This window comes from Hermetia illucens, chromosome 3, assembly GCF_905115235.1.
Source record: "Hermetia illucens chromosome 3, iHerIll2.2.curated.20191125, whole genome shotgun sequence".
NCBI lineage: Eukaryota > Metazoa > Arthropoda > Insecta > Diptera > Stratiomyidae > Hermetia > Hermetia illucens.
This window is the reverse complement of record NC_051851.1, coordinates 10,626,845-10,742,021: the sequence shown is the minus strand read 5'-3', so window position 1 is coordinate 10,742,021 and position 115,177 is coordinate 10,626,845. Positions and strand designations below refer to the sequence as shown.

Sequence of the window (115,177 nt, the reverse complement as noted above, 5' to 3'; positions counted from 1 at the left end):
TACTATTCAACGCCCTCATTGCAGTCTGGCTATCACTGCAGATTGCGATTGACCTGTCCTTCAATCGCCTATACTTCAGCTTGAAAAACCGTTGCATATTATCCCAAAGGAAAACGCCATTTCTCGTTGTTATTCGAGAGGTAGACTCCAGCTAACCCTGCTCTGTTTTTGAGCCATCGGTGTAGAAAACTTCTGTATATCCCGCCACGTATCCCTCTGGGATTTCCCACTTGTCTCTACACTTCAGAATCAGAAGGCATTGTAAGGACTGGATTCAGCTCCGCCAGTAAATCTTCCACTGCTTTGTGCCCACCACGTCCGTTGTTTTCCTATAGTTCTAATCGAATTAGTATATGATCTGTTCCCATTGCAGTGCTTTGAATGAATATATCCAGGGACTGCAAATTGAGTAACGCATTTTGAGCTGCGCCGGATGTCGTTCTCATGGTATCGGTAATACGCAGACACAGAGTTGTTTGCAGTGCCGCGAACAACGGCCTAATGGTAGCAACGTATATCCACATTACCACATGAAGCCTAATTCCCCATGTCTAGGAAAAGGTCCATCTGCGCAGCCCAAGTTTGTTCCAAAGTAGCTTTTTATACAGATTGACTCCCAGATATTTCACTTCTTCGGAAAGTGAAGAATTGTACCCCGTATCTCTGCCAGGCAAAGTGCATCCATATTTCTCCTTTCATAGCGGCCCTCTACTGGACGATATTCTTTCCACTTCGGACGATATTCTTCCCAACATCAAAATCAGAACTAACTCAACTCTGTCACTTCTTTCGTGTGTGAAGCCAATGAAGAATGGCTCTCCCGACAGAGTAATACCTTATTTCAACGTTGTATATCCCTACAATTTCGCCGCTATCGCGTCTTCCTTTTAGCCGCCAAGGGTCTTCATCAAGCCTTACCAGAGAGCCAGACTTCGAGAAAATTTCTACCCGCCTGACGCCCATCATCCTGCTCTCGAGTTTGATGCTCTGATCTGTCATGCGCAAGTTTGCCAACTTTAACTTTCATAAGGCGAATTTCGAAGAAATAAGCATAATTACACTCATAACTCAGCACCTTGTACACCATTCTATCAGATCTTCTTCCTTGTTATGCCCCCTCCTATTTTAAGTCCACAAAAATCTTCATCAAAACTTGCTGCTAGGTCTTCTGGAACCTATGCTGACTTCAAGATAGCATCGTCTAAAGAATCAAGCCCCGGTCGAAAGTCCAACATCGTCTCATTCGGTGTTTGATATACACTGAAAAACGTTACCTTCAAACACCGAATCGAGACAAAACCGTCCCCTCGGCTCTGGGCAACAACCCTAAAGTGGGTGCCATTCCGAACCCAGATGGCAGCGGTACTGGATATGTCGGAGTGCTATGAAGCACAGCTTTGGTCTCCACAACGAAGTGTGCCAACCACTCGTGAGCTTTTGAACATCGGTGCATATTTATCTGTTAGATGCGGATCATATTGATCGTGTCCTAGCTCTTGCCAGTTCGACTCTGAAAACTGGACACCGCCCCGAGCTCGCAGTGCTCGCGCTCACCAAATGCTTCCATCAGATCTCTGCATATAACGCAATTCTCTTTTTCATTACAGGTTGTCGCCGTATGGCCTGCCTGATCGCATTTGCAGCATGTTTCCCTTCTGTCAGTTTTCCGGCAGGTTACAGACATGTGATCATTATCCAAACATCTGTAACATTCGGTTAGGGTGATTCGGATTCGTATCCTACATCCCCCATCTCCAACTATTACTGATTTTCCAGCTGTTAAGAAGCTTCCTCGCGCATTGCTCCGTAACTTTCATCACAGCGAGTTCTTGACGCCGGGAGTTTGAAGAGGTGATACCAATTCAGACATTCTACCTTTTTCATCTGTGTCAGGCAGTCAAGGTCTCTAATTTCCAGAGAGCAGGTGGGTTCTAGGCTAGAATCCGAAGCTTCCTTTTCTTTCGGTCCTAATTGGACGAGAATTCCACCACCCTTCATTTTCCGAATGGAAGACTCTTCCGCTTCGCTATCTTCGGCTTGATTCTATAGTGGATTTCGCTGAGGACTTCCGCAAAGCTCTTGCCTTCCGTCGGATTAATAAACAGAGCTGGCGGTTTAATCTTCCTTCGTCTCCCCACCTTTTTCTTTTTGATGCTCTATCATTCGTGTCCGGCTTAATTTTAGGCAGAGGTTTTTCTAATGATGTGGCCTTTTGTTGGCTCTTCGCCTTCTTTTGAGTACCTGAGTGTAGTCTCCTCCAGATGCCCCTCTTCCTCATTTCTTTGTTTCCTCAATTCGCTCTGCAATGGGCTGTAATCCGTTTGCGGAGGACGCGGCTGTTTCTGCTTTTCGCGCATCTTCTGTTACACTTCATGTCCACCTGTAATACCAAATTCTGTTCCAAAAGCTCCTCCAGCTTCATCAGCCCGTTTTCCACTCCTTTGCTGACGTTTTTCTGGAGAAATATCGCCGACCGCATGCACTTCACAACTGTAGCGCATTTCTTGATAAGCCTTTTCCCTTCGGCTTCTGCAAGAATAGTCAACAGTGCTCCCACTCGGCTTATATTCGGTCAGTTTCAGTAGTTTCCACTGCGCCTCTCTTCAAAACAGCAGCACTGCATGCTACTGTCTGGGTTGCCGTCTCCGTCGCAGGTGGCGCATCACTCTGTGAGCCTTCTTCTCTGCTTGCGCTTCCCGATGTCTCGTCGGGTATTTCAGCCCTTGCTGCGTCAACCCATTTTTCATTCCCATTATCATCTCATTTATATTTTCTTCTTCTTTATTGGTCATTTAAATTTTTGCCAGAACATCGAGTGCAAGGGAGGGGGCTGCAATAGTCAGGAACGGCTATACCCTCGGAGACAAAGCAACTACCCCAGTTTCTGGAAGTCCAACCTATACTTAACTGATCCCGGAACTCACCAACGGATCAGCGCTCGTTCGAGGCAACGCGGTCTACTAATACCGGTTCAATGCACACTAGCGAACAGGGTCCCGAAGGGACTGATACACGCCACAACTACCACCTTGGCAGAGCTAGGCTCACGTCACCCTATCGACGTGGACAAGGAGTTGTCGATGGCTCCGGGGACTCCCAGTGTCTCAGTTTGCTCTTCACCGAGAAGCTTTTTCGAGGCTGCTACCTAGGACGCAGGCATTATGCCAGCTAGGGGGGCAGTACTACTTGCTCGGGCACTTCGGGGATGAAAGTCCTGGGGGTTTAACGTGAGTACCTGCCGTGTAGGCATAATCCCACGGTCCTCTTCGGACACGGATTGATTTTGGGACCACAATCAGAGCCCCACCATGCAAGCACAGCGATCCTAGTTTATGCTGAGTGCAGGCTCAGCATTCATACCAGTGGATGCGAGGCCTATCTAACACCTCTGCCGCAACTAAGGGGTACGGCACCCGAGTTGTACAGCGCAACTCCACGCTTGAGCTCCGAGGAGCTCTGCCCGCGATTTAGGCATAACCGCAACCACCATGAAACTCCCACTAGGGGGCCAACCGCAAATAACCGGGCCGAATTCTCCTGGAGCATATGCTCTCAGAGGGCCGTCCCGGTTCGCGTGGTACCAGATAATCTCCGATGGGGCTTCGTGGCCGAAGCCACTTCAGATGAGTCCCTTGCAGGCTCGGGTCTGATCGCCCTCCTCAAGTACGTGGGGATGGAACTCCCCAACGGGTTAACTGGAAGGCACTTCGGGGATGCTACCCCCCATATCGTAAGCGGAGGGTCTACAGGAGCCATATTTATGGTATCAAAAGAAGACATGAGATGGGGTGATGAAGCAGGCCAGGACGACTGATAGCTTTTAGGGATGTCGAACTGGTGGACCTCAGCAGAAAAGCGGAATGTCTACTAAGTCAAGCCTATACCAGACAACAGATGTTGCTCCGCTAATAATGATGGGAGCCAAAGTATCGCTTGAATTAGGGCTTTTGAAGTCGCTAAGTATGATTTCCGTATCATACCTGGAGCAGGGTTGGACGGTTCTTTCCACTGCCTCGGTTTTCTTTCCGGGTTCTGCATGTTTCCTTTATAGGGGCAGCACCATTAATGAGGCTGCTATTTGGAAATCCACCCCGCAAGTCAAGGTTTTCCACGTAGGGTTGCCAGCCCTATACATAACTCGAGCCGTATTGATCAGCTTTAAATAAAAGATTGCTGTGGGGTCCTACGAAAAATATAGGCATACGTTAATTAGTATCACCATTTATGCTTCCAAATCAACTTCAAAACAAGGTTAACTTCTTCATAGCCTATATTTAGGCAAGGAAAAAAACCCATTGATGCTAATTAAGTAGTTGTCTATATACTTTTATTTCATCTTTTTATTGAGACTATCACAATAAACTATTATTGATTTTTTACATTGAATTTATTGTTTTTGTTCTATAATTAAATATGTTGTTATAAGTTCTGTTGTATCAAGACGTTTTATCAATAATGTGAAAACTATGGTTTTACAAAATTTCTAAACATTGTTTTGATATTGTTTCTTTTCACCCAAATGATGTAACATTTTTCTAGAACGAAATAACAATTTAATTTATTGAACAAACTTAATTCACAATTGGAATGGAACAAAATATTTTCTGTTATGATATTTTCAATTAATTTTGCTTCCTTTCTTGAATTTAAATATTTCTTTAAATTTATATTATTGTTTTTTGTTTTCTTGAATGGTTTACAATTAGAGCTAAACCTTGGTAAAAGTCATTCTTATTCTCTATATAAAAGCAATGGATTTCAAGTAAGATAGTTTCAGTATTATCCATTATTATGACGGTTCATTGTTTTAATTGTGATTAACATTGCTTTTTTTTTGGTTTTATCAAAACAAATGACTCTAATTTATCCAACTTAAGAATTTTATTGTTTTTAATAAATTGATTGTTTCATTTTTGAATCTTGTGTTTGTTTGTCTATTGTGTTTTAGTTGTAATTGTCGAGAATTTAGACTAAGACGCGTTGAAGATTTAGGCTGAGTTTCAGAGTTTCAGTTCCTTGTTTGAATGAAAATTTTATTAAAAACGATGATTAGAAGTAAATTTGGCATCTGATTCTTGAGAAACTTTTAAAAGTATTTAGTTATAATATATTGTTCTTTTTTTCGATGCAAGAACCATTTTGATGATATGAATATTTATATATTGAAGTTATGGAGCTGCTGGTGTTCGTTTCTGTGACTTCAATCGTTAACATTTAGATGTGAGGAATTCTACCAACTAGGCCGCCTTTAATCATTGTCTTGCGAAAAAGGCATTGCGGACGAGAAATTCTTTATTACTGAACTGATATTATTTTAAAAAATTGTCACTCCATAGAGAAGAGTGTTTTCAATTGTCTTTCTTTCAACTAAAACATTTTTGGGGATTTAAAAAGAGAAGTTTTGTATTCTGAGGAGGTTGAGTGGAGCATCCATTTTTATATTATGGACAACTATTACCTTTTTCAGCATTTTGTTAATTGTTTTAAATTCTGAAACATAGCAAGAGTGCCCTTTTATGTCCCACATAATTAATAGAATAAAATGTTCTTGTTTACCCTTGATATTCTAAAATTTATTCTTCAATTTTATATCGGAAAAAATTATATTATTATATAAAAATTTGATACCATAAAACTCAATATAAAATGAACACCCATCACAAACGGATAGCAACCATTCGTTCTAAATTGTTTTAACTTTGCTATCAAATGTAAAAAGGTAACAACTATTCAACACAATTCAATGAATTGGTAGCTTAAAACGAATGAGACACAATAGTTATGTTATTTCTCTAATTTTGTTATTCTTAGAGCCGAATTTCATCTTTCTACGTATAATTTAGATTCGTTTAGTTTTGATGGTTTATATAATACTCATTTCATAAAAGTTGAAGAAAACAATTTCCTTCAACTGTTTTAAGTCCTTGCTTAGCTTAGCTGTATGAATATATGTATATAATTTTAATGACTGTATTACAACATTAAGTATAATGAGAACTATTGATTATTATCCTTTGCACATAACTGTAGCAATATTTTCTGAAACATATCTGATTTGTGAGTTTATTTTGAAAATAATTAAAATTTTATTGCAATTCCACTATAAATATTTTTGATATGTTCAAATGCTTTTGATAAATATCTGCTTTTTCTTCATTAAAATTTGGTGTGGTTTTGGATGTAAGGAGAGGGTTGCTATTTTAGAAAGAACGTGGAATGAGTGAAACTCAATTGAGCAAAAAAACTGAGATATGGCAAAACGTGGCGTAGTTACAGTGAATTTGATTTTATATTACGAATTTCAATTTTTAGTTCTCCCTATTTTCAAACAAATTGGGCCATCACATTTGTAGTTGTAGCACCCCTGCATCGAGCAGGTCTAATAGTTCACTGCGAGATGGCGTGGCGTTTCCCGGAAAAGAAGAATGACAGCTGTACAAAAAGTGGCATGCTACATTCGAGATATGAATTACTGCACAATTGTTGCTAAAGTTAAGTAACAATCAGTGAATTCTGTCGGGTTTTTGACCATTTCCCGACAACTTATTCTAAAATTAGATTTTTATTTCTTACTGTTTCTCTTCTCTGCCTGTAAATTGTTATTCGAAAACTTTGAGAGCCCACAGTGGCCATTAGATTTAAGTTATTTTTGTTATTTTAAAAGATTGTTTTTTATTGTTCATTTTTCCAATCTATATACTATTGTTACCTATTTCTTAAAAATAAAAATGATTTTAAAAACAAAAAAAAAAAAATAACAATCATTTCCAATAAATATTTTGTTGTCTGGTAATCTGTGGTTCTGCAATTTAGTACTTATGTTTGCTGAGCTCTAAGATGTCTGCAAATTACTACATGTCAAGACAAAGGTGACAGACGAGGGAGAAGATGGCCAAAATAACCGGTCAGGGTGAACGCTGAACCTATCTATAACAGAGACCTCCGTAACACCTGTAAGGGGCAAATGGATGTCACAATACCCGCAATCTCTCTGCGGCAAGCGATGGAAAAACTGTTGGAATATGAACATCAGTTGCACCATCTTTTCATCGACTTCAAGGCCGCGTATGATACATAGCCAGGGTGAAACTGTACACAGCCATGAGAGAAACCGGTATTCCGACGATAAGATAAGACTGACTAGGCTAACCCTGACCAATGTGCGAGCCCAAATAAAAGCAGCAGGATCACTCTCAAAACTATTCGACATTAACAACGGTCTACAAGGGGATGCGCTATCATGCGTCCTCTTTAATCTGGCTCTGGAAAAAGTGATTCGCAATGCAGATGCTAATGCGAGAAACACCATCCTCTTCAACTATTAGCCTACGCTGACGACATTGACGTTATGGCAGAACAATCCAAGATGTACAATCTACCTTCATCCAGAACGAGCAGGCAGGCGGCGCGAGGTAGAAAAAAGAAGACGAGGCAGACCTTGCCTAAGATGGAACGATGGCGTAAGCCAGGACGCCAGACAGCTTTCAGGGATATCGAATTGGTGGACCTCAGCACAAAACCGGGATGTCTGGAGTTGTTTACTAAGGCAGGCCTAAACTGGGTACCGGTTGTTGCGCCATTGACGATGATAATGAATTATCGGAATGGGATGCATTTTGAGGCTTAGATAAGTGCACAATTGCGAATTTCTTCAGATACTTCGGTTAGATAGGTTCTGAGAACAAGACCCGTAACACTTTTCGGGGCATACATTTTATACCTGCTTTTCGCATGTATGGGGAGCCCCCTTAATTACAATAGAGAATGGGGCTATTTACTATATGTAAAGGGATTCACAGACAACATGTTTTCACTAAATTTAGCCGTTTCCGAGCAAATCGAGGTTGACAGACAGAGAAGTGAAGGGTTGCCAGATTTTCCATCAGGTGCGGTCCCAGGTGGCGATCTCGATGAAGTGACATCCAAAGGAGAAATTTGCACTGCCTTGATGGAACAATTCAAGTTGGAGGAACTTGCCGAAGAGTCCATTGTGAGTTTGCGGACGGCCACATTGCGATTGCCAGTGGACGCCGCGCAGAAGTTATTGGCGGCGGGGAAGGTTAGAATCGGATGGGTTGTTTGCCGTCTGAGAGAGCAGATTTCTCTAAAGAGGTGCTTCAAGTGCCTTGCGTTTGGTCATTTTGCGAAGGCATGCACCAGCGGCATTGATCGGTCCGATCGATGCAGAAGGTGTGGGGAGAAAGGCCATATTGCCAAAGCGTGCAATAGGGACCCCAAATGCTTATTATGCGAAGGAAGTGAGGGACGGGATTACCGGCATATTGCCGGAAGTGCTAAATGCCCGGAATTTAGGAAGGCGCTGACTTCAATGAAAAATGAGGTTTATTCAAATAAACCTCAATCATTGTAGGGTCGCTCAAGATTTACTCGAGCAGACCATCTACGAATCCGAGGTGGAAATTGCCATCATTAGCAAACCCTATAAAAACCGTCACGGTGGCGTGTGGGTTATAGATTCGTCTGGTGGAGCGGCAATATGGGCATGCGGTCGACAAGCCATCCAATGTACTGGGAATCAGACATACAGCGGCTTTGTGTGGGCGAAAATAAACGGGGTATATGTGTACAGCTGTTACGCCCCACCAAGCGTTCACACTGCCCGAATTCGAGGAAATGCTTGACAGCCTTGTTCTCGACGCAAGGGGTCGTAGTCCAAGGGTGATAGCTGGTGACTTCAACGCTTGGGCCCGTGAGTGGGGTAGCAGAGAGACAAATGCAAGGGGCCGCAGTCTATTAGACACTTTCGCACAGTTGGATGTCGTTCTGACCAACGAAGGATGTGTAAACACCTTTCAGAAAGGGGGGTCTACCTCAATCATAGACCTAACTTTTGTCAACCCTGCACTGGCACGTGGTATGTCTTGGTGTGTCAGCAACCACTACACCCACAGCGATCACCAGGCAATCTTCTTTGGGCTATGGGTGGAGTCACCGGGCATAAGATCATCATGCCCGAAACCGAGAAAGATGTCAGGCTGGTCCGCTAAATCTCTGGATGAGCAGACCTTCACGGAGGTGTGGTTAGACCAACCTAATAAAGCAGGCGTCTCTACGGAACGAGCTGTCCATGTGGCCGAATGCATCGCCAAAGCGTGTGACGCGTCCATGCCGAGGAGGTGCTCATTCCCCAGTAGAAGACCAAACTACTGGTGGAATGCTGAACTGGCCAGCCTTCGATCAGCCTGTCACCGAGCCAGAAGAGCAGCTCAAAGAGCGGTAGGCAGAATTGACCAAGGGCAAAAAGAGCGCGCCTATAAGGAAGCCCGCAAAACCCTCAAGCTCGCCATCCAACGGAGCAAGAGGGAATGCTTTAAGGAACTCTGTTTGAAAGCAGACGTAAACCCGTGGGGGAGCGCCTATAGAATCGTGATGGGGCGATTCAGAGGCCGATCATCTCCGCAGATCACGTGTCCTACACTCTTGTTAGAAATCATCCAGGGGTTATTCCCCCAGCAAGAGGAGGGCGTAGACAGCTTCCGGCGACCTCTGAACGACACGGCAATACCGCCAGTCACCAGTGACGAGCTGCTGGAGATCTGCACTAGGATAGGAGATAATAAAGCTCCGGGTCTGGATGGCGTGCCGAATAAGGCCCTTAAGCTTGCCGTTAAATCCAGACCGGACATGTTCGCTGAGTTGTTCGAATCGTGCATGTCCAAGGGGATATTTCCTGCATCATGGAAACGACAGAAGTTGGTGCTACTGCCTAAGGCTGGTAAACCACCAGGTGAGCCAACCTCTTACAGACCTATTTGTCTTTTGGACACTGTGGGCAAAATGCTAGAGCGAGTAATCTATAATAGATTACTCCCGGTTGTTGAGAACCAGGGAGGTCTCTCAGATCGGCAGTATAGATTCCGTAAAGCCAGATCAACCATTGATGCCATCAAAATGGTTACTGGCTTGGCCGAAAATGCAATCCACGGAAGGGGCAGTACTAGCAAATACTGCATAGTGGTGACCCTGGATGTGAGAAATGCATTCGATTCGGCCAATTGGAACCTAATACGGGAATCTCTGGCGAAGATTGATGTTCCCGCTTATCTTGCAGCTATTATCAACAGCTATTTACAAGAACGGAGGCTTTGGTATGACACCGATGACGGACCCCAAGAGTACGTTGTCTCCGCAGGTGTTCCACAGAGCTCCGTACTGGATCCACTGCTGTGGAACATCATGTACAACGATGTTCTTAATCTTCCCCTTCCGGAGGAAGCCACGGTGGTGGGCTACGCCGATGATATAGCGCTGGTTGTTGTCGCAAAGCATCTCGAAGATGCTGAGTTATACTCATGCGAAGCGATCAGTGCTGTTAAGGGTTGGCTTGAGAGTTCTGGTCTGATACTTGCGGAGGAAAAAAACGGAAGCGGTCCTTATCACCAAGCGCCGTAAAAGAAATTTTGCCCGTATTCAAATTGGGAATCATATCATCACTTCTAAGCCTGCGATCAAATACTTGGGAGTGATGATAGATGGGAAGCTTAGCTATAAAGCACATGTGCAGTATGTCTATGACAAAGCATCCACTGCGAGTGTGGCCCTGGCAAGAATGATGCCGAACGTGGGAGGGCCACGGCATGCTTCCAGGTTGCTTATAGCCAGGGTAGTGAGTTCGATCCTGCTCTATGCAGCTCCAGTTTGGGGAAAGGCATTGCACGTTACATTTAACGCTAACAAACTGAGTTCAGTCTACAGAAGAACAGCCCTAAGAGTGTGCTCGGCATTCAGGACTGTCTCAGATGATGCAGCATTCGTCATTTTTGGAATGATGCCCATTGACATCTTGGCAGACGAGATGACGAATATATATAATGCGAAGTATACCTCTCCTTTATCGCAGACGAAGAACGCCGAAAGGGAGAGATAGTTAAATAGATGGCAAGAGCGTTGGGAACGCTCGGGAAAGGGTCGGTGGACACACAGGCTCATCCCTGCCATCAAGGAGTGGTTGGAGAGACGGCACGGTGAGATTAATTATAATCTTACTCAGTTTCTCACGGGGCATGGAGGATATCGCCAGTACCTGTTCAGGTTTAAACTGGCTACCTCACCCCATTGTCCAACCTGCGATGGAGTCCCAGAGGACCCAGAGCATGTATTCTTCCACTGTCCAAGGTTTGTGGAGGAAAGGAAGAGCCTAGAGGAGACTCTAGGAGAGGTGCTTGTACCAGAGAATCTGGTGCGAAGAATGCTAACATGTCAGGAAGACTGGGGTGCGATCAACTCCATGGTCGTATCTATCCAGAGCAAACTGCGAAAGACAGAGGAGATCAGAAAAGCGCGGTTACGTACGCCGCGTAGAGACGAAAGGGGACGAAGCTAAAACAAGCTGACTCCGCCCTGTGATGTAATACCGTACGGTGGTTCCACGGGGCTTGGAGGGAGTCGGGGGTGGTTTTAGTGGGTAAGAATCCCACACGCTGGCGTGTCCAGGCCAGTGTCTTTTGAAGATTTCCACCTCCTCAAAAAAAAAAAAAGGTGGCGAATAGGGACACACCTATTGATGTTTAATTGCGTGTTCATGTACTTTTCTTTTCTGACTGTGCATGGGCTATTGTTTGCTCACCTCTGGTGCATGGATCAAAATGACTATGGGAAGGGTACTCAGAACATAAAACCATTATGAAAGACATGAGAAGAAAGAAACTTACGGTACAGATTCCCGGAAACCCCGTACCGGAAGCTTTTGAGAGTGAGCAAGCAGAGGTGTTCAAGGGAAGTACAATTTTACCGAGAACACCAGTAGCAAAATCCCATAAATCCCAAAGTGCAGGACTTAAAAACAATATTCCGGTTGGCAGTCATGGAGAACAGAGCCCTGATTCGGAGGAATCACCATCACCACAGCTTAGTTAAAAATAGTTGAATTGTCCAACTTTATTAAGGACAAATACAACTGCACCAAGCCATAAAAAGATATATCGCAGCAAGAAGAGTGAAATTCTAAGTCAAAACCTGCTGTCTCAACAGTACTACAGGCTACCCAAGTGACATCTAATCAAATTGTCATCAATCTGCCACCAAACAAGAGAGTGCGAAAAAAAGATGTGGATCCTCCGGGAAATTAGCAGATGCCTAAGAGGATAAAAGATATACTAACAGTTCCGGAACTAAAATTACGAAAGGGAGAAAGCAGGTCCTTCAAATACTAGCTTCGACAATCGAATCGGTAAGGGGGGCGAAAATGGTGGATGGACCAAGAGAAAGGCGAAGAAGAAAGTAAAAAATGCGAATTGCGCATGGAGGCAATTGTGATCACCAATAATCGCAATTTGTCCTAGGCTGAGATGTTGAAAAAGCTCAAAACTGATGCTGACCTAAAATATCTAGGCGGAAATTTCAGCAAGATTCAAAGGACCCAGAGAGCTGAAAAAATCTAGCTTGGGAAAAATTGATAGGTTTCGAACGCAAGTTAAGAAGGCACTTGGGAAGAATGTGACAGTACCGGCGCAAAAACATGAGACCTATATACAGTGCAAGGATATCCATGGAGTGACATCCACCGGAGAAACTTGCACTGTCGTGAAGTAACAGTTCAAGTTGGAAGAACTCGCCGAGGAGTCTATTGTAAGTTTGCGAAAATCCTATGGCAACACTCAATCGGCCGCACTGCAACTACCAGTGGAGGTAGCGCAGAAGCTACTGGCGGCTGGAAATGTTCGAATCGGATGGGTTGTCTACCGTCTGAGAGAGCAGATTTCTTTAAAGTGGTGCATCAAGTGCCTCATGTTTAATCATTTTACGAAGGCACGCAGCACTGATCGGACTGATCGATGCAGAAGATGTGGTAAGAAAGCCCATATTTTCAGAGAGTGTAGTGGGAACCCCAAATGCTTATTGTGCGAAAGAAGTGAGGGAGGGGATAGCCGGTATAGTGGCGGAAGTGCTAAATGCTCAGAATTTAAGAAAGCTCTAACTTCAATAAGAAAATGAGGTTTATTCAAATAAATGCGGGGTGTGGTCAACAAACCATACAATTTCAGATAACCAGCGACTTTGTGAGGGCGAAAATAAACGCGGTATATGTGTACAACTGTTACGCCCCACCAAATCTAACACTGTTCGAATTCGGGGAAATGCTTGACAATCTTGTACTCGAAGCAAGGGGATGTAGTAGAAAAATGATTCCCTGTGACTTGAAGTAGAGAAACATATGTAAGCGGGTGCAGTCTATTAGATACTTTTGCGCGGTTGGATGTAGTACGTAAAGTAAACGCTGGTGATATAAACACAATCCGGAAATGGGGTCTGCCTCAATCGTAGAACTAACCTTGGTCAGTCCTGCACTAAGAAGTGGTGGTCAGCGAGAAGTACACCCACACCGATCATCATGAAATCTTCCTTGAGGTATGGGGGGAGGGCAGAGAACCATCGTGGCCGAAACCGAGAAAGATGTCAAGCTGGTCTGCAATAGCTTTAGATGAGCAGACCTTCATAGAAGTGTGGCTAGAACAACCTAATACAGCTTTCGCCTCTACGGAAAGGAATGTCCATGCGCCCAATTCATCGTCGAAGCATGTGACGTGTCCATGGCTAGGATGTGGGTATTCCCCCCGTAGAAGACCGAACTACTGGTGGAATAGTGAGCTGGCCTGCCACCGAGCCAGGTGAGGCTCAGAGGGCGGTAGGTAGAATCGATCAGGAGCAAAAAGAACGCATTTCAAGTTCGCCATCTAACGGAACAAAAATGAATTCTTTAAAGAGCTCTGTTCGGAAGTGAACCTAAACCCGGGAGGGAGCACCTATAGAATCATGATTTAGAGGTCGTTATTAAAAATCACCAAGAGCTATTCGCCCAGGAATAGCTCCTCGTGCTGGACACAGACAACTTCCAGCGAATTTTGAATGTGATGGCAATAGCACCAGCCACCAGAGATGAGCTGATGGAGATCTAGGTTAGAATAGGAGACAACAAAGCGACGGGTTCGAATGACATACTAATAGGGCTCTTAAGCTTGCCGTAAAATCCGAACATATTCATTGAGTTATTCTAAATGTGAATATCCGAGAGGATATTTCCTGCAGCATGGTAGCGGTTGAAGTTAATACTACTGCCTAAGATTGGTAAACCTTCAGGTGAGCTAACCTCCTACAGACCTATATGTCTTCAGGAAACTGTGGGGAAAATACTAGAGCGAGTAATCTACAATGGATTACTCCTGGTTGTTGAGAGCTAAGGCCTCTGAAAGCTAAATTAGTTACTGGCTTTCCGAATATACAATTCATTGAAATGGTAGTGCCAGCAAATATTGCTTGGTGGTGATCTTCGACGTAATGCATTCAATACAACCAACTGGAATCTAACACGGGACTCTTTGGCGAAGAATGGCATTTCCGCTTATCTTGCAGCTGTTGTCAATATTCATTTAAAAAAACGAAAGCCTTGGTATGACACAGGGCTCCCTACTAGGCCCACTGCTGTGGAACGTCATTTAAAACGATATTCTAAATCTTTCGATTCTGGAAGAAGTCATGTCAGTTGGTCACGCCGACGGTATAGCGCTGGTTGTGATCGGAAAGAATCTAGAAGATAGTGAGTTGCACTCATGCGGAGCGATCAATGCTTTTAAGAGTTGACTAGATAGTTCTAGTCTAACACTTGCAGAGGAAAAAACGGAAGCGGTTCCCATCAACAAGCAGCATAAAAGAAATTACGCCCGTATTCAAATTGGGAATCATATAGTATCATCACTTTCAAGCTTGTCATCAACACGTTCAGTATGTTTGCGACGAGGCATCTACTGAAAATATGGCCCTGGTAAGAATGATAACGCACGTGGGATGGACACTGCAGGTTGGTTATAGTTAGGATAGTGAGCTCAATCCTGCTCTATGCCGGTCCAGTTTGGTGAAAGATATTACAAATCACATGTAACACTAACAAACTGAGGGCAGTCTACAGAAAAACAGCTTTACGAGTGTGCTCTGCCTTCAGGACTGTCTCAAATGATGCTGCGTTCTTCGTCTCGGGAATGGTTTTGATTGATGTCCTCAAAAGAATTGGGATGCGATCAACTCCATGGTCGCATTTATCCCGAGCAAACTTCGGAAGATAGAGGAGACGAGAAAAACCCGGGTTTCTACTCCGCGTAGAGACAAAAGGTGACCAAGATGGAGTAAGCTGACCCCGCTCTGTGATGTAATACCTTATGGTGGCTCCACAGAGTATGAGGGGAGTCGGTAGGTGGACAGACAGACAAACGGACAGATAGACATTTTGTCGATTTTGATAAGGTTTTGTTCCCAACAACACCGCAAATAAAGGAAAGTTTGTCGCAAACTGCGATACTACCACCACTTATGTGAAGAATCCTAGCAGATGAACTCTCGGAGACCTAGCATATTGGAATGAATGTCCTAGGTCCTGTCGATCACATAGCATTAATCTGTAGGAGCAAATATTAGAGTATCAGATTTTTCAAATTCATTTCCAAACTGGAATGAAAACTTAATATGCCCGGCTCACACAATACGGTTAAACACTCCGGGTTCGATGTTATTAATAGACGCGTTGGTCATTGCCGCAGGAGCACTGTCTAGCAAACTCAAGATAGCAGTACTGTTTGTAGATTCATTTTGGGTTGGGCTTTACTATATGTAAAGGGATTCACAGAAAACATGTTCTCAGTAAATTTAGCCGTTTCCGAGTAAATCGAGTTTGACAGACAGAGAAGTGAAAAGTCGCCAGATCTCCCATCAGGTGCGGTCCCAGGTGGCAAATAGGGACATACCTATTGATGTTTAATTACGTGTTCATGTACTTTTCTTTCCTGACTGTGCATGGGCTATTGTTTGCTCACCTCTGGTGCGTGGATCAAAATGACTATGGGAAGGATATTCAGACCATAAAATCATTATGGAAGACATGAAAAGAAGGAAACTTACGGTACAGGTGACCGGAACCCCAGTACCGGAAGCTTTTGAGAGTGAGGAAGGGGAGGTGTTCAAGGGAAGTACCATTTTACCGAGAACACCAGTAGCAAAATCTCATAAATCCCAAAGTGAAGGACTTAAAAACAATAATCCGGTTGGGAGTCATGGAGAACAGAGCCCTGATTCGGAGGAATCACTCTCCACACTGCTTAGTGAAACATAGTTGAATTGTCCAAGTTTATTAAGGACAAGTACAAATGCACCAAGCCATAAAAAAAGAGAGCTATTAGAATGTTCTGCAACAAATCGCAGCAGGAAGAGTGAAATTCTAAGGACAAGTCAAAACCTGCTGTCTCAATCTGCCACCAAACAGGAGAGTGCGAGAAAAAGATGTGGATCCTCCGGTAAATTAGCAGATGCCTCAGAGGATTAAAGGCATACTAACAGTTCCGGAACTAAAATTACGAAAGGGAGAAAGCAGGTCCTTCAAATACGAGCTTCCACAATCGAATCGGTAAGGGGGGCGAAAATGGTGGATGGACCAAGAGAAAGGCGAAGAAGAAAGTAAAAAATGCGAATTGCGCATGGAGGCAATTGTGATCACCAATAATCGCAATTTGTCCTAGGCTGAGATGTTCAAAAAGGTCAAAACTGATCCTGGCCTAAAATATCTAGGCGGAAATTTCAGCAAGATTCAAGGGACCCAGAGAGCTGAAAAAATCTAGCTTGGGAAAAATTGTTGTTAAGGACGCACTTGGGAAGAATATCACAATAACGGGGCAAAAACATGAGACCTATATACAGTGCAAGGATATCGATGAAGTGACATCCACCAGTACAGTTCAAGTTGGAGGAACTTGCCGAGGAGCCTATTGTGAGTTTTGAACGGCATTGATTGTTCCGATCGACGCAGAAGGTGTGGGTAAAAAGACCACATTGCCAGAGAATGCAGTGGAAATCCCAAATGTTTATTGCGCGCAGGAAGGACGAATGGGATAGCTGGCATATTACCGGAAGTGCGAAATGCTCAGAATTTAAGAAAGTTCTCACTTCAATAAGAAAATGAGGTTTATTCAAATAAACCTCAATGATTCCAGGATCGCCCAGGATTTGCTCAAACAGACCACTTACGAATCTGAAGTGGAAATTGCTATCATTGGGGAAGCAGAGAAACATATTAACGAAGGCGCAGTCCGTTAGATGTTTTTGTGCTGAAGCGAAGGTGCGAAGGTGATGTAAATACCGTCCGCAAAGAGGGTCTGCCTCAATCGTAGACCTGAACTTTGTCAACCCTGCACAGCGATCACCAGGCAATTTCCTTTGAGGTATACTATATGTAGGTAAAGCCACAGGGCATAGAACGCTCATGGCCGCTTTGGATGAGCAGACCTTCATGTACATGTCGCCGAATGCATCGACAAAGCATTTGACGCGTCCATGGCTAGGAGGTGCTCATCCCCTCCGTAGAAGACCGAACTACTGGTGGAATAGTGAACTGGCCAATCTTCGATAAACCTGTGACCGAGCCAGGAAAGCGGCTCAGAGCGTCGTAGGTACAATCGATCAGTAGCAAAAAGAGCGCGCCTCTATGGAAGCCTGCAAAGCCCTCAAGCTCGCCATTCAATGGAAGAAGAATGAATTCTTTAAAGAGCTCTGTTCGGAAGTGAATGTAAACCCGTGAGGGAATCGTAATGGGACTATTCAGAGGCCGTTATTAAAAATCAACAAGGGTTGTTCGCCCAGCAAGAGGAGAGCACTGACAACTTCCAGCGACCTCTCAATGTGATGGCAATACCATCAGGCACCAGAGGTGAGCTGATGGAGGTCTGGGGTAGAATAGGAGACAACAAAGCGACGAGTTTGAATGGCATACTAATAGGGCTCTTAAGTGAAATCCAGACCGAACATGAGGATATTTCCTGCAGCATGGTAGCGGTAGAAGTTGATACTAGTGCTTAAGATTGGCAAACCTCCAGATGACCTATATGTCTTTTGGACACTGTGGGGAAAATGCTAGAGCGGACAATCTACAATAGAATACTCCCTGTTGTTGAGAGCCAGGGCAAATTGGTTACTGGTTCACCCAAGATAAAATTCATGGAAATGGTAGTGTCAGCAAATATTGCGTGGTGGAGATCGTCTACGTAAAAAATGCAATCAATTCAACCAATTGGAACCTAACACGGGAATCTTTGGCGAAGAATGGTATTCCCACCTATCTCGCAGCTATTGTCAACAGTATTTTTAAAAAACGGAGGTTCTGGTATGACACAGGGCTCCCTACTTTGCCCACTGCTGTGGAACGTCATTGATAACAATATCCTAAATCTTCCGATTGTGGAAGAAGCCACGGTAGTGGGTCACGCCGACGATATAGACGATATAGTATTTATAAGATAGTGAGTTGTACTCATGCGGAGCGATCTATGCTTTTAAGAGTTGGCTAGATAATTCTAGTCTACCACTTGCAGAGGAAAAAACGAAAGCGGCTCTCATCACCAAGCAGTCTAAAAGAAATTATGCCCGTATTCAAATTGGGAATCATATACTATCATCACTTCGAAGCCTGCCATCAGATACTTGGGAGGGATGATAAACGCGAAGCTCAGTTATAGGCTACACGTTCAGTGTGCTTGCGACGAGGCACCTGCTGCAAGTATGGCCCTGGTAAGAATGATGCCGAACGTGAGCTCAATCCTGCTCTATGCCGCTCCAGTTTGGTCGAAGACATTACAAATCACATGTAACACTAACAAACTGAGGACAGCCTAGAGAAAAACAGCTTTACGAATGTGCTCTACCTTCAGGACTGTCTGAGATAATGCTGCGTTCGTTGGGAATGGTTCCGATCAACTCCATGATCGCAGCAAACTTAGAAAGATAGAGAAGACGAGAAAATCCCGGGTTTCTACTCCGCGTAGAGACAAAAGGTGACCAAGATAGAGTAAGCTGACTCCGCTCTATGATGTAATACCTTATGGTGGCTCCACAGAGTATGGGGGAGTCGGTCGGTGGCCAGACAGACAAACGGACAGACTGACATTGTGTCGATTTTTATAAGGTTTTGTTTCCAACAACAGCGTAAATAAAGGAAAGTTTGTCGCAAACTGCGATACTACCACCACTTATGTGAAGAATCCTAGCAGATGAACTTCTCAGAGACCTAATATATTGGAATGAATGTCCTAGGTCCTGTCGATCACATAGCATTAATCTGTAGAAACAAATACTAGAGTATCTGATTTTTTAAATCCATTTCCAAACTGGAATTTAAACTTAATACGCCCGGCTCACACAATAAGGTTAAACACTCTGGGTTCAATGTTATTACTAGACGCGTTGGTCATTGTCGCAAGAACACTGTCTGGCAAACTCAAAATAGCAGTACTGTTTGTAGATTCATTTTGGGTTGGGCTTTGGTTAATTGGTTGCTGAGATATTGACGCCACTGTTTGGACTTTTTGGTCACCTGATCTTTGCGGAGTTTGAGGTTGTCGATGCTGCTGACTTTGCGTTCCTGCCTTGGAACGTCCCTTTTTATATGGTCCTTGGTTTCTGGAGTGCTAGTAGATGCTTATATCGTCTGTACCTATAAGCAATCGTATTTCTGTGGGGATGAAACGGGGCAGTTTGTATTCTTCAAAGTCCAATTACATGATTTTGTGTATTTGACGGCTTCAGAATTTAGGTTCGAGTGGTACCAATTTATACCCTTGGGGCGAAGATTTTTAGATCTGCGCTGTGGATGCGGCCTGGACCGAGGACGTTGAGATTTCCGTCTGGATGAATTTACAGGATAAATTTGCTGTTTAACTATTTCCGCTCGCAATTCTGCGAGTTGGCTTAACAATTGCTGAACTAGCGGCGTTAAGTATATCTCTGCTGCTGAAGGCGGTGATGTTTGTATATCTGACATTACTTCCGCGAGGCATAGTGTCGAAAGAAGGGCGACGTAGACCTTGTCAGCTACATCGGCTGCGGTTTACAATGGTTGGTCATCAACCGTCGCCATAATCGTTTGAAGAATCGACGATAGGCGCCTTACCCATGGACTACGCATTAGCGGTTTAGGAACTTTGATACCGCCGAGACATTGCAGGCAGCGGAGAACTGGGAGGATTTTCCGTCGAACATGGAAGTGCTCTACATGAGCTGGCTTGTTTTGTCGTCCTGGATGGCACTCAACTGCTTTATTAATTGTTCCCGTAAGCGATAATATGAGTTATCTATCACTCACTCTACGTGGCTTGCGGTTTCGTCCAAGGCAGATGAAACTCATCAGACGCTGCCTCACCTCTGTCCTGAGAGCAGCGTGACCAAAGTGGTTACAAGGTCGCATTTGCATTTGCTCCCTTATATTAATTCAAAAACACAACATGTGTATGAGTTATAACAAGGACCCAAAACATCCTTGTAAAATTCAGGCCTAAGCCGTCCGAGGCTAAACTGGACTTTTGTTTGAGAATCGAGGGATTCCTAAGTCCACCAGCAACTGGGGTGCTTGCCCAAGAATGATGGTTCCGTGGGCCATAACCGTGGAAGTATGTTGCTTTCCAACTGGTCCGGCCCGCTATCAGTGACTGCGGAATTAGGAATCCCTCGACTCCCAAACACAACCCTGTGTTTATATATTTAATTTGTTTATTTGGTTGGAACATCGATTCTGCTTCTCATTGAGGTGTTCCCAAGGTGAGTGCTGTTAGTAGACTGTCTCTTCTACCGACTGACGGCTCTACTTAACCCTCTAGCAATTAGCTAACTTTAAGGAAGTAGTTCACTTCGGTAGAAGAGAAAGATAATTAAAAGTTCTAATGCCAGGCAAGCGGAAGTAATTGGCATCGCCATACTACCAAATGTGAAGCATGGTATTTGGATTTGCCGCCCATGTATCGATTGTGGTTGTCGTAGCAGAGCCACTTTTCATCGCCAATAACGATGCGATTCAAAAAGCCCTTTATTTTTAAGGTTTTGTGTAAAACAAAACCGTATTAAAATCGGTTTACTGTCTGTCTGTCTGGAGAAATTCCATGATTATGTGCATTTTAGATTTAAATGCCAACATCACCACCAGCCATCATCAAAAATAGATATTCTCATGCATATATTATGTGCTACGTACTAATGGGACAAATGCACAGTCAAATGACTTTATAAAAGAAATACACAAAACCTTTCCTACCTGAAGCGTTCAGCTTCCGGTTTCCCGACTTGTTTGATATTCAAACAGTTGTCCGCGTGTGAAAAAAAAAGTCTTTCCCAATTCCTCGGCTTCAATTCGTGTGGCACTTAATTTCCTTTCTTTTGGATGATTCCCAATTCTTTCAACTGTGCGGAAATTGCTGGTTATATCACTCCTAGTGATTCAACAAGTTCTCTTGGGTTTGGCATGGATTTTCGTTCAATGGTCTTTCCAATTTTGTGACTTCAACTTTTTTCGGCTACCCAGGACGTTCCTTCAACGTCAAAATCGCCATTTTTGAAGCATCGAAACTAATACTCACACGCTTGTTGCAATGGAGCATTTTCTCCATAAATTTCACAGAATAATCGATAACTTTCAGTTGCTTTTTTCTTCCAACTAAAATAAAAAAGTAAAGCTTCCCGCAAATATGTTTCATAAGCGCAACACTTGACATGTTTGAAGCAGAAAGAAATAAGTTGTTTGGCATATACTGAAATCTGAAGTCTGATGATCGCGGTTCGCCATGAAGTTGGTTGCAGTATAGTTTGAAGCGATTTAATAGCTTAAAAGCCAGCTTTTGTGGAATCTTTAAATTTAGTTTATACACGTAATATATAAAATCTAAAGATAAGTTTGTGTTAACATTACGGATTTACAGGAACCAGAACATTACAATTCTCAACAACAGTCAAGTGGCCATCAAACCACTCAAATGCAATGTGTTTCACCCCAAATTGGTACTGGTACTTTGGGTTTTAGGCCATATTGGTATAGGAAGTAAAAGGGCAGCAGATGAGTTGCCTAGAAAAGGATCAGAATCACGGTGCTGTAGATTAAAATCCTTCTATAGGAGTGATAAAAAAAACTATAACCGTGAGACTTAAGGACGAGGGAGAACAAATCTGTCGCACCCAATTCAGAAGGATGAACATTTTGGGAGCTCCAGCTATAGTACCAAGAACAGGGTGGCAGGAACAACAACTGGAGATACTGGACGTACCACATCATACCTATAATCCTTCCTTCGTTTGTTTCGAAGGACGAGAAAGGTAGTAATACTAACTCACCCCCACGTTTGCCATTTTCTAGCTTCACTAAAAATTATTCTTTCTCTATTAGGGAGCAATTGTACTCAATACTGTGCTATATCTATCATATATCATCGCTTCAAGGCGGCCTCTTAAATAGGAGATATTTCATAGGAAACATATATACATTACTGTAAAAGTTAGGTCATAAATTGGATAGTGAAGATCTACAGGCTATGGTATATGCAATAAGAAAAGGAAGGTTGGAATTTGATTCCTAAGTGATGACTGATTGTCGTTTAGAAAAAACTTGAGTTTTCATTTTGATTTTACTGTACGTAAGATACGAACCTTTATAGTCCTTGAAATGAATATAAGATTCAACATCGTTAATGTTGCATTCCTGGGGAGGAAGGTGCTACAAAAAACAGGCTGTTATGACTGCTGTCCCTGAGAATAGTTTATATGAAAGAAATTGATAAAATCTACATTTTCAGTGAACTCAGGTTTCTAGAAAACTCCAGAGATAGAGATAGAGATAGTGAGAGATCGGGAAAATATTCTAGGAAGTGAGCCTTGAAGAGTCAAATAGCGAGTGAGAGAAACTATTCCTAATTTGAACATATGAAAAATAATTTAATCTGTGGCTGCATAAATGGATGATTTACGTCGGAACCCTAAACTAAAAAAGTGCGTTTCAGAAACTGTTTTCTTGGGCTCTGGATCGGTACCAAAAAAGGCTGACAATCCTGCTCCGACGGATGGAAATCGAGTTGGTCTTGTCTTAGCATGAGATACAGTAAGTCCTGATACTGTTCCGCTTGCATTATCATTGATCGATCCAATGCCCCCTTCTGTGGTCCCTGCACCTCCGCCACTTCCACTCGGTATTCCTCCTGTTCCGGATGGGGTTGCTGCTGGTGTTGTTGTATAGTTGGGGGATAGTGATAATGGTGATAAATCGGTCATCTCACACGACCGGACGGGGATCGAAGATGGGAACGTATATAGCCCGTCCGATAGTCGATGACGGTAGGATGTTGGCCCGTTAGCGAACCGCTGTGGGGACCTCGTCCCCATCTATAAAAATATAAACATAAAACTTTTATTTTTTAGATCGAAATTTTAAGATTCTATTTTGTGGTGTAAACACCATCGCTAATTTCACTAAGACTCTTTTCACATTTCAAAAGATTGATTGCACAGTTGTGAGCAACAGATTGCAGGAATATCCTTGGTGTATTCTTAATAATTTGGCATGTAACGCATCGTTCAATAAGTCTCGGGACTAGCGTAGAGATGGCGCTAATAATGCCATTTATATACCAAGGTTCAGAAGTACCAACCTTCAGATAAGATGTGTCAAAATTTGATGTAATTCGAAACATAACCAAGAAAGCTATAGTGGTTAAAGTGACGCTACCTTTGCAATCGTGAAAAAATTGACTAAAACGAGTTTCGTATGTTGATAAAACATTGTTTTCTAATGGGGAAAAAACACTGTTCAAGCTCAGCAATGGCTTGAAAAACGTTATCCGGACTCTACTCCGTCGAAAACAACCATTTGTCGGTGGTATGCTGACTTGAAACGCGGTCGTGCTGATACAAATGATGCGGAACGTTCGGTTCGGCCAAATGAGGCAGTAACTCCCGAAAACGCCAAGCAAGTATTGAAAATCGTGATGGGTGACCGCAAAATGAAAGTGCGCGAGATAGCTAAAATGGTGAACATATCAACTGGTAGTGCATTTACTATTTTGCACCAAAAATTGGCTATGAAAAAGGTTTTTTCCAAATGGGTGCCGCGTTTGCTCACAATGGAATAAAAGCAACAACGTATCAATGATTCGGAGAGCTGTTTGGCACTGTTTACTCGCAATAAACAGGATTTTTTGCGTCGATATGTGACAGTGGACGAAACATGGGTTCACCATTTCACTCCGGAGTCAAGTCGGCAGTCAGCTGAATGGCGTACGACCGGTGAAAGCCGCCCGAAGCGTCCCAGAAACACAACAGTCGGCCGGCAAAGTGATGGCGTCCGTATTCTGGGATGCGAATGGTGTAATTTTCATTGACTACCTCGAAAAAGGAAAAACCATCAATAGCGACTACTACATGGTGTTATTGGATCGTTTGAAGGCCGAAATAGCGAAAAAACGCCCAAACGTGAAGAAGAAGAAAGTCATTTTTCGTCAAGACAACGCACCGTGCCACAAGTCAATCAAAACGATGACCAAATTCAGCGAATTAGGTTTCCAACTGCTTCCTCATCCTCCGTACTGGCCGGATCTGGCCCCAGCGACTACTGGCTCTTTGCGGATCTCAAAAAGATGCTCCAGGGAAAAAGATTTGGCTCAAATGAGGAGGTGATCGTTGCTACTGAGGCTCATTTTGAGTCAAAAGACAAATCGTTCTACAAACATGGCATTGAAAAGTTAGAGAAGCGTTGGAATGATTGTATTACACTTGAAGGAGATTATTTTGATGAATAATAAAGAATTTTGCCGATAAAATGTTGTTTTCATAGTTAGTCCCGGGACTTATTGAACGATGTCTTCAAACTTTCATAGGAATGCTGAAATATAAAGTATCTTTTCTCCACTTCAATTCTCTCCCTGCAATCAAGATGCTTTGAACCCAATATGAATAATTTAATATTCATAAAGTACTTCCCCTATCCACTGTGTTTCATATATAAAAACTAAACACAAAATACAACTAATTCGATTATGTAAGTCAAACATTTTCGGATATCTAAATAAGCGTTTCAGGTGTGAAAGCAGTGTGTTCTGGAGTAGTGTTCAAATATCATCAGCTCGAATGAAAGATACAATACATCTTACAAACTCCTACAAAAGAAAAGCGACTTGCACTTGAAGCTCTGTAGAGGAAACTTGAATAACTATTATCTAGAGAATCTAGAGTATCTAAAGTATCTAAAATATATTTACGTATCTACAAGGAATACTTACAAATCTTATAAAATCTACGGAAAAGCGTTTCATATATATATTTTTTCTGTATCTTTTCTTCATAACAAAAGAATAAAATAAACTTATTCTCTCTTCATAGTCGTAATATTACAAAAATCTTTTTAACTGACTTAGATATATTCAAAAAAACTGCAATTCGCAATATATTTCTTACGTACACAATGCGCTATTACAAAATTCTGAAAGTACAAGTGAAATATTTTGGAGGAATAAAATTAAATCAGAAGAAGAAACTAGAAAAGATTTCGATTTTGAAAGTAATTAGAGGAGAATGAAATTAAAATTAAATTAGTTAAGCTAAATAGATAGAAACTTACCTAGATTTAGTGAATTTTTCATGTATTTTTTGAGCGTGTTTTGTCCTTCGCCTACCTCGTTGCCGGTGTGGTGACAACAATGTCGCGCCTACAAAAGGCCGGCCGACTGGTTTTTACCAAATTTCATACACGTTTTTTTGGTTTTTTTAATTTTTTTTTTATCGAAATTTCATTTTCGATTTGTTTTTTTGTGTCATTATAGCACCGTTTTTTTCGGTTATATTTAAAGCAGTATTTTGGTGATTTTTAAGTTTCAATTTGGTTTTTTTTTTTTAATTTTGTTTTTTTTTTACAGAAGAAAAGCCAATAGAGAGTAGTAGAGTGGAATGCATATATTTAGAAAAAGTTTGAAAGTGTTAGATAAAAACACACATATATATTCGTTAAAATACATCAATTTATGGATAATTAAAGATACAAAAATATAGTCAATGGAAAAAGCAAACAGAACCAACCAAGTCATTGAAAAATTTGAGAACTTAACTAAATCGAGAAGTTAGACGCATACAGAAACTTTCAGAAAGAGATCCTCAACCACCTTCAGATCTAGATTTTACTCATAGTCAGCTCAGGGTAGAATGCGTATCAACAAGACTAGAATCAACAAGTCGGGAAACCGGAAGCTGGACGCTTCAGGTACGAAAGGTTTTGTGTATTTCTTAGTACGTAGCACGTAATATATCCATATATTATGTGAGAGTATCCACTCTCGGGTGATGTCAATTCATGGTCTTCAATTTTCAAAGGAGTAACAACTTTGCCGTATTATAACTTTGTTAGTAATAGTGCGATTCCCACGAAACTTGGTAAGATTATGCTCTACATTATAGTCTACATCACTTCGTGGTGCCAATCACAAAAAAATATAGTAATATATAAGGTCTACAAATAAGTTCTGTCGGTCCTTTCTTTAAATTTGAAGCTTTATTGTTCAAAGTATTGCCCATCGCTAGCCACAACTTTCTTCCATCTTTCAGGCAATTCATAGATACCATCGCGCCAAAAATTGGCCGGCTTGGCCGCTATCCACTCATAGAGCCATTTTTTGAGTTCGTCGTAATTGGAGAAGTGCTGGTCAGCCAAGCCATGCTGCGTCGACCGGAACAAATGGTAATCAGAAGGAGCAATGTCTGGGGAGTACAGCGGGTGGGGTAGGACTTCCCATTTCAACGTTTCTAGATATGTTTTAACGGGCTGTGCAACATGTGGACGAGCATTGTCATGTTGTAAAATAACTTTATCATGCCTTTGCTGGTATTGCGGCCGTTTTTTCTTGAGTTCGCGGCTCAAACGCATCATTTGACGTCGGTAGAGTTTGAGCGTGACCGTTTCGTTCGGTTTTAGCAGCTCATAGTATACCACACCCAGCTGGTCCCACCATATACACAGCTTGATCTTCTCACCATAAATATTCGCTTTGGCTGTCGATGATAAGGCATGGCCGGGGTATCCCCAAGTTGCCCGACACTTAGGATTATCGTAATGGATCCACTTTTCATCGCCAGTAACTATTCGATGCAGTAAACCTTTCCTTTCTTGCCTTTGGAGCAGATGTTCGCACATGAAAAAACGGCGTTCTACGTCTCTTGGCTTCAGTTCATACGGAACTCAATTTCCGACCTTTCGGATCATTCCCATTGCTTTTAAACGGTTGGAAATGGCTTGCTGAGTGACTCCAAGTGTTTTTCCAAGTTCTTCTTCCGTTTGAGATGGATCTTGGTCGAGCAATGCCTCTAATTCTTCATCTTCAAAAATTGTTGGCCGTCCGGCACGCTCTTCGTGTTCCAAGTCAAAATTGCCACTTTTAAACCGTCCAAACCACCTCTGACATGTTCGTTCAGATAGAGCATGGTCACCATAAACTTCCACCAAAATGCAATGACTTTCGGTTGCTTTTTTCTTCACATTGAAATAATGAAGTAGAACTCCCCACAAAAACACATTATTTGGTACAAAATTGGGCATTTTCGTTGATGAAAAAAGTATTGTTGTTTACACTTCAATTAAATAATTTATACTGACGTTTGTGCCTATTGACAGTAGCTTTCCGATGAATGTTTGGAAATGTGGATCAATGGAATAAAAAACAAGCTACGCCATCTATTGTGAAAACCGACAGAACTTATTTGTAGACCTTATACTATTATTAACTTTACTTGAAAAGATATCGGTATGGAAGGTATTTCGGAGCCCAGGCACCATATAGTGTTTTTTTTTCAGATTTTTCGGTTTGGTAGTTTCTGAGAATGGCCCCCTTAAAGAAATGACCACTTTCAACCCGCCGCACTCCCCACCCTTCCAACGAATGTCAAAACTTAGACCGGCTTCGAAAAGTACTAATCGAGACCTTTAATTTGATACCCCATATGACTATATTTGATGAAAAAAAATTTTACACCCCCCTTTTGCATGTATGGGGACCCCCCCCCCCCCCCTTAAATTCAACGTAAAAGGATGTAACTCACGGTATATGTGAGCGTTCACAGTTCCCATCTTTGTACCAAATTTGGTATCAATCGCTATAACCGTCTCCGAGAAAAATGCGTGTGACGGACAGACAGACAGACAGACAGAGAGAGAGTCGCGCAAGATTTGCTTGCACAGACCACTTACGAATCCGCGATGGAGATTGCTATCATTAGTGAACTTGCCGTCAAATGTAGACCGGATATGTTCGGGGAACTGTTCGAAACGTGCATGTCCGAGGGTATCTTTCCTGCACCATGGAAACGGCAGAAGCTGGTGCTGTTGCCTAAGGCTGGCAAACCGCCAGGGGAACCAGCGACCATCTCAAATTGAAAATTTACCGTAGTGTCGACCGCCTTGTCACCTTCTATAGTTCTGAGAGTTGGTCGAGTCTAGTAGAAAATGAAAGGCGCCTCGCGGTAATGCAGACGAAGATGTTGCATTGAACGTGTGGCATAACATGCCTTGATCACATTCGAAATGAGGATATAGGAAAATTGCAAGGGAGGCATCTTCGATGGTATGGTCAATTAATTCAAACTAACGAGAATTTACTTGCCAAGGTTGGTCTGAACATCCAAATCGATGGTAAGCGACCAAAAGGCCGGTAAGAACATCGATGGCTTGATAGGCTGCATAGTGATTTGAAAGTCTCGCGACTGCATCCAGATCAAACCTATGGCAGAGTAAAGTGGCACAACTGATCAAGACGAGTCGACCCCGCCGATAAAGGGTAAAGAAGAAGGAAAAGGATCTTCCCAATACATACTTAGAAAACCCAAAAGTTAACAATTGATTCCTTGAGAACTAATTATATCAAGTTAATCTCGACCCCTCGAAATAATTAATTCGAGAACCACTCGTTCCCTTCATCAGTGCTAACAAGTCTGCTGCAGGCAGCTTAATAAATGTCACTAGCGAATAAAAAATAGGCAAGTCTTAATTGTTGGCATCGATGAAGGGAACAAGTCATCATGAATGGTGCAACAACCGGTATTCGGTCTAGGCATACCTTAATAAGGAACTCCAGACATCCCGGTTTTCCGCCGAGGTCCGCCAATTCGATATCCCTAAAAGCGGCGTTCTAACCTACGCTATCGCTCCACCTCAGGCAGGGTCTGCCCCGTCTTCTTTTTCTACCATAGATAATGATAGATTCAATGACCCGCCCACCGCAACCTATTCAACCGGATTTTATCCACAACCTGATGGTCATGGTATCGCTTATAGATTTCGTCGTCATGTAGGGGGCTAAAAATTCTTCGGAAGGGAACAAGTGGTTCCCGAAATATCGGTATTTGCAAGACCAATAAATAATAACGGTGGTCAAAGGGTAGTATAGGTCCCAGGGCGCAGCGTGGTTTCATACCCACGATGGAGCATAAAACCTGGGAAATGCCTGCTGAACCAACACCAATAGCTCCACTACCAAACCCTATCTCCACCTCCACGTGACCGCTGGAGTTTCTTCTTAACGAAAAGCTGCAGACAGAGAAGGATGAAGGCGAGTCTCCCGCGCCTAAAAACGGGACAAATTGCGCCAACTGGTCATCCAGGTTGGGAGTTGGGTAGAGCTGACAGCCCTACATAGAAAAGCGAAGTTACGAACCCACAACAGGGGCCTCAGACAGGACGGACTTTAAAACGACGAAACCGGCAACGACAAAGGAATAATGATTTGCGCATTTTCTCATGGAACGTGCGCTCCCTGTACAAACCGAATGCTGCTGAGCAGTCAAGCAGCTACTCGATACCCTGCCCCAATATAGGGCTGCTGTAACAGCGTTACAGGAGATGCGTTGGACAGGGACCGGTTTCCTGGAGAAGAGCCACTACACCATATATTATAGCGGTCATCCAGTAAACCATGTGTTCGAAGTAGGTTTCTTAGTCAGCCAAAAAATAAAACCTGCTGTTATCGGCTTTGAAAACATAAGCGAACGGCTATGCACTCTGCGCTTGCGAGGCAGATATGACATCAAAATCATACTTGGGGATTTTAACAGCCAAGTAGGGAAGGAGCCCGTATTCAGGCGATACGTTGGCTCCCATAGCTTACACCAAAATACAAATGATAATGGATTGCGGATTATTCAATTAGCAGTGTCACACGAAATGGTTATTGGAAATACCTGGTTTGCGCGGAAAGCAGTCCAGAAACATACGTAGGTCTCTCCAGACGGGATCACTTTCGGCCAAGTTGACCACGTCTTGATCGAACGCCGCCACCTCCCAGCCTTGATGAATATCAGAACATATAGGGGAGGGGCCAATGTAGACTCGGAACACTATCTCGTTGGCATGATGCTCCGAGCTCGAATACACCACCCAGAATCCCCTCTGACAATCAGGTGAGAGTTAACACTGAAAGCATCCACAACACAGCCCTCCCCAACACCTATAAGAAGGAAATGGATGCTGCTATAACCGTAGTCTACAGAGATCCTGGAGATGAAGTATCAACAAATGATCTTCACAATCACTTGAAGAACGTTATCATAACTACGGCCACAAACATACTTGGCCCCAGCTGTAAAAAGAGTCGGAACAGCTGGTTTGACGATGAATGTAAGCTGGCAACGGAACGGAAGAATGCCGCATACCGAATAAAGTTGCATTCCCAAAGAACGCGGGCACGCGCAGAGACCTATCACGAACTCCGTCGAGCGGAGAAGCGACTTCACTGACGGAAAAAGGAAGCCTGGGGGAACCAACAAGTCTTTGCACTAGAAAAGTACAGGGAGCAACCGCACCAGGCGCGGAAGTTTTACCAACAAGTCAGCAGGATGAAGCCTTATACACCTCGATGCTCATCCTGCCGAGACAAAGAGGGAAATCTGATTTCCGACAGAATGGGCATATTAGAGCGATGGGTTGAGTACATTGATGAGCTACTAAACAACCAGAACATCGGAGAGTTGGAGGTCCCGCCAACTGAAGACGACGGACAAATACTGCCACCACCAAGTTTAGGAGAAACAGTCCGTGCAATTCATCGGCTAAAAAATCATAAGTCGCCAGGAGCCGATGGAATTACAGCCGAATTGGTTAAATATGGAGGCGATCAGTTAGACCAAATGGTTCATCAACTTGTGCTCAAGGTATGGGACAGTGAATCAATGCCTGACGATTGGCAACGGGGCATTATCTGTCTCATACATAAAAAGGGAGATATCACACAGTGCAGCAATTATAGAGGTATCACGTTGCTGAGTACCATCTATAAGATATTCTCCGCTATCTTGCTAGGCCGGATAGCCCCATACGCCCAGAACATCATTGGCTCACATTAAAGAGGCTTCACTCCAGGCAAATCAGCAACAGATCAGATTTTCTCTCTGCGGCAAGCGATGGAAAAACTGTTGGAATATGGAAATCAGTTGCACCATCTATTCATCGACTTTAAAGCCGCCTATGATAGCATAGCCAAGGTAAAACTGTACACGGCCATGAGCAAATTCGGTATTCCGACGAAATTGATAAGACTGACTAGGCTGACCCTGCCCAATGTGCGAGGCCAGATAAAAGCAGCAGGATCACTCTCAAGACCATTCGACATCAACAACGGTCTACGACAAGGGGATGCGCTATCATGCGTCCTCTTTAACCTGGCCCTCGAGAAAGTGATCCGTGATGCTGAGGTAAATGCAAGAGGTACGATCCTCTTTAAGTCCACCCAAATACTGGCCTATGCTGACGATATCGACATCATGGGAAGAACCACCCGAGACGTATAAACTGCCTTCATCCAGATCGAGCAGACGGCAATTGGCGCGAGATCTTGGGCTGCACATCAATGAAGGCAAGACAAAATATATGGTGGCAACGTCAACACCGAAGACGAATCAACCAACAACATCAAACCGCACTGGTCAAACACGAAGAAGAATAAGGATAGGAGAATACAACTTTGAGACCGTTGACAATTTCTCCTATCTAGGGTCGAAAATCACAACCGATAACAGCTACGATGATGAAATCCGCTCACGGTTGTTGTCAGCCAACAGCGTCTATTTCAGTTTACAAAGACTGTTCCGCTCGAAACGTCTCACCATAGGGTCAAAACTCTTGCTGTACAAGACTATGATCTTGCCAGTCCTCATGTATTCCTCGGAAACTTGGGTTCTTAGCAAGAAAAATTACGAACTCTTGGCCGCGTTCGAGAGAAGAATCCTCCGAAGAATTTTTGGCCCCCTACATGAGGATGGACGATTCCGTAGCCTACACAATGACGAAATCTATGAGCCATACCATGACCGTCCGGTTGTGGATAAAATCCGGCTCAATAGGTTACGGTGGGCGGGTCACTGAATCCGTATGGATGAAGATGATCCCACCCGGAAAGTCTATAAGGGCAATATCTATGGTAGGAAAAGAAGACGAGGCAGACCCTGCCTAAGATGGGCCAGGACGCCAGACAGCTCTTAGGGATATCGAATTGGTGGACCTCGGCGCAAAACCGGGATGTCTGGAGTTCCTTATTAAGGCAGGCCTAAACCGGATACCGGTTGTTGCGCCGTTGATGATGATGATGATGATGAAGAGGCTTGTCCTATTTCCCGAGGACAAAACGGAAAACGGTTCCTTGGTGGAACCAGGAATAGCGAAAATTCAGGAAATTAACCAAGCGACTTCTGAACCGTGCTTGTAAAAGCAATAAGAACAAAGACTGGTTAAACTTCCAGAAGTCACAACATGAATATAAGAAGCTCGTTAAGTGTTGGAAACGAGAGGCTTTTCGAGTGTACTGTGAGTAACTGGAAGGCGAAAGAGAAACTTCAAGGCTGCGCAGAGTCCTTAAAAGGAATGAATCTGTCAAGCGGGACTCTCTCAGAAAACCCGATAATACCTTCAAGACCTCCAGATTGGAATCAGTACAGACTCTCTTTAAAGTACACCATCCGGGAGAAGTGGTGAGAGAATTGCAAGGGGAAAATTAACAGCTCTTGCAACCGCTTCAACGCGGAAGTATTGCAAGATGAGCCGTAACCCTTTGGAAGTGGTTGTTACCTATGAAAAAGTGAAAATTGCCATATTGTCCCCTGAATACTTCAAAGCACCTGGCATGGATGGAATATATCCAGCAATGCGACAAGAAGGTATGAAGCACTTAGAGCGATCGCTACCAAATATTTTTTTAGCAAGTCTTGCTTCGGGCAAGCCGCAGTGGCATGTTTCGAAATTTTTGAATCCCCAGTCATAACGTTTTGCTTACGGATTGAAATTCAACCGTCTCAATGCCTACTTTAGAAATCAATTTAGACGGTACATACTTGGATCATAATCTCATTGCGTGTTCAATTATAGAAAATCTTGAGAAGGTATTGTGATATCATCGTGCTAAAATTTCTGTAACTATGCAAGAAGTAGTAGCAGTTGTGGCTTTTTAGCAGAGGCAAGGCCACGATTTTGCAATGGAGTTTGAGAGAGAAAGACCTCCCGCTTCAGTCTTCATACCCTTCTTGCGGGGACGAGGTTCTGAGTTAACTCCTATCGTTTCGACATGAAAATAACCTTACTTCGGGGCACCATAACTTTTTGAGGGAGGATAGTCTTCATAATTTTTTAACGGAGTTAGAAAGGAGGAAGCTTCCACTTTTTTCCTACACATACTTCTCTTCCTCAATGTGTAAGGTTAACCTTCCAATTTTCACAACGTTGGTATAAAAAAAGCCCTACTTCAAGGATCCATCACTTTTTAAGTGGGGACTGAGCCACAAGTTTTCATCGGATTTAAAGGGAGGGCCTTCCCATCCCCCTCCGTAAACTTTCCACTTCCTCCCAGGATGGGGTTGAAAATTCAACCGTTAACTTGATCTTTTCCAACGACCCTTACATCTCGGAGAATGTGCCCCAAACAGGGTGAGAAAATATGTATGATCAGGAATTGATAAGGACATTTCTGAGTGGATGGGAGCTTCTTTGCATTATCAACGAAGGAACATTTAATGATACATTCTAAAACACAACAATTCACTCAGAAAAGTGCTCGTTTTAAACATATCCACATAGGTATCATGGCTCCTCTACCAAGGTTGGAGCGAAATAGATATATTTTATTCAAATTTGAGTTTGTTTTGTTTTGTGCGCGCCACGCAGTAAAAGAATGATTAAGTGATGACATTGATTGCTTAAAAGAGTAATAATGGGCCGTAAAACACAGCGTGGAAATATTGGCAACAGTACTGGTATACGTCGCCCGCTACGCCTTTTGAGTTGGGTACTTAAGATTCTAAGGACTGAAGAAGGAAGCAACTAGCTCTCGAAATGTCATATGTATGCATCAATGGATACTTTTGATATAGTTGAAAAGGATATTTTCTCCGAGCAATTTAATGCAGTTAAGGGGAGGCTTCCTAAAGTCATCTTTAAAATCGTGATGGGTGATCTGAATACCAAGGCTCTGATAACACCCTGCTCGGATATGAGATGGAGAAACATGATAATGATGGGAAGTACGTGGATTTCTACAACTTCCACCGCCTCGTCATTGGTGGCACATTGTTCGAGCACAGAGCTTGCCATAAGGACAGTTGGGTTTAGACTGACCGCCACCGTACGAACAATTAGATTGACCACTTCTCGAGTAGCAGTAGGAGTTGTCTCCTGGATGTGTGTGCTAAGAAAGGCGCCATCATCGCACCAAAAGGTATCACCATTTGATTTTCGCTTTCGTATACTTGCGTGTTGCGTCCGCTACTTGTCGCAGGGTTGAGGAGCTGCGACCTTCTAAGTTCAACATCGACCACTTGTATGATGCAGTTAGACTGAGTAACCCGCATGAGAATATCGATGAGCATTAGGCTACCTTCAAAATTGCTCTTTTCTCGGACTTTTGTCGACCACGTCCCGAAGAGGCGTGGAAAGATCTAGCTGACTACGAAATCGTGCAAGCGGATCGATGAACGGAAGGGGCTGAAGGCTCTATTGACCGCTGCGAGTGATGGCGACCATGACGCACTCGAACTCAGATACCGAACGAAATCCCAAAAAGTTCAACGTAATGTACGCCTTGACAAGAGAGAATTTGCTATTGCTCAAATTGAGTGCAGCCGCTGGGCTTCATACTCTACCCACAGAGTTATTTATCACTGCATCTGTAGTGGAAGAAGGGGATGATCGTTGAGATTCCAAAGAAGAGTACCCGTTGTAAGTGTGATAATTGGAGGGGTGTTTGCCTGCTCCCTTCCATTGTAAAGATAATAGTTAAAATAAAAATGAAACTCATCAAAGAACATCTCTAAAGTTTGTCTGGCAGAGAGCAGGCTAGTTTCTGTTTCGGATCCTCCTGTATTGAACACATCAACACCCGACGGATCATTTTTGAACGCTGCAAGGAGTTTAGATCTACACTTCACATGCTCTTTATCGATTTCGAGAAAGCTTTCGATAGCGTGAACAAGGAGTGTATCTGAAGGGCTCTACTTAAAAGGAGCATCCCGGAGAAACTAAAAACCATTATCAGAGCGACATATGATGGAGCGAAATGCCGGAGGAGATAGTGTCAGGTAAAGCGTACTCCGATGATACGACACAGACGGGTGTTTACGAAGGCTTAGAGCTTTTGAGTAACAGTGGGGTTCACTTTCCATGTGCTACTTACTTTAGTGTACCAGGTTAATCCCGACCTGAGTTGCAAACGCAGAGCTGCATGCGACTAGGCGCGTGTCATGGGTTGCTTATAATGACATGACCCACCGGGTTAGCTACGAATATCGCAGCTTAATCCTGTAAATAAGTAGCCACGGAGAAGCAGAAAGCATTTGTGCTCGTCTTCCCTAACCTATTCTTCTATTCTTCCCTTTCAGGGGGAGTAATCCTCTTTAAAAAATCCGTAATCCGGGGTGGAGGAATCGACGCGCCTATCGGACGAATTGCAATAACGTTACACTGTATTTCAGCGGCTCCCCTTCAAATATCTTTCCTACCTTCGGAGGAAATCATAAGACATTGGGCAGCATTGGGACTCTGCTACAGAGTTGACTGCTTCTCCATTACTTGTGGCAAGAAATTGGGGATAACAACATTTTAAATTCTTTCAATGGGACCCCAGGAACACGAAGAGAGTACCCCATGGTTAAGAATCGCTCAACAACATCAGAGCGGCTCTTCGCCTTTGGATGTTTTGGCGGTTATGCCGTCAACCACCAGGGACGGAAGGTCTAGTCGTCGTATAGTTTGGACAAATCAACTAAATAAATTCATTGTCCGCGCCTATTACTGTGTCACGGATTTGGAACGAAATCCATCAGGGTACAAACACCGATTCCATGATGCATTCATAACCCGTTTTCCGGAACTAAGTCATGTACCGGAGGAGAACGTCGTCAACTAATACCGAATGATAGTGAACAACAATCGAGTTGACCTACCAACTAAGTCACAAATTTTCTAGGCCAGAGGTTTCACTTGAGCTCAGTCTAGAGTCATCAACTTACCGGAATAGTGAAAAGGAGCAACACCTGTAAGGTATTTCATGAACCCAATAATCAGGAGAGGCTTAGTGACTGGGGATATCGGCCCAATTTATAATGAGGCGTCGACCGCATTCCAGGTCGCATTCACAGAATATGCAGAGATTCTCCTTGACGCTAGGCCAAAAATTCTAAAACTAAAGTTTATTTCGTCAACTACGAACATTATTGCTGCCGTTGACACAATTTTGGCTGATCGCTAGCGAGATTATTGCTACAGAGATTGGTATCTGTTCTACGATGCAGCTGTGGGAATTCTTGAGATGCTGCGGTATTCTCCAACCGCATCCATAGATATCAAAAGAGCTTTCAGCGAAAGATAGCACATATCTTGTTCTTCCAAAACCAGCGAAGATTTTATAAAAACCTCGCCAACTCAAGTCGTGAAAGTAACCTCCCTCTGGATCAGGCAAAAGACTTCTGGATAAGTGTTTCGAGCCAACCTAGCCATTGCACTTCAGAAGTAGTGTGCCTCCCACACCTTATGCTTTCATGCGAGACCATCCCCGAGATGATCATGCAAACGGAATATATCGACAGCCTACATCGAACAAACAATTGTCCGAGGAAAACACACTGACAACGAAGGATAAAGCCAAAATAATATCCAAATTTGGTATGGATTCGGTAGACGTCTGCAAATACTTCGGCATATTGCAAGCAACAACACCTGCTGTGGCAATAATGAAATCTAAGTTGTCGGTGTCTGGGTGATATCCCGAAAACTGAGCTGTCCGGGAAAAATAAAATCGTGGCAATCAACACCTTTGTCATTTCCGTCCTTCTATATACTTTCGGTGTGATACAGTGGAGTAATAAGAATCTGTCAATAGACGGGTAAGGGTAATTCCTGCAAACAACAACATGCACAATAGAGCTGCCGAAAAATTGAGGATCACTATCCTACGTCATCAGGAAGGAAGGGGATACTTGATTTAAAAACGTTGCACTATAATCAAGTGCACTCTCTTCGAGAGTTTTTCTTTGAGAAACAATCCTCTAGCCAATTACGCCAGGCTACCGTAATGACAAATAATAAATTGAATTCTTTAAACTTGAAAAGCAGAGAACTGGATCCCATGTCGCACACATAATTCCTGGGTGGAGGATGTTAAGCAGAACTGAGTACACCAATCATCATAACTCCGTCTCTAAGATTCTCCAACAAAACCTTGCCGTGAAGTATAACTTAGCGGCAATCTACCATCCTTACTATAAGTATACTCCGCAGAGAATCTTGGGAAATGATCGAGCCAAACTACTGTGGGATCACACTATTGTCACCGACTGCAGTGTTAACCACAATAGACCCGCTCTAGTTCTCCTTCTCAAGGAAGAACGAGTGCGCTTCATAATCGATGTAGCCGTACCGTTGGACCGAAACACTGTTGAAAAACAGGCAAGAAAAAATCCGGAACTACGACCCCTTAGCGGAGGATATCAAGTAGGCTTGACGACTACAAAAGATCGAAGTAGTCCCAGTCGTACTTTCAGCGAGGAGATTAGTCTCGCAAAATTTGCATAAAGCGTTGAAAACGCTCGATCTTAAGGTTGGACTATACACGGAGATGCAAAAAGCGGTCATCCTGTGCTATAATCCGAAAAGTTCTGTCCGATAACAGTCTGGCCTTGTGAGCTTCAGTCTTGATTCCTACTGTTTTCGATTAACATCAATATGTCTCTGTAATTTGTAACCACCGCTTCACTGTGTTTGCGACAATGGGGATGCAGCAATACATTTTCGCATGGTCCCACACACTTTGTGTTGAAACTCATCATCCCTATGATACAGGCCCTTGGATGTTGCCTTCAGCTCATCCTTAGGTTGGTCGCCCCTCGATCCGATTGGGCGAGAAGAGGGTTCCTGGGCTTTTTTAACTATATATCATACCTTAGTAGAGACGAGTAGATGATATATCTAATATCACGAAAATGATATCACCTAAAAGTGTAATATCACATTATCATCACCGAGCGCGATCGAGACATTTGTAAACATCACAATATCATCGCATTATCTAATATCACCGCATTACCCAACATCATCGTGTTACCTAATTGATAGTGATAGTACTTCTGTGATAGGTGCAATGTGATATCACAAAACATCACGAAGCATCATTGCTCTCCGTAGTACAAGCAGCGGAATTTTGGTCAATAAATACGTTTTTAGAGTCAAATAATGTAGTTAACGCCTATCCCTAAACGAACATTATCTTGCTGAAGTAACTTTTTGAGTTTTCCTTAGGCATGTGGACCAGGTTAGTGTGGACTTAATACTAATCACAATGTGCAGAATACTCTGTATGCGACATTTCTTCGGAACAGCGAAAAATAACAAATCAGAGAACAAAATCACAATGTAAGGACTGAGCAATTTGTAAAGTAGAATTGAACTTATTGCAAATTAATTGTCATTAGTGTGGGACTTTGATTGCGTGGGTGTTTCTGTGCTTGGTTTCCGTGTTGTATGTGTTAACGTGTGTATTGCGACAGAAAGGAAGGATAAAAGAGAAATTCAGTTCTGAGGGTAGTAGGACAGCAACAAAGAGGAAGTAACAAAGCTCAGCTTTCATCGATTGAACAGTTCCAACGAAAAACCATTTATCATGAACAGAACTTGAATGTCGACAGAGAGGAAAATCATATGCATGTAAAAGAAAACTTGGAAGGAAATCAACAACACACACAAACAATGCGTGAATTTCTCTTCTTCTTAGCGTGAAAACGAAATGGATTTCGGAATGGACAACGCTGATTTAGGAACAATCAAAAAAGTCGAAAGGAAATATAATAAAATACAAAAAACATCAAATGATCAAATTAATATTCTGTGAAATAATTATGGTTGTATGGAACTTTAATGGAAAGGAACTCACCTCGCGTTGTGACCCAACAAGATGATATTTCTGTAAATACAAATGAAAGAAGATTTTCTCTTTAAAAGGGGCATAAATAAAAAACGTAAGAAATCATTCAAAGGATAATGGAAGTGATTGATTGAAAAGATGGTTGTGAAATGATTGTTTTTTCCAGAGAGAAATGATATGAAAGGAGAGTGGATTTTCAACGAGAAATGAGTTTTTAGAAATTTATTGTGATCTTTGTTTCCACTGGATCAGGAAGAATTGTTCGAAAACACTTATCGTAAATCAATGGCTTCCTTGAGATACCAAACCAAAATTGGCTGAATACAATAACGATATTTGGGGCCGATTTACCCATGAAAAATAATTTTATCTTCGTGATCCAATTGAAACTCCGAAAAACAAAGTATTAAACATATTCGGGAAATTTTACTGAAATCCTGAACTGCTTTTTTCGACTGTAATCATTAAAAGATACATTTTTTTGAGGATTTTGAGGAGACAGAGTTAGGCAAAGGTGAGTACGTTGTTCAAAGTTTGGAACGGATATTGAAACCTATATTGGAGAGCCAAACCAAACGTAGACAAAAATATTACTGAGTTTGAGGTTTCCATATGGTTGCATATGAACTCCAATTCATTTTTGAATCGATAATGATTTTACTTTACAACAATATTCCGGAATAATGGTGAATATTTACCGTACCCTAAAGAAGTTTGAAAGTAAAGTATAAAAATTGATCCCTTATTTTGACCATGAGTTTTCTATTACTCCAAATGAATGGTTCTCGAATAAAATAATGAAAAGAGTCTCCTCAAATCTGACCCCAACATTTTAGAATATTTGGATTTAAACTTTGCTTTCGGGGAAAAGTTACCCAACAAACTAAGAATATATTAGGTTGTTGCACATAAAATGGCCGATTTCGCAATCAAATGAAGTTAGTTGCGATTTTTCTGTATCAAACCACCACCAGTTGACGCTGTTGGTGTCGGATAATGAAGTATAAATACTCCTACATTTACTCAAGGAGTCATTTCAGTTTTGACCATCGTTGTGATAACAGTAAATAGAAAGGAAAAAGGATGGAAAAGAGCCAAGAACGTATACCTTTTTTGTATGAGTTCAAACTCAATCATAAAGCAGCGGAGGCGACCAGGAACATTAACAGCGCATTTGGAGCTGATACGGCAAGCAAACGAACCACACGGCGGTGATTCGAAAAATTCCGGTCAGGCGACGTAAACCTTCAAAGTGAGCCACGTGAACATCCAGAACCATCAATTGACAACGACGAGCTGCGTTTGCTAGTTGAATGCGACACACGTCAGTCTGTGAGAGACATTGCAGAGAAACTGGGCGTACACTATTCGACAGTTTCCCGACACTTGCAATAACTTGGAAAAGTGAAAAAGCTCGACAAATGGGTTCCCCATACCCTTACGGAACAAAACATGGCGCTTCGAATGGAAATTTACAGTTCTTTACTCTCCCAGACTCCACAGAATAGTGACATCTGATGAAAAGTGGATATTATACGACAATCGTCGCCGATCAACACAATGGCTGCATTCTGATGAGCCACCGAAGCACATGTCGAAACCAAGCCTCCATCCGAAGAAGGTAATGGTGACCGTTTGGTGGTCTACAGCTGGAGTTATCCACTATTCTTTTTTGGCACCTGTAGAAACGATAAATGCACAGAAATGCTGTGCCTAACTCGAGGAAATATACCAAAAATTGAGTATTCAGCGGCCGAAATTAGTCAACAGAGATGGTGTCATACTCCTTCACGACAATGCACGACCTCATGTATCCAGAACAACGGTTCAGAAGTTGAACGAATTGCAGAACGAGACTCTGCCTCATCCACCATATTCACCGGACCTTTCGCCAACCGACTACCACTTTTTTGAGCATTTGGATCATTTTTTGGCGGAAAAACAATTTAGGAACGAAGAAGCTGCCAAAATTGCCTTCGACCAATTTCTGAACACCCAACAGTTGGACTTCTACGAACCTGGCATACATGCTCTTGAATTTCGCTGGGAAAAGTGTTTTGAATCGACTGGCACCTATTTTAATTAAAGAAATAATTTTTTGTAAGCTTTACAGTCGTTTTAAATTTTAGTACTAAAACGGCCATTTCGTTTGCAACAACGTAATAATAGCTAAATTATATACATATATATACATATATTCACATATTCACATAATGTGCAGCAAATTATTTCACAGTACGTCACGGTTGGAACCCATGGCAATATTTTCTCAATTCAGGCGGAACTCTTTCTAAATTTTTCAGTATCAATTATATTATCATCACAAGACTATTAATTGGACTGAAAAGTTCGTAAGCTCACAGGCGCTGCTAATATTAAATGTAGGAACGCGACAGCGATCGCCCCGACATCTAAGAGCGATGGAAGTCATGCCGATCCATACAAGGGATTATTTCAGACAAAAGACACATGGTCTCTTGCTATATCTATCGTGTCGAGTCTCCACTCCTCAGGCAGCGTACGAGGCCGTCGGCGAATAAAGGTGTCCAAATCAAACGCCAGCGTTTTAATTTAATGGGAATCCAAGTACCCATAGTGGTGACCTCGATAGTTCCATTTTTTTTCACGCACCCAACGCGGGCAATAGAACATTGCATCGTAGTCAGCACCAGCATATCTTAATAGCCAGCAATTGGAATTCCGAGTATCGACCCACGTTTTTCGACACCAGAAACCTGCATTCGACTGTCATCACAAAACGCAAGGTACGTTTTTCTTGAATTTCTGAGCATCATGTCTGGCGATCCGCATTCACCCGCGCCTACATGCGAGGCCGCCGCAAGCGCAACATCGCAGTCCCAATCGACGCCGTTATTGAAAATGCCTATCACACCATCACGCGGCAGCCCCGATCTTCGGCCCTATTATATGCCCGGTAATGTTGACTCCGCGCAGGTGAAAATACCTGCATACCGGCCAAAATTGTGGTTCAGTCACATCGAGTCACAATTTGCTTGTAGCTGAATTGTGTCCGACTCCGCCTAATTCCAAGCGGTCGTCGCCCCGCTTGGCATGTCCGTTCTTAACGATATAAGGGACATTATCGAGAATCCGCCAAAAGACAATAAATACGCTGAGCTAAAAAGCAAGCTAATAAATCGTTTCGCGGAATCCCCGGAAGACGCTTTGGCAAAGGCGTTATCCGATCTAGAGTTGGAAGACTCTAGGCCAACACCTTGTCGGCGAACAGCTAAGCCAAGATACACTTCGCACATTTTGGCTTAAAAAATTACTCACCGTGTCCGGGAGATATTAAGCGTTACAGCTCACGTCGATGTTGAAGCCCTGGCCCAAATGGCGTTCAAGATTCTCCGCGAGAAGGGGGACTTGCCGTAAGTTGCAGCGATCACGCCGGGCAGTAACGCATCCGAACTTAGGGACTCCATGGACAAGGCGAGACAAATTGCCATCATAAGCGAACGACTCAGCCGGTTTGAAACCCAATTTAGGAACCGTTCAACGTCGCGAAATGGACGACCTCGCCCCCGGACCCCAGAACATTCCCGAAATCGAAAAGTTAACCGCGACAGCGCCATTTGCTTCTACCACCGTCATTTCGGTGATAAGGCGCGAAAGTGCACAACACCTTGCGCTTTTCCATGAAACTCGTCACCTCGTCGCCGGTAGCCGCGATTGGCGAGGCACAAACCAATCTCTTAGTGATAAGGGACAAAGACGGAGGCCTACTATTTCTCGTTGATACGGGAGCGGACGTATCCGTAATTCCACCAGATAGACGAACGGGGCGAAATAACGCCAACTACCCGAAACTTTTCGTCGCAAACGGTACAACTTATGGCGAACGCCTACTCACGTTGAATTTGGGTCTGCGTCGAACATTTAGATAGGTGTTCCAAGTCGCAAAAGTGTCCTGACCAATCCTGGGCGCTGACTTTTTAAAACATTTTGGACTACTAGCGAACCTTCGCCGTAGAAACCTAGTAAACTCCATATCAAAGTTGTCCATTGAAGCCCCAATTTTTGGAGGCAATGCTGAAGTCATATCCACTTTGAACAGAAGCAATAGATTCCACGCTATTTTGGGTGAATTTCCACATCTGATTTTCCCGCGGAACAGCAAAACATGGTGTCCAAAATTGCATTGAGACTAAAGGACAGCCAATAGCCGGACACCCGAGACGCTTCCCACCCGACAAGTTTAAGGCAGCGCGCAGTGAATTCGAGTATATGATCGAGCAGCGGATCTGCCGACCGTCCAAGAGCCCCTGGGCCAGTCCGATATTAATGAAATAGAAAAATTATGGTTGGCGTCCATGAGGAGATTATCGCACATTCAATGCGGTCACCGTTGCTAATAAGTATCCAATCTTCCACGTCCATGACATTGTACAAGGGATCAATGGCAAAACAATATTCTCAACATTCCACCAGGTCCTGATCTCCGAGGAAGACATTCCCAAGACGGCGGTGATCACCTCGTTTGGGCTATACGAATTTGAGGTCGTTTGGACTATACGAAATTTTGGATTGCGGAATGTCGCGCAGACATTTCAGCGGTTCTTGGATTCCGTATTACGCGGTTTCACATTTTGCTTCAATTACCTTGATGACATGCTCGTCACATCCTCGTCGAGTCGACATCGATGGAGGAGCATGAGCAACATCTTCGGACCATATGTGACTGAACATGGGCTCCGCATCAATCCTGAAAAGTGCACATTCGGGGCTGATCAAATGGAGTATCTTGGGCACATGGACACGAGGGATGATATCGAGCCACTTAAGGCGAAAGTCCAAACCATTCAAGAATTCTCGAGGCCGAAGAAAGTCAAAGATCTTCGACGTTTTCTAGGGGTCGTCAATTTCTACAGGCGATTCCTGCGGAACGCAGCCAAGATCTTAGCTCCTTTGAACGTCTACCTACATGGAAACAAGAGGAATGATAACTCCCAGATAGAATAAAACCCCGAATCTTCTTGAGCTTTTGAAGAGATCAAGCAAGCCATCACCGAAACGTCATTACTCCGATATCCTGCCGATGATGCAGACATTCGAATCTCAACTGATGCATCCGATCTAGCAGCAGGAGCTGTTTTGGAACAGTTCACCGATGGTGAATGGCGGCCGCTCGGGTTCTTCTAAAAAAAATCACCCCAGCGCCGTCGTGTTACAGCGCGTACGATCGAGAGTTGTTGGCGGTCTATTTGGCAATAAAATTCTTTGGCTTCATGGTGGAAGGTCGCAAATTCCATATCCACACCGATCACAAGCCATTAATATATGCGTTCAAGCAGAAATCGGAGCGCGTGACACACAGAGCTGCAAGCAATGAACGCGACCCTCCTCGAAAAAATCGAGGGGCTAAAACAAGAAAAGGCTGCGATGGTCCAGCAGCTGGACTGTCAGCTAAAAATTATAAAGCGGCTAGAGGATCGCTTGGCATCCCTCGAAGGGAGGATGCCAATCGCAACGTCGGAGCAGCAGCAACGACAACATCATCGTGAACAACATCAACATGAACAACAACAACACGAGCAACAACTGAAGGAGCAACAACTGAAGGAGCAACAACTGATGGAGCAACAACAGAAGGATCAACAACATCATCAAGATGGAGAGATGTGCGTCGTCATCCAAGAAGAGGAAGGCGACGAGTTCAACTTCGTCCAGCGGAGGAAAAAGAGAAACAAAGAAAAGGTGAGTGTAAGTAGAGTTAATGCCCCTCCGGCAAACCCTCAGGCACCCTCCCCCCAGGCTACCTGCCCAAAAAAGGCAAAAATTCCGCCCATCACTGGGTATAAAATTAATGTTCCTCAATTCTTGAGGATATTAAAAGAGAAAGGGTTAAAAGCAACCCTAAAAAATATGAGGGCCGATAGGACCCTCATTTTTGCTCAAAGTCTTGAGGATCATGCAGCGTTCTTCAATCTTATTAAGGAAAAGGGACTGCATGCCACGACCAGTACCCCTCCGGCTTTAAGGACTCAGTCCTTGGTCATCCGTGGTCTTCATAGAGAGACTGAGCCGGCTGACATAATGTGCGAACTCAACGAAGAGTACCCGCACCTAAAGTGTTTCAAATCTAGTCACACGAGCCGAAAAACTGGCCCACAGCCTGAACCCGGCACTTCCATTGAAGTCGTAATCGGGGCTGTTCATGGCTACTTTCGAGCCAGAACAAGATCTAAACGAAGCATTTAAGGTGAAATATATCCTTCACCAGAAAATTTCGCTTGAGAAAGTCAAGCCGTTTCAAGAAGTGCAGTGCTACAACTGCCAAAACTTCGGGCATATCGCCATCAATTGCTCCATCGTACACCGGTGCGTGAGGTGCACGAAAACCCATGTGCGAGGGGAATGCTCAAATCCCACCGCAGACAAACCAACTTGCTGCAATTGCGGCCAGGCCGGACACCCCGCCAACTACCGCGGATGCCCGGCATACAAGGACATGGTTGCCAGAAGGGAAGCTGGCAGGGCGAAAAAAAATGCCGAGACCATGAAAGCCAAACAGGCGGTGACTCAGATGTCACAAAGCTTGGCCAAACCGGGCGTTTCTTACGCTCAAGCAGCTAAGAATACTCTCCCTAGAGCTGCAGCCCCCCAAACTCCTCTTACCCAAACAACTAGGAACACTATTCCTAGAGCTACAGCCCCTCAAATCCCTCAAGGCAACAAATTGGCCTTCCAAAACTTGGTCGAAACTCTCGCTTCGGTCCAAACAAATTAGCCGCTATCCCACTTTTGATGAGTTTATGGAGTTAAAAGTCGTCACATTTAACTCCGCGTCCTTGGTCTCACACGCCCAACGTGCCACCGCACAAGAGTTGGTCGATTCCCTGAAAGCAGACTTCTTCTGTGTTTCAGAGACACATTTAAAAAGCAGGCACAACGTTAATTTTACCGGATATAACATTATCCGGGACGACACCAACAGCGGTTCCGTCCTTTTAGTCAGAAAAGACTATGCATTTGAGGAAGTCTCCATCAAAAACCTGCAGACCTGTTCCGCGGCAGCGGCCTTAATTAAAACTAACGACAATAGACGCATCTTAATAGCTGCAGTCTACATAAAATGTAACTCTCCCTCTGAACAACTGGGCCAAGACTTACAAATCTTGAGCGATCTCCAGTCTAAACCTAAATACCTAATTTTTGGTGGGGACATTAACTTACGGCACACTTCCTGGGGCGATTTGGCAAAAAACCGAAATGGGGTTGCCCTCGAAAAATGGATCCATAATCAAAGTTCATTAAACCAGCTTGAGATGATCTTGCCAGACACACCCACAAGGCCTGCAAGTCAGTCAATGCTTGACTATTTTCTAATGTCCGCAGACGCCACTCTCACACTGCAGGTGTTAACGTGCAAAACTTTACCAAGGATGTCCGATCACTTCGCAGTTGAACTTATACTTTCCCTAAACTCTCAACTGCAAAAGCGAGTACCCAGCGCAATAAGATCATTCGCCCATACTAACTGGGATAAATTCAGGGCAGAATTAGCACCACAGCTAAACCTGAAAAAAATCACTGTCTCGCAAAACCTAACGGACAAAGAAATCGATGAGGCCATCATCTTGGCTACCGATGCCATCAACTCTGCTACACGCAGAAACACAAAGCTCCTCAAAATCAAGGAGATTCAGTTCAATAAATTGCCGCACGAGATAATGAAACACCTGAAAGTCAGAAAAATCTGGCGCAGAAATCTCAAACGAAACTTCCACAAAAATGGCAACAGAACTAACACGGAATATAAAGTGTTAATTTCGCGGATTAACTGCCTTAGTACATTAATCCGTCAAATGGTGGAACAATTCCGTAGCAAGGAACTCACTCGCAAGCTAGCAGATGTGAAACCCGGATCTAATATGTTTGTACATATTAATAGGCTGACAGGCCGCAACGGATCCAAAAACTTCGTTCTTACCAAGAACAATGAAAACATCGGCAGTGACGCTAGGAAAGCTCAAATACTCGCGGAGTCTTTCCTAAATCAACTAAACTCTCCTTCACCTAGTAACAACCGAGCAGTCAGTTCGATTGTAGACACGACAATCAAAGACTTTCTTCATGAGCATTCACTCAAACTAACTACCTTCTCCACCTTTAACCCATCCTGCAAACCAAATGACCCAAAAACCTTTTTGAGCTTATCACAGCTCGCAGCCATCACTAAAAGCCTTAACGGCAAAAAATCAACTGGACCAGATGACATAGCTAATATTGTCATCAAAAACCTCCCTAGGGCATCAATGAAGTTCCTTCTTACAGTCTTCAACAACTGCATCAATAATGGTTACTTTCCCACTACTTGGAAAGTAGCAAAGATAATCGCCATTAAAAAAAAAGGCGGCTCCCACGAACCACAAAACTTCAGGCCCGTCTCTCTCCTCTCCAACTTGGGCAAGCTCTTCGAAAAAGTATGGACATTGGGATTAGTCCAACATTGCGATCGGAAAAACATTATTCCGAACCATCAATTCGGGTTCCGGACAAAGCACGGGACCCAACACGCACTAAGCTACCTTCACGATTCAGTGAGTAGCAGACTTAACGTCAATAACAAGCCCACAGTAGTGTGTGCATTAGACCTCGAAAAGGCATTTGATTTCGTGTGGGTCAACGGACTTATCTTCAAATTAATTAGCCTTGATTTCCCTATCCCGGTGATCAGACTTATAATAAGTTTCTTCGAAGATAGGCATTTTTACGTCAGCGTGAGAAATGATTATTCCGATCTCCTACCGGTCACTTCTGGAGTACCGCAGGGATCCATTTCAGGACCAACACTCTACAACATTTTCACGGCCGACGCTCCAATCCCAGAGAGCGGTACAGAACTATTACAGTTCGCTGACGACACGCTTATCTTCTCGTCGAGCCTCCGACCCGGTAAGGCAGCTAATGCTATAGAGAAATACTTAACAAATCTCTGCAAGTACTACCAGACCTGGGGGATAAAAATCAACGAGGCTAAAATACAGCTTGTTACTCTTCGGAGAAAATCCAGATACTTGGGATCTAGATCTATCCACAGAAAAGCTAAACGCTTAAAGCTACGCATCGGGAATACCGTAGTAAACAGTTCACAACAAATGAAATACCTGGGAATGCTATTTCATGAACACCTACGATTCGACCCCCACCTTAATCTTGTTCTCAGCAGAGCACGCGGTGCACTAAGTAAAATCTACTCTATTCTTCGTAAAAGAGTAGGACTTTGCACTAAATCTAAACTGACCCTATACAAAGTCCTCATAAGACCGATTCTTTGCTACGGAGCCCCTACATGGATCTCTTGCTCGACCAAAGCTATGAAGAAGCGCGAGTCCTTCGAGCGCAAAATTTTAAGACACTGCGTCGGCTTGTCGTACAATTGGAAAACCAAGAAGTGCGGCCGCAACGCCGAAGTGTATAGGCGAGCAAAAGTTAAACCTCTTCGAGAGTTCGCTCTCAACCTGTTAGAAAGATTCTTCGAAAGAACGGAGAATCACCCCAATCCACTCATGAGGCAACTTTACCTGGAGGGTAACTCCACCCCATTGGCCACATTCTTAAGGCCTTGCCAAATTGTGAGCTCTGCATTAAAACCCGCCATTGTTTCTCTCTTCGACACTCCTTGCCTGGTAGGGGTGCACAGAGGTTAAGCGCGAAATTTTGAGCGCTATAAAAACATTAGTTATAAGAATTAGATTTAAGTATTATTTATTAGATTAGATTAAGTTAGAATAAGTAAGTAAATAAGCCTTCTTGCGCTCTAGGTGCAGGCGCAGTTTTTTTCAAATATATGTCCAGTTTTTTAATCATGAATTGTCAAGATCTACGTGTAAAGTAAATACACCGAAAAAAGTAATGTCAGAGAAGGTCGGGCAGGCCAAACATTGTAATAGCCACCCGTTTTTTCTTTTTAATTATGACACATAAGCTACATTTAGGCTAGCAATAAGAAACAAACGCTATGTATTTAATGTAAGTCACTGGTTTTTAAATAAATGATTTTAAAATGAAAATTGAGTGAATCTCTATTCAGCAGTGGTTAACGGCGCATGTTCCTGATTTCATAACCGTAGATGAATGGGCCTCAGGCAGCCCAGATTTGGATCCTCTAGCCTATAGCCTGGAGAGTTTGAAGGCCAACATCATGGGTGCAGCTCGAGAAATGCCGCTTCATACCGTGCGTGAAGCGATCGATGCATGGTCTCACAGACTTCGAGCCTGTATAATTGCTAGCGGCGGCCATTTTGAATAATTTTCGTTTGAAAACTCTGTGTTTCCCTTTTATAATGGTGTACTTTGCGATTGATTTGGTTTATTACTTCGTGAGAAATAAAGATTTGTTTGACTGACAGAACTTATGGCTATATTATGTATTATACATAAATATATGCTATTGGTCAAGACAAGTTATGGTTTTCCTTAAAATTTCAGAACAAATAGCTGGTCATATGTTTAATACTTTTTTTTATTTAAAAGATATTGGTTATATTTTAATAATGGTAAAGCACGATTGCAAAAAAAAATCTTAAATAGTTGTAGTGTGAAAATTATTCGAGATTAGAAGAAAGTATTGTGCTCTTACGGACAGATATAATATTTTGTGGATAAAGTTGAGTATTGTGAGTTTAAACCATTAGTGGAATTAAAAAAAAATACAAAAATATCCAAAAGAAGTCATCGAAAGAAAGTACTTTAAAACGTAACCAACGACAAAGATAAATAGTTTAGTTATATTCATTCAGTATCATAAATCATGGAAATAATTATATCACTTTGCAAGTGTATGGGGAAATCTGATTGTAGAGAAGTTAATCGTTCTCACTTATTTCCCGTTGAGGCTTAAGATGGTTCCATCTTTTTTGATGGCGTTTATCATTTTGACTTCCTTGCTTTGGGTATCTATTAAAATCCCAGTTTTTTTCAAAGAGGTTCTTCTGACCAACCAACCAAGTCCCTCCAAAAAATTGGCACTTCAGGGATGGAATACAATCTTGTTTTAATGGAAATGATATAATTAATACACCAAATGATCGTGAAATTAATACACCATTACTGAGGTCGCATGACGTAGATCTTTTGTTCTCCATTTCACCAGTAACTTACCTTGATGCATTAGACTTTTTATCTGGATAACCGCATCTAAAGTTCCTTTCAATCCAACAAAAGCCTCATTTTCAAAAAGGTTTAGAAAGCATGTCAAAAGTACTAACGGCAGAGTTCCTTTCCAACCAGACCGAAACACACAAAACCAAAATATTCAACATAAACTTTTTTAAAATTAAAAATAAAATGGTTTAAATAGCAAGAATAGTGTGGTTAGAATTATAGCCAAGAGCGGAGTATCTAATTCTTTTGAAGTTTTAATCTAGATATGAAAGTTGAAGTCAGAAAAAAGAGAAAGTGCTTTTGTTTGCGAAGGGACTAAAGTTTGCATTTGTGTGTGAGTGAGTTAGGGGTCCTGTGAGAGTGGAAATTGAAATAAATCTATAGATATAAATTATAGTATCATTAAATAAGTTTATAAATATTAAAAATATTTTTAGTTGTGCTCTGCTTAGTTTTCGATAGTGTGATAATTTAAAAATACTATACAAATGGTTGAAATAAAGATATTTAGAAAATAAATTGTATCTATTTACATCCAATATTTCAATATTAATTTTATTCCAATAAATATGTGTCAGCATAATTTTAAATTCCAATATCTTATAAATAATTCAAAAAGGGCCTTAAAAATTTTTAAAAATTATACTGACACTAGTAAAAAAGTAGAAGGGGTAATTTTGCTGTCCTTAGTAGCATTTAAGGTAACATCGAACATCGAGAAGTACGCACCAAGAACAATTTCGAAACTATTCGATAGCGAAGAATAAATAGAAACAGGTTTGATAGATATATAGATATTTGTAAATGATTGACTCTGGTTACAACAAATAGCACTGGACAAGATTTTGAGTCTCAGGCTAACCTCAAAATGTCCATATTGAAAAGTTACGCATCAGTGCCAAGTAGGAAATGTGTTCTCCTATAAGATTTTAGATATAACACGTACATCAGATACCATTCATATATGCAAATAGGTTTTGTAAGGTTTCTTTTTTTGATAATTTTCTGTATTGTTTGCCAAGTGTCTGCATATTTTTCATGTATGGATATTTGTTTTAGTTGTATTTTAATAAGCTAAAAATTTTGATTGTTGATACCCTACCGAATTATCGTAATCAATTTCAGCGAATTCACAACAACATTGGTAACGGAGTATAGCACGACCAGTTTTTCTGGAAAATTTCGTTAAAATTTTGCATTTTAGCAAAGATTACTTTAGAAATTTTGAAGTGTTTCAATTAAATGTTTTTATTAATTTTGATCCTTTATTTTAAAAAAAAAAAATAAAATAAAATTAATAATTTTGGTTGAAAGTTTAAATAAATGTGAAAAGTAAACTCATTCATACTCGAGTGTGTTCTAAAGAAAAATAGAGAAAATTTTAGACGACAAGACAGGGTAAATCACTAGCCATTATAAAAGATGAAATTATCTTTACAATCAATGTTAGAAATAGCTTTTTAATATAAATATTATATTCATAATATAGGCTCAAAAGTGGAGTGGAACTCAATGGATAAATTAGAGTAATTTAGGGGCTACTAGTCTTCATAAAACAAACATAGAAGAAAATCATAGGAAACTTCTAGCATACTTGAAAAAGGATGAGGTTAATGCAGAGTAGAGTTAGTGTTAATTGTTAAGTAAATCAGAGAAATACCAATTTGAATTTCCATTTTGAATTGCTTTGTTTGGCATTCTATTGCAAAACTTTTTTTTTTTAAAAATATTCAAGTATTTATTTCATACTTACCTTAACAGTCTTGTAATGTAGTCTGGCCAATTTTCGGGGAACATGACAAGAAAGAATCCGACGGCAATCAAGATTACGCCAGCCAATTTCATACCAGCAAACTGAGCACCATAAAGGACTACATCTAAAGCTGTTGAGATATTAAATAATTTTATTTAAATTTTTTTATAAAGTGGTTATAGCTTAATATACCCTTATTGTATTATAATTTAATTTTTACTATATTTTTTAAAGGTTTTTGGGGAGTAAATGACAATTTTAGACATAATAACCTCCAATTTTCCATAAATTCTCGGTGAAAATCTTGATTTAAATTCACTTCAAACAAGTTTTATTTATTAAATAATGAGACTGAAATTTAAGTTCCTCCAAAGGTTACTCAAAAACCAACTACAATATATTTGCATCTGCAAGAGTATCTCGATTTTTCCATTGTAGGGCAACCAAGCAAACGCTAAAATTAATCAAAATTAAATTAAATAAAATCCCAACGTAAATCCTTTTTAAAATAAATAAATCGGAAACCAGGAAGCAACCACTCGACCCTACAAGTATCAAAGGATTTGTGGGTACATGACGGTGCTATTTCTACAGGGCTTGTGGTCTATATGAACTATGTATGTCCGACTAACCATTTTCCATGTACTGATATTTGATGTCTCATCATCAATGGCGCAACAACCGGTATCCGAACTCTAGATACCCAGGTTTTGCGGCGACGTCCACCAATTTGATATCCCTAAAAGCTGTCTGGTGTCCTAACCCACGCTTTAGCTCCATATCAGGCAAGCTCTGCCTCGTCTTTTTTTACCACAGATATTGCCCTTATAGACTTTCCGGGCTGGATCATCCTCATCCATACGGATTAAGTGACCCGCCCACCGTAACCTATTGAGCCGGATTTTATCCACAACCTGACGGTCATGGTATCGCTCATACATTTCGTCGTTATGTAGGCTATGGAATCGTCCATCTTCATGTAGGGGACCAAAGATTTTTCCGAGGATTCTTCTCTCGGACGCGGCCAAGAGTTCGCAATTCTTCTTGCTAAGAACCCAAGTCTTCCAGGAATACATGAGGACTGGCAAGATCATAGTCTTGTACCGTAAGAGCTTTGACCTTATAGTGAGGCGTCTGGAGCAAAACGGTTTTTGTAAATTGAAATAGGCTCTGTTGGCTACAAATAACCATGCGCGGATGTCATCGTCATAGCTGTTATCGGTTGTGATTTTCGATCCAAAATTGGAGAAATTTTCAATGGTCTCAAAGCTGTGGTATCCTATCTTTATTGTTTTCGTTTAACCAGTGCGATCAGATGTTGTGGGTTCTTTATTCTTTGATGCTGACGTTGCCGCAATGTGCTTCGTCTTGCCTTCATTAATGTGGAGCTCGAGGTCTCGCGTCGCGTACTCAATCTGGAGGAAGTTAGACTGTTCATATCGGGTTGTTCTCGCATTCATATCTGCATCGCGAATCACTTTCTCCAGGGTCATTTTAAAGAGAATGCATAATAGGGCATCCCCTCGTCTTAGACCGTTGTTGATGTTGAATGGTCTCGAGAATCATCCTGCTGATTTTATTTGGCCTCCCTTCGTCGGGAATACCGAATTCTTAGTTTTACCCTGGCTATGTTGCCTTAGGCGGCTTTAAAGACGATGGAAAGATGGTACAACTGATGGCCATATTTCAGCAGAAAATCTGATCTGTTGCTGATTTTCCTGGAGTGAATCCTCTTTGGTATGGGCCTATGATGTTCTGGGCATATGGGGCTATCCGGCCTAGCAAGATAGTGAAGAATATTTTGTAGATGCTACTCAGCAACGTTATACCTCTATAATTGCTGAACTACGTGGTATCCCTCTTTTTATATATGGGAACTTGTCAGTCGTTAGGCATTGATTCGCTGTCCCATACTTTGAGCATCACTTGATGAACCGCTTGATGTAGCTGGTCGAATACATATTTAACCAATTCGGCTGTAATTCCATCGGCTCCTGGCGACTTATTATTTTTAATCCGGTGGATTGTACGAACTGTTTCTTCAATACTTGGTGGTGGCAGCATATATCCGTCAACTTCAGTTGACTGGACCTCCAACTAGCCGATGTTTTGGTTGTTGAGCAATTCATCAAAATACTCATCCCATTTTAACAAAATGCCCATTCCTTCGGAAATCAGATTTCCCTCTTTGTCTCGGCAGGATGAGCATCGAGGTATATAAGGCTTCATCCTTCTGACTTGTCGGTAAAACTTCCGTGCCTGGTACGGTTGCTCCCTGTACTTTTCAAGTTCACAGACTTCATGGTTCTCCTAGGCTTCCTTTTTCCATCTGGGAAGTCGCTTCTCCACCCGACAGATTTGGTGATAAGTCTCTGCGCGTGCCCGCGTTCTTTGAGAATGCAACATTACCCGGTATGCAGCATTCTTCCGTTCCGTTGCTAACTTACATTCATCGTCGAACCAGCTGTCCCGACTTTTCTTGCAGATGGGGCCAAGTATATTTATGGCTGCATCAATGATAACGCTCTTAAGGTGATTGCAAAGATCATTTATTGATGCTTCCTCTCCACGACATCTGTTAGCTGTGGTTATTGCGACACCCATTTCCCCCTTATATGTGTTCCGGAGGGCTGTGGTGTAAATGACTTTCTCCTGATTGTCAGAGGGGATTTTAGGTGGTGTTGTAATTCGAGCCCGAAGCACTATACAACATCCCTGCATAATAAACGCGGGTAGTTCCCTAATTTTGTCCACTGAAGACGATTTTTTGTCGACTTCCAAATGTTTTCAGGTAAATGCGTTTGTTGATCAATCCCGAGGACTCGGCCTACCAATCGACATAACCAAATCCCGATCTACATCCTTCCCATGTCAAATCCATCACCTTTTCAGGTAAACAGATAACGAGGGCGTGTTCGATCAGAGACGACTTAAACTCTATTATTCCTCAAACCGTAAAGGAAGGCAGGTTGATTAATTTTTCAACTGGTCTTTCTTGGGGTCTCACACCTCCTAAGGCTATCCATTTCTATAGATCTGTGGTAAGGCTCATTATAGAATATGCCGCTATGTCAAAATACTGTGAAAACAAGTTCAACTCAATATCTGCTTGTATCCTGAGAAGATGCTTGGGGCTGACCAGAACCACTCCATTGCATTTTTACTTTGGCCAGCAGCTAGCGTGTGCAGCACACAACGTGTCAAACTTAAAGGAATTGTTCCATACATTTGCTGTGAGCGTATTCGTACGATCCAGGAGCAGGCGTTCCGTGTCCAGCACGGAGCGTGTCAGACACGCCATTGTCAGACAAAATTCACTGAAAAATAGAATAGCTGGTCCTCGAAGTACCGGTATAGGAGGAATAAAAAACTCACTATTCGGCATTTAAAAAATTTAATAAATAACTGTTCTGGAAAATAAATCAAACTGCGGAAAACTAGGAATAGGGTACTGACATGGAGGAACTACCTTTAATGCAGTTTGAAGTGAAAATAGTTGGGCTATTCTAGTTTAGCTAGGACAAGCACAACGTGCACCAGGCTATCAAAAAATGGTGAGAATCGTTAGGGTCCTGTATATTAGGTCGTAGGTAGAGATAAGAGGTCCCAACGAAAAACCGAGGCCTGCCGTCCCGACCCAAGTGACACCTGACTGTATTGTTGTAGAACTACCACCAAAGAAAAGAGTACGGAAAAAAGTTCCTAGGTTTGCATGAGAAGAAAAAGGCATATTCCGCGTTCCAGAAAGCAGAAGTAAAAGTACGGGAACCTGTGATCCGATTATGAGCGTAAATTATCGAAGTGAAAGGGGAAGGAAAATACTGTATGGATCACGGTCATTTACAAAAAAGACAAGGCGCAAATTCGTCCGACCGCAAATGGTATCTCTAGTGAGGGCAATCGATCGTACGCGGAGATAGTAGAAAGGGTCCAAACTGATCCCGATCTAAAATATCTAGGTGGAAGTAACAGCAAAATTGTTAGCACCCAAAAAGGTGATGTTTGAGCCGAAAAAATCTAGTTTGAGCAGAAGCTGGCCAGGTGCTTCAAGGGCGTTGTCTTTGGATGCTTCACGAAAGTCGGTACGAGTGGCACTGTTCGGTCCGATAGATATTACCCAAGGAGTTAGGACCCCAGATGCCGATTGTGTGATAGAAGGGTGGGACGAGATAACTGGCATTGTCAGAAGTAGAATATATTTGAAATTTAGGAATGTCATGAAAAAATGAGGCCTATTCAAATAAGCTTCAACCGTTGAGTTTACAATAGCAGACCACCTACGAATCTAAGACGTATAAGTCACAAATTAAATCGGTGTAGCAACGATATAGGTACTATTCGCCAAGATACACAATACATCATGAGCCATTCTGTCAGTGGCTTTATTTAAGCGAAAATAAGTGTATACGTGTACAGGTGATACGCCCAACCCAGAATTACATTGTCTAAATTCAAAGGCATGTTAAACGACCTTCTTCTCGACGCAAGGGGACGAAGTCCCAAGGCGGTGATTTTAATCCGTGGGTCCTCGAATAGGAAAGCAGAGAGAATAACGCAAAGGGCCGAAATATTTTAGAGGCTTTTGCGCAGTTACATATAGATCAAGCCAAAGAAGATGATGTAGCCACCTTTCAGAAAGGAGGGTCTGCCTTAATCGACCTGACTTTTGGTTGGTAGTATTTCCTAGTGCGTTAGCGAGGGCTACTCCCACAGCGATTATCAGGCAGTTATCTTGGCACTATGATCAAACCTTCATATAAAATTGACTAGACCAACATAATCAAGTAGTAGGCCCCACGGAGAAAGCCCTACATGTGACCAATGTACCACCAAAGCATGCGACGCGTCCATACCTAGAGGATGCACACTTCTCAATAAAAGACCTAGCTCATGGCGGAATTGTGAACTGGCTGGCCTTTTATTAGTCTGCCATGGAGCCACAGCAAGGGCTCTGAGAGCAGCAAATGGGAGCGATCAGTGGCAAAAGGAGCATGTAACAAAGCCCGTGAAAACCTCAAGCAGCGATCCAGCAGAGCAGAGCAGAATGGGTAATGGCAAAGCTCCAGGCCTACGACTTGAGGCTAATAGGAACCAAGAAGGTATTAAAGGCTCTTACTAATAAAAATAATTGCAACTTTTTTCCACAACAAGATGAGAGGGGACCTTTACCTAGCGTTTCAATCTTTAGATTGTGGGTAGGGAGGCTGCATGATTGAAGGGATTCCGAATAAAGATAAGCTACCAACTAAATATGCTGAGAGTGTGCTCCATGTACAGGGCAGTATTGGGTGACGCAATGTGTGTCATCGCAAGAATGATCCTTTTAGGTCTACTAGCAAACGATGTACACTTTCTCTATCACAAAAGGAAAGCGCACACGTCTGAAATGACTGCTTACTTCTTAGAATACACTAAATAGGAGCTGTGCAGAAGATGTCAATCAGTTCCATCATCCTTAAAAATAACAATGGGCAAGTAATTAGCCGGCAGCACTCAAATAAGCATAAGGATACACGCAAACATCTACATATAGCCCCAACTTATAATGGAACCCAATGTATCCATGCTGATCAAGAGGCCTAGAGCCCATCTTGGGAATATTAAATAACAGAGATTTCGTTTTTCACTATGCCCAAATTGAAAGTTGGTATCACTTTCTCTCGCTTATGTGTAACAATTTTATATGTACTTTTATTTTAGAGATATATCACTTTATTGTATTTATTGTATTAGTATTTATTGAAAATTAGTATTTAATTACCTCCAGACACTGGAACAGCCGTTATTAATCCAAGGGTAACAAATAAATTATACGTTACAGCCGAACTAAACTGTGTAAGAATATGGAAAACTGGAAAGGAAAATATTTAAATTTAAATTGGTCGTTATTAGATTGATAATCATCAAAAAGTAAATTGCAATTAATTATAGCAAAAAATGCGATTTGGTTACTATAATTATCCACAAGTTCCTGATATGAGCAAAGTTGTCCACCTACCTAAAAGTAGTACACTTGCTATCAGCAAGACAATCCAAGGCAGTCGATCTGAAGGGATGGTTTCTGTCCCCGTCAGATACAGTGCTACGCACACCGGCCACAGTAGAGCAGCATTCAGAAACCCAATTGTAGTGAAAGCAAAGGCAACCTGCCCGACTGGTGGATCACCCATTACTTTCCTAAACATCACCTACAGGAAATACCGAAGTCAAATATATTTGGATATTCACGCAGATAAGTCCAGCTTCACCTTAAAAACAGCATAACCTGCCGCTGCCAGAGCGGCCAACACAACTCCGCCCAACGTTGGGCTCCCTGTAATTCCGTCCATGTAGGCCAGAAGAGCGATTCCCGTATCACACAATATCACGGCAACAATCTGCAAATTAGCAATACGACGGGCTCATCCATCACGCATTCTCGTTAATAAAGTTATAGAGCAAATGGAGTTAAATCAGAACAGATACTTCATACTTACTCGTACACCTACAAATTGTTCGTGTAATATCACCCAAGAGAGTAGATACACGCACGCGACATTTGTTGCAAACAATGCCATGACGTCCGTAGCTAATAGGGCTCGTAAGGATAACGCAAAAAGGTATGTTGTAAGCACCCACAGCATACAGAACGAAAGACATCGATTAAGGAATCGTCCTGAAAATAATGCCAAATTTATGGAAATTCAACAGATATGAACAGGAAAATTTCTTTGTTGCTTCATATCTCCATTTGCATGAAATGAACATAAATTCGGCACTGGAAATAAGCGTTTTATTATTCAATACAAATTTAGTTGTTTCATGTTTACGTTAACAAATGATAAATATGTTCATCGAATTAGTCGCCCCACATTTACCCACTAATCATACATGCATGTGAGAGCTCTGTCTCGAGAGTAGAACATTGATGAGGTTTTACTCTCGCAATTTCGCCCTTAAGGGTGCGTCCATGTAACAGATTATCAACCATATTCATATGCATATATCTATATTTCAAAGGAGCGATGTTCCCTTCACCAGACTTTGCCACAAGCATTTGATTGAAGGGAACATCCGTCCCTCTAAATATGGATACACCAAAATGAAAATGTCTTTTCCTCTTCGATCCCTTTCTTTCCAAGCCAGACAAATAAAAATGTCCTAAAACTGTAATTCAAAAACTACAAATCAAAAATCGTGGTGTGTTCACTCAAATTTGACTCTACTGTCTACAGCCACTGCATAGCATTAGAAGAACTATCTACTCTAGAAAGGCCAGCAAATACGTCGTTCTATTTTAAGGAGGGATGCGAATCTTTCGAGTTGTCCTAGGGAAACGGTTCATGAAAAGTACTAATAGAGAACTAAGCAACAATCATGTCATTACCTTCCAATCAGAGAAGATCAAAATTTTGCCAAAATTCCAAAAGGAAATGATGTCCTGAAAACTAGATTAAATAATCTTCAGCTAACCCCGAACCAAGAAAACATAACATCCGTATTCAACAGCCAATTAAATCTTCCACATTCCGAGTCGCCCCCACTCTTAAAGATGTGCAGCTTACAGATTATTAAGAAATTCTCCGAACCCCAAAACCTATGAAAGCTATAGGAAACATACGCTGACATAGATAACCAAAATGGTAGACACAAAAAGTGGCCTAAGACAATTTAGGGCCCCCGCGAATCGGGCAAATTGTATGAATTCTGGCGCACCTTTAAGAACATTACAGGCTCCCTTGATGATTACCTACTCTGTAGTGGCGAGGGCGCCCAGTAAGGAAGATCCTCTCGGGAACCAAAGGTGACACTTGAGCTAAGCAGTAATTCCAGCCCAAAAATTGACCACCGTGACGGGGGCTGAATGTTCACAGGAGTATGAATATGTCCGTGGATACCAAGACCCCAGTTTCACCTAGCCTTGTCTCGGCAAAAAGGGGCTCTGCCAACATCAACTTACTTTCCCTGGTAAAAGAAAGCTTATGGTAGCCAGTTATGAAAAATCCGACAACGGAAAACAAAAACAAAACTGAAATGAAAATGAAGAACCAGAGTCTAAACTAAGATCCTTCGCTCATTCAATTGGGAACCAAGCCAATGGCGATACAGTCCCTAACGGACGAGCCAAAGCAGACCTCTTCCTCCATCACTCCTGCCCCTGGGTTCTAATCAGCGCCACTTGCTGAAGCTAAAGTCTTACCCCCAGGCGTCTGTCTTCGGACAAAAAAACAATGTCTCTGGGCAAAGCAAGTCCTCCGGGCAAACCGTCTTCATACAAAGTGCCTGCGGGCAAATCACAACCCAATTTTTACGGCAAAACTTTGCCGACAAAGGCATGAAGGATTCGCTCAGGCAGTATTGGCCCTCTTTCAATGAAGTATGGGAAAGTGCGCGACTAACCCTGAAGAGGGGGTGGGATTTATTTCGGAACGTGATAAAGCCGGCAAATTCTCCCCTTCCAAAATATTAAATATGTCTAAATATCTACATCGGTACCAAGTTTAATTCTTGCACGCAAGAGGTCAAGTTATTTAGCAAAATGTTCCCATCCACGTCTTGCGTCATGATGTCGTCTATAAATAAAAAGTTACCTAAGCCTCAAACATGTGTGGGAGGCGTACGCGACAAACGCTAGAAAAGGACTCCAGGCTGCCATTGCTCAAAAAATGTTTTGTCCAGCTTTCAGAGGAGGAATCTAATTTGGCTGAGATTCTGGAACAACTTGCTTCCCAGAATAATCTCAACAACTCCACCTGAATGTAAAACAGGAGAGAGAGAGTCGATAGAATAGGAACTTTCCTTACTATCCAGAATCTTCTTAATATCCGGATAAGGAACTTACTATCATCAATTCTGAACTGAATATTAAGAATATTGGGAGGCAAACCGGCTGCCGGCTCTACTACGGGACCACCATGTTAAAAGTATCGACTCCTAAGGGTAACAATCTGAAACGTAGATGAAGAGTCATATTTTCCAAATAAATTTTCAGCATTATAAGGCAGCCACTGCACTAATCAGTCTTGGAATCAATAGCTGCCAGATATTTATATACCTCGAGAGGGTCGATACTATTAGAATATCTGGTAGGACCAGAACTGCAGTTCCTCAATTGTAATGAATCCACTTTCTTCAGTATGGTCGGGCGAGAGGTCATCGACTTCACGGTAGGAGCCCTTGATACTGCAACCCTTGTCCTTAAGTGGAGGGTATCGAACAGTATCACGCTTTCAGATTACAGGCGCATTGATATCAATATGGGCATGGATTACCCTTCAAACGGGCTATTTCAAAATCTGTGGAAGACAGATTGGGCGACGTACAAAAGAAAGCTGAGCGCTTGATTTACGATCCCTCTTTAAAATAACCCAAATGATCAGAGCTGGTATCAGAGAAGTTTTCGAATAGAATCGTCCACTCAACACTTCAAAGAAGGGTAAAACTGTACTGTGTTGATTTGGCAAAAGGATAAAAACGACAAAGGTTTCCGCACCAGAGGTTTGAACTCTGATTCAGCTGTTGGTTGGAATTGGCTCAGAAAATTCTAAAGGAGAGTATAAGGTCAGCTAGACGATCATCATTGACATGACTCGCTTGACGTGACCTCGTAGTTGAAACGGATCTTAATCAAAGAACATAACCAGCAGCTGGGTAACCTACGTTTACACAGAAAGCGATGCAGAAGCGGCAAATTATTTGCTTCAGGTACAATTCCCAGGCAGTGTCCAAAATCTCTGCTCAGGGCCGACAGCCGACTAGAGAGAGACTGAACATGCAAACTTTGTACAGGGTGCGGCAGCATAACTTCCTTTTTTAAAATGCGCGCCACTCAGTTAGTTGATGTCATAGCGGAGCGCTAGTGGTCTCGTTCAAGAGGGGATACTGTAAAGTTTTGTCCCGACACGGTTAGAATAGTGAGGAGCGTGCCTTTGCCGTTGAGGTTTACTTTTCAAGTGGATGTTCGGTTATTGCAACACAGCGTGTATTTCGGAGTCGCTTTAATTTAACCCCTACTGGGCTGACACCAACCCTCGAAAATTGCATCAAAAGCCTTTGCATTCACCCAAAGTCACAGTGTGGTGTACAATTTCCTCAGCTGGAATTATTGGTCCCTGGTTTTTTGAGGAAAATGAGGTTACAGTGACAGTGAATTCGGACCGGTATGTAAACATGCTACAGAATTTTTTTTTCCCACGGCTAGAAAATTTGGATTTGGGGGACACTTGGTTCCAACAAGACGGTGCAACAGCACACACTTCAAGAGCATCGAGGGCTGTTTTGAGGTAACACTTTCCAGAGCGCCTTATCTCAATTAGAGGCGATTTGGAATGGCCGGCACGCTCTCCCGATCTGTCCGCTTGTGATTTGTCGCTATGGGGTTTTTTGAAATCCGGTGTTTATGTGAACCGTCCGAGAACCCTACAAGATTTGAAGACCAACATCCAAGAAGAAATTGCCAACATAACACCTGGTATGCTAACAAGAGTCATGACAAACGCCAGAAATCGGTTTACGCAATGTATGGAGAATGGAGGACGTCACCTAACAGATTTGATCTTCAAAACCATGTAAATAAAAACTTTAGACATGTACCTACATTATAAAAAATAAATAAATATTTTCCGATGCATACAATAGTTTTTAATGAGTTTTGAAAAAAGGAAGTTATGCTGCCGCACCCTGTATATAATGCACAAGATTGTGCATGTCTACATATAATTAATTAACAAAAACAATTAAACAATAAAAAACATGAACCACCAAAAGATATTTTTGCAAAATAATTTTTGTGAATGGCCTCTGGAGACCGAAGGGGATCTATATAGTGCCAGGACGAACATAGTGGCACCTGCTCAATTAAAACGAAAAATTTTAATTCCTCTGGGAAATCCAGGTGTTATAATATGACTCCATAAATTGTCCAAAAGGACCGCTTAAACTGAAAAGGAAATAACAAGGATTTTTCCGATCTGATGCTAAAAAAACACTTACCAATTGTAAAGCCTCGATCTCGAAATCCTCTCAATACATCACCTAATATCTCGCCAGGTTTATCGCATTTCCTGACCGCAATTCGTCCTATCAGATAAATCGGGAAAAAAAGAAAAGCGAAATTTGTACAAAACCACGAAGCGAAAAATGGAGCATTAAAAACAGCCGCCGTTGTTGTAGTTAACTTTGGTATGTGGAAAATGGTTGTGTTGCCAACATTTTCAACTTCCGAATCGAGTAGCGCTTCCGACATTTTTGTGTATGTACTTCGCCGTAGATACAGGAATTTAATGCAATGCGTTGCTCCTACCCAGGATGCGGTCACCAGGATTGTAACGCATACACCAAAGTACATCTGTGAACGAGGGGGAAGCAATTAGATGTTGTTTATCACATTGAATCCTGGAGTCGAAACTGCGGAGTTGTAACCGTGGACGCCACTTATTTGGGAGCATATTCGTTGAAGTTACTGAAATCTAAAAGATTCGTAGGCGAAGATATATATTTAGATCCAGCACATCTTTTTTCTTCACTTTGGACTTTTTGAATTTAAAATTGAAATCGGGGCTTAATCGCTAACGTTTTCAACACTCCCCAAATTCATCCCAGATTTTTACATCAACGGAAACGCGCTCTTCTGTAATGTTCTGGGTGATATAAAAAATCAATTTCGCGGAATGAAACTACATTTAAATGTGCTCAGCCCATTCCGATTTTTCCAAAAGAGCAGTAAATGTTTTGAGTGCCAAAGAAAAATCCCCGAATGACGACCCACCCTCCGAGCGCCATTGCATAACTTTACATTCTGCCGTACATTTTCATGGTCCTTATCAAGTGCCGTGCACTGCATTACAAACAGGTGTTACACTGTACATGGATACTCCTTACCTTTTGCGCCAATTCCGAACAACATGACTCTTTGCAAGCTTTGAGCCGTCTCGACTGTACGGCACTGGGGGCGGGTGGGGCTTCAGTCGTGGGGGTGGCAGTTCCGCGTTCAAGGTTGTTATTGCTTTGCAAACAGGTGCCACTTTCACCGCCATCATGTTGACTCGATGTTACCGAATCCGAATGAGTGATTTGAGGATTTGAGGCATTTATGATGTTTGTGAAACCCCCAAACGGTCCGTTTGGTGAATCCCCGGTTACAACAACCGATGGGGCACGAACTCGTTTGGGGTTAAATATTGCGGGAATTTCCCCGTCCCTAGTCATGTTATCGTCTGAATTGCATCCTATTTGATTTGATGGTAGACATCTGAAATGTAGAGGATGAAATCTGTATTATTTTGTGAATAAACTTTAAATCAAAGCTGGAAATCAATAATCTGGGTGGATTGCTTTGAACCCGTAGAGACTAGTCAATCAGAGCAAATAACTTCAGCAAAACTAAATACACGCACCCAAATAATTATGGACATATGTATGTATAAAGGCTGCCTTTTTGGTACTTTCGAATTTGAACAAAATATTGGGTTGGGGAAAAAGTAATGTCGTATGTTGTCAATAGATGGCGACACTTAAACATATCTTATGTTGTACTTATCGCATCGGGTCACACTATACGGCGATTTGAAGACGACAATCTGTGCTACAAGTGTCTCTTTGACAGTTTTATGATCGTAAGTTTCAGTCTCAAGTTATAGCGCGTCAAAAATGGAGTCCATCAAGCAAGAAATTCGTCATATTTTACGTTTTTACTAATCGAGAGGTAAAAATGCAACAAAAGCGGCCGCAAAAATTTGTGAAGTTCATGGGCCCAATAATGTAACGATTCGCACAGAACATCGTTGGTTCGATCGATTTCGTTCTTGTGTAGTGGATGTCGAAGATACACCCCGTGCTGGTAGGCCAATCGTCGTAGAAACCAGTAAAATCGTCGAAATCATCCAAGTAGATGGGCATGTGAGCATTCGCCCGATTCGCCAGGAACTGGGTATAGACCATAAAACCGTTTGGAACCATTTGCAGAATACTGGATTCCCAAAAAAGCTGGATGTTTGGGTGTCACACGAGTTAACGCAAAAAAATCTATTGGACCGAATCAACGCCTGCGATGCACTGCTGAAACGGAACTAAAACGGAACGATCCGTTTTTGAAGCGGATGGTGACTGGTGAAGAATAGTGGATCATGTACGACAACCTCAAGCGAAAAAGGATCGTGGTCGAAGCGCGGCGAGCCAACCCAAACCATCGCCAAGCCCGGATTGACGGCCAGCAAAGTTTTGCTGTGTGTTTGATGGGATTGGAAGGGAATCATCCGCCATGAGCTGCTCAACTATGGCCAGACTCTCAATTCGGTCCTCTACTGTGAGCAACTCGAACGTTTGAAGCTGGCGATTGGACCAAAATTGGTCAATTGGAATGGTGTTGTGTTCCACCAGGCCAACGCTCGGCTTCACACATCTTTGGTGACCCGCCAAAAGCTACGGGAGCTCAGATGGGATGTCCTATCGCACCCACCGTTTGGTCCGGACCTGGTACCAAGTGATTACCATCTCTTCCGGTCCATGCAAAACGCTCTTGGTGCTACTAAGTTGGCCTCAAAAGAGGCTTGCGAAAACTGGCTGTCTGAGTTTTTTGCAAATAAGGTGGGGGGGGGGGGGGGGGGTTATAAAGGAAAAATTATGAAGTTGCCTTCTAAATGGCAACAAGTTTCCGAACAAGATGGCGCATATTTGACTTAAATCGGATAACTCCAAGTATGTTAAATAAAGCTTCAAATTTCGATCACAAATACGACGTTTCTTTTTCTCCAACCCAATATTTGGGTGTGCACATTCAGCCTGGCGGGAGCGGGGAGGGAAATAATTAATGCTTATCTCTAGTGCACAAACCAAAATGGCTATAGGAAGGATATCCTGAACATAAAACCACTATGGAAGACGTGAAAAGGAGGAAACTTACCGTGTAGAGGCTCGAAACTCCAGTACCAGCGGCTTTTGGGAGTGAGCAAGCGAGTCTCGGTCGTCAATATCCCTCGACCGCAATGCCTCGGTGGTGGACAACTTGGCCCCGGTGGCATCTAATGCTACAAGAGATAATGGAGGAGTGGAAATTAGCTCCACACCGGATCCTTTTACGAGGATTTCGAAGCTTGGGAGATCACCACCGATAATAATGGTTCCCTTTGGTAGTCGAGATTCGTCGCGGGACTCTGAAAGAAACATGAATAGTCCCTTGATCGACATCATCCCTTGTGGTGCAAAGCGCGAGAGTAAACGGGAACATACCAGAATGGCGTTCGTTACACTCGAGGAACGAATAAATGAACTGTGCGAGTTCGCCAAGGAGGGGCGGAATATCCAAAAAAATATCCGAGCCTTGGTGAGAGACCTTAAATTGTCTTATATCAAGGCACTCGAAGAAAAGAATTTCCGAGCGTCAGGTGGCAAGGTCACAAGGGAAACACAGGTGACGCCTTCCCAAGATAAGGCAGGCGGGAAAGGACGACAGCAAGTCCCGAAGAAGAAAAAAGCCTCTTCACCAAAGAAGGCGGAGCCGGCGAGAGTACTCGCGAAAGTCGGTAATCTCACGATTGCAGCCACAACACCTGCAATAGTGGAAGAAACTAACGCTCGGAGGCCCGAACAATGGATTAAGGTGAGCAACAAGAGGACAAAGGATAAAAAGAAGCTCCGCCCGGAAATAATAATTATTTCCAAGAAGGGAAATATGTCCTATGCCGACATCCTCCGAAAAGTGAAATCAGACCCAGCACCGATGGATTTGTGAGATAGTGCAGGCGAACGCAGAGAGGGGATCTGATGCTGGAACTAAGTAGATCCGTCGACAAGTCGGCCGATAACTTTCGCGGCAAGGTGGAAAAGGTATTAGGAAAGGAAGCTGAGGTACGAGCTCGGAAGCAGGAGATAGTGATTGAATGCAAGGATGAGGTCACCTCACGGAAGGACATCTGTGCTGCGCTCAAGCAACAGTTCAACCTTAGCGATATAGACCAGAGTGCCATAAAAAGGATGAAAAAGTCATATGGCGGCACACAGACCGCTATTATTAGTTTGCCGGCGGAATCAGCTATTAAAGTGATTACCCCGGGCAAGTTAAGAATAGGATGGGTCGTGTGCAAGCTCAGGGAGCAAATATCTCTAAAGAGATGCTTCAGATGCCTATATTTCGGACATTTTGCAGCGGCATGCACTAGCCAGCATGGTGCCTCGGTGGTGGACAACTTGGCCTCGGTGGCATCTAATGCTACAAGTGTTTTAGATTTAGAAAAGGAGGTGTTCAAGCGAAGTACCACTCTACCATGAACACCAGTAACAAAATCGAAAAAGAATCACCTGAAGTAAATCGCTGGACGACAAAGACAGCAACAACACCGACCGCACATATCCAAGAAGAGCAACAGCAGAAAGTACTCCAGGACCAAGAAAAGGACCCATTCAGAAGAAGTTCGTCAACTTTGAGATCTCCGCCAATGCCAAACATCAAAAAAAGGTAAAACGGAGTAGTAATCTGGTTAGGTCTCATGGAGAGTAGAGCCCTGAAGCAGAGGAATCACCCTTCACATAGCTTGGTGCAAAAATAGTTGAGCTCTCCGGGTTCATCTAGGACAAGAACAACGTGCAACAAGCCATAAAAAATATAGTGAAAGCTATCAGAGGGTTCTACAACAAATCACAGCAGGAGGAACGAAATTCCAAGGGCAAGTCGAAATCTGCTGCCACAACGGTGTCACAGGCGACACAAGGGATACCAAATTGTATTGCAATCAACCTGCCACCAAGCACGAGAGGCCGGAAAAAAGATTCTCTGGCAAATCAGCAGACCCCTAAGTGGAAAAAGGCCATACAAATAGTTCCGAAAAACGGAACTAAATACCCCGAAGAGAGAAAACAGGTCTCCAAAGTGCGAGCTCCGGCAATCGAATCGGCAAAATCCAAGGGGAATGAGTACTGTGGATGGACCAAGGTAGATAATAAAATGGCGAAGAAAAAGGCAAAAGTGCGAATTCGCCCCAAAACAATTGTGATCTCCAACAATGGAAGTTTCTCTTACGCGGAAATATTGAAAAAGGTCAAAGCTGACGCCGACCTAGAAGATCTAGGGGGAAATGTCACCAAGATTCGAAGGACCCAGAAGGGTGACCTAATGTTTGAGCTGGAAAAACCAGCTTAGGATGACTTCCGAGCTCAGGTTAAGAACTCACTTGGGAAGAATGTCACGATACGGACCCAAAAACATGAGGTCTATATACAGTGCAAGGATCTCGATGAAGTGACATCCAAAGGAAAAATTTGCACTGCCTTGATGGAACAGTTCAAGTTGGAGGAACTTGCCGGGGAGTCCATTGTGAGTTTGCGGAAAGCCTATGGCAATACTCAAACGGCCACATTGCGATTACCAGTGGACGCAGCGCAGAAGTTATTGGCAGCCGGGAAGGTTCGAATCGGATGGATTGTTTGCCATCTGAGAGAGCAGATTTCTCTAAAGAGGTGTTTAAAGTGCCTCGCGGTTGGTCATTTCGCGAAGGCATGCACCAGCGGAATTGATCGATTCGATCGATGCGGAAGGTGTGGAGAGGGAAGCCATATTGCCAAAGCGTGCAATAGGAACCCAAAATGCTTATTGTGCGAAGGAAGTAAGTGTTGAGATTACCGACATATTGCCTGAAGTGCTAAATGCCCGGAATTTAAGGAGGCGCTGGCTTCAATGAAAAATAAGGTTTATTCAAATAGACCTCAATCATTTCAAGGTCGCTCAAGATTTTCTCGAGCAGACCACCTACGAATACGAGGTGGAAATTGCCATCATTAGCGAACCCTATAGAAACCGTCACGATGGCATATGGGTTACAGATTCGACTGGTGGAGCGGCGATGTGGGCATGCGGTCGACAAGCCATACAATGAGCTGGGAATAAGACATATAGCGGCTTTGTGTGGGCGAAAAATAAACGGGGTATATGTCAAGTCTCACACTGTCCGAATTTGAGGAAATGCTTGACAGTCTTGCCCTCGATGCAATAGTCGTAGTCCAAGGGTGATTTCTGGTGACTTCAATGCTTGGGCATGTGAGTGATGTAGCAGAGAGACAAATGCAAGGGACCGCAGTTTACCAGACGCTTTTGCACAGTTGGATATAATTCTGGCCAACAAAAGCTATGTAAACACCTTTCAGAAAGGGGGTGTGCCTCAATCGTAGACTTAACTTTTATCAGCTCTACACTGGCATGTGGTATTCCCTGGTGCCTCAGCAAGGACTACACCCACAGCGATCACCAGGCAATCTTCTTTGGGCTATGGGAATCACGGGACGGAAGACCATCATGCCTGAAACCGAGAAAGATGTCAGGCTGGTCTGCTAAAGCTCTGGATGAGCAGACCTTCATAGGCCCTTAAGCTTGCAGTGAAATCCAGACCGGACATGTTCGCTGAGTTGTTCGAAGCGTGCATGTCCCAGAGGATTTTTCTAGCGGCATGGAAGCAGCAGAAGTTGGTACTTCTGCCTAAGCCTGGTAAACCTGCAGGTGAATCATCCTCATACCGACCCATATAGATTACTCTCGGTTGTTGAGAGCCAAGGCGGCCTGTCAGATCGGCATTGTGGGTTCCGTTTTGCAAACAAAACCTTAAAAATGGAAATACTGAATTTAAAAACTCAAACAAGCCGTGATACCAGTAGCTGGGTGGGCTAAAAGCAGATGACTGGGCAAAGAAGGCGATTCTGACATCCACCGCATCTGGTCAAAAAATACTCTCTACTAGGAGATAGACCCATTGAAGAGAAACTCTTCAATTTATGATCTTATCCAATACCAAAGACAGAAAGAGAGAGAAAACTCATGGAAGCTTAGTAAATGATAATGGTGAAGGAGCCTGTAAAAGGGGTAATCCGACCAAGACTTACCGAGAACCGAGCCCAAATCCGGAAGAACTGCCTTTTATGCAGCTTGGAGCTAAAATAGTGGAATTGTATGAATTCATCAAGGACAAGCGCAACGTGCACTAAACCATTAAAAACATAGTGAGAGCGATCAGGGTGCTTTATAATAGGAATCAGGAAAAGTCGAAACCTACTCCCATAACAGTGTCATAGGCGACCCAAATGAAATCAAAGTCCCAGATCACCGACCTACAGACAAGTAAAAGAACAAGGGCCAGAAAGGGGGAAGCATCGTGAGTCTAAGAAAAGCATATGGCAACCCTCAAACGGGCACAATGCGACTGCCAGTGGCAGCAGCGCAGAAGTTATTGGCCGTAGGAAAAGGAATTGGATGGGTTGTTTCCCGTCTAAGGGCAAAGACCTCTCTAAAAAGGTGCTTCAAATGCTTGTTGTTTGGACAATTCGCGAAAGCATACACCGGCAATATGATGACTTCGATTGATGCAGAAGGGGAACAAAGGCCATATTGCCCAGAATGTCATTGGCCCATACCAAAGAGGCTTCACTCCAAGCAAATCAGTAACAGATCAGATTTTCTCTCGGCAAGCGATGGAAAAACTGTTGGAATATGAACATCAGTTGCACCATCTTTTCATTGACTTTAGGGCTACTTATGACAGCATAGCCAAGGTAAAACTGTATACGGCCATGAGAGAATTTGATATCCCGACGAAATTGATAAAACTGACTAAGCTGACCCTAACCAAAGTACGAGACCAAATAAAAGCAGCAGGATCACTCTCGAGACCATTAAACATAAATGCGAGGGGTACGATCCTCTTTAAGTCCACCCAACTACTGGTCTATCCTGATAATATAGACATCATTAAGTCACTTCGCTATTCTCCAGGGGCTTTGCTCTGCCTCTGCGTAAGGTTCCTTCAAGCATTATCCCTTGGTGGTCTGCGTGGGCTTCTTAAGACTACCTTGAAGGTTTACATATACTTGGCGTTTCTCGTCGAAGTCTGGTATTCCTCTAGATTGTTGGCAGTTCCTTCTAGCTCGAAAGTATGCAGCCCGCAACTCCGCGATCTCTTCATTCCACCAATAGTTTGACCGCCTTTTTGCAAGGAGTCGCCGCCTCGGCATAGCAACGTCGTATGCTCTCATTATGCGATTTGTAGGAAAATGTAGGAAATTTGTAGGAAAATGCTCATGACAAACCATGCCATTTTTCTCGCTAATGTGGTGCTCACATATGTCAGATCGACTATTGAGCCTGACCCTGACCCACGGAAAGTGAACACATGGCAAGCACCAACTCTAGCTCCGCGAGAGCCTCGAGCAGGATACTGGTGTTCGTAGTTTGACTGCCCCAATCCGCAGGCCATGTGTTGAAAGTATTCCTTCGCTTGCTGGAGGATATCAACTATAAATGGAGATGCCAGCTATTTTTGCCCCGATGAATCCTACTGCTGGAAACTCCATCACTTATTGAATGTCTTGATTTCCACACGCCCATATTGCCGCTTGCCAATTACACCTTTAACGCAGACGCCGCTCTTATTGTTGCGAAAAGGTTCGCTGATTATGGCAGCTTCGATTCCCTTCTCAAAGATGCTCTGGCAGAGGTTGATTTGTATCAACCTCATTTCTTTACTGCAGCCAAGCCTCTCCTAAACACTGGGCATCTGCTGCTGCCTGCAACGTGCCGACAGTGGACGCCCTTTTTCCCTTTGTAAAGCATACATTCCGGCTCAGCTTTGCACTCCCTGAACATATGACCTTCTCCCTCATATTTTCTGCATCTTTTTGACCTGTCAAGTCACCGGTGAATTCCGTCGCTATGTGGCCAAATTCAAGGCTTCTAAGCCAGCGTTTGAGGGGCACTTGCTCCCTGAGTCGGCAAACGACCCAACCTAGTTTTACTTTACCAATAGCCAGCAGTTTAACGCTCCTTCAGCTGCCAAGCTTATAGTTGCCGTTTGCGTGCCTCCGTACGCCTTCCTCAGTCCTCTGATTGCGGAATGTTGCAAACCAAGTGGTCCGAACTGCTTTTCTAAGTCCTCCGGGATATCCTCCTTAGTCGTGATTTCAACAATGTCTTTACATTGCATCACAATCTCCTGCTTTCTGGTGCATACTTGTGCCTCTTCCCTTCAGGACTTCTCCACCTTGCCGAGAAAATGTTCAGCCGTTTTTCCCGGAGCCCCTCTTTGGGAAAGTCTGATTCGGGTGACGCTTTCTCCAAGGTCCATCAGCTCTGGATCGGATTTGGCATTCCTGAGGATGTGAGCATAATTTTTTTCAGATGATTATCAGTTCAGGCCGTAATCTACTTTTACGTGTCGCATTTCTCTTTCCGCCAACCTTGGTTCAGGCTTCCTTTTCGGGGTTTTGCCTCCCGTGGGTCGCCGCTGTTTCCACGATTTTGATCACACCTTTGCCGGTGAGAGGCTTTTTCGCGCCCTGCGAGGATCCGAAAAAATCATTCACGCCCACTCTACTTCTCTTTTCAAGTCGCCCTTCGGATTTCGAGGGGCTGTCACTTGTGTTGCCTGAGTGACGCCTGATTTCTTCAAGCCATTTTTTCGTCCTTAGGACTATTGTACAGAACACCAGTGGCTCGAACCATGTTTTAGATGGTCTGGTGCCGTACTCTGACACTGCTCCTCTGGTTGGTTTTCCCATTGGGCACTTCCGTATTTATTAGCACTCCGGAATCTTCCCTGATTTTCTCACTTCACCGAGGTTGACTTCCGGAGAGATCGCTAGTAATCCACCGTCGAGGTACTGCAGTCGATTGATATTGACGGTCGGGACCCTGCTTGGTACTGGGGTGCCGAGTCCCTGCACCGTAAATTCTTCACTCCTTTCTTCTTCCCTATTGGTCTCTTGTTCTGGTCATCCTTCCCATAACCATTTCTGTCCACGGGTAGATGTTTTTCTACCAACTACCCGACCTGCGCATAAACATACCCGAGCAGGCACACCTCCTAATGCGTACAAGTGTATATTCCTAGGCATCCTCCGAGCCCTTATCCAAACGATCGGTGATCAGGCAACTGCGCACAGGACTGTCTGTCTGTCACACGCACTTTTCTCAGAAACGGCTATACCGATTGACACCAAATTTGGTGGAAAGGTGGGAACTGTGAATGCTCACGCATACAGTGAGTTACATCATGCCACATCGAATTTAGAAGGGAGGGGGGGGGGGGGGGGTATACATGCAAAAGGAGGATGCAATGTTTTATTCACGGAATATAGTCACGATGGGTATCAAATGAAAGGTCTCGATTAGTACTTTTCAATGCGGGTCTTAGTTTCGAAATTTGTTGGAAAGGTGAGGGGTCGAAAGTGATGATTTCTTTCACGGAACCATTCTCGGGAACTACCCACTCGAAAAATCTCAAAACAAAAATCATGAACCTGCCTCTATGTGGTATTCAGTTGGGCAAAGTCTTGCTTTTCGAAGGAATTTACTGGACCCTAAGAGATAGATTTTTAAAATGGTAATTTCCCATCTAAGAAATTCGGAAAACCTTTTCCCCTTTTTTGGGAGAAGGTTAGAAAACCTTTCATTCAGTTTAAAATACCAAAAGGTTTGATTTATTCATGAAACTTGGGAGCGGGTGCCGGTGTCATTGGTCCAAGGAAAATGTACTTTGAGGCAATGGGCAGGTACACTAGCATATTCCAGGCGGAAATATACGCCATAGACAAATGTGCCTCCTTTAATCTGCAAACGAACTACAGGGGGCAGAACATAGCTATTCTCACCGATAGCCAAGCAGCGATCAAGGCACTTAGGTCCAACCAGGTGAACTCTAAACTGGTATGGGAATGCCTTGAGAGACTGAATACACTCGGCTCGTCCAACAAGGTCTGGATATTTTGGGTTCCAGGCCATGCTGGGTTGGAAGGCAACGAGGCAGCGGATGAACTAGCCAAGAAGGGAGCAGGGATGCCTTTACACGGACCAGAACCCTTCTGTGGAATCGGAAACGGTTTCATGGTTATGAATCTAAGAAACGAAGAGAAACGGTTGAGGGAACTATATTGGGCGGGCCTACCAGGGATGGAGCAGTCCAGGGTGCTTATTGGGAGATACGAACCCATGCGTACAAAGGATTGCTTAAACCTCACCAAAAAGAACCTCCGAATCATAGTGGGAATTCTCATTGGTCATTGTCGGCTGAACTATCACCTAGGGAAGCTAGGGATATCTACGGACACTGCCTGCAGGTTTTGTGAGGAGGAGGACGAAACCTCTATACACGTCCTGGGACAGTGTCCGGCACTTGTGCAAAGTAGGTCGAGACATCTTTTTTTTTTTTTTGAGGAGGTGGAAATCTTCAAAAGACACTGGTCTGGACACACCAGCGTGTGGGATTTTTACCCACTAAAACCCACTAAAACTCCCTCCCTGCCCCGCAGAACCACCATAAGGTATTACACCACGGGGCGGAGTCAGCTCACTCAAACTTTGCCACCTTTCTTCCACACGCGGCGCACGTGACCGAGCTTTTCTCCTTTCCTCTGCCTTTCGTAATTTATCTTGAATAGATGCGATCATGGAGTTGACCGCACCCCAATTCTCTTGATGTGCTAGCATTTTCGGTACCAGATTTTCTGGTACCAGCACCTCTCCTAGAGTCACCTCTAGATTCCTCCTTTCTTCCACAAATCTCGGGTAGTGAAAGAATACATGCTCTGGGTCCTCTGGGACTGCATCGCAACTTGGGCAGTCGGGTGAGGTCTCCAATTTAAACCTGTGAAGGTATTGGAGATATCCTCCATGTCCCATGAGAAACTGGGTGAGATTATAATTAATCTCACCGTGTCGTCTCTCCAACCACTCCTTGATGGCAGGAATGAGCCTGTGAGTCCACCGACCCTTTCCCGAGCGTTCCCACCGCTCTTGCCATCTATTTATGGATCTCTCACTCTCAGTGTTCTTCGTCTGCAATAAGGGAGAGGTTGGCTTCGCATGGTATATATTCGCCATCTCATCTGCCAAGATGTCAATCGGCATCATTCCAGAGATGACGAATGCTCTGTCTGTCTGTCTGTCCGTCACACGCATTTTTCTCGGAGACGGTTATAGCGATTGACACCAAATTTGATAGAAAGGTGGGAACTGTGAACGCTTACGCATACAGTGAATTACATCCTTTTACGTTGAATTTAAGGAGGGGTCCCCATACATGCAAAAGGGGGGTGTAAAATTTTTTTTTCATCAAATATAGTGATGTGGGGTATAGCCAACTTTTAACAGCACTAATTGCTTCGCTTGAATATAACTCAGCATCTTCGAGATGCTTTGCGACAACAACCAGTGCAATGTCGTCAGCGTAACCCACCACTGTGGCTTCCTCCGGAAGGGGAAGATTAAGTACATCGTTGTACATGATGTTCCACAGTAGTGGGCCCAATACGGAGCCCTGCGGGACACCCGCGGAAACGACGTACTCCTGCGGTCCGTCATCAGTGTCGTACCAGAGCCTCCTTTCAATTAAATAACTATCGACAATTGCGGCGAGATAGGCGGGAATACCAACCTTCGCTAGGGATTTCCGTATTAGATTCCAATTGGCCGAATTGAATGCATTTTTCACGTCCAGGGTTACTACCACGCAATATTTGCTGGTACTACCCTTTCCGTGGATTGCATCTTCGGCCAAGCCAGTAACCAATTTGATGGCATCAATGGTTGATCTAGCTTTACGGAACCCATACTGCCGATCTGGCTGCCTTGGCTCTCAACTACCGGGAGTAAACTATAATATTATAGATTACCCGCTCTAACATTTTCCCCACCGAGTTTCCAAAAGACATATGGGTCGGTATGAGGATGGTTCACCTGAAGGTTTACCAGGCTTAGGCAGAAGCATTAACTTCTGTCGCTTCCATACCGCTGGAAATATTCCCTCGGATATGCACGCTTCGAACAACTCAGCGAACATGTCCGGCCTGGATTTCACGGCAAGCTTAAGGGCCTTATTCGGTACTCCGTACAGGCCCGGCGCTTTATTGTCTCCTATTCTACCGCAGATCTCCAGCAGTTCGTCTCTGGTGACTGGAGGAATCGCCGTCACATTCAGAGGTGGTTGGAATATGTCAGTGCTCTCCTCTTGCTGGGGGAATAACCCCTGGATGATTTTCAGCAAGAGGGTGGGGCACGTGATCTGCGGAGAGGAACGGCCTCTGAATCGTCCCATCACGATTCTATAAGCACTCCCCCACGGGTTTATGTCCGCTTCTGAGCAGAGCTCCTTAAAGCATTTCCTCTTGCTTCGCTAGATGGCGAGCTTGAGGGTTTTGCGGGCTGCTTTATAAGCGCCCTCTTTTTGCCCCTGATCGACTCTACCTACCGCTCTATGAGCCGCTCTTCTGGCTCGGTGGCAGGCTGATCGAAGGCCGATCAGTTCATCATTCCACCAGTAGTTTGGTCTTCTACTGGCGAATGAGCACCTCTTAGGCATAGACGCGTCACATGCTTTGGCGATGCATTGAGCTAGATGGACGGCTCTTTTCGTAGAGGCGCCTGCCTTATCAGGTTGATCTAACCACACCTCTATGAAGGTCTGCTCATCCAAAGATTTTGCAGACTAGCCTGAAATCTTTTTCGGTTTCGGGTATGATAGCTCTTTGCCCTGTGGCTCGACACATGTCCCAAAGAAGATTGCCTGGTAATCGCTGTGGGTGTAGCGTTCGTTGACGCACCAGGACATACCACGTGTCAGCGCAGGGCTGACAAAGGTCAGGTCTGCAACCGAGCCTGACCCCCCTTTCTGAAAGGTATTTACAGCACCTTCGTTAGCCGAGACCATGTCCATCTGCGCAAAATCTTCTAATAAACTGCGCCCCCTAGCATTTGATTCTCTGCTACCCCACTCTAGGGCCCAAGCATTGATATCACCAGCAATCACCTTTGGACTTCGTCCCTTTGCGTCGAGAACAAGATTATCAAGCATTTGCTCGAATTCAGACAGTGTCAAACTTGGTGGGGCGTAGCAGCTGTATATATATACACCACTTATTTTCGCCCACACAAAGCCACTGGCTGCCTGACTTGCAGTACATTGTATGGCCTGTCGACCGCAAGCCCGTATCACTGCTCCACCAGTCGAATCTGTGACCCATATGCCACCGTGACGGTTTCTATACGGTTCACTTATGATGGCAACTTCCATCTCAGATTCGAACGTGGTCTGATCACGTAAATCCTGAGCGACCCTGCAATGATTGAGGTTTATTTGAATAAACCTCATTTTCTCATTGCAGTGAGCGCCTTCCTAAATTCGGGACATTTGCCACTTCCAGCAATGTGCCGCTTATCCTGTCCCTCTTTTGCTTCGCATAATAGGCATTTGGGGTCCCTATTGCACTCTCTGGCAATATGGCCTTTCTTCCCACACCTTCTGCATCGATCGGACCGATCAATGCTGCTGGTGCATGCCTTCGCGCCTACGGTCGAGACATCTGGGAGAACACTTAATACCAGATGCAAAGCTGAAACATCTGGAAGTGGGGAACATACTAAAGTTCCTAATGGTTACAGGCCTGCTTGAGATACTATGATCAACAGGTACACTATAACCAGTAAAAGGGGCAGAATAGTTCTTCAAGGACGCGGTGCGACTTTCCCTTAACAGAATAATAATAATATTCATGAAACATTTTAATAGATGGATGAGTTTTGCCAAACTTTTAAGACTTCTTAAGTGAAAGGAGTAAGGGGCATTTGGCACCCTTTATAGCATAAGACCTGTACCCGCCCAAGTCTTCAGGTGTTAATTCAATGAGTTTATATGTAGATTCAACAGTTTTTTGTGTTGAATCCTTAGACTTCCTGTTGGCTAAGATCCAAGAGGAACTTATTGCCGTAATAAAGTTGATCTTTTTCCAAGTACCCAAAACAAGGAGGCATTCCAAAACTTAACTTACTTAGCCCAACAACGCGAATAATGTCTCGTATAAATTCCAAGCTTCCAAAAGGACACTAAAATTTCCTAGATTTAGCTGAGCAATGTCCATCGCTTGCCAGATATGTAAATACTACAAATCACAATCCTCTGTTCCGTACCTATATATATATATACACTACATTCATGCAACTACTCCCTGTTCAGCGCTGGCACAATGGTTGCAAAGGAATCTTCATCATTCGCCGTCTATGAAATGCCTTCGCACCAACAACGAATCTGTGCCATAAGCATTTTCGTCAGATCCTTCCACAACTTGAGGAGAAGCATCCATTATTTATGGTAATTGCCAGAAAATGTTGGGAGAAGCGATTGCGAGAACTACGTAGTGTGGCTGAAAAGTTGGATGAAAATCATTTGTTAAATTAATTCGCGGATTCAGGCATAAAGCATCCCCCTCTCTTCCTTAGATATAGGCATGCCTGTACGTGAGCTCCTGGCATACATCCTGTTTCTAAGAAGCTTTTCATTATGAAAATGTGTTGTCACAGCAATAATGCTGCAGTAATTTTTCATATATCCGTCATTTAAATTCAGAAATGGATTTGATGGATTTCGGCAGTGCAGTCGAAGGAGTGGTGGGGGAACGCGGGAAGGACTAAAGCATCATCAAATAGACTGCTTTTAGCGAACTGAAGAGGAATTGTTTCAACGGCCACATATCACGTTCGGAAGTTCCATTAATTTGAAATAAGATATTTAATTCTCCCGTGGGAGTGTCTTGACACAATTACGATGATGGATTGCGAGGGCAACTACGAAATGAGAAATTTGTTATTAATGAAAAGCTTCAATGTGAAAAGCCCTTGAATGGAAGACAGAAAACTTAATGAGTCTTCCGAATCTAAATAAACTGATTAAGTGTTGAAGGGAGTTCGCATAGAATACTAATGAGAGAAATTCCACCATGTCATCTGGTACCTCATGAAGAGGGAAGGAAGACGGGGGCCACTTGTCATGTAGGTCCCGAAATCGCCTCAGCGCTAGTCCTTCCCTGCCCATCCCGGACGCGTTGGTTTTCTTTCCGATTTTTTCCCCACCCTTATTAGGCCGTTTGACAGTTTAGTTCCTTTGGTAAAGAAAATTTCAGTGGTATCAACCCGCCTCGAGACGCCACGTCTCTATTAGAGTAGTTTACTCCGGATTGGTTTAGTCTTTTTGCTATTGAAGCTAGGCACATGAGTAAAATCTCGTTGTCCTGACAGGAAGATAATATTGCGTACCCAGAACCCTGGCTGTCACTCGCCGAACTAGCATTCAGTTTAGTTCCAACACGTCCCGTCCTGTTCCATATATTATGTCGCGCAGTCGGTGTTCATGACTGGCAAACCTGTCAGGGAAGTTTGGTTGGTTGACAGCTTTGGTCACCGTGCTGGCGCTAAGGTGATGCAACGCGGGGCTCTCATCGTAACACTGTCTCTGGTATCAGCGATCACAATGCCATCATTCGTTCCGCCACAGCACTCCGCCCTCCCCTGGCGAGAAACACCGTGGCTTTAAAACAGACGTAACACTCAATCTTCCCCCCAATTTCCTCTGCTCCTTTGAAGAAAGGCTTCAGCCTAGAAAAAGAAGCCATCTTAAGCTTGTCCCCCATGTTTAGTCTGAACGAGTGGTCTCCTCGCTCGAGGCCCTTATATGGGCTCTCGTATGGCATTAGTCCTCACCAGATCATGGGTGGAGACTTCAAGTTCTCAAGGGTGATTTACCACTGGCTGCGTGTAACCAAATAGCAGAGGCGGCTTCAATTTGGCAATAACTTACCATAGTAGGCATAACAATCCAGTCTCTCCAAAATCATCTCCCTTGTCGAGAACTAGGTCACCAGGAAGTCATAGGTTCTCTCGGGACACCAGATAAGCAGGACTGGCGGCAAACTGTTCACGAGCGCCTGTACGAAAGGCAAGCAGGCAAGGTCTGTGACCAGGAAGGATCGTTATGGACTGTAATAGCAGGCTTCAACGTCCAATTCCAACGTTATAGCATGTCATTGGACTGCGGATAGTATTATGTAGTCTGATGACGTTTAAAACCGAAGAACTTTCCGAGAGCCGTGAAGAGAACAGATTCACATATTCCCTGGTCTGTGACTGTTACGACTGGGACACCAAAGCGTGGAATCCATTCTCGATATAGAACCTCAGCTCCTTCAAAGGTATTGCCTCAAGCCACCGCGTAAACCGATCAATTTGCGCGAGGAAATACTTGTAATCGTGCGAGTCAACTAAAGGGCCTACAATGTCGAAATGTATATCGTAGAAGCGCTTTGTTAGCCTACGGAATACGGCTACTTCCTTCTTAAAATGATTGCACTTCTGACATGCGAAGCACTCTCTGACCCAAGAAGAATTAACAACCCGGTTCGTTGCTTGAATTCCGAAGTACATAAGATCGTGCACTGAGCGAAATACTTCCACACGGAAAGTGGCCGGAATATACGGTCTATGTGCCTTTTCGGAAATCTTGAAAAGATAGAGAAAAGTGAACCAAAGATAGGGAGCTCGTTGCACTTGTATTTGTAGTCTTACTGCAGGCTCTCAAGAATTGCATTCTGGGCTGCAACGATTGCTGCAAAAAAAACCAACTGCGGTTGGGGTATAGATCTCTATGATCCGAGACAAAGCGGTTGATTACAAAGTTATCTTTACTGGACACACGTCGAATGTCCGAAATAAACTAGCTTATAAATGTTAGGTGCCGAAAGTGGGGAGGGGAGGGTTTGTCCAGCTTTTGCTGTAAGACAAAAGAGAGAAAGTTATGGTCCGTGAACACGTTGAATGACCAACCTTCAAGGGAAAAACAGAAGTACTTCATGTTCAGATACGCCGCTAATAGCTCAGGATTGTAGACGCTGTAGTTCTATTGGGCGAAATTCAACTGCTTCAAGTAGAAACTTAACGGCTTGTCGGTGAAGAGCAGCGCCTTCTTCTATGTCTGAAACATCGACAAACACGTCTAGGGGTGCATCTTGTTGAGGGAATACCAAAAGTGTAGCGGCTACCAGCTGCTGTTTGGTGGTCTCAAATACCTGGATGGCCATATCGACCACACAATCTCCCGCGATTCCTTGATTTTAGGTCCAAACAAGATGGAGTTAAACGGACTGGTGTGAGTGCTTTTAGGTAGGAAATGAAGGCAGTAGTTCACCGTGCGCAACAACCTTCTCAGGTCTTTTACCGTCTTATTCAGCGGAAAGGTGGCAAATGCTCGGACTCGGTGGAGATGACAATTAGAACTTTGGTAATCTTCTGCATTTTTTAAATTTCCCTTAATTGAGTGATGACTGCTGGAGATAAAATTGTCCAGTGTGTTCCAGGACCATATACAGTATTTTTTGCGTTGGATAAGTTAATGTCTGGGACCGATCTGTGGGAGACATTGTTTCTGCCACAAGCCATGAGGGCAAAATTTCCATTGTATAGGAAGTTAAATTCGGAGTTACAGACAAGGTCCAGAATAGCTTGACCTTTAGGTGAGGTATATGTGTCCCCATTGAGCGAAGCTCTAGCGTTTAAGTCACCGGCTGAGAGCTGAACGAAAGGGGAAGTGGGGAGATGAAGGGAAAAGTACGCAAACGGTTCAAAGCTTGAACAATGATAATCTCAATATGAGTCTGAAATGTTTGTTTGCGGGATACCTTTTTTGAACGCTAGGCCCGCACCACCGAATCCGTCGTTCTTGACCTTTGACTGACAAAGCTGCAGGACTGTCCCATGGGTCCGATTTAATAAAAAGGGGCTAGGATCTTTTACGACAAAAGATGTATAAGACCGAGAGCCTTTGTCCTTATGTCAAGACGGTTAGTGACAACCGTGATAAGACAATTCGTTTCCCAGGAGCTAGTTACAGTCACCTTACAATACCAGATCAATGGTGAGAGGAAAAACATCATACTTGCCTCCGCTTATTTACCCTATGAATCTTTGTACTCTCCACCGACGCAAGAACTAAGGGATTTGGTAGTGTATGCAGAATCAAGTGGTCTCGAATTTTAATAGGTTGCAATGCGAACGCCCAACATATTTGTTGGAATAGTATCATATGCAATCCAATAGGAGAGAAGCTATTTGATCTCTTCACTTCAGCTGGTCTCATGACTGCAAACGTAGGGTGCGCCTCTACATTCAGGGGAAGTGAAGTAATTGACCTAACAATCGGTACTTCAAAAGTGTTTGAGTTGGTTACACACTGGCTGGCGCTAGACGAAATCTCACTGCCAGATGCCTTGAATTAAATCTGACTATTTCTTTTTAGGGATTGGGGAGCACAAAATCCGCATCCACTTGATGCCGGATCGGACCAAACGGAGAGCAACTTGCTCCCACTCTTGATGGTCCACGGCCTCCCCTTTTTGGGTTCAACAGCCAAGTTTCCAAAATTAAAAGAGGGACAAAGACAACTACGGCTTCTTACCAGGGCAGCAGAAACTCTTCAGACACTGCCTCACCACTGTCCTGGGAGCAGCGTGACCGAAGCGGCTCGCAGGTGTTCTTTGGTCTGAACTGTGGACGGATTTACGTAACGCCAAAGAAGTCCTTGAAAATGAGAGTGCTATGAAGAGACTTGTCCTATTTCCCGAAGCGGTAAAACAGTTCCATAGTGGAACCGGGAACTGCAAAAACTCAGAAAATCAATAAGGTGATTTCTGAACCATGCTTGTAGAAGCAATAAGAACGAAGACTGGTTAATCTTCCAGAAGTCACAGCGTGAATACAAAAGGCTCGTTAAGTATTTCTTTGGAGCGAACTGTGAGGAAGTGGAAGACGATAGAGAGACTTGAAGGCTATGCAGATTCCTTAAAAGGGATGAGTCGGCCAAGTTGGACTCTCTTAGAAAACCCGATGGTACTTTGACGAGCTGCAGACTAGCATCAGTACAGACCAGTAGGGGGTGGAAAAGTTAGTGGGAGTACTGAACAGAACAGGCTTCTGGAGCCGGAATCTACCTCTCGAATAAAAACGAGAAGGCGGCTTTTCCTTTGGAGCAATATGCACTCGTTTTCCAAGCCGAAGTATATGCGACTCTAGTGGCGGCAAACTGGGTGAATGACGAGTAGTTGAAGGGCTGGTGCCGCGCAATCTGCAGTGAGAGCCAGGCTGCATTGAGAGCGTTGAGTAGTCCTTTGATCACCTCGAAAATCGTTCAGGAATGCATGAACCATTTGAACTCTCTCTCAAGGTTGAATACGGTCGAACTACTCTGGGTACCTGGTCACTGTAGTGTAGAGGGAAATGAAAACTCGGATGCTTTGGCAAAAGAGAATTCAATCTCCCCCATGCCAGCAATTGAAGTATCAGTAGCATTGGCTAAGGCTGTCTTCTGAAAATGGGAAGAAGCTTCCCACAATGACAGGTGGCAGAGCCAAAATACTGCTAGAACGGTTTCGCTCAATTTTGCGAATGTTATTTACCATACATTAATAGCACATCTAGTATCAGTCTCAGCTTGTTAACCGAATACCAACGGACCAAAGTATCAAGGTTGGACTACAAGAGAGCACAGTCCAGCGGAGACGAAACAGAGGCAAATAATTTAAGGCCGTCCGCGTAAAACAAGCACGGGCAGGTGAGGGTGGAGGCGAGATTATTGATAAAAAACAGAAAGAGTAGGGAGAGAGCCTTGGGGAACACCAGCGGATGAAGAGAAGGAACGAGATCAATAACCTTGAAAAGAAACTCTACAGGAACAGTATGGGAGTTATGCGGAGGCCAGGAGATTATTAAGGAGGGAAGTTGAGTAGAGAGGATTTGCAGAGGAGAATATTATGGTCAACGGTATCAAAGGCTTTAGAGAAATCAGTATAAATAACATGTACCTCTTGTCGTAACATAAAGCATTTAGCAACGAAGTTAGAAAGACCAGAAGGTTTGAAGCTGTAGATCTATGTTTCACGAAACCATGCTGCTTTTTGATATTGAGATGACTGAAGTGCGTGGTCAACCAGTCGTTGACGTATCTTTCGAGGATTCTGGAGTAACAGGATAAAAAAGAAATGGGGCGGTAGTTCACAGCAAGTGAAGCATCCCCTCCGCTTGAGGATAGGGATGATAAGGGCCTCTTTCCAGAGATGGGGAAGTAGCATTCTTCTACACTTTTGTTGTAGATTATACACAGGGAAACGGAAATGTGTTTTCTATAGTTAAGAAAGAAGAGGATGCCCATTGGGGAGAGGTCAGACAATGGTGTAGAGGTAACCAACGATTAACTCAACCAGGGAAGGCGTAAGGAAGGGAATGGCCAGAGATTCGGGGCAGTCTGTAGTTAGAAGAGGCGTAGAGGGTGGAGTGGTCAAGGGAGAAAACACGGAAGAGAAGTAGGTCCAGAGAAGGTCGCAGGGTTGTTGTGGGGATTTGGCAGAGGTGTCAGCAAAAATCATAGAAGAAGGTAGAGATTGGGTGGAATAACGGCAAAAACGAGTGTGGAACCAAAAGGGTTTCAAGTTACCGTGGGTAAGGGCGGCTTCGACGCTCTACAAGTACCTTTTATGCGCTTTCTCAATCATCGGCTTCACAATGGAGCCCATAGCCTTAAATTGAGCAAAGTCGTCGTCATTTTTAGAAACCCGAAAATTCTTAAGCAGTGCATGTTTCAGGCGAATGTTATTAAAGATCTCAGAGTATAATGCTCTGGCAGAGGATGGATCATACAGGGTTCTTCCCAGATGCAGAAGTGAAGACCATTAATGGCGTTATTGCTAGAGGACAAGGTTGCATCTCTTTCCATGGTTTCCAACATACGAGTTTGTTCTACTTAACCCGGCTATGGAAGGGCAAAGGTTTGACGAGAAGATGACGGTTCCAGTTATTTGGAAGGGTCAAGATTAATGTGTTCTCGCATCACTAGGGTGACAAGCTGGAAATCGATTGGAGGGTGGCTGAACAAGATTAGTCGGGTTGACTTTTTTATTTTAAGTTGGGGTTTTATTGGCGTCCTTGTAGATTTGGCTTCATGGGCGTTCTAAACTGGTGCAACAGGTTCTTTGTTAACTACAACCGTGCTATGGCGCCGGCACTTCATTCACTTCATTTTCGGCCTAGCGCGCATGCCACAATATACGACCAAAATCAAGGTAAAAAGAGCGTAAAATAGAAGGCTCAATTAGTCTAAACCCGATAAAACATAGACATTATTTTTTGTTGAGGATTCTGGTAGTCGTGAGTCTGCATCCACTTGATGACGAACCGGACCACTTGGAAAGCAACTTATTTCCTCTCTTGTGATCCGCGGATTCCTCTTTTTTGCGTTTAACACCAGAGATTAATAAAAAGCGATTACCACTTGTCGATCACGCTGCTCCCAGGACAGAAGTGAGGCAGCGTCAGAAGAGTTGCCTCTGCCCTGGACGAACCCGTCAGTCAATGCAGGATAAAAAATGAAAAAAGAATGCACTATGATAACCAAAAAGCACTTTTTTCATCAGCAAGAAAAGTAGTCCCAGAAGCAGCCAACGCCGATACAAATGTATTTCGTCTGTTATGTCGACACGAAAATTTATTAAACTCTGAAGAGCACTGACAGCAATTCAGGACTACCATATATATTTATGTCATTACTAGAATTCCCAACTCGAAACCCAACTTACTTCCCTCGCTCCCATTGGAAGTGTTGCGAAACAACACCAAATCCAAATATACTCACTTTATGACTCTATTCCATTTTAATTGATTCCATCAAACTAGGAATTTATGTGGGGAAACCACCACACAATGTTGTTGCTGGCGTGCCGAAACACATCAATTTCGGATATCGCAATGGCATTTCGACTATGTTAATTTCCCAGGTGTACAGCACGCACTTCATCCTGCATTCAAGTTCAAAGAAAGATCGTGTACATTACACACATTGTTAGCGGAGGCAGGTGGGGAAGAGGAGAACCTGAACGCCTGAAAACCTGAAACTTGAGGGAGAAGTCACGTTTTTACTGCAGAATAAAACCACAACAAAAATGTCACCATTATACATAATTCACCCTTTAATTGATAGCCCGAAGGCGAACGACTAAGAGCTAATTGCAAATGAAAAGAAAGCAGCAAGATTTGCGTATTAGACTCAGGGTCGTTCTCCATTGTTCCACTCTCTAATTTGGATTATACCCAGCTAGTGGAAAGGCTTAAAATATACAGTAGACAATTGATTACCGTAAAATGCGGCGAAATGCTGTTTACCTGTTCGTTTAACCTGTTCGGGACGACTTTCGTAAGGTGGTCATTCTTATTGATTTCCGTGGTCTCGTTTAAGCAAATGAGGTTTACGAAAGCGAACTAAATGCCAAAGCGTTATCAACGCACTTCAATGCTATAATTAGTCCGAAAATATGAAATATGGATAATCTAATAATGTGTATGGGTATAGCACATACACCCCACCCCACTCGAACCTACTCCTATAAGGGTTGTGACCGAGTGTTCAAAGCCAAGCAACAACTTAGCCCAATAGAACTTGACCCCTTTTATTTCACTCCAGCTCAACCACAGGAGGTCAAGCGGTGAACTGCAAGGTAGACGGACGCCGAATGTATAGTACTCTGGGAGCCACCCCATCTCTCTCTGGGGTTGATATGTGGCTCTCCAGGAACCAAGCCTGTCGTCCTTTTTTTTGTTCGTACACGGAGGTGGAAAATCTTCGGAAGACACATCCGCCTCAACTCTGCCGGGGCCACAATTTAGGTATTACTTCGCTGGGTAGGTTTGCCCTTAGGCAGTTGTCCTCTTCCTCCTTCCGGCTTTCTTTTTCTTCTTTGTGCCTTCAACAACTCCTCCTGCATTCGCACGATTGCGGAGCAAACCGTAAGCAAGTTCTCCTCGGACCTCAGCATCTCCGCAACTAAGTTCTCCGAAGTCACGCTCCTGCCCAACACTTGATTTAGGTTCCTCCTCTCCATTGGAAATCTTGGGGAGTGAAACATTACATACTCTGGATTCTCTGGTTTACCACCGTATCTAGGACAATTCGGAGAATCATCCAACACAAAGCGGTACTGTCTGAGGAGCCACCGTGCCCTGATAGTTGGTCTCCCCATATTTCCGTTCAAGCCACACCCTAATGTTGGGAATCAGTCTGTGCGTCTATCGACCCTTCGTAAACTCGTCCCATCTGCATTGCCAGAGATCATGCGACTCTACCCTTGTCGCATTACTACGCTCTATGTGCTCCTCCATACGTCTTGCATGGTACCGCACACTCATTTCTTTCACCAGAATGTCGACAAGGATCATGCTTTTTTTTTTTTGAGAAGGTGGAAATCTTCAAAAGACACTGGCCTGCGCCAACGTGTGGGATTCTTACCCACTAAAACCACCCCCGACTCCCTCCAAGCCCCGTAGAACCACCGTACGGTATTACATCACAGGGCGGAGTCAGCTCATTTTAGCTTCGTCCCCTTTCGTCTCTACGCGGCGTACGTAACCGCGCTTTTCTGATCTCCCCTGCCTTTCGCAGTTTGCTCTGGATAGATACGACCATGGAGTTGATCGCATCCCAGTCTTCCTGACATGTTAGCATTCTTCGCACCAGATCACCTCTCCTAGAGTCTCCTCTAGGTTCTTCCTTTCCTCCACAAACCTTGGACAGTGGAAGAATACATGCTCTGGGTCCTCTGGGACTCCATCGCAGTTTGGACAGTCGGGTGAGGTATCCAGTTTAAACCTGAACAGGTACTGGCAATATCCTCCATGCCCCGTGAGAAACTGAGTAAGATTATAATTAATCTCACCGTGCTGTCTCTCCAACTACTCCTTGATGGCAGGGATGAGCCTGCGTGTCCACCGACCCTTTCCCGAGCGTTCCCAACGCTCTTGCCATCTATTTAGCGGTCTCTCCCTTTCGGCGTTCTTCGTCTGCGATAAAGGAGAGATAGACTTCGCATTATAAATATTCGTCATCTCATGTGCCAAGATGTCAATGGGCATCATTCCAGAAATGACGAATGCTGCATCATCTGAGACAGTCCTGAATGCCGAGCACACTCTTAGGGCTGTTCTTCTGTAGACTGAACTCAGTTTGTTACCGTTAAATGTAATCCGCAATGCCTTTCCCCAAACTGGAGCTGCATAAAGCAGGATCGAACTCACTACCCTAGCTATAGGCAACCTGGAAGCATGCCGTGGCCCTCCCACGTTCGGCATCATTCTTGCCAGGGTCACACTCGCAGTGGATGCTTTGTCATAGACATACTGCACGTGTGCCTTATAGCTGAGCTTCCCATCTATCATCACTCCCAAGTATTTGATCGCAGGCTTAGAAGTGATGATATGATTCCCGATTTGAATACGGGGAAAATTTCTTTTACGGCGCTTGGTGATAAGGACCGCTTCCGTTTTTTCCTCCGCAAGTGTCAGACCAGAACTCTCAAGCCAACACTTAACAGCACTGATCGCTTCGCATGAGTATAACTCAGCATCTTCGAGATGCTTTGCGCCAACAACCAGCGCTATATCATCAGCGTAGCCCACCACCGTGGCTTCCTCCGGAAGGGGAAGATTAAGAACATCGTTGTACATGATGTTCCACAGCAGTGGGCCCAGTACGGAGCCCTGTGGGACACCCGCGGAGACAACGTACTCTTGGGTCCGTTATCGGTGTCATACCAAAGCCTCCGTTCTTGTAAATAGCTGTTGATAATAGCTGCAAGATAAGCGGGAACACCAATCTTCGTCAGAGATTCCCATATTAGGTTCCAGTTGGCCGAATTGAATGCATTTCTCACATCCAGGGTCACCACTATGCAATATTTGCTAGTACTGCCCCTTCCGTGGATTGCATCTTCGGCCAAGCCAGTAACCATTTTGATGGCATCAATGGGTGATCTGGCTTTACGGAATCCATACTGCCGATCTGAGAGACTCCCCTGGCTCTCAACAACCGGGAGTAATCTATTATAGATTACTCGCTCTAGAATTTTGCCCACAGTGTCCAAAAGGCAAATAGGTCTGTAAGAGGTTGGCTCACCTGGTGGTTTGCCAGCCTTAGGCAGTAGCACCAACTTCTGTCGTTTCCATGATGCAGGAAATATCCCCTCGGACATGCACGCTTCGAATAACTCAGCGAACATGTCCGGCCTGGATTTCACGGCAAGCTTAAGGGCCTTATTCGGCACGCCATCCAGACCCGGAACTTTATTATCTCCTATCCTAGTGCAGATCTCCAGCAGTTCGTCACTGTGACTGGCGGTATTGCCGTGTCGTTCAGAGGTCGCTGGAAGCTGTCTATGCCTTCCTCTTGCTGAGGGAATAACCCCTGGATAATTTTTAACAGGAGTGTAGGACACGTGATCTGCGGAGATGATCGGCCTCTGAATCGCCCCATCACGATTCTATAGGCGCTCCCCCACGGGTTCACGTCCGCCTCTAAACAGAGTTCCCTGCTCCGTTGGATGGCGAGCTTGAGGGTTTTGCGGGCTTCCTTATAGGCGCGCTCTTTTTGCCCTTGGTCGATTCTGCCTACCGCTCTTCTGGCTCGGTGACAGGCTGATCAAAGGCTGGCCAGTTCAGCATTCTACCAGTATTTTGGTCTTCTACAGAGGAATGAGCACCTCCTCGGCATGGACGCGTCACACGCTTTGGCGATGCATTGGACCACATGGGCAGCTCTTTCCGTAGAGGCGCCTGCTTTATTAGGTTGGTCTAACCACACCTCCATGAAGGTCTGCTCATCCAGAGCTTTAGCGGCCCAGCCTGACATCTTTCTCGGTTTCGGGCATGATGATCTTATGTCCGGTGACTCCACCCATAGCCCAAAGAAGATTGCCTGGTGATCACTGTGGGTGTAGTGGTTGCTGACACACCAAGACATACTACGTGCCAGTGCAGGGCTGACAAAAGTTAGGTCTACGATTGAGGTAGACCCCCCTTTCTGAAAGGTGTTTACACATCCTTCGTTGGCCAGAACGACATCCAACTGTGCGAAAGTGTCTAATAGACTGCGGCCACTCACGGGTCCAAGCATTGAAGTCACCAGTATTGGAAATCTTGGGTAGTGAAACATTACATACTCTGGATTCTCTGGTTTACCACCGTATCTAGGACAATTCGGAGAATCATCCAACACAAAGCGGTGCAGATGAGCCATCGTGTCCTGATAGTTGGTCTCTCCATATTTCCACTCAAGCCACACCCTAATGTTGGGAATCAGTCTGTGCGTCTATCGACCCTTCGTATACTCGTCCCATCTGCATTGCCAGAGATCATGCGACTCTAAGCTTGCCGCATTTCTACGCTGTGCACGCCCCTCCATACGTCTTGCATTATACAGGACACTCATTTCTTTGGCCAGAATGTCAACCGGGATCATGCCTGCCACCACCAATACTGCCTCATCTGATGTAGTTCTAAAAGCACTAGAAACCCTCAAAGCCATCAGCCGGTAAACCGAGTTCACCTGTCTCAGAGAGTTTGCAAGCGCATCTGCTCACACAGATGACGAGTAAAACAGGATGGAACGCACCACTCTGGCTAGAAGCAACCTCCGGCAGTATTTCGATCCACCAATATTCGGCAACATTTTTGCAAGTCTCGTGGTGGTGCTGACTGCTTTTTGGCTTGTATATTCTAAGTGTTCCCTGAAGCTCAATTTAGTGTCAATTAACACCCCCAAGATATTTGATAGCCGGTTCTACTATAGTGTTATTTTTCCTGCGATTGGTTATTAAGACCGCTTCCGTCTTCGCGTCCGCCAAGGTCAGTCCAGCTCTTTCTAGCCAGTACTTTACCGCTGTTACTGTTTCCGTCGCGTAGACCTCCACATCTCCTGGGTGTTTTGCTGTAACAACCACAGCTAGGTCATCAGCAAAGCCGACAATCGTAGTCCCCTCTGGGACGGGAAGAGCAAGCGCTGCATTGTATACCATATTCCACAACAGGTGACCAAGTACTGATCCCTGTGGTACCCCGACTGTGATAATGTACTCTTTGGAGCCCTGATCTGTCCCGTACAAGAGAGTCCTTCCTAAGAAGTAGCTTTCCACCAAATTCGCTAAATCCCCGGGGACACATATGTCAGCCAACGCCCTTTTAATTCCATTCCAGTTGGCCAAGTTGAATGCGTTTTTGACATTCAGCGGTAACACGGCACAGCAACCGCTAGAAATCAGTGGGCCTTTTTCCAGGTTTACTACTATACTAATTGCGAGAGCGGGCATGTCGGAAACCAAAGGTGGCTTGCCAGGCTTCGGAAGTAACACCAACTTTTGCTTTTTCCACTGTACAGAGAATATTCTCTTCTTTCAGGCACGCCTCGAAGGTGTTGGCGAAAAGGTCGGGCCTAGTCTTCACTGCCAGTTTCAAAGCTCCGTAGGGGATGCCAATTAAACCTGGGGTCTTTTTCTTACCGATCTTACCACTTATTCCCCGAAACTCCTCCACATTCACTGGGGGTATTATGCCCTCATTTAGCAGGACAACCATTTGCGTTCCCATATTTTCGTAGTGAGGGAACAGAGTGGTAACAATCTGTTCCAGGAGGCGCGGAAAGGTCACATGGGGTGATCTCCGCAGCCTTTTCATTACCACTGTGTAGGTCTCGCCCCAAGGGTTTATGTCAGCATGGTCACACAGCTGTTTGAAGCAGCTTTTCTTCCTCCTCCGAATGGCTTCTTTTAGGCAGCCACCCAGTTCCCTGTGTGCCACCTCTCGACCATCGCCACCGGATTTTCCCCTGAGCCTCTGGCAAAGCCTCTTTGCTCAGAAACATGGAACTCGCAAGCTTGCTATTTCGTTGCTCCATCGGTAGTTGGGTTGCCTACTGGGGAGCAAGCGCCTTCTGGGCATAGTAGCATCGCATGTTTCCGTCACCCATCGGGTGATTTGGATGGCTTTTTCTCTAGCCGTGCCATTCAGGGATATGTCGGGTTTGAGCTGTCAAAGAGAACTTCAAAAATGTCCACGCTACGTGTGCTACGGGAAGCTATGCGGAAGGTAATATTCGACCGGAATGAGTAACCATGAAGGAAACTCTGCAGGATCGGTTAAAACGTTTGGAAGCGGGTTATGTGACAATTGAGGAAGGGAAGTTGAGGAAAGAAGATTAAAGTAGGATATATTGTGGTTAACGGAACCAAGAGCTTCAGTGAAATCAGTAGAAATGAAGTGTACCTCTTGCAATGAATTAAAACATTTAGCACCGGAGTTGGTAAAGTCAAAATGATTGGAAGCCGTAGATCGATGCTTTGTCAAATCATGTTACTTTCTGTCTATGAGATGACCGGAGTGCGGGGCTAACCAGCTGGAGACGTTTCAAGGACTTTGAGAGGGATAAAATATAGTGAGAGTTCACAGTTAGAGAAGGGTCTCCGTGTTTGACCATAGGGATAATAGAGCCATCTTGCCCCGTAAGTTGAGGTTTCTCTCCTGCAAATTTTGAAACTTTGGGCTTGGATAGGAACTGACTTCACGCCGAAGACCTTAAGCTGTCGAAAAAGAACTACGATTTGTTTCTGGAATATGCGCACGCCCATCGACAGGGGTATGGAGGGTCCCAAGAATTTTGACTTTCTCTAATTCGAGCGCAAAGTCTAACGATATAAACTGGGCATTCTGGGCCTAAGCGGTGCATTAAAGCGAAGTTAGATGGCGGGATTTTGAAGAGTACTCGTCTTCCTCTAGTGGTAATGTGCTTTTGTACTCCGGAGAGCCAAGTGGTAGCAGAGACGAATCCATGGGGAAGTATGATTTTTATGAGGACTGGATGTCGGGTACCAGACGACTCTGAATCAAAACAAGCTAGTAGTCACGGGCAAGCACGATACTGACCATATTGCCTCCTACAGTGTAATACTCTAGTGTACCTTTACGGTCTTGAATGAAGTGCTCCAATACGCTTGAGGTCCCAGATCCAATTGGATTGCCGCGCCAACATAGGTCATCAGCCACGTCCCGAAGTTGCGCATGAGATTTGGCTGACGGTGAAATCATCGAAGGGGATCGATTACTGGAAAGGATTGAAGGCTCTATTGGTCGCTGCGAATGGTGGCGAACGTGCCGCGTTGGAACTTTCATACCGTGCGAAATCCCGGGGAGTTCAACGTAATGGGCAACGTGGTGTCGCAATGGTCATGCGACACGGAGAAACTTTCATGTGGTCGCAAATCTTTCGATGGTTCTGTGACGGACTTTATTGATCGACGTCTTATCTACGAGTACGATAACAAGAAGTTAAGGTGTGAAGGGAACACTTCACCACGGCTATCAGTGCTCTCAAGCGGAGTAAAGCCGCTGGGCTGAACGGTCTCCTCGCAGAGTTGCACCTGCAGTTTTTGCATATCTGCTACTTCCACTCATATAGAAATCCAGGGCCTTCCCAGAGAGTGGAAGAAGAGGATGATCTTTCAGATTCCTAAAAAGGCGTGCGTGCTTAGCACGACAATTGTCGCAAAGATAGTAGCTATAATAATAATGGAACCTATCAGGAAACATCTCGTAAACTTGATTGACGGAGAGCGGGCTGGTTTTCATTCTGGATCCTCCTACATTGGCCACATCAATACCATCCGGATCATTTCAGAGCAGTGCGCATTGTTTCGATATTCACTTCACATACTCTTAATCGATTTCGAGAAAGCTTTGGATAGTGTGAACAGATAGTGATCCGGCATGCCCTACGCAGGAGAGGAATGCCAGAGAAACTAATACCTATTATCCGAGCGATATATAATGGCGAATAATGTCACATATGGCATCAAGGAAAAATCTTAGAGTAATTTGAAGTCCAAAGCGGAGTCCGCCAAGGTTTCATCTTGTTCCCGATATTATTTCTTCTTGTTATCGGTGACATTCTTCATGCTGCTGGAGGAATTCAATAGACCATTACATTTTTCTTGAAACACCTCGACTATGTTGATGACATCTGTTACTCTCTCTCTCACCTCTTCCTTCAGGTCATGGACCTCGGTCAAACGGCTCTGGATTTGGCAAGGGAGGCAAGTAGAATCACAACAAATTAACACAACAAACCAAGGTTCTCAGTCTGACGGGTCATCATCACTCTCCTTATCTGCATTAATAGCACCGAACTAGACATCGCACGACACATTAACAGCGCTGGATCCCTTTTCACGTCGTGTCGCGAAGGAGTATAAGGTTCTCGGAAAGCCCCGAAAGGAATGAGCGGATCGTGTACGATAGTGCATTGGCGTAGTTTACGCGCTGTGCTCCGCAAAGTGGTAAATGCGGCAGATTCTGATCAGGGTGACTTCAACGCCAGGGCACTTGAATGGGGCCCGTTCCACCCAGACTCCAGAGGGAAACGAATTCTCGAAATGGTGGCGAGAACAGAACTTATAGTTTTAAACACTGGATCCACCCTCACATTGCGTCGCCCATGCTTCGAGGGAAGCATTCCCGACATAACCTTCGCGTCGGAATCATTGGTGTCACTGGTGGACGGGTTCCGAGTTTTGGAAGACTTTTCAGCAAGCGACCATCAATATATTGCCTTCGAAGTGGTTGGCACAAACTCTCGATGTGCGCCAGCCCGGTGTTTTTTCTGTGCATGGAACGTTGCGAAAATAAACACTCCAAAGTTTGTCGAAACTCTTGGAACTGGTGAGGCGAGCTTGAGGGTACTCCTGGAGATGGAGACACTGCAGCTGACACTGTCGCAAAATCAGTTATGAACATGATAACGACAGTCAGCGGAGCTTCCGTGCTCAATAGAACATGGAGACCTGACATACCTTCTATGCATTGGTTGATGGCAGAAGTCCGCCGTTTAGCGCAGCGTCTAAACCACCGGGAGGAGGCATGTACCATAATGACAGAATACAGATCAGCCAACAGGAGAATCCGCAGCACAATAAACAGGAGCAAAACTCACTGTTGGTAGGACCTGGTCGACGAGATGAATGAAGACCTATGGGAACTCGGTTGCAAACTAATAACCCAAAAAATCGGGGCCTTGCGAAAACCCTGTTCACTTAGGGCCGAACAGATGGACCGCATTGAATGGGTACTATTCTCTGCGCACCTCGTACGGGATTATGACGGTAGTGCGGAGAGCGGCAAGGAATGCCCACTTTTCTCTATAAAAGAGTTGGAAGAGGCAGTCCTCTTTATGGAAAATAACAAGGCGCCAGAAACCGATGGCATCCCAGCAGAGGTATACAAAATGGTGATGCAACATCGGTCCGAACTACTGCTCGCGCATTCATCGCTTGCCTGAAAGAGGGCATTTTCCCTTCTCGTTGGAAGGCCAACCAAAGGAAAAGGCAACGCTGAGTTGCCATCTTCATACGGATCACTTTGTATGCTTGATACTGCTAGGAAAGTACTCGAAAAGCTCATCAGAAGTAGACTCGCTGAAGCGATACGCGCTTCCGGAGGCTTATCTCCATGGCAGTTCGGCTTTAGAGCGGAAAGATCGACAGTTGATGCTGTCATGCAAGTCATGGATGCTGTTCGGAGGCAGCCGGTCTTGACCGCTGGTGCTCCCCGTAACGCTTGACGTCAGAAATTCCTTTAATTCTGGAAGATGAAAAGACATTCCAGGCACATTAGACAATGCTTTCGACGTGCCGGATTGTCTTTTACGAACATTGAGGGATTATCGGAGGAACCGCTCCCTGTTCTATCAAACCCTAGAGGGTCAGAGGAGGATGGAGGTCACATCTGGGGTAGTGACGGGATCCATTCTAAGGCCGGACCTCAAGAACACTTCCTCTGATAGTCTGCTTAGACTCGACATGCCAGAAGAGTCGCGCCTGGTGGGTTATGCAGATGATGTCGTGGCGCTTGTTGCTGGACGCACTGTCGAACAGACGCAAAGCAGACTTGGCATATGATGCGACGGGTAAACGGATGGTTTCAACATTGCACTGGAAAAACCCGAAGTATTCAACTTGACTAAAAACAGAATTCCGACCCTGTGTCCCATATCGAGCGGCGAGTCGATAATCGAATTAAAATCAACGGTGAAGTGGTTTGGACTGAATCTTGACTCAAAGATGAGCTTTTCGAGCAACTCAAAGCAGCAGCGAACAAGGCTGGAGCTGGAGTTTCGACCTTAAATCGGCTAATGGTAAATATTGGGGGTCCTATGTCTAGCAGGCGACTTCTCCTGATGAGTTCTATTCTATTCTACGACGCAGAAGTATAGGCTCTTAGCAAGGAGGTATATCGTAAGCGTCTTGTCAAGTACAGAGACCGTATTCTCTTTGAACCAGCCGTGATAGTAATTGCGGGAGTATCCCCGTCGTCCTTCTTGTTAAGGAGCGTGAAACCATATCGCAAGGGAGGTGGTTGCTCGTGAAAAACGGCAACATACACTAGATGAGGGGTAACCCTCTTGGCAAAATGAGACTAGAGGCAGATGAGAACATGGTGAGCCTGACTATTTCTTTACCCTGCTCCTAAGTGGGCATGGAGGTTTTCAATCCCACCTGCATAAGATTGGAAAGCCACGGTCTCCTGATTGTGTGTTTTGCAATGGAGTTGTGGACGACCCCCGCCACACCTTTTTTTCTTGAAGAAAGTGAGATGGGATTCGTCGACAGCTCTATTTAAACACAGGGGATCTCTCTCCAGACAACATTGTCAAGGAGATACTGAGGAGCGCTGACAAGTGGAGTCGTGTTGCGCATTGCATTCAAATTCCTCGCGCTGCAAAGAAGATAGAGTTCGACCGGTGGTGGAGCCGGATGACAGGCGGTTCGTTGAACTGACAGTTCCCTTCTTCCTCTCCCCTCCTGTTTGCTGAAATGAATTCCCTGATTTTAAGGCTCCGCAAAGCGGGAGCGATCGGGGGCTAACTCGAAGTAATGTGACAAATGGTTCCAGGCTAGTTCTCTGACGATGGGGAGGGGTTTAGTTGATAGTCTGACGACGTACCGTTGGGGGAGACCAAAACTCTGTGCGTAAATGAATTCACCTACCCTACCGCACACACATAAAATAATTTAAATTGTAGCATGTTGAAGTAATCTGCAAACACAAGCAGAAACGAAACCAGCTTCCTTTTTAAACGAGAAAAAAACACAGATTTGAAGCCAACACTAACTACAGAGCAACTGCAATCTGAAGGGTAAGCGTTCCTGTACGGATACATTTCATAAATTCTAATTTTCAAAATTGCTCTGCTCATTTGGGGCGCTCAAAACATCCGCTTGGAAAATGACTCGAAATTGTTGTTGGAAAAAGGCGCTAAAGACCAGTTTCTTTCCACGTTCCTTGAAATTTCCCACTTGGGAAAGTTCTGGGATGTTTCTGTTTTGTGAATTATGCTTTTAAAACTATGTAGGTCAAAGAGTGTTTTGTTTAGTTCAGAACTTTTATACTGTTTGCTTGCACATCAACTTTATAGTCATGATCCTAATCTAAATGGAAATTGCACTCTCCTAAAGCGAAAACTATCCGTAAATGCTCAACACAGAAGGATATATGCGACAATGTTTATGAAAGGACAATGGAAGCTCGGTTGGCACCGTTCGTAAGAGATGCAAATGAGTGGCGACGACACCCACCGAGACTACAATACCTAATTGCCAATAACGCGTTAGACGTGTCCCCAAGGCAAACAAGAACCGGAGATATCCAGAATGTTTACTCTTGTATCTCATATATGCACATTCCTCGGAACAAGTCCTGAGCCGACGTAAACACAGGAATCAGAAGAGAAGGAGAACAACGCCCTTGATACGCCAGAAACATCTTGGTATTTTTTGAAAGTCACAAAACTTCAACTTCATTCGGTGATAACCCAAAAGAGGAGATAGCGGAAGCGGCGAGAAGGATACATATACCCTGCATATAGGCAGGAGTGTATATCAACAGCTCTCAGAGGAGGAGATCAACTTAGCCGACAGGAATTAGTTGCTGAAACCCTTTTCACTATGGCAACGCAAGAACATTTTTCGTCCTTCAATGAGATTTGAGTCTAGGATACTTGAATTGCTTACCCCTTCCCGTTCGATATTTGCACGTCTGCACCTATTATACTGGCCACAGCAAGGCCTTCGTCTGCCCCGTAATCCTTTACAACCTTTCAGAACTCACTACACCGCACAATGAATATTCAATGACCCAAATGAATCAATTTCAATACGAAGCACACACTTTATCAGACGAAATAGGCTCGCGTCCTTTTTCACTCAGTCTTCTCGCGTTTCTTCCGGTAACACTATCCGTTGGAGTTATCTGCAGACTCACTGATGACCCTTCATTTCTTCAATTCAATGGGCTTCCCTGGCTTCATTCGATTCTCATTTCTCATATTTTATTAATTTGCTTGCAGTCAAACTATATTTTTCACTATCGCGTAGCATTTCACCTAGGTAAGTTCCATTGATTTCCAGCTCCCGTGAAAAACTGAAAGGCGCATGAGTTTTCCTTTTTCCTGATGTCTGTTAGGAAATAACACCCACCAATGTGGGGTTGGAAATGGTAAAGCGTAGCATTGTTGGGCGTTGTTACACTCAATAGAAGAAAACTGACGACAGCAGTTTGTTTTCTTTTCCTATTTCTTTGCGCAAGATTCGTATTTGACCCCATAATAATTTGCCTCAGCCGAATTTTGTGCTGGAAGTATTACTCAGGGGGATCATTCTCTAGTTTCTCCAAGCGTTCATTTCAAAATCTTATAGCGCAGAAATTGAGGGGGTTAGTTCCCTGATCTGGATCTCGAAATTAAGAGGCGACGCAACGGTCATCATTTAAAAAAGGATAGTATTATATAATGGTTCAGTAGTAAGGGCCCTGCTAAAGACCTGAGTCCTGGAACTATCATTCCTCCCTTCAAACTCCTCGGGGAGTAACGTTCCCGAAGTCGCCACAAAAGGAGTCCTGACCCCCTAGCTGGAAGTATACCTGCGTGCTAGGTGGTAGCTTTGAGAGAGAACCGGGGGGACCGCTACACATCAGAACACACTGACAATCCTCAAAGCCGTTGACAACTCTCCACCGACCTCGATGGGGAGATGTGCGCCTAGCTTTGCCAAGGTGGTGTGTTTGTGTGGTGGGGAAGAAGCTATAGCTTCTGGGCATTCACGGGGGGTGGCACATTGTACTCACGACCCCTATCTAGTGGAATATTCCGGATTCGTTAACGTATCGCAGGGTTTCCTTTAGTGGATGTGATGCTACCCGGTGCAACTGGAAATGCGTTCATAGGCAGGGCATCCACGTAGGAAATGCTCCGTGGATTTCGCTTCCTCATTACAGCAGGGAAACGTATCATCTCGAATAACTCCTATTCTGAATATATGCCTAACTATTGAATTAGGCCCTGTCAGAATGGCCACAGTACTCCTGCCGCATGTTCGGTTCTGGCGTAGTAACGTATATCCACATTACCCCTGCGTGGAGTTGCCAAATCTCCCATCAGGCGCGTCCCTTCGTGCAGATAAGGGAATGCTCGGCGAATGTGTCATGGCCATGCACATGCACGCATCCGGAGATGTGCGTGTATGGGCATGTTTATGCGCAGGCCGGGTAGGTGGAAGGAAGTAAACGCCCACCCGTAGATAAAAATTGACTATGGGAAGGATACCCAGAAATAAAATAAAATGGAGGAGCAGAAGAAGAATGAAGTTACGGTGCGGGGTCTATAGTGGACCTGACATACGTGAGTGCCACTTTAGCCAGTAGAATCGCTTGGCATGTCAGTGAGGACTATACTCACAGCGGCCACCAGGCAATCTGCATAGAGATCAAGGGCGGGAAAAAGAGTTTTCGCAGAATGCCGGGTGTTATGCTTGGCGGGACAGTGAAAGCTTTCGAGGGGGACACATTTTGCGGTGCTCAAATCCGACATATCCCTGAATGGTACGGCTGGAGAGAAAGCCACCCAGATCACTCGATGAGTGACGGAAGCATGCGATGCTACTATGCCCAGAAGGCGATTGCTCCCCAGTAGGCAACCCAACAACTGTTGCAACAACGAAATTGCAAGTTTGCGAGCCACATGTTTTCGGGCAAGGAGGCTTTGCCAGAGGCTCAGGGGAAAACCCGGTGGCGACGGTCGAGAGGAGACACACAAGCGATTGCGTGGCCGCCTAAAGGAAGCCATTCGGAGGAGCAAAAAGAACTGCTTCAAACAGCTGTGCGACCATGCCGACATAAACCCTTGGGGCGAGGTTTGCAGGGTGGTGATGAAAAGGCTGCGGAAACCACCCCAGGTGATCTGCTCGCGCCTCCTGAAACAGATTGTTACCAATCTGTTCCCTCACCACGAAAATAGGGGAAGGCAAATTTTTGTCCAGCTAAATGACGGCATAATACCGCCTGTAACTGTGGAGGAGCTGCGGGAAATATGTGGTAGGTTCGGTGACAACAAGGCCCCAGGTTTGGATGGCATCCCCAACCGAGCTTTGAAACTGGCAGTGAAGACTAGGCCCGACCTTTTCGCCAGCACCTTCGAGGCGTGTTGCTTCCAAAGCCTGGCAAGCCCCCTGGAAACCCAGCGTCGTATCGTCCTATCTGCCTGTTGGATACAATGGGGAAGATGATGGAGAGAGTCATCTACAACAGACTCCTGCCCATCGTCGAAGCCAGCAATGATTTGTCGGAACGCCAGTTTGGTTTCCGACGCGCCCACTCTACGGTGGACGCAATTGGCATGGTGGTAAACCTGACAAAAGGTGCACTGATTTCTGGCGGCTGCTGTGCCGTGGTGGCGTTGGATGTCAAAAACGCATTCAACTCGGCCAACTGGAATAGAATTAAAGGGGCGTTGGCTGACATAGGTGTCCCCGGATACTTGGCGAATTTGGTGGAAAACTACCTCTCAGAGAGGACTCTCTGGTACGGAACGGATGAGGGCCCCAAAGAGTACATTGTCACAGCCGGGGTACCACAGGGATCGGTACTTGGTCCCCTGTTGTGGAATATCATGTATAATGGGGTGCTTGTTCTTCCCGTCCCAGAGGGGCTACGATTGTCGGCTTTGCTGATGACCTAGCTGTGGTTGTTGCAGCAAAACACCCAGAAGATGTGGAGGTTTACGCAACGGAAACAGTGAGAGCGGTAAAGTCCTGGCTAGAAAAGGCCGGGCTGACCTTGGCAGACGCGAAAACGGAAGCGGTCTTAATAACGAACCGCACCACGGCACTTGCAAAAATATTGCCAAATATTGGTGGACCGAAACATTGCCGGAGGTTGGTGCTAGCCGGAGTGGTGCGCTCCATCCTGCTCTACTCGTCGCTTGCAAACTCTCAGAAACGGAAGCAAATGAACTCGGTTTACCGGCGGATGGCTTTGAGGGTTTGCAGTGCTTTTAGAACCACATCAGATAAGGCAGTATTGGTGATGGCAGGCATGATCCCGGTTGACATTCTGGCCAAAGAAATGAGTGTCCTGTATAATGCAAGGCGTATGGAGGGGCATGCACAGCGTAGAAATGCGGCAAGGTCAGAGTCGCTTGATCTCTGGCAACGCAGATGGGACGAGTCTACGAAAGGTCGGTGGACGCACAGGCTCATTCCCAACATTACGGTGTGGCTTGAGCGAAAACACGGGGAGACCAACTACCACATTACCCAGTTCCTCACGGGACACGGTGGTTGCTACAGGTAGTATCTGCACCGCTTTGGGTTGGATGATTCTCCGAACTGTCCCAGATGCGATGGCATACCGGAGGATCCAGAGCATGTGATGTTTCACTGCCCACGATTTGCGATGGAGAGAAGGAGCTTAAACCAGGTGCTGGGCAGGAGCGGGACCCCGGAGAGCTTGGTTACTGAAATGCTGGAGTCCGAGGAGAACTGGCTTGTGGTTGGCTCCGCAAACATCGAAATGCAGGAGGAGTTGCTGAAGGAACAAAGAAGCAGGAAAGCCGCAAATAGGAGAAGGATGAGTGCCTAAGAGCAAACCTACCCCGCGAAGTAATACCTCAATGGTGGTCCCGCGGGGCTGGGGCTGGGGCTGGAGAGACTGGGGGTGGTTTTTAGTGGGTGTGTCTTTCTAAGATTTTCCACCTCCGTGTACGCACAAAAAAAAAGAAAAAAAAAAATATCCACATTACCACATGAGGCCTAAGTCCCCATGTCGAGGCAAAAGTCCGTCTGCACAGCCCATAAGCTGTAAGAGCTCGTTTCAACTTTACCTCTATATTGCACTTCTTCGGAAAGTTGAAGGGCAGTACCCCTCATTTCAGGGAGGCAAAGAGCATTCAGTTTTCTCCTGTTTGTGAATAATACCATTGTGGCTTTATTTGGATTAACTGAAAGACAAACGGCACGTTGTATATTTCTACACACCGTTCCAAGATCCCGGCCAACAGCAAGCACAGCCATGTTATCAGCATAAGCTTGAGCGTGTATTTGCAAATTTTGCAGTTCGCATAGTAGTGAGTCCATCAGCATACTCCACAGAAGTGGCGAAAGCACACTTCCTTGGAGGCAGCCTTTCGTTGCTTCTACTGTTACATATCGATCGACACCCACCTCAGCGCACAGCAATCTCTTCGTTAGCATAGCATGGATCCACTTAATTGAAGCATGATCAACACCATGCGCTCTGTCGGCATCACAAAGTTTTTGAAAAGGCGCACAGTCAAAAGTCCCTTCAATGTTCACGAACACCCCCATCGCGTACTCACCCTTCAGAGTCGCATCCTCTACCTTTGTAAACAAAAAATGAAGAGCAGACTGACAGGACTTTCCACGCTGGTAAACATGTTGGTTTTCACTAAGTGGATACGACCTAAGTGCGTTCTCACGAATGTGACGCCCAACCAGTCTCTCCAAACTTTTCAGCAAGAATGAAGTCAAGCTGATCTGTCTGAAGTTCCTTGGATTAGAATAGTCATCTTTCCCAGGTTTCGGTTTGAAAACTACCTTAACCTTCTGCCACGAGCAAGGTATATAGCCCAGAGCAACACATCCTCGAAAAATATTTCTTAGAGGTTGCTCTAAGTGCTTCATACCTTCCTTTAGCGTTGCTGGATAGATGCCATCCATAGCAGGTGCTTTGAAATGTTCAAAGGACTGTATGGCAGCTCTCACCTTTTCATAGGTAACAACCGCTTTCCCAGTGTTCCAGTACCCCTTGCAGCCATTGCGTGTTGAAGGGGTTGCAACAACCGTCAACTCTCCCCCTACCACTTCTCTCACCAGTTCTCCCGGGTGATGTACTTCCAGGACGGTCTGTACTGATTCCAGTCTGGAGCTGGTGTATCGTCGGGTTTTCTAAGAGAGTCCAACTTGGCCGACTAATCCCTTTTAAAGACTCTGCACAACCTTGAAGTCTCTCTTTCGCCTTCCAGTACGCTCTCGAAATACGCTCATTTCGAACACCTAACGAGCCTCTTATATTCACGCTGTGAGTTCCTGAAATTTAACCAATCTTCGTTCTTATTACTTTGGAAGCACGGTTCAGAAGTCGCCTGGTTGATTTCCTGAGTTCTTGCAGATCCTGGGTCCAGCAAAGAACCGTTTTACCGCTTTGGCCTCGGAAAATAGGACAAGCCTCTTCATAGCACTCTTAAAGTGTGCAGTTCGGAGTTTCCAATTCATCTTCCAGCGCCAAAGGTGTCCTTAGTCGCCTAGGGAACTGTACTTTATTGCCAAGAAGTTCATTGAACTTTATCCAATCTGTTTTCCTAGGGTTCCATCTTTGTACTGCAGACTGTTCACCCGCAATAGTCAGATTGAATTCTAGGTATCGGGGATCTGACAGTGAAACCTCGTCTAGCACCCGCCAGTGTGTAAACTTTAACACTTTCGAGGTGCGGGTTGTTAGATCAATTACTTCACTTCTTCTCGGTCCTACGAACGTAGGGCCGCACCCTACGTTTGCCGTCATGAGACCAGCTAAAGTGATGAAATCAAATAGCTTCTCTCCTCTTGGATTGCATTTGCTACTGCCCCAACAAATATGTTGAGGATTCGCATCGCAACCTATTAAGAGTTCGAGACCACTTGATTCTGCATACGCCACCAGATCCCTAAGCTCTTGCGTCGGTGGAGGATACAAAGAATCATAGGGTAAATAAGCAGAGGCAACTATGATGTTTTCCTCTCGCCATTAATCTGATTTTTACAATGACCGTAACTAAGTCCTGGGAACAGAACTGTTTCAGCATGGTAGCCTCTAACCGTCTTGACATCAAGACACAAGCTCTTGGTCTTATGGATCTTTCATCGTAGAAGTTCCTAGCCCCATTTACTGATCCAATGCCACAGTTTCGGTTCTTGCACCAGAAAAATGAAGGGGCAGACCAGCTGTATATGCCGCGATCCGCATATGACGGGGTTTCCCCCACATCGTACCGCCAAAGACAATCCCCTCGTGTTTGATTTCTCTGAGAAAAGCCGTACTTAGAGGTACCGCAGTAACCATCTCATCCATGAAAAATTTCATCTCATCCCGCAGAGCATTCGTTTGTTTTCCACTTAGCACCTTGACTAGTTTGCGGGTGTCCGGTTTGCATAGATTCAATCACTCGAACTGGTAACAAGTCAGTTCCGTTCACAACTCTGGCTTCTCCTTCCTCCGCCTGTTCCTTAGATGGGGTAGGAGTAGTTACTAGCAGGTAGGATTCACTCTGTAGTCCCTTCACTAGTGCGAACCACCATACGGGATTCCGCACTGATTGCACTATCCTCCGCACGCGGCTCCATTGTGAGAGAGCGCACCGAAAACGCTGCAATTGTGTCTATATTGTGTGAGTGGAAGACCATAATTGTTATTGGTTCTCAAAATGGAGATAATGCCCTACAGTTTCCTAATACGACTGAATTTCAGTCTATATAGGAAAAAGTGGAGCACCATATGATGACTTTACCTGTGCACATTCAGACTTTTTTGGTCCAGTTCGAATACCAAGTTGAAACCCTCCACGTTTGTAGATTTGTTTTTCCTGGCATTTATGAACTTTACCCTCCTGTGTCCGGGTTCTGTTCACCCAACATGCGGATGATGTCCTCTGCCTTCCTTTCAGGGCCCGGTATCCAACATCCGACATGTTCTGTCCTGCGTAGCTCAGTGTTCACAATAGTCAATTTGGGCCGACCGCAGGAACTCAAAGTCGGGATTGCCTGCTGGAGCCACTTTAAGGCAGCCTCGTCAGTGCACTCCAAATGGAGAAACCTATCGAGAAAAACTTGATTGTTAAATCGTGGCTTCGTTCCAGGCTCCATCATTTTTTTCCACAGGCATTCCCGGAGGATGGTAAATTGTCCCTCTGACATTTTGCCATCCTTGAAGGAAACTCCCACGGCAGCAGTCAGAACAGAGGCTGCAGCTTGTGCATACGTCCTCTTTCTTCCCGCCTTCGTGTCCGTATTCCTATGGGAGGGACCAGCTTCATTGAAATCTCTCTCGCTGATTTGATCACCTCCCGGCGCACCGGTCCTAATCCACGCGAGACGTGTGGATGTAAGCCCTGGTGCGGAGCACAATAAAGCGTTGGCCACAGCAGATGTGTTGGGTCTTACGCTTCTTGCGCGCATTACCGCTGACAGAAGAGTCTGGTGCGTGCAGTGTGGATCTTACCGGGGTTTCCAGTTTATCCCCACCTTGTCCCAGAGATTCCGCTTCCTTGCATCCGACTTCTCTGGACGTTACCGCGTCTGGTGGTACAGCCATGTCCATGTCCTCATTCCCAAGGTGCTTCATCTTCCTTCGCAGTGCTCTCTTCTGCCGCCAACTTGGGGCCTTTCCAAGTTCACGGTGTCCGGGTCGCTTGGATCCATTTCCACATACTGGCGTTAAACCAGTAGCGAGCTTCCCGTTCTTCCGTTCCTCTCGGTAAGGGTGAAGGAGAAGGTCTCACAGGCAGGATTCAGACTGTAGTCTCCCCTCCTTACTGGCCGAAGCTCCCTTCTGCCTAGCCTTCCTCTTCCGTTTGTGGGTAGATTTGAGCTGTAGTACCGCGGACGGGCCGGCCGTAGTCGGATTTTCAGTTTCTCCCAAGTTGAGAGTTACCGTACTTTCCTTTCTGGCTAACTTCGCCGTAGGCACTAAATGCAAGCTTTCCACTGAGTCATGCAAGCCGCTGCCACGGAACAGGTTTGCAGGTTTTCGGTCGTAACTTCCTCAAATTCATAGTCTGCAGTGCCACAGTTGGTTTCGTTCCGGATAATGTTACAACCGGCAAAATTTACGTTGTGTTAGCCTTTTAATTGTGTCTCTGAAACACAGTTAAAGTCAAGTGCGCAGAGTTAAATGTAACAATTTTTAACTCCATTGGCTTATTATTAGTTGGATAGCAGTGAATTGTCGTTGGTCATTAGTTTGGGCCGAAGCGAGCGTTTCGAACAAGTTTCCGAAAACCAACTTATTGCCTTGAGGAACTTGAAGGGCTGCAGTTCTAGGAAGAATATTCCTGGCTGGTTGAACGTAAGATACGCCTGGTTGGCCCAAGCTTTGTGGCATCTAATCACTGCCTGTTTGGCTCTCATGGCATCAGCATTTTTTTGCTCTGCCAGTTTCCCTTCTGGCAACCATGTCCTTGTATATCGGGCATCCGCCATAGTTGGTGGGATGTCCGGTCTCACCGCAATTCCAGCATCTGTGCACGATGTACCCGAAGTTTTAGCAGTTATAGCACTGCACTTCCTGGATAGGCCTGGATTGACTTTCTCTAGCGATTTTTTTTTGTGGAGAATATACTTCACTTTAAATGCTTCATTGAGCTCTTGAGAGGGCTCGAAGATAGCCATTATTGGCCCCGATTGCGACTTCAACGGAAGCACCAAACGCTTCCGTTGAAGTCGCAATCGGGGCCAATAATGGCTATCTTCGAGCCCTCTCAAGAGCTCAATGAAGCATTTAAAGTGAAGTATATTCGTTTGGTGCTGGCTATGGAGAAGCTTGCCATTGAGCTTTCGCATTATGTCGGCCGGGTCTATCTCTCTGTGGAGACCATGGATTACTAACAACTGAGTCCTTAATGCTGGTGGGGTACTAGTTGTGGCATGTAGCCCCTTTTCTTTGATAAGGTTGAAGATCTTCACATGATCCTCGATGCTCTGCCCAAATATGAGAGTCCTATCGGCCCTCGTATTCTTTAGGGTTGCTTTCAATCCTTTTTCTTTCAGAAGTCTCAGGAGCTAAGGTACATTGATCTTGTATCCAGTGATGGGCGAAATCTTATCTTTTTTTTGGGCAGGTAGTTGAGGGTGGGGGTTTGCTGGAGGGGAGGCACTTGCTCTACTAACACTCACCTTTTCTTTTGATCTTCTCTTTTTCCGCTGCACGAAGTTGAATTCGTCGCCTTCCTCTTCTTCGATGAGCACTTCGAAGCACATGTCTCCTCCATCTTGGTGTTGCTGTTGCTGCTGCTGATGTTGATCCCGTTGTTATTCCCGTTGTTGTTCTCGTCGTTGTTCCCGTTGTTGTTGTTGTTGTTGACGTTGCTGTTGCTCCGACGTTGGAATCGGCATTCTCCTTTCGAGAGATGCCAATCGCTCCACCAACTGCTAGATGATGCCCTGCCTGCAATTCAGTTTCTGAGCTATGGTGGCCTTCTCTTGATTTAATTCCTCGATTTTTTCGAGGAGGGTCGCACTTACGACCTTCAGTTCCGAAGGGTTTCCTTCTTTTTCTGATGATTATTCCTCCGGGAGTATCATCTTGCACCTCTTAGCGGATATCCTGTGCCCAAGCCCGTACCTGGTGTTGCACGCAAATCTGAAAATGTAAGGAGAATTTTTACTTGAATTGTTCCTTTTTTTAAATTGCCTTGTTGGTCGTGTCCAATTATTATTGGCGCCACTGGCCAGAAGAGATACTACCTTAAGAAGTTGCTTAATGGCCCTCGAGATGCTTTTGCTCCTAATGTGTGTTCGCTTCGAGAACTCGGAACAAACTCCGGCTATGAAGGTTTTTTTTTAAAAAAAAAAAATCTGAAATACTGTCCTCGTCCGCTCAAAAGCGATGTCCGCCCAAGAGAGGTGATCAGGCAATCAGAGGAAAACCGCCCACTTATCAGGGGTGTCCGCTAAGGGAGTTTTCCCTGAATTTGCATTTTGGATTTTTGTACATATTCGATCTCAGCGATTTTACGGGGAATTCCCTTTATAAAATACGAGAAGCTTTCATTAGTTCTCGTTCTAGCAAAGGCGCAAACCACATTTCTTGGCTCACTCTGTAGAGAAATTGTAGAGCTTTCTCTTATCACTGTGACCCACGTGTCTTGGCTTTCACTCATACGATTTTCTGACATTTCGCTTACATAAGGCTTCTCCGCCTCAGTGCCAATGACATTGTCGTTTAGTTAATTAGTTCAGAACAGTCGCGATCACTTTATCTCGGGAGAAGCTGGTGTTGACTTCGAGTGGCAGCAGTTCGCGGATTCGACCTTGTGTTAACGAAAAAGGGTGCAACCAGTAGCGAAAATGGCGCAAGTACCAAAGGCGACCGGCAGCCTGGCCAGTAAATTAGTAAACAGCCTGAAAAGCAAGGAGTTTCGCGACTATCTTATGAGGTTTGAGGACGTCCTCGTTATCTAAGAACTCATTGCGCCTAATGATTCCGTTCTCTTTAAGCACCCACTTCTGGGGGCCCGTTGCCAACTGGGGAATTCCACTGGCCGCTCTGGCAGATATTAAGAAAGATCCCAAGATTATCAGCGGGAAAATGACATTCGGTAAATATTTACTCATTGAAAATCATTCACGTTGGAGAGCGGCACGTTTGAAAACAACTGTCTGTGTCTAATTTTAGCGTTAACGCTCTACTCAGCGATATTTATGCGCTTCGCGTGGAAAGTCCAGCCTCGCAACCTGTTGCTCTTCGCCTGCCACATTACGAATTTTACTGCGCAGAACGTCCAAGGTGCTCGCTTCGTCAACTACCACTACCTAAGCAAACAGGAGAAAGCCTAGGCCGCCTGATGTCAACAAATTTGTGCGAACCGTGTAGCTATCGGCAATGTAATTCGGGATATGTTGGTGTACGGCCCTTCGATTTCTTGCAGGACTTATGAGTGGACGCTTGCGGACTAATGTGAATAAACCCCAACGGATTGAAGAGAGTGTGGAATTATAGGATGGAGACGACGGCGAAGGAGCTCGCGGAATTACTACTAACGACGGTTGGAAACAGAATCCAACTAATATATCTTAATCCAACCGTTCCCCATCATGTCCGACAGCATTCACTCATAACTCTGCACAGGAAAATCGACGGGTCTGGCGCCCACTGCCCTGCCCCGCCCCTCGTCACAAATCCGCCGACTGTTAATCTAAATTAGTTAAATTCCATTGGTGCTACGAATTACTCCAACGTTAAATTATAGCTCTTAAACGATTGTGGAAGAGATAATTCCACGCTCAACATGGCAAGGAAGATAAATCGTGATAATTCGAATTTTCATTAAGCTAGGGATCATTGACTGTTAAATTGGTGCACATATTTATATTTATAAGGAATTTGGACAAATCATTGCACAATTTGTTTTATTGGGAAACTAGAAGAATCAATCGTAAATCGAATTTTTCGATAATATATAAAATATTGACGAAAGTTTGTTGTTTATCTTGAGTTTCCGGAAAAGTAGGTAACCATAGGCGTTCAGTATAACCAGAATGGCGAGGATGCACTCTGTCGTCAATATTATCTCTCCCCAGGGCTTATTTGACAAACCTTACGAAGAGCTCTTGGAGGGATGTCTAATGAATTGCAGAAGAACCGAAAAAGGAAACTGAAAACACGAATAAATTTGCCAGAACGCGTGGCGCCTAGATTCGAGAAGTAGTTATCTCCAGTTTAACCCGCTCACTGCCTATCACGCATATGATGCGTGAATGTACTTTTCCCTAGTGTATTACACACGCACATCCCGCGTGAGAGCAAGTGTAAGTAAATTTGTTCAGGTTGGGAAAATAGTTTCGGAATTCATAGCGAATGTGTTAATATCAGGCAAAAGTTTCCCTGGGAAAACGACAATAAAATAGGGAACGTGATATTTCTTTTGCTTTGGGAACGTAAACTTCTTCGAAAATACATTTAAAGAATGAAGAACAATATTGAAAACCAACACGCACCGTTGCACTTATGTGGTTGGGTCAATATAATCCACCCAGAGGTTATCAGCGGCCACCAAAAATTATACTTATAAACTTACTCTTAATAAGAATGGAGTGTTCTCGTGATTATTTAAAGAAGCAGTTGAGTTTTTAGTACTCTGCAAGATATCCCTGAGAAAAGTTGACCAATCCACGAACTCTGGCTGAGGAACAGCATTGCAGGCAGCTGAAAATTGTTAAGAATCTTTTGGAAGGACAATACTCAGTTGGTTCGCGAAATTTCAAAAAGGAAAACATGGTTGGGAATACCCTAACTCCGCTATGCTGTTAACATAGTATTCTGGTCCCAAGCCCAGGTAAAGAAGGAGGTTTTGAGGCAACGTACTTTGTACTATCCTCAGTAAAACAAAAATAAAATGCTGAGATCAGGGAAAGAGATAAATAGAGCATAATTGGAATTATTCCACTATGCTAAATCCCACCTGATCTCTCTTGGTGACAGGCCCCGCGACAGGTCGACCAAGAAAATGCATACAATGTCGTTACAAACATGATAATCGGATTGAGTCACAAGCCTCGGAGAAATGCTAGGGCGTCCACCTCAGTCGACGCGGCAGGACGGGCCCCGGTCCTGTCGAGAAATGGGCAAGGGTTCTTGACGCATGGACGGCGTCAGGACGTACATAAGCAAGTTAGTCCGCACACAACGAACAAAACAAATACGTGTCTGCACGCTAAATGTTGGTACCCTAACTGGAAAGACCAAGGGAACTCGCAAGAGCCCTTCGGAAAAGGCGCATTGATATCTACGCTCTGCAAGAAACCCGATGGTCTGGTGCCAAAAGCCTCGACATTGAACACGAACACGGTAAAAATGGCTACAAACTTCTCTATTTTGGTAACCCAAACACTCAATATGGTGTTGGCATTGCCATCTCAGAGGATTTCCGTGATGCCATTAAAGAAGTCGAACAATTTGATGATCGGCTGATGAAGCTCACTATCATATCAGCTGATCGCACTATTCACTTCTTCACCGCGTATGCATCACAGACAGGTCGACCTGATGCCGAGAAAGATGCCTTCTGGCAACTTCTCGATGAAAAGACTTGTCATGTGCCTGCTGACGATTATATAATCATTGCCGGCGACCTTAATGGTCATGTGGGTGAAAAGGCAAACGGTAACAGGTGCCATGGGGGAAAGCGGTTCGGTGGCGAGCGTATAATCGATTTTGCGGACACCCATGACCTTGTACTTATGAATACATGGTTCATCAAACGATTGTCTCATCTTCCTACATTTTATAGTGGGAACAGTAAAACGCAAATCGACTATATTCTCATAAGACGCCAACATTTTACCACTGTCACTGATTGCAAAGTCGTTCCCTATGAGACCATCGCACCTCAACATCGGCCGTTGATTGCCGTCCTGCGAATTAAGCCACCGATAAAACAGCGTGAGGAACGCACTGGCCCGCCGCGCATTAAATGGTGGCGATTTGATGAGAAGAAAGAAGAAACGGTCTCACTCATACGATTGCCGACAATTACGAATGTGGAAGAATCATGGAACCAATTGAAAGACACGATCCACAAAGCGGCCTCTGCAACCCTCGGGGTCACCAAGCCGAGTAAGTGGTACATCAACCGAGATACTTGGCTTTGGAATGACGATGTTGAAATGAAGGTCCGTGAAAAGAAACGCCTCTACCACAAGTTTCTCGACGATAAAATACTGGCCAATTAGCAAATTTATAAGAATGCCAACCGGGAAGCAAAGAAAGCGGTCACTGTCACCCGAGCGAACCATTTCAAAAATCTTTACGATAAACTGGACACTCGGGATGGCGAGAGAGATCTGTATCGACTTGCTAAAAGCCGTGATGAACGCACACAGGATATCGAACACTTCTATTGCGTTAATGACAAGAACGGTACTTTGCTTACCAACCGTCGAGCTGCAACGGATAGATGGCGAGAATACTTCGAGCAGATTTCAACTGAAGAATTTGCTCATCCTCCACTTCCACAATCACTGCCGACATTTGGACCAGTTCCACCAGTCAGCGCAACTGAAGTCGAGGAGGCAATAAAACAAATGAAATCGGGGAAAGCAACAGGGCCTGACGACATCGCATCTGAGCTCTGGAAAGCGAAGAGCTGGGACCCAACACTGTGGCTCAGTGAATTCTTTAACTGGGTTATTCAGGAAGGAAGAACACCATCTGACTGGCAAGAAAGTACCACTGTTCCAATACGGAAAAAGAAAGGTAGCCCAACAGAATGTTCAAATTACCGTCCGATCCGGTTACTTTCCTATACCATGAAGATTTTTGAACGCATTCTTGACAACCGTATTCGCGAAATCGTTGAAATAACCGTGAATCAAGTCGGATTTGTCAAGAACTGCGGAACTAATGACACAATACACGTTGCGCGGTTACTCATGGAGAAACACCGTGAGAAGCATCGCCCTCTTTACATTGCCTTTCTGGTTCTAGAGAAAGCGTTTGACCGTGTACCACACGAACTCATCTGGTATGCTTTACGACAACACTTCGTGCCAGAAGAACTCGTGCGCTGGGTTCAATTGCTCTACCACGATCCGAAAAGTAAAGTTCGAAGTATGGCGGGTGTATCAAAACCGCTTCGTGTCTCTGTTGGTGTTCATCAAGGAAGCGCCCTCTCACCACTCCTCTTTGTTCTTGTTATGGACACCGTCACACGGGATTTCCAACGTCCAGCGCCCTACACACTGCTTTATGCAGATGATGTTTTCCTAGCATCTGATAGCAAAAATGATCTCGAGCAACTTGTTCAAAAATGGAATGATCGCCTCATGCAACACGATCTCAGATTGAATTTAAACAAAACTGAATTTTTGACGACCGATCCCCATGAAACAGGCACAATCACTGTCAGCGGCAGTGATCTGCCCAGAACTGAGCGATTTAAATATCTTGGGTCAACGCTATCAACCAATGGAGAACTGCGTTATGAAGTTACTTCACGCATTAACGCAACCTGGATGAAGTGGCATTCCACAACTGGTATTCTTTGTGATCGACGTATCAACGAACGTTTCAAATCGAAAATTTACCCCAATGTCGACAATGAACGGCGTCTTGCGGTAATGGAGACGAAGATGCTACGTTGGACTAGTGGCGTCACACGTTTAGATCACATCCGAAATGAGGATATCGGCGATCGTTATGGGGTTGCACCGATCGTGGAAAAATTGCGAGAGAGGCGTCTTCGATGGTATGGTCACGCAATTCGCGCTAAAGAGAATTCACTTGCCACGATTAGTCTGAACACCAAAGTCGATGGTAAACGACCTAAAGGCAGGCCGAAACAACGGTGACTTGATACGCTGGATAGAGATTTAAAAGCGTCGAGATTGCATCCAGATCAGGCATTTGATCGAACTAAATGGCGAAACCGATCCTGACAAGCCGACCCAGCTTGTGAATTGGACAAAGGCTGAAGAAAAAGAAGAGTTGGGAAGACCCTACCTTGTGCTGAAAACAAAATGGTCAAAACTGGTACAACATTGACCGCCATGGAATAGTGGATGAAGTTACAACACAATAAATGACCAGGTCTATCGTATCTAGTGTTGGATTTTTTTTATAGATCGAGGTTGAACGTCTTAGTAAGACTCTGCTGCATCAAGTTGCAACAGTATTTGATATTCATACGCCCTAAAATAGCCTCCCCTTTTCCGTTCATATCCTCGTGGGGCCAACATGAAAAATTACTACACGGAGAGGTCTAAACCAGCGCGATCAAATAATGCGAGTTTTTCACTTTCCGGACTCGGTCCAGTTCCCTTGGGTTGGGTATCGAAGTATAGCAAAAATCGTTTGGATATTTGCTTAATGTTCTTAGGTCACAACCAAGATTATCGATCCTTGGGATGGGTAATGGAGCTAGTAAAAACCAGTAATGGAAAACACCACGGATTGATTATGACTAGCCCACTTTATTCGTTTTTGTACACATTTAATCAACAAATTAAAATTCTTTGCAAAAATTCAAATTGAATACTCAACAAAAAATTCTTGGTGGTAATTCGGTCGTCTCCATCTTGACCGTAATAAACTTTTGTCAGCGTTTTATTCCCTATATTATTTACAGACACAGTTGATATGAGTCGATTACCTGTTCGCACCTAGTTAGCATTGTACGGGTGCCGTGTGTCTATCATGAACATTTTGCCATGGAGCGAAAAATATTCAATGATCTGTTTCTCGAACATAGTTTTTTTTTGTATCGTGTTTTGTTGCGTTTGTCGCCCCCCATTTTGCTTCCAACCTTACCATCATTATTTTACCCACGAAGTGGACAGTGTAACTCCAGCATAATAAAATAATCGAGGTCCCCGGAAAACCCATCCGAAGCGATGTAAATACTGGCTCTAACTACTGTGTTTCTTATAGAAATGTGTTGGGTCCAATTCATCTCTCAATATACGGAATCAATGCATGAGTCCAGCAGCCTTTTCCGGAATTACCAGAACACTGCTACTGCTGCACAGTTCCTTCATATTGTTTATTTTTTTGGAGGCCTGCAGCCACCTCGGACGGATTCGCCTTCTGGTAGAAATAATATAGCTCTGGTTAGAAGATCCCACGCCTACAGGGATATAAGGAGATTCCATGGTGCTCTACTTATTTCTCTTATGACGTAGAAGAAGTTCTCAGTGGAACATTCATCAGAGCTACCCAATATGCCAAAAATAAAGGCATGGGAATAATAGCAGGACGTGATGCTAACGCCCATCATATATGCCGGGAACATCAACACAGGAGGATGGAGACTGCTGAAGTATCAGGTGGGAACCGAATTGCAGATTTTCAATTTGGATAATGAACCCACTTTTTTCAAGAAGTCATAGACATTACGAGAGAGAAACGATATCACGCTCTCGGATCATAGACGCATTGATCTGCTCTCCATTTCGGAATCCACATAAGACAGATTGGGCGGCATACAAAACACAAGTGAGCGCCTGAGTTACGATCCCTTTGAGACGCATCAAATCCATTGCTGGAATCGAGAAAACAACCCAGATGATCACAACTAGCATGAGAGAAACTTTCGAAGAGAGTTGTCCAGTCATGATGCCAAAGAAGGGTAAAACATCATGATAGAACTCCGATTTTGCGAAACAGAGGAGAACGACAAGAGTACTTTTCAACCGAGCTAATTCAGCCGCTTGCTGGATTCGTTACAAACAGGCTCAAAAGGCTCTAAAGAAGAACATAAGCTGACCTTACGATTATCATGGAGACGCTTTTGTAAAGAGACCAACTATCTTGAGGCAACCTCGAAGTAAAAGCGGATCCTTGTCAAAGAAA

The 115,177-nt window shown here is 44.2% G+C and overlaps 2 protein-coding genes across 8 annotated transcripts; one reads left to right on the top strand and one right to left on the bottom strand.

The window, feature by feature from the left end:
- Positions 1 to 15,616: 15,616 nt before the first annotated feature.
- LOC119651746 (putative thiamine transporter SLC35F3) lies at positions 15,617 to 98,192 on the bottom strand. Of its 7 annotated transcripts, XR_005249487.1 has the most exons (12): positions 97,798 to 98,192; positions 63,967 to 64,336; positions 63,079 to 63,433; positions 58,584 to 58,762; positions 58,356 to 58,484; positions 58,106 to 58,295; positions 57,869 to 57,958; positions 52,108 to 52,237; positions 39,234 to 39,263; positions 25,415 to 25,520; positions 25,256 to 25,276; positions 23,101 to 23,184 (listed from the first exon to the last, which is right to left on the bottom strand). XR_005249487.1 is itself a non-coding variant. In XM_038055476.1 (11 exons), exons 2-11 carry the CDS (start codon positions 64,291 to 64,293, stop codon positions 22,741 to 22,743), a joined length of 1,944 nt encoding a protein of 647 aa, XP_037911404.1. In that variant the 5' UTR covers positions 64,294 to 64,336; positions 97,798 to 98,192; the 3' UTR covers positions 15,617 to 22,740. The 7 variants fall into 7 exon arrangements, 4 of the variants coding, with proteins under 4 accessions (XP_037911404.1, XP_037911405.1, XP_037911407.1 ...); XM_038055476.1 differs by lacking the exons at positions 25,256 to 25,276; positions 25,415 to 25,520 and adding an exon at positions 51,457 to 51,526 and having other exon boundaries at positions 15,617 to 23,184; XR_005249486.1 differs by lacking the exon at positions 25,256 to 25,276 and having other exon boundaries at positions 23,062 to 23,184.
- Positions 98,193 to 108,014: 9,822 nt separating this feature from the next.
- LOC119652648 (mitochondrial pyruvate carrier 1) lies at positions 108,015 to 109,306 on the top strand. Its single transcript, XM_038056897.1, has 3 exons — positions 108,015 to 108,266; positions 108,328 to 108,428; positions 108,506 to 109,306. Exons 1-3 carry the CDS (start codon positions 108,178 to 108,180, stop codon positions 108,664 to 108,666), a joined length of 351 nt encoding a protein of 116 aa, XP_037912825.1. The 5' UTR covers positions 108,015 to 108,177; the 3' UTR covers positions 108,667 to 109,306.
- Positions 109,307 to 115,177: the final 5,871 nt, after the last annotated feature.

Bases quoted from the DNA above. Each gene is read 5' to 3' on its own strand.
- LOC119651746 (XM_038055476.1), bottom strand. From the start codon at position 64,293: ATGACTAGGGACGGGGAAATTCCCGCAATATTTAACCCCAAACGAGTT. The intron at 63,434-63,966 runs GTAAGGAGTATC...CCTCGTTCACAG, and splicing joins GTTCGGAATTGGCGCAAAAG to ATGTACTTTGGTGTATGCGT. The intron at 58,485-58,583 runs GTAAGTATGAAG...GCTAATTTGCAG, and splicing joins AACAATTTGTAGGTGTACGA to ATTGTTGCCGTGATATTGTG.
- LOC119652648 (XM_038056897.1), top strand. From the start codon at position 108,178: ATGGCGCAAGTACCAAAGGCGACCGGCAGCCTGGCCAGTAAATTAGTA. The intron at 108,267-108,327 runs GTTTGAGGACGT...GTTCTCTTTAAG, and splicing joins TTTCGCGACTATCTTATGAG to CACCCACTTCTGGGGGCCCG. The intron at 108,429-108,505 runs GTAAATATTTAC...GTCTAATTTTAG, and splicing joins CAGCGGGAAAATGACATTCG to CGTTAACGCTCTACTCAGCG.